General features: G+C 43.7%; 5 protein-coding genes and 2 long non-coding RNA genes across 9 annotated transcripts; 4 read left to right on the forward strand and 3 right to left on the reverse strand.

Annotated features, from left to right (window-relative positions):
- Positions 1-11465: 11465 nt before the first annotated feature.
- LOC127530550 (uncharacterized) lies at positions 11466-20221 on the forward strand. Its single transcript, XM_051937603.1, has 6 exons — positions 11466-12129; positions 12947-13160; positions 13707-13939; positions 16380-16673; positions 16744-16850; positions 19513-20221. The coding sequence occupies exons 1-6, from the start codon at positions 11477-11479 to the stop codon at positions 19761-19763; spliced, it is 1752 nt and encodes a 583-aa protein (XP_051793563.1). The 5' UTR covers positions 11466-11476; the 3' UTR covers positions 19764-20221.
- Positions 20222-25211: 4990 nt separating this feature from the next.
- On the reverse strand, positions 25212-38885 carry LOC110969107 (40S ribosomal protein S14). Its single transcript, XM_022219138.2, has 5 exons — positions 38795-38885; positions 30492-30646; positions 30252-30413; positions 26115-26191; positions 25212-25315 (listed from the first exon to the last, which is right to left on the reverse strand). Exons 2-5 carry the CDS (start codon positions 30638-30640, stop codon positions 25248-25250), a joined length of 456 nt encoding a protein of 151 aa, XP_022074830.1. The 5' UTR covers positions 30641-30646; positions 38795-38885; the 3' UTR covers positions 25212-25247.
- On the forward strand, positions 26089-27647 carry LOC127530554 (uncharacterized). Of its 2 annotated transcripts, none has more exons than XR_007937128.1 (3): positions 26089-26224; positions 26825-26884; positions 27545-27647. It is a non-coding gene; the product is annotated as an uncharacterized LOC127530554 (long non-coding RNA). The 2 variants fall into 2 exon arrangements; XR_007937127.1 differs by having other exon boundaries at positions 26123-26254.
- Positions 38886-44159: 5274 nt separating the features above from the next.
- On the reverse strand, positions 44160-76618 carry camk2a (calcium/calmodulin-dependent protein kinase II alpha). Its single transcript, XM_051937605.1, is given in 18 exon segments — positions 44160-50087; positions 50707-50935; positions 51019-51113; positions 53544-53619; positions 53715-53763; positions 54162-54202; positions 55512-55554; positions 55728-55811; positions 56540-56662; positions 56955-57073; positions 57076-57207; positions 58047-58149; positions 58283-58355; positions 58809-58874; positions 59219-59273; positions 66416-66475; positions 71717-71811; positions 76388-76618. Coding segments are annotated over 18 exon segments (1509 nt in total). The 5' UTR covers positions 76450-76618; the 3' UTR covers positions 44160-50083.
- Positions 76619-79576: 2958 nt separating this feature from the next.
- sra1 (steroid receptor RNA activator 1) lies at positions 79577-86168 on the reverse strand. Its single transcript, XM_051937610.1, has 6 exons — positions 86031-86168; positions 84565-84672; positions 81466-81507; positions 81218-81378; positions 80485-80593; positions 79577-80395 (listed from the first exon to the last, which is right to left on the reverse strand). The coding sequence occupies exons 1-6, from the start codon at positions 86053-86055 to the stop codon at positions 80037-80039; spliced, it is 804 nt and encodes a 267-aa protein (XP_051793570.1). The 5' UTR covers positions 86056-86168; the 3' UTR covers positions 79577-80036.
- A 3103-nt stretch (positions 86169-89271) lies between these two features.
- Positions 89272-103797, forward strand: apbb3 (amyloid beta (A4) precursor protein-binding, family B, member 3). The gene is made up of 12 exons (XM_051937318.1): positions 89272-89599; positions 93154-93317; positions 93402-93460; positions 94501-94549; positions 95619-95768; positions 95864-95991; positions 96974-97088; positions 97168-97249; positions 97332-97415; positions 100115-100230; positions 100314-100493; positions 102509-103797. Exons 1-12 carry the CDS (start codon positions 89551-89553, stop codon positions 102764-102766), a joined length of 1434 nt encoding a protein of 477 aa, XP_051793278.1. The 5' UTR covers positions 89272-89550; the 3' UTR covers positions 102767-103797.
- Positions 103798-108780: 4983 nt separating this feature from the next.
- Positions 108781-110763, forward strand: LOC127530613 (uncharacterized). Of its 2 annotated transcripts, XR_007937261.1 has the most exons (3): positions 108781-109566; positions 109854-109957; positions 110061-110763. It is a non-coding gene; the product is annotated as an uncharacterized LOC127530613 (long non-coding RNA). The 2 variants fall into 2 exon arrangements; XR_007937260.1 differs by lacking the exon at positions 108781-109566 and having other exon boundaries at positions 109643-109957.
- Positions 110764-136599: the final 25836 nt, after the last annotated feature.

A 136599-nucleotide genomic window follows, 5' to 3' on the forward strand; every position in this document is an offset into this window, starting at 1 on the left:
AATATTGAGATCCGTGATAACGTATTCTCTGATCATACACCTGTGATTTTTAATGTCGGCTTTTCATGTGCTGTACTTAAATCTAGCGCTCCTGCTCTTCACTGTCGGGTCTTTAACTCCCTCTCTGCCGGCCAGTTCTCTGCTGCTTTTAATCTGCTGTGCGTCCCCTCTAGTCTATCCTCTATGGATACAGAAGAACTCGGCTCATGGTTTCATTCTACCTGTCAGGGTATTTTGAACTCCGTGGCTCCTTTAAAGACTGCACATCGTAGAGCAAAATTGGAGCCCTGTTTCAACGACGCAACTAGAGCAGCCAGGAAGGCTTGTTTTGAATTTTGAAAGACTGCTGGAGAGACTATCAGACTGTGGTTAAGGAAGCCAAAAGGACTCACTTAGCTGGAGTCATTGAGTCAAACCGTTGGAACCCTCGAGTTTTATTTAATACCATTGACTCTGCTTTAAATGTTCCCAAGCCTGTTTGCCAGGAAGCATCCGTGGAACTATGCATCAACTTTCAGGAGTTTTTTATTGATAAAGTTGTTAGCACAAGGGCTCTGATCTCAGCTCCTGCCGTCGACCCCTCTGACTCTGTCTGTTGCCCGGCTGGGCTCGATAAATTTGAGTCTGTTACTCTGTCGTCTTTAACAGACATTGTGGGCCACATAAAGCCACCAGGGTCCCCTCATGACTCCATCCCACCTCATTATTTAAATGAGGGTTTTCCATGTATTGGGCAGTCAGTCTTAACCGTCATTAACAGCTGTCTGTCCACTGGCGTGGTCCCCACTAGTTTTAAACACGCTGTAGTCCAACCACTGCTTAAGAAACCTGGCCTTGACACCACAGTTTTATCTACCTTCAGACCAATCTCCAAGCTGCCCTTTCTTTCCAAAATTTTAGAGAAAGTTGTTCATGCCCAGCTGAAGTCCTTTTTAGATGAGCACAAGGAAAGGAGATAAGGAGACTTGGTAGTGGAATGAGGAGGTGCAGGAGTGGATCCAGAGAAAGAGGTTAGCTAAGAAGAAGTGGGACACTGAGAGGACTGAAGAGAGTAGACAGGAGTACAGGGAGATGCAGCGTAAGGTGAAAGTAGAGGTGGCAAAGGCCAGACAAGGGGCTTACGATGACTTGTATGCTAGGTTGGACAGTAAGGAGGGAGAGACTGATCTGTACAGGTTGGCAAGGCAGAGAGACAGAGATGGGAAGGACGTGCAGCAGGTTAGGGTGATAAAGGATAAGGATGGAAGTGTGTTGACAGGTGCCAATAGTGTGATGGGAAGATGGAAAGAGTACTTTGAAGAGTTGATGAACGAGGAAAATGAGAGAGAACAAAGAGTAGAAGAGGTGACTGTTGTGGACCAGGAAGTAGCAAAGATTAGTAAGGATGAAGTGAGGAGGGCATTGAAGAGGATGAAGAGTGGAAAGGCACTTGGTCCTGATGATATACCTGTGGAGGTATGGAAGTGTCTCGGAGAGGTAGCAGTAGAGTTTCTGACTGGGTTGTTCAACAGGATCTTAAATAGTGAGAAGATGTCTGAGGAATGGAGAAGTGTGCTGGTGCCCATCTTTAAGAACAAGGGAGATGTGCAGAGTTGTGGCAACTACAGAGGAATAAAGCTGATGAGCCACATGATGAAGCTATGGGAAAGAGTAGCTGAAGCTAGACTAAGGGCAGAGGTGAACATCTGTGAGCAGCAGTATGGTTTCATGCCAAGAAAGAGTACAACAGATGCAATATTTGCTTTGAGGATGTTGATAGAGAAGTACAGAGAAGGTCAGAAGGAGCTGCATTGTGTCTTTGTAGATCTGGAGAAAGCTTCTGACAGGGTGCCCAGAGAGGAACTGTGGTTTTGTATGAGGAAGTCTGGAGTGGCAGAGAAGTATGTTAGAGTGGTGCAGGACATGTATGAGGACTGTAAGACAGTGGTGAGGTGTGCTGTAGGAGTAACAGAGGAGTTCAAGGTGGAGGTGGGAGTACATCAGGGATCAGCTCTGAGCCCCTTCTTGTTTGCTATGGTGATGGACAGGATGACAGACGAGGTTAGAGAGGAGTCTCCATGGACTATGATGTTTGCAGATGACATTGTGATCTGTAGTGAGAGCAGGGAACAGGTGGAGGAGAAGCTAGAGGCGTGGAGGTTTGCCCTGGAAAGGAGAGGAATGAAGGTTAGCCGCAGCAAGACGGAGTATCTGTGTGTGAATGAGAGGGACCCAAGTGGAAGAGTGAGGTTACAGGGAGAAGAGATCAAGAAGGTGGAGGATTTTAAGTACTTAGGGTCAACAGTCCAGAGCAATGGAGAGTGTGGAAAAGAGGTGAAGAAGCGTGTACAGGCAGGCTGGAACGGCTGGAGAAAAGTGTCAGGTGTGATGTGTGATAGAAGAGTTTCAGCTAAAATGAAAGGAAAGGTTTACAAAACTGTGGTGAGACCAGCCATGTTGTTTGGTCTGGAGACAGTGTCCCTGAGGAAAAGACAGGAGGCAGAGCTGGAGGTAGCAGAACTGAAGATGCTGAGGTTCTCTTTGGGAGTGACCAGGATGGATAGGATCAGGAATGAGGACATCAGAGGGACAGCACATGTTAGAGGCTTTGGAGATAAAGTCAGAGAGGCCAGACTGAGATGGTTCAGACATGTCCAGAGGAGAGAGAGTGAATATATTGGTAGAAGGATGCTGAGTTTCCCACTGCCAGGCAGGAGGCCTAGAGGAAGACCAAAGAGGAGGTTTATGGATGTGGTTAAAGAGGACATGAAGGTAGTTGGTGTGAGAGAAGAGGATGCAGCAGGTTAGATGGAGGCAATTGATTCGCTGTGGCGACCCCTGAAGGGAAAAGCCGAAAGGAAAAGAAGAAGAAGACAATGTATTGGAGGTTTTTCAGTTTGGTTTTAAGACTCTGCATAGCACGGAGTCAGCATTGCTGCGTGTTGTTAATGATGTTCTCCTGGCAAGCGACTCTGGGGATTATGTGCTTCTTGTTCTTCTGGATTTAACTGCTGCATTTGACACAGTGGACCACAATATCTCGCTTGCAGCACTCGGTGGGCATTAGTGGTAGTGCACTGCAGTGGTTTAGGACCTGTTTGACTGACAGAACTATGAGTGTGAGCCTTGATATCTTTGAATCCCCCCTGCTCCATTGTCTTTTGGAGTCCCACAGGGTTCAATTTTAGGGCCTCTCCTTTTTTCCTTATACCTACTTCCTATGGGATCCATCCTCAGGAAGCACGACATCGCCTTCCATTTTTATGTGGATGACACACAAATTTATGTGCCGTTGAAAAAGAAAGACTGTCAATCGGTCACACCACTTCTGTCCTGTCTTGATGACATTAAAGCCGAGATGGCCTCAAATTTTCTATGTTTTAATGAAAAGAAAACTGAGGTAATGGTGTTCGGTCCCAGTGGCCCTTGTGAGTCTCCCCCTGTTGACTTGGTCTTCCTGGCTCACTATGTTAAGCCAGTGGTTTCCAACCTGGGTTTTAAAAAGGACTCTGATTTTAAACTTGACCATCAAATCAGTGCCGTGGTGAAGGCTAGCTTCTTTCACCTGCGACAGTTAGCCAAGGTGAAGCCCTTTTCTAACACCAGAGCACTTTGAGATGGTCATCGATGTTTTTAATACTACCAGACTGGATTATTGTGATTCACTGTACCTTGGAGCCAGCCAGTCTGCCCTAGCACGTCTCCAGTGTGCTCAAAATGCTGCTGCCCGTCTTTTTACCAGCACTCAAAAATATGAGCACATTACACCTGTTTTAGCCTCCCTCCATTGGCTCCCCGTGCGCTTTAGGGTTGATTTTAAGGTTCTTTTGTTTCTAAAGCTGTAAATGGTCTGGTCCCTCCCTACCTCTCTGAGGTGCTCCATCCTCATGCATCCTCACGAACCCTCAGATCAGCTGCTTCTGGAGGTTCCAAGGTCTAGGTGGAAGCTCAGAGGAGATAGAGCCTTCTCTGTTGCTGCTCCCAGATTGTGGAATAATCTCCCTTTGCACATCAGAGAGGTTCCCTCACTGTTGTTTTTTTAAAAGAAAACTTAAGACCTATTTTTATTCACTGGCTGTTAACACAGCATGAGACTCTGCTTATGTTTTATTGTGCTGCTGTCTAAATGTGTGTATGTTTTATTTACTGTTTTAATTTTTTATTAAATTTTTTATTGTACAGCATTTTGTTTCAGCAGCTGCTGTTTTAACCCTTTAAGCTTCAGTCAATTCCAGCCGTTTTTCAGTACAAAAAAATCGCTAATATTCTATTTTTAAATTAAAAAAATGACGAAAAATACGGGGAATATTGGACGCACATCGCGAGGTGCATTTCCTTGAAAACGACCGATTCGTGGATTTTATACCGACTTCAGGACATGTTTTGGACAAAATAGTTTACTGGCTTGTGTTGTCTGGATGTAAAAGGTTGGATTATGGCCGTTTTTTGTGGAATCTTTTTTTCTGTGTGTAATAATGAACCCGGAAATGTGAGTCGTGCTGTGTATGTTGAAGCCGTGTATAGAGAACGGATGGATGAATATTCGTTTTTGTCGGACAAATGTGTTTTTCTCACCCGCTGTGGTAATCGCATCTGAAAGTGGTTTATACCGGCGGATTCATGAGAATCTAAGCTTTCCATCGGCGTATAGTGTTTGTATAATGGGGTTTGCAGCCGTCGGACATTCTTGAAATTCCTATGCAAATTAGTAGGTGTACCGCTGGCGGTACACTTACGACGCACTGAAGCGTAAAGGGTTAAAGTGCTTTATAAAGTTGAGTTGAGAGTTGAGTTGAGGAAACCTGTGTAGCCAAACTAAAACTGGACTGACATTTTCCCCTTTCTTTGTTCCTGTTAGAAACCAGCAGCAGTGTTTAGGACAAGAAGAGAATCTGATCCAGACCACATCCAGAGGTCTAGAGTAGTCTAGTCTAGATTTGATGATCCTGGTAAATAAATCTGGACATCATCTGCAAAACAGTGAAAGGACATGTTACGTCTTTTAATAATGGACCCCAGGGGAAACATGTACACAGAAAACAGTAAGGGTTAAAACTAGACCCCTGGGGAACCCCTCAGGAGAGAGGGGGCCGTCTAGAAGGAGTAACACCGAGCAGAATGGATAAACTTCTGTCTGTCACATAAGACTTGAACCAGTTCAGAGCTGTGCCTTTAATGTCCACACCCTGTTCCAGACTGGATAGGAGAATAGTGTGGTTAGTCAAATCTAAAAGCAGTTAAACAGCAGCAGTTAAGAAAAGATAATTAAAATCTCTAATAAGAGTCATTTCAGTACTGTGGCTTAAAACCAGACTGAAGCTTTTCATACTAAGATCATCTCAGAATGTTTGCCGTTGGTTAAAACCAGCTCTCTCTGAGACATTAGATATAAACAGTTTAGAAATGGGTCTAAAATAGAGAGAACTGAGGGGTCCAGGTTCTTCTTTAAAAGAGATTGCAGCATGTTTAAAAGCAGCTGGAACATTTCCTGAGCTCAGAGATGTGTTAACTAGATGTAAAATACCTGACCCAACAGTGTTTAAACATCTTTCAATGAACAGGCAGGAATAGTAGGATGGAGATAATTGACGATGTCGGATAGGGCTGTGAATGTAATCAGCTGAAACTTCTGGAAGACAGCTGGACTTAGTGAAGGGACAGAGGGGTCAGTGAGAAGTGAAATAGGTGGAAAACTGAGACTAGAAATGTTGTCACTAAAAAATTTCAGGAAGTTTTCACACAGCGATATTGATGGGACAACTTGATCAGATTCATGAGGGTTGACAAAGCAGTTAAAAACATTAAAAAGAACCTGTGGCAGTTACTGGCTACAAGGTCAGACAAATATTTCCTTTAACAGCCCTGTGGTATTTAAATAGTGAGTACTGTAAGATTTCAAAAGAGACTTATAGTTTGTCTTTTTTCCATTTTCTCTCAGCACATTGAAGAGAACGAGTGTTTTCAATCAGCCAGGGCTCAGAAACTGTTATAGCTTATTTAAACCTTGAAGGTGCAACAGAGTCTAAGATCTCAGTGCAAGTATTGTTAAACAAGGAGGTGAGCTCGTCAGTGCTGAGATCACCATCATCCAGGAGCAGCTTGCCTTTCCCCCGATAGTCCTCCAGGACCCCTGCCTGCTCGGGTCTACCCGGCCACCACTCCCCTAACCTTAACCCTAAATGCCATGAGCGCCAGCATGAGCCTCACATGACTGTCGCTCCTCTGTTGTGAGTTATGTCTGTAGAATAATTGTTACATTATTATTATTACTTTGTAAATAAACCTATTGAACACAGTCAGCCTGCCACCTGCTGGGTGTGTCTCTCACTTTGGATGTGATTGTAAACACTGCTGAGTCTTTAAAGGCAGCAGAAAACTGAGAAGCAGTTGACGGGTTCACCACATGGACAGAACATATGTGAGTGCTGGTGGAGGCCGCTGAGCAGAAAGATCTTCTTTTAGGAACCGTCTCTGTGGAACATCTGTCTGGAATCATTCCTGTACAGTAAAACCTCCTTCAAGAATCGTCTCTGTAGACTGCTGTTTGTTCTGGTCACTCTAAAGACTCAAAGGGCTGATTAGGGGTTCGGTGTGGAATATGTTCTCCTGAACAGGGTTCCTGCAGTGCAGACGTCTGTATACATGGAAGGGAGGTGTGGAAATGGTGGATCCTAAAACACAAACCATTCTTTTCCTTGGTCTTCATGATAGTTTGTGGTGTTTCTTCAGGTGTGTTGTCTGGTTGTGTTGTCTCTGCACTCTTTGCATTTGCTTCACTGTAAACATTTTAAACATCAATGCTGCAGTCGATCATGTTCATTCAAGTGCAAGAAGCCAAAGTTGTGATGAAGATCAGCGTTGGCTAAGTTTTGCAGCCCTGTGTGACAGTTCATGTTTAAACTGGCACTAATGTTATGCTCTTGTTTTTGCTTTTTTTCAGTCTGCTGATGTTGCTGAGAAATTTGAAGAGCTTTTGGATAAGTACCAAATCAAGGAGGCTGAAAGTGAAGAGAGCGACCTGGAAGACAGGATGAAGACACTCCAAAATGAGCTCACACAGAAATATTTCCAAGAGCACCAGATCCCTGTTTGGTCACTGCTGGCTTTGGACCAGGCAACCGGCTATATAGATCTGTCTCTGACGAAGAGGCTCAGTGTCCTGGAGGCAGTGGTGAAGGTAACCCTGGAAGGCAGCGACGATTTTGAAGACATCCAAGACAAGAAGCTTGAATTCCTCCTCAGTTTACAAGAACAGCTACATGCTGAGAATCCAACACTGGCCCAACAGGTTTTGGTAAATGTTCTGAAGGTGACTCCACAGCTGACCGCAGCAGCAAAGGAGATCCTCAGTCACATCCTCTTCAACAAGATCTGGACACCAAAGGAAATCAAGCTTTTCACTGGGAGGGCCCTGAGCCATGATCAGAAGACAGTGACGGAGATCCTTCACAGAGTTTGCACCTACAGCTTAAACTGCATCACGGCCCTCACTGCTCTGAATGAGGAACGTCCACTGGACTACATCCAGGACTGCGTGTCCGATGAGCTGGACAAAGACGTGGATACTGTCCTGAATGAAATGCAGGACAAAAACTACCCAGAGGATCTCCTGAGGCTGCTGGGACATGTGTTGAGGTCTGTTGAAAAAGAATTGCACACCAAAGAAGTACACCAGAGTATGGACATTACAGCCATGATGACTGAATGTAAAACAAAGATTGTGTCACTTGATTTGTCGGCGCCTGACGTCGATGTTCTGAAGAGAGTGTTGGTTGTGTTGTCCATCGCTGTGAAGAAGTGCACCACGTTAGATTGCAGTGGTGGAAGAGTTGAAGGCTACTTCCCGAGACTCTCTCAGCTGGCAGCATTACTGCTGCTGCTGCTGCCGCAGCTCCAAGAAAAACGAGGCTGTCTTCTGGAAATCGGCACCGGGGAGGGCAAGACGTGCATCTTAGCCATGTTTGCCACCATCCAGGCCACCCGAGGTGCAAAGGTGGACATCGTGACAAGCTCCCCTCTGCTAGCGATCCGTGATCAAGAAGAATGGAGTAAATTATTCGATATGTTTGGTGTGACATCATCCATCGTGCCTCCACCAAATATATATAACTGCTCTGCGCTGATTAAGGAAGCGTACAGCCGGCAGGTGGTTTATGGAACTGTGGGAACATTTGCAGCCGATGCACTGAGGCAGGAGTTTGAGAAGAAAACGACTCGAGGCTCCAGGAAGTTTGACTGTGTGATTGTGGACGAGGTGGACTTCATGACGCTGGACAGTGGAGTCCAAGTGACGTTTCTGTCGCACCAAGCTAGCGGCTTGAGACACGTTGAGCAGGTCCTGGCCAGTATCTGGGCCCTAATATCCGCCTGCCGGCCAATAGAGCTGTTTGGGACGAGGGAGATCTGGTGGGGAACCGGGATCCAGCTCTTTCACAAGATCGCACTGCAGGCTGTGATTGGCTCTGAGTCTGAGGACTTTTCATCCAATGACATCCTGGTGATGGGTGTTAAAAAAGGGCTTTACTCTCAGCAGGACCTGGACGCATTTAACGAAGCAGAAAGTCAGACGGACACTGACGGCTGTGAAGAGACCAAGCGGGAAGCCATCAAGAAAATAATGGCCAATGTTGGACCTGAAGAGCAGTACCAGCTGCTGAGTGAAGTCAGGATGATGACAGAAAACAGTGTGAACGTAGATTATTACATTCTAGAGAACAACCTGGCCAGACTATACAGGGAGGAGTCTCATGAAAAGTCAAACATCAGCATTCTTCTGCTGCAGAAAGGCCAAGCCTGTGAAATCATGTCCGAGGACTCCTTAATCGAAGCGACTGTTGACAAACTAAAGTCCAGAATTAAATACTCCCATGACTGTGACCTGGACTCCTTGGAGGAATCTAAAGGATTCATTGTGATCCCGTCTTTCTTGAAGAAATACATGGAGAATCAGTTGCCAGTTTTTGCTGAGAATGCCTTGAAAGCCATCCGGATGACACGAGGAAGAGAGTACATGATCGACAAAGCTCTAGAAGCTGACAGAGTGGACTCCAATGATGGAGACAGTCACAAGTATGATGCCATAATTCCTGTGGACTTTCAGGCCAGTGGAGTTCTAGAGAAAAACCGGCGCTGGGGTGATGGCCTGCAACAGTTCCTGGAGATGAAGCACCAGCTAGCGATTTCATCGCTGTCCAACGTCACAAATTACATGTCAAATGTCCATTTTTTCAAGAGGTACCTGAAAGGGAAAGGTATCTTCGGCGTCTCTGGGACATTAGGGGGCGATGCTGAGAAAGCTTTTCTGGAACGGCATTACAAAACAGCGTGCTATGTGATTCCTTCTCACCGGCAGAAAAAGCTGGTGGAGTTGCCAGCGGTGCAGGTGAGTGGAGAAAGGTGGATCCAGGTGATCTGTGAATCTGCATGGAGAGCTGCCGACAGGGGGCAGGTGGTGCTGATCATCTGTGAGGACGTCAAGACTGCAGACGAGCTGAAGGCAACGATGCACGGCAAACGAAGCAAGGACATCACCATGTACACTATCAGCGAGAAGCACAATATCGAGAAACGGAAATTCGACCCTGGAAACATCATCATCGCCACAAACCTTGGCGGCCGTGGGACGGACATCCACGTCCAACACCAAGTGAATGAGTGCGGAGGCCTCTTTGTTCTCCTCACGTACTTTCCTGGAAGTCAGCGGGTGGAGAGGCAGGTGTTCGGACGCACTGCCCGCAAAGGAAACCCAGGGATGGTGCAGATGATCCTGAACCGCGACCGTCTGGCAGCGGCGTATCAGGCCCAGTCAGCCGAAACCATGAGGCAGCTCAGGGAGGAGCATGAAGTGAGCCGGTTAGCCAGCATGGAAAGAGATGAGCTCTTTGAAATTAACTTGAAGGAAACATTGTTTTCTAGATTTTGCGAGTTCCTTGCTGACTTTGACAAAAACTTCACACATGAAGAGAGGCGAGACCTCACACAAATAAAAGTGAAGGACATCCCGGAGTGCTTTAAGAGCCACTGCTGCAAGTTTGACTATCAGACTGCACTGAACGCTCTAAAAGAGTCGTGGGCTTTGTGGCTCATCTTCCATGAAGGGCACATCAGTCGGCATAAAGACATCGTTATGCTGAGCAAAAACCTCATCAGACACTTGGAGGATACTGCAAAAGACGTCCTGCACGGCAGAAGCAACAACTTCTACGACTACATTCAACAGGCAAAATGCAGAACCGACTTGTACTGCATTGACAAACACCAATGTGACTACGGAGCGATAACTTACTGGAAGAGTGCTGCAAAGTGTGACCCTTTCTACAGCGCCGTGGCTCTTTATAACCAAGCGTACATCAACATGAACCTCGCAAACAAAGGCTACAAAGCTGAGGCTAAGAGATTACTGGAGGAGGCCAAGACTGCGGTGGACGTCTTTCTGTCAGAATCTACCAACACGATGATGTTCTGCAACCTGTCAGTGACCAGCGACTTTGAACCGCACCACAAAAACAGTAACCTGCAGGCACAAATGACCGCCAGGATGAACATCTTCAAAGCCTGGAAGGGATACATTGAAAATGCAGTGGCAGTTCTGGAAAAGCTTGAAAGCAACAAAAAGGAGGCAGTCGTTGAGGAGACTACCGTGTACAACCTTTCAAAAAACAAGGATCCCATCACAACTCATGAGCTGTTGGTCCTCTACGAGTACGGCCTCGGCATCGTTTTTGAGGTCAAAAAGAAGCCAGAGTTCTCCTATGACGCGCTCGCGTGTTTCCTTCTGGGCGTGTTTCAGGTGGCAGCAGGTGTTCTTGTTTGTGCTCTTTCCGGCGGAGTGGCCAGCCAGTTTGGACTTGGACTGATCAATGAGGGTGTGTCCGACATGATTCAAGGGATCAAAGGCATGATACAGGGAACCTTCGACTGGGCCGAGTGGGCCATCGCCAAAGCTATCAGCATCACGGTGTCACTGGTCTTCAGTGGACTCAGCCGACTCAGGAAAGCTGCGAGTGCGGTGCGTAGTGGGACCAAGGGTCTGATGGCTGGTGCAAAGTGCAGCTCCTTCACCATGAAACAGTGTTTGAAACATGCAGGCAAGTACGCCGTTCAAGAGCTGGGGAAGCAGGGATGCATGACTGCTGTGGGCTATGCTATCGACAAGGGACTGAACGCTGTGTTCCAAAAAGCTCTCCATGATCACTTCAAGAAGAAGACGACTTCCCTGATTAAAGCCAACAGAAGCCTGGACACTGCCCTGAATGATCTGGTTTGCTCCGGAGTGCCAAAGACGGCCATGGAAAATGGGATGACTGACTACAGAATTGATGAGGATTGTAAGGAATCTATGCATCAGTCAGTGAACATGTTGACCAGCAGAGTGATTCCTGACCTGATGATGGACTGCACCACAGTCATGAAGGCTCTCAACACACTTTCAGAGGTGTGTGGTACTGTAACAAAGCACATACAGAGCGAGAAGGCAGCTGGGACAATGCAGCATGTGATGAAGGGTTTGGAAATTACTAAATATGCTACAATGTCAGTACAAATACTGCAGTCGTACCCCACAAAGGAGGTCATCAATGACACCTTTGTCCCTAAATTTTTAGAAAGCATGAAGTCATTGACACAAGAGAAGTACGACCGTGACGGACGGCACAAACTGCCGAACGTGAAGCGCTTGAAAGAGGAGCTCCTGGAAGCCATCACAGAGAGTGTTTCCAGCGAATTCATCAGTGCCTGTTCCAGACACATGACCGCCCTCACGAACAAAGCCTGCATGGCTAAAGTGACCTTTGCTGCTGGCAGCGCCGTCAGCAACCTTCTCGGCAGGACCGACACCCAGAGCTTCTTCACCAACCAGGTGTACAAGCACCAGGTGAGACAGACCTTCAAGAGTCGCTGCCAGGACCTGCCCGAAGCAGAGAAGAGAGACTTGCAGTGTTATGCTGACGACATCTGTGACGTCAACCATCCAGCCACGGAGGTGGACATCCTCGTCCTCACCCAGAGCGAAGCCCTGCAGGGCAAAGGCATCAAGCTGATCGTGGTGGACAAAGATGGGAAGAAGCTCTCCCAGGATTATTATCCGGGGACGGACGCGTCGGCCGGAGACATCGTCCTGCAGCTGAGGAAGGAGCCGGAAAACCCCCAGCGGTGAGTGAACCTCTGCCAGTGTGGTCATGGAGGAAACAACAGAGTAGAAATGCTGCAGTATTGGAGAAAGAATACCGGTACAGAACAGTATTAGTACACCAAGAGTGCAGAAAATATAGCAGTACATCATAAAAAATATTCCAGTACAGGAGAAAAATTACTACATTACTGCAGGAAAACAATGATCGTGATGGTGATGATGATGATGATGGTGATGGTGGTGATGATGATGATGATGATGATGGTGATGATGATGGTGATGATGATGATGGTGGTGATGATGATGGTGATGATGATGATGATGGTGGTGATGATGGTGATGATGATGATGATGGTGGTGATGGTGATGATGATGATGGTGGTGATGATGATGATGATGATGGTGATGATGATGATGATGATGATGATGATGGTGATGATGATGATGATGGTGATGATGATGATGATGATGATGATGATGATGATGGTGATGATGATGGTGATGATGATGATGGTGGTGATGATGATGGTGATGATGATGGTGATGATGATGATGATGATGGTGATGATGATGGTGATGATGATGATGGTGATGATGATGATGATGATGATGGTGATGATGATGATGATGGTGGTGGTGATGATGGTGATGATGATGATGATGATGGTGGTGATGATGATGATGGTGATGATGATGATGGTGATGATGATGGTGATGATGATGATGGTGATGATGATGATGATGAAGAGTACTCCAATAAATGTACTTGGTTACTTTGTTGTTCAAATAATCTCTAGATCTTCAACCTTCTGAACGTCTGTGCTTCATGTTTTCTAGATCAGAGGAATTTTTCTCACAGAATATCAAACGGATCCGTTTAGAGCAGAGTCCGTCCACCGGACACTTTGAGATTGTGCGACTGGACGGTTCTGTTGAGCCGGCGTACTCCGAGGGTCATAACTGCCTGTATCATGCCGTCGCTCAGGCAACCAGCACAAACCCCAATACCAGAGAAGAGGCGGCGATCCTTCGCAACCAAGTCAGACAGACGGTAAGTTTCAGTGTTCGGCAAAAGAAAAGCACAAAATCACATCAGCTGTGTTCAACCTCTGAACTGCTTCTCATTTCCACCCACTGTGGACTCATTTCCTCTCACTGTGGACTCATTTCCACCCACTGTGGGCTCATTTCCACCCACTGTGGGCTCATTTCCACCCACTGTGGGCTCATTTCCACCCACTGTGGGCTCATTTTCACCCTCAGTCATCAGTAGATGCTGCAGTTTCAAGATGTCCTCTACACCTCACAGACATCATTAGATGTTTCCAGATGTTCCCTAAACGCTACACAGTCCTCAGTAGACGTTTCCAGATGTTCCTTAAACGCCTCACAGTCATCAGTACATGCTGCAGTTTCCAGATGTTCCCTAAACGCCTCACAGTCATCAGTAGATGCTACAGTTTGCAGATGTTCCATAAACGCCTCACTGTTCACTGTACAGAATATCTGACGGTCTGCAGTGTCGGCCGTGTCGCAGCGATCTGTGGCCATGTTTAAAATCCTACGTGTTGAAATGATCTCTGGTTGTTCTTCTCAGCTTCGGGATGATGTGGACCGATATGCTCCGGTCCTGAAGCTACAGAGAGAATACGAATTGTCGTACACTTCATCTGGAAAATACTTAATCATCGGAGGCTGCAGGAAGACCCGAAACGAGGCCAATGACCGGTATAAAGAGCACCTAAACACGACGCCACAGAACAATTTAACCGAGAACGATGCATCTGTGATCAAAACCTACAAGCTGGGAAGGGTCGGGACGCACAATGAGTAAGTTCTCCTCAAAACACTCCACCATAAACTCCATAAAATATAAAAACACACATAGTTTAGTTTTAGTCTGTATCACTTTTATTTGAACAGTTTTTACAGTATTTCACAAAACCAGGTTGAATTGACATGTCTAATGTAAAACAGCATTCATGAATTATAGAAGAATAGAACAGTTGAATTAAGTTCATTTTGTCGATATATACTATATGAAAGTGTTAACTTCTTTAAACCGACAATTCAGAAAAGTTTGTTACCTTGCTGACATGTTTCGACAGCTCCTGCTGTCTTCCTCAGAGCGTCATCTGATGTTTGGTGACGTGCCCTTTTTATCACGTGGTCAGTTTTGTCAAACTAACCACGCCTCCCACCGTCCGGTGGTCTCCGGAGGATGGTGTCCCAAGTGTGCGAGAGGATGTAGGCCCCCTCGTCCCGGAATAAGAAATCAGCCATCACAGACCACTGCAGAAGACAAAATCATGTTATGGACTGGGACAGGGGGAGGATTATCACTTCGGAGACTAATAAGCAGAGACGATGGATCAAGGAAGCCATTGAGATCAGGAAGCGGGCGGGCCACACCATGAACCGGGACGAGGGGGCCTACATCCTCTCGCACACTTGTGACACCATCCTCCGGAGACCACCGGACGGCGGGAGGCGTTTTTATCACATGGTCAGTTTGACAGATCTGTCAAAATCTGTCAAACTGACCACGTGATAAAAATTATAAAAGGGGCGGCCGCGGTGGGCCTGGGGATGGTGGGCCATGGGTTGGGCTCTTCTGCTGCCCTCTGTCCTCCCTCGCCTTTCCGCCCTCTGGTGTGTGGCGGCTGCGTGCCTTTTTGGTCGGCGGGTCTCTGGCTGCGGTTGCTGTGGGCCCCGGTCTTGGTGGCGGCTGCTCCTGGCTCGTCCTGCGCTGGAGGGTGCCTGGGAAACGGGGGTGCCTATTGCCCTTAGTGGCTCGCCCTCTGGGGAGAAGTTTTCTTCCCGACAGACCTCATCCCCGGACCCCTCACTTCCTCTGCACACTTTCACATGTGCTCATTGTGCTGGGTGTGGTGATGGGGGGCCATCTGAGTGGCCCCATCCACTGCACCCTCTGATGGCTCACCTCTCCAGTTTTAATTGCACTTAGTCACTAAAGACAGCAAAATATTGATAACACACACTGCATCTGGGGGACACAGCATGCCGTGTAAGGTGGGCGGGGTTGCTCGGGTAGGCGGGACCTCCCGTTGACCCCGCTCCCAGCACGGCCCATGCCGGGTGGCCGTCTGGGGTGGCCGGTTCCCCTGGCGATGTTGACCCTCTGCCTGGGGGGGTGGGGGTTGCCTCTTGGATGCCTGGGGCCCGGGGTCCTGTGCTGGGTCCGCTATGGGCCTCCAGCCCCTGGCGGGGTTGGCGGCCGCCGATCTTGGTCGCCTGGGGCCCGGCCCTGCTGGACATTGGGGGTCCTGGCCGGGTTCTCCCTCTGCCCCCTTCCGGGCCGGTCCGTGGTCGTCCTCGTGGTTTGGTGGCTCGGATCTCCGCTCTGGGATTGCTGCCGTCTCGCCTGGGTCTTGTGGGCTCTCGGGCCCGCTTCTGGCCTTCACGGAGGTCAGAGGTCATAGTTGCATGATCACAGTCACAATTGCACCGTACTCTGCATGTGGACATAGCAACCATGTTGTCTTGTGGGGAGTTAAGTTTGTCCTGGTGCTAAAATATCAAAAGACATGTTTCCTCAGTTTGTTTGTTTCACATAGATGATCTGAATAATTACTAACTGTGTTTCCTAACAAAACCCGTAGGATGCGTTCCGGTGTGTCTTTATTAAGGTGTACTAGCTTGTTGTCTGTTGTGTCGGTTTCAATTGAAAGATAATTGTATTCTTGCACTCTTCCTTTTTTCTTCACTATCCCCCCTTGTTGTTGTTTTTTTTCTTCTTTTCTCGTTTCTCTCTTCCTGCCTTTCCCCTGTCAGGTCCGGCAAATTTATGTATATTTAACTAATCAACAAGAATTCAAACTAAATAAATTACTGTACAGTATCAAGGGGAGTCTTATACTTACGAACTCCCCTTGGAAAAGCAAACTTGTATGGCACAATGCAGCAGCCAGATCCCCATTCTGCCTGCTCTGTTGCCGGACAGGACAAAAAAAAAAAGAAAGAAAAAATAAAAGGACACATCACCAAACGTCAGATGACGCTCTGAGGAAGACAGCAGGAGCTGTCGAAACATGTCAGCAAGGCAACAAACTTTTCTGAATTGTCGGTTTAAAGAAGTTAACAGTTTCATGAAGAATAGAACAGAAATACTTTTTTGATCCACAGCGTTGTTTCAGACCAGCTGCTCGAAGGTGACGTCTGTTTTATACAGTGTTCTAAAAAGAAGTGACCTTTTAGGTTGGACTGGAAATGAATGAAAGCTCACTCTGAATGTGTTTCTCCTCTGAAGTATAAAAGTTTTGAGGAAGGAGAACGGATCTGCCAACGTCAGACTGGACAACAACAACAACAACAGCAGCTCTCCGGTGAACGCCGATCACATCCCGCCCATCAACACCTTCCAGAAGGCCTCACAGATGCTGGACTGGAACCCCAGCGCCAGACAGGAACTCCAGCAGAAGAATCCCAAGCTCTACCAGATGATGGACTGCAAAGGAACCCATGGGCTCTGCAGAGAGGTTCTCACTCCACATCACCGGCTGGCCCTGACCACCGGCAACGGAGACGACGCTCACCTGATCAGGTGAGAATCACTGTTCTCAGGTACGAGCCGTCCCTTCAGAGAGCTGAGGTTCTGTTGTTCTACCTTGCAGGCAGACGCTGGCTGAGAAGTTTGTTCAAGGAGATGTGGTCACAGGGATGAAGATGTCGCTGATGGCGTCCAATCCAGAGGTTTCCCAGAGACTGATGAGGGATGCAGGTACAGAAACGTTTGGCTCGTTTGTCACCATGGAAACACTTTCATATCAAAGTAGAAATGATCAGAAGAAGCTGCTCAGCATCTAACAAAGTCTTCATCCTCCTGGAGGTTTCCTCCTTTAGAGCTTTTCAACATCCAATCAGGATCAATTTAATTTTGCTTTTCTGACAAGAACGTACAAAAAGACTCTTTTATGTCAAAGTGAGAAAGGATCTCCTCAAAATAACGGCAGTGCATTATAAAGATCAAAAGTAAAATCAGTGATTCCATCAGAGTTCTCCTCCTTCCAGTCTGTATTTAGTAGAAGAACCTTCAGGTCCATCATGGATCCTGTTGGTCTCCATCAGTCTGAACATCTGAACTTTCTCCTCCTTCTTCATAAACTGTTAAACTCTGTCAGGTTCCTCAGGGATCCTGATCAACAGAACCTTTCAGGTCCAGACTCTACCGGGCTTTGCAAAAGTTCTGTTACACAGTTTCATGATCTTTAGAGACGTTTACATGTCGTAGTGAAAAATTCCATAAAATAAACTGAAAGTTCTACCTTATAGGCAGGTGTCCTTAATACAATTTTTTTCTCCGGTGAAGTTGTATCAAGATGGAAGTCAAAAGAGTTGAGATATCTGCTCTCCTTCATGCTGGCCACAACAAGTCTGACAGAGCCAAACAGCTGAACATCAGCCGGATGACCGTCCACAGAGTCGCGGAGAGGCTCAAGAATGGTGAAGATCTTTCAGTGATCTTTCAAGAATGGTGAAGACCTGAAAGATCTTCACCATTCTTTAGCCTCTCCGCGACTCTGTGGACGGTCATCCGGCTGATGTTCAGCACGAAGGAGAGCAGATATCTCAACTCTTTTGACTTCCATCTTGATACAACTTCACCGGAGAACAAATTTGTATTAAGGACACCTGCCTATAAGGTAGAACTTTCAGTTTATTTAGTGGAATTTTTCACTCCGACATGTAAACGTCTCTAAAGATCATGAAACCGAGTGTAACAGAACTTTTGCAAAGCCCGGTAGTTCTCAGGTGGATGGAGGTCTGGACTCTGACTCCTCCAGAACTTCCTCCTTGTTGTCTTCAAACATCTCTGAGGATCTTTGTCTGTTTGCTTCAATTCATCGTCTGGATGGAAAACTGATCTTCTCTACGTCTCAGTTCTCTTCAGACTGCATCAGGTTGTCCTCCAGGATTTATTTACCCTCTACCTTTACCAGCCTTCAGGACCTGCTGCTGAGGAACACCGTGATGCTGCCTCGACCGTGCTTCACATGCTTCACAGTGGGGATGGTGTGTTTGTGATGATGTTCAGTGTTTGGTGTCCATCAAACGTATAATCTAGTATGATGGACATAAAGCTCCATCCTGGTCTCCTCAGACCAAAGAACCTTCTTCCAGGTGTCTTCAGAGTCTCCACATGTCTTCTGGTGAACTCTAGTCCACATTTAATTGGAGCTTTTTCCATCAGTCTTTCTCTTTGTCTTCATGAAGCTTTGACTGGTGAAGAACAGACAACAGTTGTTGGATGAACAGTCTGAAGCTGGAACTCCTTCAGAGGAGTCATAGGAGTCTTGGTGGCCTCTCTCTCTAGTCTCTTTCTCCTTTAGAGGAGTCATAGAGTCTTGGTGGCCTCCCTCTCTAGTATCTTTCTCCTTCAGAGGAGTCATAGAGTCTTGGTGGCCTCCCTCTCTAGTCTCTTTCTCCTTCAGAGGAGTCATAGAGTCTTGGTGGCCTCCCTCTCTAGTCTCTTTCTCCTTCAGAAGAGTCATAGGAGTATTGGTGGCCTCCCTCTCTAGTCTCTTTCTCCTTCAGAGGAGTCATAGAGTCTTGGTGGCCTCCCTCTCTAGTCTCTCAGGTCTTGAGGACGTCCTGCTCTAGTCACATTTGTTCATGTTCCATCTTCCTTCCATTTCTTCATGATGAATTTAACTGGACTCCAGGAGATCTTCAGGAACTTGAAATGTTCTTGTATCGTTCTGATGCTTTTCAACAACCTTTCCTCAGAGTTTCTTGGTTCTTCATGGTGTAGTTCTATGCTGGAGTTCTGATCCACCAGAGACTGGACCTTCAGATCCAGGATCTTTATCCTCCAATCACTGACCTCAGATCATCCATTAAGGACTTCTAGAACCATCCGGCTGCTCTGAGTTCAGTTAGAGTCTCTTCAAAGAGGGTTCAATCAGTTATTTTACATTTTATTTTTACACTAACTTTGTAAAAATACAAAGTGAATGATTCAGTGTTGAAAAAGCAATAAAAGGAGAAAGACCTCCAGCTGGGTCAACACTTTGTCCTGTAGATGAAGAACAGTTATTCCAACCGGCCAGAACAGAAGCGTCTGGTAGAATATCCTGATTCTAAGCTCAGAGTTGGTGGATTTTCCTGAAGGACCAAACATCAGAGATGATTGGAGGACCATCTGAAAGTTGAAAATCAGAAGATTCTTTCTGTTTTGATGGTGTCAGGCTGATCAGTGTCACTGTGGAGATGTTTAAAGAACAGTGGTTCAGACAGTGAACAGATTTCTGTGTTTAATGGATCAGCACTCCTCAGCACCAGTCCTGTTCTGTCTCTGTGACAGGAAGTCAAGGTTTTCTCAGGACTCTGATGTTAAATTAATGCAATATTCTGTGTGTCATCTCTGAATCTGATTGTTTCAGGACTCCCCCCTCGGCAAATCAAAAGAGAGAACGTGATCTCCAAAGAGGCGACTCGGCGTTACCATGACATCGGAGACAAACTGCTGGTGGAAAAATACTCTGAGATGGGAGTGATCGACCGGCAGGGAAAAGAAAGACTCAAAAAGTGGCTGAAAGACGGAAAACTTTACTCCACCAACACACCCGTATATCGCGAGCTGCTCAACAATCTCAGAGAGTTGAAAAAGAGTTGGGAAAATGAACAAGATTAACACAACAACATCATGATGCTGCCTCCACCGTGCTTCATCATGATACTGCCTCCACCGTGCTTCACATCAAGAGCTCCTCGACATTTAAACAAACTTAAAGAGAATCTGGACTTCAAGTGAACATGATGAAAAAAACAGAACAATATTTTGCACGAGTTTGTTTCTGGCATAAAATAATGATGATGATGTGAGTTTATATTGATGTGAAGTTCAGTGACAGAGACACCTGCTGGTCAATCTGAGGAAGTGCAGCAGCTTCACTGAACAGAGTGTCTGTGATTCCATGAATTTATCAACAGAATCTCTCAGTTATTGGTAAAATACGTTTTAAAATCTGATAAAGATTTATGGAATAAATCAGAATGAAATATGTGAATCAGGTTCATCTGGAGGTTTAGACCGACCTCCTTTCTTATCCACCTACCCATCAAACTGAATAAAGGATCAATATCTTTAAATACATGGTTTCCATGTCATTTAATTATTTATTTTTTTTACTTTATTAGTAGCATTACAAATAATAAAATGCAGATTATAAATCAGTACCATGGAGTAACTCATCCCCATAAAGAAAGGGTCTGGAAAAGGTTTGAAATTTAAAAGCAAAGACTCCAGGAAGAGCAGCCACAGGTAAACAGTCCAGTATCTAATGGTGATCTCATTTCAGCTTCATACATTATCATCCTATGTATCAAATTAATGCACAGCAGGAATTATGGCTTTGTGGATATCAGCTGTACCTCCACCCTCCTTTATTCTGATAACCCATTGATGTTTCAGTTTATGAATGAACAGCTGGTCCTGTTTAGTTCAGTCAACCCGAGTCAGTACAGCCCACCTCCAGTGATGTCATCATCATCCTCTACAGAAGCTGTTAATGAACCCATCAGGTCAAACACAGACTGTCCTCTAACAGAGACATGAGGTGAGAACCATGATCTGGTATGTTGTGATTCCACGCTACTTTCTTCATGAATGTGGGTTGCTATAGTTCAGGTGTGTTTCTGTATGGGGTTTCAGGTTCATTCTCCATGAGCCTCTAACTTTGAGCACCTCCAAAGGTCTCTGCACAGCCCTGCCTGCCTGCTTTATTTCTATAGCGCCATCTACAGGTCAAATTGTCTCTAGACGTTTTCCAGAACCCATATGAACCCCCAGAGCAGAAATAAGGAGACAGTGAAAAGAAAAACTTCCTTTAACAGGAAGAAACCTGGAATAGAACCTGGATCTTTATGTGAGGAACATCTGCTGCTGGAAGGAGGTAGAGAGGAACAGAAGAGGTAGAGGAGGAGGAACAAGGAACATAGAACACACAGGTGGATCCATGTATGATCAGATAGATGACTCATACAAAGTAGAAGCTAACATGTAAACTGATCCATAGTTTCCTGTTCTGGTGTACAGCTCTGGCATTAAATCTACTACATATATAGCTGGTAGTAAAATTCAACCAGTATGTAGAAGAACAGATCAAGTATAGTGAGGGTGATGCAGAGCAGACTGGTGGAAATGAGCAGCTGGAAGCAGAGGGCTGGAGGAAGGTCAGCAGCAGCATCCCACAGTGGTGTCGCATTTCGATTCTAATGTTTGTTTGGCAAAGTGTTGGTGAAAAAAAATAAGGATATCGAAAAATGAAATTTAACTCGTTTTTCGTTATCCGTTTTTATTGGGAAAATAAAAATGGAATAACGGTCAACATTCTGTTTTCTGATGTTTGTCTTGCAAAAGTGTAGTTAAAAAACGGATATCAAAAAATTAAATTTAACTTCTAATTTGTTTTTTGATATCCGTTTTTATTAAAAAAAAGACTGGTTTTCTGTTTTCTGATTTTTATTTTGAAAACGAAAAACGGGAAACGGCCGTTATCCGTTTTTGGTGTTTTGACCCCAAATCGAAAATAGAATGACGGCGACGTACACGGACCGTTGTCCTCCACAGGCTCGTATATAGCTCTCCTGCCAGCCCAGCCTCTGTCCCTGCCGCCCATTGGCTCCTGCAGGGAGGAAGGGAGAACCTGGCAGGTGTAACCTATTGCCTCATCAGAGGCGTTCACGGGCAGTGGGACACCCAAAAATCAAAGAAAAAACTCAAAACACCAATAATCAGGACATGCAATACAACTAAAAACACCAATAATTCAAACCACAAAAACTTGCAACACATACAAAAATAAATATCTAAACAAACAACAGACCCCGTCCCCACTGCCCATTAGTAGGAGGAGGTCAGTGATCTTTATCCTGAGTGAATGCTCCATGTCAGTCACCGGTAAAGTGATCATTTCCTACTATATTTCACCAAACACTGACCTCCTGGAGTAAAACTAGCCCTGTGTGACTCTGCATCTCAGTCATTGGGGGCGTTTTAGCTGTTTTTTATTGTGCGTCTTTTTCTACATCTTTCTCGGCTGAATTCTGGAGGCTGCAGTGGAAATTACTGACAGCATCTGAGGTTGAAATGCAGCAGGCCTGTGGAGCATCACAGAAACATCAGACCAACCAGATGGACGACGTGCAGTAAGCTTATCTATCAACAGGCTGAATCCAAACACCCTGACGGCCGTTACCCCGGCAACACTGCTGCTGTAGACACGTTTACTGTTGCCATGACTACACACCACGTTAAAAGAGGTAATTTTAACCTGAACTACAAGCTTTCCATGAACCTAACCGAGTGGTTTTTCTGTCCAAACCTAACGTGACCCTGTAACAGGGTTTTAAAGTGTATTTATGGGACCGCTGTCTGTTTTTCTGAGCAGCGGTCGACCTCTTTGCACATGGACGTGATCACAGAGGATGTTTCAGCCTGCACACATCTGACATCATATCCAGGCTGTAATGTCAGGAAACGTGAATAAAACACAGACTCCACTTATCCTGTGTGAATGAACTGTGAGAAACAGACGTCCTGGAGTAATTCACAAACTACCAGAGGTGCACAGGTAGAACTAATCCTGTGTGAATAAAGTGGAATATTAGTGGAACAGAAAAGGTTCTGACTGTTATAGAGCCATGTTTAGTCTACCACAAACACTTCAGGAAGCTGTGAGCTCATCAGGCTCTGAAGGAAGAAATGGACTGAACCCTTTACACTGACCACACTGCCAGGAGGTAAAAATGCTGCTCGGTAAGTGGGTCAGAGAAAAGTCAGATGAAACAAAATGTTGTCAAAGGTTTTAGCCAGACTGCAGGACAATGAGACTTCTTCTCCAGCTGCTAAGATAACATCTGTACGAACCCTAATGCAGCTCACAGTTCAATCTGACTTAGAGCTACGTCAGATGGACGTTAAAGCAGCATATCTCCATGTATATGAAACAGCCAGAAGGACTACAAGTTCAGAGACAGCAGTCTGCGTGAATGGGCACAATTTATTACTGGACCGTGGACCAGTAAACAGTAATTTTTTACTGGACCGAATATTTTATGCATACCATACCATGGATTATGGTATTACATCCCATAATCCATGAAATAACCTACCATACTGTCATAGAAACAGCCAAATCTAGCTCAGCATCCACCCTCTCTCATTGTACACCTGGTAAATTACCATCTACATGCACTGTCACCGTCACTGCACCCTCCACCATCCACTTTTACCATTGAATTACTCACCATACACGTCCAATTTGACCAGAAAAACAGCTCTCAGCTTCGTTTTGGCGCTACTTTCACACGCTCCTGCAGAAACTTGAATTTGTACTCAGGGATGGGAATTTTCCACGGATTTCATTTAAAGTTTGGACACTTTATTGTCGCTGATACTCACGCGAGATGGTAACGACGTTAACAAGCTGTCGTTCGATTGTAAACGGCCCAGCAATTGGAAATCGCTGCGCCGCCGCACACATCCCCCCCGCCCCCGTCATCGACTTTCCGCTGGAATCAGAACTTGCTGATCCCATCCCTGTGTACTTGTCACCGGACATCACTCTGTGTGCGCCGGAAATCATGACGTGATCATGTGACATAACGTCATCATACAAAATTGCTGTCCCCCTATGTTCCACCGGACATGAGACCGGTAATGTAGTAAGTTTTACCGGACTTTTGGTACACAAATCGGATTTGACCGATGGTCCGACGTCATTGGCGCACACGGAGACAGGTGAGACACCAGTCTGCAAACTTAACGTCACTGGATGGTCTAAAAGAGTCAAGAACCTGGAACATGTTAGACGGTTCTGAGTGAAAATGAACCCAGCTGACCACTGTGTCTACAGAAAACAGACGATGAGAGGACAACGCTGATAATCTGATCAATGCAGCATCATGAAGATCCACTCACAGTGAGAAGGAAATGTTCAGAACTAAGTTTGAGATGAAAGATCCTGAGATGCTTGAACTCTTCTTAAGCACCGATTTCACTCAGAAAGGAGATATAAAAATGAACCAACAAAGGTCCATCACAAAGACACAGGAAAGGTCTGACATGTCTGTAAACCAACATCAGCTCCATGTGAACACAATCATTCAGTAACAACTGATCTAGTGATCCAGAGACAGCAGAGGACAGAAAGATCTAAAGACCACATGTACAAGATCTGATCCGGTTAGATTGTAAGTAACAAAACTGATCTGAAGAAAGAGCTACACTGGGAAACAGCAACACGTGTTGAGGTATCTGAAGGGTTCTACAAACATCTTTGAGGACCATCAAGCTGTGACCACCATGCTTTAACCATGACGATAAACATTTTACTCCAGAGTGCGTTTCTGACATGAAATGAAGCCTTTAAATCAAATAATCCCTGAATGCTTAATAAATTCTAGATTCTGGATCAACTTCCTGTCTCACTGTCCCTCTACAGCTGAAATCAAGTTCATGTATATTTTAGTATTTTCACAAAGTCTTCTTCTTCTTTTCCCTTCAGGGGTCGCCACAGTGAATCAATTGCCTCCATCTAACCCTGTCTGCTGCATCCTCTTCTCTCACACCAACTACCTTCATGTCCTCTTTAACCACATCCATAAACCTCCTCTTTGGTCTTCCTCTAGGCCTCCTGCCTGGCAGTGGGAAACTCAGCATCCTTCTACCAATATATTCACTCTCTCTCCTCTGGACATGTCTGAACCATCTCAGTCTGGCCTCTCTGACTTTATCTCCAAAGCCTCTAACATGTGCTGTCCCTCTGATGTTCTCATTCCTGATCCTATCCATCCTGGTCACTCCCAAAGAGAACCTCAGCATCTTCAGTTCTGCTACCTCCAGCTCTGCCTCCTGTCTTTTCCTCAGGGACACTGTCTCCAGACCAAACAACATGGCTGGTCTCACCACAGTTTTGTAAACCTTTCCTTTCATTTTAGCTGAAACTCTTCTATCACACCTGACACTTTCCTCCAGCCGTTCCAGCCTGTATTTTCACAAAGTAAACGGAAGTATTTACGTACTGATCAGCTGTACTGATCAGCTGTATCCAGGTGAACAGAGACTCGGAATCGGTGGTGACTTTAACGTTTTATTGATCATCCGTGTTACAGTTTACAGACGGCGACCACGGCGGCCGCCCTTCCTCCTGGTGGAGTCTGACGGGATGGGAGTGACGTCCTCTGGAAGCAGAAACAGAAAAACACCAGTTTGGTCAGATTCTTCTGCATCTCATGAACAAAAGCTTTGAGCTTCTTTAGTTTTCTAGACTCTAAATGCTGCAGCTTTTACTCAGCTGATCGGTTTAAATATTAAAGGTTTCTATGAATCATCAGGATGGAAACGATCAGATGTTTTTAATCTACATCCTGCAGCTCTGGAAGCAGAACCTGAAGAGACTCAGACATGTTCTGTAAGGCTTATGATGGAACTAGTCTTTATGTCCTCCTTATGAGACGTTAGTGACTGACGTCTGTCCTGGTATTTTACAGTAAAAACCAACACGTCTCATGCTGCTACAGACGTTCAGACATTACAGCCGCTACACGCTTCATGTTTAGTGGTTTTCCAGGTTTTGTTTTGGAACTCAGACCAATAAATGGATGTTTGTCACTTTAAAACCTAAACTTGTGCCAGATTCAAGAGCAAATGTTTGACATTAAACCATTTCATCCTAAAACCTGCTGCTGGTCTGAAGGCCACACAGAAAACAGAATGAAACTGTTAGAACTGTGGATCATTCAGTCCTTAATCCTGTCAATAGAACAGACTCTGAAACATGCTAACAGGAGCTGAGACTCCACATCTGGAATGCTGTGACTCAGAGCACATTGATCCTGACCTGTGATTGGATCTAAACTCCAGCTGTGATCAGACCAAACATGACGGTTAAACTGGTTCTATCTACGTTTGTTTTACGTTTGCTGGAACTGATCCATAAACGATGTTCCTCTGAAGAAGCTCTGCAGGATCTCCACCTACCGATGCGTCCGATCTTCATCCCAGATCGAGCCAAAGCTCTGAGAGCCGACTGAGCTCCAGGACCAGGAGTCTTCGTCCTGCAACAAACAGAGAGTCAGTTACCTGGACAGGTAAACGCTCTGCTAGCCTCGTCTGGACAGGTAAACGCCCTGCTAGCCTCACCTGGACAGGTAAACGCTCTGCTAGCCTCACCTGGACAGGTAAACGCCCTGCTAGCCTCACCTGGGCAGGTAAACGCTCTGCTAGCCTCACCTGGACAGGTAAACGCTCTGCTAGCCTCGTCTGGGCAGGTAAACGCCCTGCTAGCCTCACCTGGACAGGTAAACGCCCTGCTAGCCTCACCTGGACAGGTAAACGCCCTGCTAGCCTCACCTGGGCAGGTAAACGCCCTGCTAGCCTCACCTGGACAGGTAAACGCCCTGCTAGCCTCACCTGGGCAGGTAAACGCTCTGCTAGCCTCGTCTGGACAGGTAAACGCCCTGCTAGCCTCACCTGGACAGGTAAACGCTCTGCTAGCCTCACCTGGACAGGTAAACGCTCTGCTAGCCTCGTCTGGACAGGTAAACGCCCTGCTAGCCTCACCTGGACAGGTAAACGCCCTGCTAGCCTCACCTGGACAGGTAAACGCCCTGCTAGCCTCACCTGGACAGGTAAACGCCCTGCTAGCCTCACCTGGACAGGTAAACGCCCTGCTAGCCTCGTCTGGACAGGTAAACGCTCTGCTAGCCTCGTCTGGACAGGTAAACGCTCTGCTAGCCTCGTCTGGACAGGTAAACGCCCTGCTAGCCTCACCTGGACAGGTAAACGCCCTGCTAGCCTCGTCTGGACAGGTAAACGCTCTGCTAGCCTCGTCTGGACAGGTAAACGCCCTGCTAGCCTCACCTGGGCAGGTAAACGCTCTGCTAGCCTCACCTGGACAGGTAAACGCTCTGCTAGCCTCGTCTGGACAGGTAAACGCCCTGCTAGCCTCACCTGGGCAGGTAAACGCCCTGCTAGCCTCACCTGGACAGGTAAACGCCCTGCTAGCCTCACCTGGACAGGTAAACGCCCTGCTAGCCTCACCTGGACAGGTAAACGCCCTGCTAGCCTCACCTGGGCAGGTAAACGCCCTGCTAGCCTCACCTGGGCAGGTAAACGCCCTGCTAGCCTCACCTGGGCAGGTAAACGCCCTGCTAGCCTCACCTGGACAGGTAAACGCCCTGCTAGCCTCACCTGGACAGGTAAACGCCCTGCTAGCCTCACCTGGACAGGTAAACGCACTGCTAGCCTCACCTGGGCAGGTAAACGCCCTGCTAGCCTCACCTGGACAGGTAAACGCCCTGCTAGCCTCACCTGGACAGGTAAACGCCCTGCTAGCCTCACCTGGACAGGTAAACGCCCTGCTAGCCTCACCTGGGCAGGTAAACGCCCTGCTAGCCTCACCTGGGCAGGTAAACGCCCTGCTAGCCTCACCTGGACAGGTAAACGCTCTGCTAGCCTCGTCTGGACAGGTAAACGCTCTGCTAGCCTCACCTGGGCAGGTAAACGCCCTGCTTGCCTCACCTGGGCAGGTAAACGCCCTGCTAGCCTCACCTGGACAGGTAAACGCCCTGCTAGCCTCACCTGGACAGGTAAACGCCCTGCTAGCCTCACCTGGACAGGTAAACGCCCTGCTAGCCTCACCTGGGCAGGTAAACGCCCTGCTAGCCTCACCTGGGCAGGTAAACGCTCTGCTAGCCTCGTCTGGACAGGTAAACGCTCTGCTAGCCTCACCTGGACAGGTAAACGCTCTGCTAGCCTCACCTGGACAGGTAAACGCCCTGCTAGCCTCACCTGGACAGGTAAACGCCCTGCTAGCCTCACCTGGACAGGTAAACGCTCTGCTAGCCTCACCTGGGCAGGTAAACGCCCTGCTAGCCTCACCTGGACAGGTAAACGCCCTGCTAGCCTCACCTGGACAGGTAAACGCCCTGCTAGCCTCACCTGGACAGGTAAACGCCCTGCTAGCCTCACCTGGGCAGGTAAACGCCCTCCTAATGCCACCATTAACCCTCCTGTCGTCCTGCAGGTCAAACTGAGCCGTTTAAAAGTTTGAAAATGTGAAAAAAATACACATCTCCACAGTGAAACTTCTGAAGTCACATTTTCAACATTTTTGGTTAATTTTTGAACATTTTTTGGTGTAAAAAAATAGAAGTTAAGAATGTTTCTTAAGAACATTCACATAAAAACCAACCAAAATCCAGCTAATTTTGCTGAATTTTGGTAGATTTTTGTGTGAATGTTCTTAAAGAAAACAGAAGTTTCACCGATACGTACGGAATCACTTTGGATATTTTTTAGGACTTCTTTGGAAGATTTTTCTCATTTTTTGAAAACATTTACAACACTTTTCTTGTCAAATTTGGGGGATTTTTAAAAAAAATAAAACCTTTAAGGGAAACTTAAGAAATTATTGGAACTTTCTTCCTGAAGGTTTTGCAAATTTTTAGAATTTGGGGAATATTTTGCAAAATTTTAGGACTTTTTTCAGACAAGAAACACAATTTTTTGGTGCCCATAAAGGAAGACAACAGGAGGATTAAATAACCTGACAACAACCCTAAATGTCAACACAACCTGAAAAAAGACAGGTGAGCAGACAGACAGACAGACAGACGGGTAGAAAGACAGACGTAGTGTTGTCAAAAATATCGATTTATCGATAAATATCAATAATTCTGAACTAAAAATGATTCAATATGAATTTTCCCATATACTCAGTTTGTAGCTCTCCCGTTGGTTGCTAAGCAGCCCCACCCGTACACACGCTGCCTGTGGCCCCGCCCCCGTCCCCACGCCCCATGTGAGTGCGGCTGCTGCTGCATGCTAGGTGCTCGTGACTCGCTCGCTACTATTTTTCTGTTTTTGCGGTGTGTAAACGCTGGCTCATCAAGACGGCAATGGCATGTGCAGGACCTTCCCACCCGTTTTAATTGACACCAGAAGCGCTGTGTGGAAATATTTTGGTTATGAACCTGATGAACACGGACAGCCAAAGGGAAAAAAAACGTCATGATGTCATAGATGAGGAGGAAGCCACTGTAGGACTCCAAAGAGTTCATGATGTATGAAAGAATCCCTGAAGAAAAAACAAAGGACCCACTCGAATGGTGGGGAGAAAATGATCAATTGTTACCTGACCTTGCCCACTTTGCTAAGAAGTATTTGTGTATCTCTGCTTCAAGTGTAGCATCAGAGTGTGTGTTTAGCACATCTGGGCTCATCAACTTACAGAGCAGCACACTGACATGTTGGTGTTCATAGCTAAAAATCTGAGAGGGTCAGAAGGAAAGCAAAAGTAAATGTAGCTCGTAGCTACAGAAGTTTTTGTACTTGAATTTAAAAATGCTTCAGATTGCACTGATTTCCTTTTCTCTGTTTTTTCAGTTTCTGTAAAAAGTGCCATAACTGCCTTTTGAATGTGTGACAATCTGAGGCTTCTGAACACTACTGTGAGAAGCACACTACCTCCATGTTTCATTCCTTAATTATTATTGCATTGCATGCACAAATTGCACATACTGTTGTTGTGAGAGAGAATAGTTATCATCAGTATCACTCCAGTTCCAGAGTCCAGACAGTTCATAGTTTTTGTAGTCTACTACTTGCACTTGACTGTTACTTGAAAAGAGAAGACTGTGCTGCTTTTATTTTTACTTGAACTTAAATGCCTGGCCTGCCTTAAGTGTGTGACTCAGGCTTTTTGTATTTGTTTTGAATTGGAGCTTCAGGGATTTGTGTGAAATCTTCAGTCATTAAACATACTGAACTTGCTGCTGTATTATAGTTGGAACTGACAGACTGCACATCTTTTATTTGATTTTTTGACATTTTATTTGTACTACTAAGGACTAAATAGACTGAATGAAATGTGAAAACGTGCACTACCGTTTGTTCTGTCATTTTCTTTAAATAAAAAGAAAACATTTTGGACAGAGATCTTATGGTTGCATGGTATCGAAAATCGTATCAAATATCGATTTTTTTTCAAAATATCGATATCGAAGTTAGAAATCCAGTATCGTGACAACACTAAACAGACGGACGGACGGACAGACAGGTAAACAGACAGACAGACGGGTAGACAGACAGACAGACAGACAGACAGACGGGTACCTGTTGCCCCCGGTGGCCCTCAGCTTGATGTGCAGCGCTGTGATTCCCAGCTCTTTGCAGCGCTGAGCGACGTCCTGAGCGGCCAGCATGGCGGCGTACGGAGACGACTCGTCTCGGTCCGCCTTCACCTTCATCCCTCCGGTCACACGGCAGATGGTTTCCCTGGAAACAGACAGACAGCGGTTAGACCAATGGGAGCGAGGCGGGGGGTGGGAGGCGTGCGGTGGGACGGAGACGTACTTCCCGGACAGGTCGGTGACGTGGACGAAGGTGTCGTTGAAGGAGGCGAAGATGTGGCACACTCCGAAGACGTTCTCTCCTTCAGCCACCTGAGGACCCAGACTGATCACCTGCTCCTCCTTCTTCTCCTTTCCTTTACGAGGAGCCATCTTCTGCTGCAGGAGACGTTAGCAACAAAACCATGAAATAACCATGAAATAACCTTCCCTTTACCAGGAGCCATCTTCTGCTGCAGTCTCAGTGTAAAACAGACTAACGCATGATTTAAAAAAAAAAAATCCTTGAACAACCTTTAAAGACACCCTTAAATTACAATTAACTGAAAACTACCATTAAATATTCTAAAAAGCAGACATGAATAAGACTCAGGGCTTAAAGTGAGAAAAAATCCTGAGCCTGAGCTTCTAAGATCCAATTTATAGTGTCAATAAACGTATTTAAATGTGTTTTAAAACTCACTAAAACACAATATATATGAGATTCTATTAACCCTTTAAGCTTCAGTCAATTCCAGCCACTTTTAGTACAAAAAAATCGCTAATATTCTATTTGTAAATAAAAATATGACGAGAAATACGGGGAATATTGGACGGGCATCGCGAGGTGCATTTCCTTGAAAACGACCGATTCGTGGATTTTATACCGACTTCAAGACATGTTTTGGACAAAATAGTTTACTGGCTTGTTTCGTCTGGATGTAAAAGGTTGGATTATGGCCGTTTTTTGTGGAATATTTTTTTCTGTGTGTAATAATAAACCCAGAAATGTGAGTCGCGCTGTGTGCTTTGAAGCCGTGTATAGAGAACGGATGGATGAATATTTGTTTTTGTCGGACAAATGTGTTTTTCTCACCCGCTGTGGTAATCACATCTGAAAGTGGTTTATACCGGCGGATTCATGAGAATCTAAGCTTTCCATCGGCGTATAGTGTTTGTATAATCGTGTTTGCAGCCGTCGGACATTCTTTAAATTCCTATGCAAATTAGTAGGTGTACCGCCGGCGGTACACTGAAGCTTAACGGGTTAATTCAGAGCAAATATGAGGTCATCTGGTGGAAATAATGTCCATTATGATCCCACTATTTTATTGTTGCTCAAATGTAAAACCTTACTTGGCCAAGACATTTTAGAAAGTGCCCCAAGTCAGATTTTTTTGTGTTGATGTTTCAATACCACATCACTATAAGTGCAAAGATTTATTTTAGTGTAAAGGGGAAAAAAAATCATGAAAATCAAGTACATGTATTATTAATAACTTTTAATAATTTTTATCTCCTCAGTAGATTTAACAAGAACTCCAAACACCAACCACAACCAAACTGCTACAAAACTCTGCTGCTTTCCTTCATAAGGCACAATTTTTACTTGATGTTTTTGAACTAGAGGCTAAATGCTTTACTTTTTATTTTACTTTGCTTTGGTGACTTTTCAGTGTCATAGTACAGGTGTAAGGCGAGATCTTCAACTTCAGAGCCAAAAACGCTCACGAGTGCTTTAGCAGCATTGGAGACCATGTGCACCGTGTCACCAGACATGTCAAGGACAAAGGGATTTCTCTGTGTCGCTGGGTTTCCAGGCCGTTCCTCTTTCCTCTCATCACAGCACAGTTGTCCAGCAAAATGCTGATAACTTGATTCCACTTAAATCCATACGATAGTAGGACGTCATTAACGTCCTCCTTTAACGCAGAGGCATTCACCATGTTTACTTTTCGACTTGCCAAATGCACAGTAGTAACGTTATTGGTCTCGTCATCATAATATCTAATCAGAATATTAAGAATTTTGTCCATGCTCTGAGTGGAGGCTTCATCAGTGTTGAGAGAAAATGTTCCTGCTTTAAGCTTCTCTCACAGACATTTCTTGAAGTATGGGGCTGTACCGTTGGTATTAGCACAGCTGGCCTGCTGATTTCAAACAGACAGTCTTACCAAAGCGGTTTTGTCCTCTGCTACTTTTCTGCAAAGGCGTACGAGTGGTTGGGCTATTCTGAACGACAAATCGTGTTCAGCAATGAAGGAACGTATACGGACTTTAAGGTCACACAAGCGATCAGTGATTGGGGCGGGGCCTCAGTGGTGGTGGTCGCTCCAGGTATCGTTGTTGTGTGATGCAGAGCATGGACAGCTGTGATATGACCAGGGCCAAGCTCATGGAGGAGAAAAATCTTTTTGCCGCTTGTTGCGTATATTAGCTTTCTTGAGCAGAGAACACAGAAGCTAGCTCCTGCCTCTACAAGTTTTCTGCACCAGCTTCCAAAAGGCTTTCCACCGCTGCCCACCTCTTCCATCCACGCCCAGCGCCACCTATTTTTAACTCCACTGTCCACAAGTGTCCTCTCCCGGTTTCAGAAAGCTACGCTCCATGTTAGCGGTGAAGTGAACGAACCAGCAGCAAAAGGAGGCGCTCACAGGCGCAGTCACAAAACACACCTCGACATGCAAAAAGACCCGCCCCCGTCTACTTTTAATTGGTTGATATAGTGTTTGGTTGAACTGTACTCAGGCAATGCTTCAACAGTATTGGTCGAACACTCAAGGACTTTTGTCAGTGTTGTAGTGAGTGTTTTTTATTTTATATGCATAATAAAATAATTTTTTAAATGGTACACTTCCGGATTTTCTTATTTTAATTGGAAGCCCTCTGGACCAAATACAACCACTGGACATACTCATCCAGATTGAGACTGGATTTAAATTTAATGGACTTTGGCAGGTGGACAAAGAATAATAAGTTGAAATGAACATGATATGGAAATGGGGTACTTAATGTCCTATGTTATTTTATTGTAAATCTTTCTTTTGCTTTAATTGTATTTTTTTCTCTGTCTCTTTCTGATTGTGTCCATGTATATGTCTTTAACTGTTACATTGTTCTAAAATTTCAATAAAATTGTTGCTTAAAAAAAAAAAAAGGTACACTTCCATGTGCCGGAAAACTAAGCCCTGAAGACTTAGCAAACCCTTAAATAACTAGGGGTGCAAAAAAATATCGATATGGCGATATATCCCGATACTATGCCACCCAATACAATATTGATTTTTCAGCTCCTAGTATCGATTTTTAATGAAAGCAATGATTTGTGTTTCCGACGTCTTGTAAATACAGTGAGACTTCCGCATCTCCACTCCAGCAGAGGGCGCGGAAGAGTATCTGTGCGGAGTAGTGGCATTCCTGCAGTTGAGGCGCGCTTAGTGGATAAAGTATATGGAAATATGGCTAACAATATCACGACGCCTTCACAGTATAAAGCTGACGTTTGGAAGTACTTTGGCTTCAGATTTGTACATGGAAGTAAAACCGAGTTAGACAAAGAAAACGCTGTTTGCAAGCTTTGTCTGGCTGCCGTGAAATACTGTGGGAACACGACAAACTTGCGAACACACCTAGCAAGACATCATGCTGAGGTACTGGCACAGAAGCAGCTCCCTAAGAGTCCTGAACCAAACCAAACTACGCTGGATAACTTTCTTCCATTTACCTCACCTCGAGCTCAGCGCATCACAGAGTCAATTGTGCATTTTATTTGTAAAGATTTGCGCCCGTACAGTGTGGTTGAAAACACTGGCTTCAGGTGGATGCTTCATACATTGGAGCCGCGTTACAAGATCCCGCAGCGCGTCCACATTGTGGATACAGCTGTGCCCAAAATGTACGACCAGGTAAAGAAAGCGGTGAAAACGTCGCTGAACGCTGCGCAGAGAGTTGCCCTGACTTGTGACGGTTGGACGTCCAGAGCTACCGAGTTGTACATTACCATAACATCTCACCACATCTCCAACGACTGGGAAATGGTTACGCATGTTTTGCAGACGAGAGCAATGCATGAGAGCCACACCGGCAATAACATCGCGGATTTACTGAAAAGGGCAATAGAGGAATGGGGCCTACAAGATAAGGACCCAGTCATCGTCACAGACAACGCATCAAACATGAGCATCGCAGCAGAGCTAGCCGGTATGATGCATTTTAAATGCTTCGCGCACACCCTCAATTTAGCTTCCCAGCGCGCACTAAAGTTGCCCGCCGTCCAGCGCTTGCTGGGAAGAGTGAGACGCATTACCAGTTTTTTCAGACGCAGCACCATTGCCAGCCACGTACTGAAAGAAAAACAAAAGCTGCTGAATCTGCAACAGCACAAACTTCAGACTGACGTTGTCACCAGATGGAATAGCGCACATGACATGCTCCAGCCCTTCCTCGAGCAACAGCCAGCCGTCACTGCTGCCCTCCTCTCAAATGAGGTGAGAAAGAATGAAAGAGACATCAGCACTCTAAGCGAGGCCGACATTACAGCTGCAGAAGAAGTAGTCTATGCTATGAAGCCCATGAAGATTGCCACTGTCGCCATGGAAGAAGAGAAATCTCCAACATTGTCAGCAGTTGCACCAGTCCATGTCCAGCTGATTGAAAAACTCCAGGAGAGCCCAAGTGACTCTAATATGACAAAAGAGATCAAATCTGTCATATGCCAGGATCTTAAGAAGAGGTACTTAGATGAGCAGAGGGAGACACTTCATGTTTGTGCAGCTCTGGATCCCAGATTTAAGGCCTTGCCTTTTCTGTCTGAGGATGAACGCCAGGCCGTCTATGATAGAGTCATCACAGAGACCGCAAGGATCGAGGAGCTATTTCAGGTAAGCTAAATAATTTGATTAAACATTAGACTGTTTTCACATAGTCTTTCATTATTTTTCATAAAGAGGCCTCTGGCACAGTATAAATATTACAGAAATATTTTTAAAAGTGCAGAAATTTAACAGTGGTGAATGTTAGTAAACATTTCTGATCCATGAACAACAGATATTATTATTTAACTGTCATTTAATGCATTTGGGCTTATATAATTAACTAAATTTCATCTAATGTCGTTTTTCAGCAGAGAGGAACTGAAGAAGATGAGACAGTGAAGGCAGAGACTCAGGCTGATGGAGAAGAGGAACATGAGGATGCAGGGCCAGAGGTACTAGATGTTAAGGATGAAGGGAGCAGTCAAGATCCTGAGGAGGAGGATCTTAAGCAGTCAAGATCCTTTGCAGCCATGTCCACATCTAAGAAGAGATCCAGGGATTCTTGTGGCCTTGCTGACCTTCTTGGTCAAACATATGCTTCAGGTTAGTGGAGGAAATTTAAATGTCAAAAAATAGTTTTATTTCTGTTCAGTTGAATATTTGGGCCTCACTAAGCAGAGCAACATTTGTTCAGAATTTGCTTTTTTTGTGACACTGTTCCAGGGGCTGCAAAGAAGGTGAAGACACCAGAGAACCAGGCACAGGAGGAGATGGCAAGATTCAAGGACACTGCTCCGATGCCAATTATCAAAGGGTCCAATCCACTGAACTGGTGGAAAGAGCATGAATGCGATTTTCCCCTCCTGTCAAACCTTGCAAAGAGGTATTTGTGCATCCCTGGGACAAGTGTCTCCTCTGAGAGAGTTTTCTCGACTGCGGGGGACATTATCACCGCACAGAGGAGTGTACTTACCCCTGATCACCTTGATCAGATTCTTTTTCTAAACAAAAATCTAAAAACAAAAGAAGTAAAGTACAAGTACTAGGCCAATTCATTTATCAAAATGTGTATAGTTCCCACTGGTTAGTGTCCATGAACTTTTCAAGTCAGGTGATGTTTGTAACACCAAGTGTCCAACATAGACAGTAAATATTTTACTGTTAAACACTGCTGTTCAAAATCCAAACATAAAGTTACACAATTTTAATAGCACTGAATTTATTACAGTCATGAGTTTTACATCTAGCATCTTGTTTTCTGAGAGGTTAAATGTGATCATCTATCACTGTATCAATCCTCTTTTTTATTTTTATATATATATAAAAAAGTATGGTTTATACAGATTGCTGTATTTTTTCACTCATGAAATGGGCTCTACACAAAGCTGAAAAAACATCTGCATATGCATTGCCAGTGTTTCAGACCACAAAACACTAAAGTGTGATAGCATTTTAACACTAAACATGTTGCAGTTCTTTATCAATTCAAAGCACAAAGCTTAGAGCTCATTTTACTTGAACTGTTAGCATACTGTAAAACTATGATTGATGTTGCTTTTATAAGAACTAATGGTACCTTTGTCTTTAAAATGTGCCTTAATTCTATAGAAACAGATTACTGCTATCTTCATGCCCATTGTTGTTCAAACAACTTGCTTTGCACTGTATATGTTGCTGTAGTTACTGTTCAACAATACCAAATAATTTTTTTGTTTTATTGTTGCCTACAAATTTATGTATTGTGCTGCAAATCATCCAACATATACTCCTATTTTTGCCCAGTTGGTCCAGCTGGTAAGGTAAGGAGGCATGGAAAAGAGTACATAAATACATAAAATGCTAATATTTTGAATCAAACAGTTTGGACTCAATTTGTACACTGATCAATGTAATCTGATATACATATACAGCAACATGTGTTTTCATCTCCATTTAAAAATTTCAAGTTAATTATGGTAATATCGCAATATTGGGATATATCGTGATACTATCATATCGTGACCCAAGTATCGTGATACGTATCGTATCGTGAGGGGCTTGCCAATACTCACCCCTATAAATAACCCTCAAACAACCTGAAAAAACACCCTGAAACAAACCTTAATAAACCAGAAAACAACCCTAAAATAGCACTTCAGCAACCTGAAAACACCCCTTAAAAAAATCCTCAAATAACCTGAAAAAAAACTGAAACAAACCCTTAACTCACCTGAAAGCAATCCTTTTGTAAACCTTTAACCAACTAAGAAACAACCTGAAAATAACCCTTAAACACATCCTTAACTAACCTCAAAACTACCATTAAGTGTTCTAAAAAAGTGCCCATAAATAAGACTTAAACCCTTAAACAACCTTAAACAACCCTTACCACCAGAATAAACGTGCATTTAGATAATTAATGCATCTTTTTTACAACAGAAAGAAGCAAAATGCAGACGACATGAATTTTTTAACTATAAAACACCACAACATTTAGAATATTAACAGTCATTTTAACATCCATTCAGTCCTAATAAACTTCATTAAAGCGTCCAGCAGGAAAAAATCTGAACAACCGTCTGAGACGTTTGGATCACCGACTGGTTTCTGAGTTTAAGATAAGATAGATTTTATTAATCTCACAAAGGAGAAATTTAACATTACAGGGCTCTTAGATAGACTTTACAGAATAAAAGCTTTCTGCTTCTAACTCTGGATGAGTTTACAGAATAAAAGCTGGACGGTTCTAACTCTGGATCTCTGACCTTCATCCAGCCAGATTTATTGATAGACGATCGATCAGCTCTGATAGGAAACACTCTGCTCGTTAATCAATAAATTAAAGTGAGAAGCTCTGAAACAGGACGAAGAAACTGAACCAGAGCCTCAAACTGAGCTCAGATCAGAAGGAGTCTTTTCATCGATCAGCTGAGATGAAACCGATAATCAGAGGATTGATCTGGTGTAATGATGCAGCTTCAAACTCTGAAACAATCTAAGCCCAACCTAAAAACAACCCTTATATAAACCTGTAACTAACCAGAAAACATACTATTAACTAACCTAAAAACAACCCTTACATAAACCTGTAACTAACCAGAAAACATACTATTAACTAACCTAAAAACAACCCTTACATAAACCTGTAACTAACCCGAACACAAACCTTACAGAAACCTCTAACCCTTAAACAGCCCATAATTTTCCTCCTTTCTAACTTTTGGAGCCTCGTTCAAGAAACGTGGGTCCTGTCCGATAATGGAACCCGGGGGTCTGACCGGTCACATGGCGGATGAAGCATCAACACGGAACAATAAGCGATTTGAACCCGGTACCGCCGGTGAAAGACGCGCTTCTGAGTCCGTGGAGTGAATCTGAAGAAGCTCAGAGTGTGAACACAAACCGGAGGATTTGAAACGTTACTGGAGGAAGAGCTACCGGGATGCTAATATTAGCTTGTTAGCTTCTACGCACCACCGAGTCTTTTCCTGACCACTTTTTACCTGCAGATTCACCTCAGACTGCGCAAACACCTGAATGACGTATTTAAACGAGTTTCACTGAATTAATAAAAATGGTTTTACTGCATAAACAAACATTTTTCGCTCCCGGACTCTCCGCTCGGAGGTAAGATGGCGGAAGCTGAACGAATGACAGAAAAACGTCTATAAACTGGCATTAACGTCCGAACAGAGAAATAATTTTAAACACATCAGCATGAAACAGCGTCTCAGAATCAGAACCCACAGGTAAGAAGAGCAGATGGTCTCCTGGAAAACAGATTTAAGGCGGATTAAAATCAGACAGAACTCACCTGTGAGCGTCTCTATAGCGGGCAGAAACAAGAAAGGAAGGAACTTCCGCTTCCGGGGCAGAAGAGAGAGAAAAAGCCAACGAAGAAGAAGAGACGAAGAAGAAGGAGAGGTGCTGCCGCCACGTGGCCACTACCGCAAACAGCGTCACTAGATCACAGTTTAGATTATTTGTATTTAATATTTAAGCTCATTTAACTTGTTTAATGATTAATTTTATTATTGTATTATACTTGACCTTTTAATATTTAATTCGACTTAAAACTGTCCAGTTTTATTGTTCAAATGTTTTTATTATTTTATTTACATTTTCTTTATTATTTATTATATATAAAATTAATGAAGAAAATGTTTTTAAAAATAATCTTAAATATAATGTTATATGTATGTCACTCATTATTGAGAGTTGGACCAAACATGTCCTACACAGAATTTACACTAAAAATCAAGAAATTCATCATGATTATCACACCTACAAAGTTAAATCTAAAGGAACTGTTTTTAACTTAGTTATTTTTTTGCAGTCATTTTAATTTTTTTAGGGAAATTTTCTTTAATATATGGTCTGTCTTTAGAAGGTCCATGTTATTGTATTTGTCCTCAGCAAGGGTTCACAAGAGTGATCTGCCACCCAAAAATATTTAAAAGCTCTAAAATTGTGAATATATATCAAATGAAAAAGAAGGGTTACAAATATGTAAAACAATGCATGAATTGAACGTCAGACAATATTTTCTATAAAAAGATGTTGTGTCCTCAGTTTCAGTGGACTCCATCAGATGTTTTCATAAACCTCATTGAATCAGGCAGCAGCATGGTCAGCATATCCCTGAGGACCTCTTTTTGTCTTCCTGGCTGTGCTGAATGCAACATTACCACACTTACTCTGGTAAGTTTAAACTTTTTGATCAACATTTCTATGATCACAGCTGGACCATGTCAACACCATCTTCCTGTTATTTTTAGTTTTTTTTTTAAACCACAGTGGATTGAATTTCAGTATTTTAGTGAGGTTATTGAGACAGCTTGCAACTGAGGAAAAAACAGCTATCTGCAGTGTACAATACATGTTTTGGAGGGGAAATACTTGCCCTTAAGTCCACTCAGTCAGGCTCCTTGTCTTACAGAGTTGACGTGTAAGCTGATGGAGTTGACAAATCCACCAATAACCTCTTATTGTGCTAATATAATATTATTGTGAACTTAGTAAAGGATTAAAATGTTATTTCAGGGTTTTATTTAATGTCTGGCACTACTAAAGGTTTATTACCTGAAGAATAGAACTAACATGACTTTGAATGCAGTCTAGTTTCCTGCTGACATTCAAGCCGTAGAACAACTCAGAAGCTGTCAGCTCTCACATAACACCTAAAACTAAAGAATTATGTGAAGACACAAAGGCAGCCATCATGAGTGAGAGACAGGTAGAGAAAAAACTGAAGATCTCCAAGACAGATGTTCATTACACCAAGAAAACCAAACCCAGCATGGTTCTACCAAACTGCTAGCTGGTCAAGAAACGTCTTTCTACCACCAGATGACCGTCACTCATCTGTTCCTGTCAGATAATCGTCTTCAGACCTCCAGGAACCTTAAAAATAAGTGGACACTGTGGAGAAATGGGACTAGTTCATCAAGGACAGTTGGAAAGTGACTTGTTGAAGCTGGTCTGAAGTCCCACAGGGCAGGAAGAAGCCCTTCATCAAGGAAAGGCAGAGGAAAGCCGGTTACTCTTTGCTGGGATCACAAGGATTGGACTGTTGATGATTGGGCTACGGTTCTCTTCAGGGATGGATCCAGTTTTCACTTTATGTCCACTCCAGACAACTTACTGGTTAGGAGGAAGCCTGGAGAAGCTCCAAAGCAGACTGTCTGCCCCTACAGTAAAACATGGGGGTGGATCAGTGACCATCTGGGGTAGTTTCAGTCTGGGTGGAACAGGGACAATGAACCAGGTCATGTTTGGGGCTACTCTAGAAAACAGTCTTCTTCCATCAGATGGAACACTCTTTCCTGCCTCCAATGACTGGATTTTCCAACAGGTCAGTTAAAGCCTGGATGGAGAACCAGAACATTGAACCATGCCTTGGCTGCTCAATCACCAGATCTAAATCCAACTGAAGACCTGTGGAACATCATCACACGCTAAACGGAGAACCACAAGCCCAAAAACAAGCAGATCAGTTAGAATGAGTGCAACAGGAATGATGTGATCAGAAGCTGGTGGAGAGCATGAAGAGACATCAGGAACAATGGTTCTGGATCAGTACTAACTCCTGGTGGATCATGGGACTAAAACAGACAGAAAAGAAAACATGGAATCCTAGAAGCTGTTTCTGGCAGAACAATGCCATAGCTACTGATGGAAGAACTGAAGGGATTCTGGTTATTACCCAGAAAACCATTAAAATGTCTGATACCAGCTCTGAAGTTAAACCCTTATGAGCTATTTTTGTTGCCATCATTATATTTGTGCAAACTAATGAACCTTTAGAGGTACCAGGCATTAAAATGAACAAGAAACTGAAGAAAACCAGGTGGTCTGATCATTTTTTCCATGAGTGTAAATAGCATGAATGACATTATTTAACCATACTGTATAACCTACACTTCTAACTTGTAGACTATGTTCAGGCTGTGTCTACTGATTGTTGTGTCACTTTCCCAACATTTATATATTTAATGATAATAAAAAAAGTCACTCTGTAGATTTTCACAGCATCTGGTTGTGAAGCTGAATATTCCATCAGATGACAGCCTCTGTCGATGGACCCACTTCTATTTATATAGAAAACCAAATTCTAATTTCAGGAAAATGCAACATTTCTTATTTTCATGGACTTATACTGGAACTTCTTTGTAAATATTTGTTTATATTCAATGTCTGCCAACTCTGTCCGTTCCTCATCAACACCGCCAGATGTAGGTTTTGTTAATTTTTTAAAGAAATTCTTCCTTCTTTCTTCAGTTTGTTGTTCATGTAATAAAGGTCCATCTGATCTACATCCTCTTATGTCTTCATTATTTAAGGAATGTTTTTTAATCATATTAAAATTGAAAATGGAGTTTGAAAATGAAGATATCTAGAAATTAGACTTTTCAGAATAGCGTGAAATCACAACTTAAGTTTACATGATGTATGTTTTTACATATCAGAAAAACTAAACCCTTTTACAACGTAATTCAGAACTTTAGATTCTTGTTGGACTGTAAGAATTAAACTTGTGAACTTCTTAGTGTGTGTGACGGAGTTGACACAAATCATGTTCAAAAGGGAAACATGTTTATTTTTCCAAAAAATAGTTTTTATTTTGAACCTGTTCCTTTACGTGGCTTAATAGTGAAGACTTTTCTTTACAGAAACATATAACTCTAAGTAATACAGTGCGGATTAAAAAAAAGAATTTTAAAACCTGTTTTATCTCAACTTTATTTATTTGTTTTATTTTTACTGTTTATTCCTTAATTTTCTGTCTTTTCTCATTTTATTTTCTTTTTATTCCAATTTATTTTTATTTTTATTTTACTAATTTCATATTTTACTTTATTTTCAGAGCAAGACAATGGTGACAGGATAAATGTAATGTTAGAGGGTAAATGTAGTACCAGGTGGTAAATGATGGTAGGATGTACTGCAGTAAACCTGTTTTCTCTGACGTATTCCATGATGTCAGTAAATGTAGATCAGCTGTAGTTCCTGGTTCTTCCACCAGGTGGAGCCTCTTCCTGTGTAACCAAGTTAAAGATTGTTTAAGGTTTTTATTTTTTTAAATAACTCTTAAATAACCCTGAAACAATCTGAAAACAACTCTTAAATAACCTTAAAACAACCCTTAAACAACTTGAAAACAGCCCTTAAATAACCTTAAACATCCCCAAAAACAGAAAACAATTGTGAAACAAACCTTTAACTAACCTAAAAGCAACCATTAAAAAACTCTTAAACAACGTGAAAACAACCTTTAAACAACCCAAAACAACCCTTAAGAAAACCCTTAAACAACCTGAAAACAACCCTTAAATAAACTTTTAACTAACCTAAAAAACAACCTTTAAACAACCCTTTATCAAACTTTTTACTAACCTGAAAAGAACTCTTAAACAACCCTTAATTAACCTGAAAACATCCCTTAATTAATCCTTTAGCTAACTTAAAAACAACCCTTAAATAACCCTTAACCTAAAAACAACCCTTAAGGAACCCTTAAATAACCTAACATTGCTATTTCAACCTGAGAAAAGTCATATATATATATATATATATATATATCAAACATGGTGGTGGCAGCCTCATGGTTTGGGCCTGCTTTTCTTCAGCAGGGACAGGGAAGATGGTTAAAATTGATGGGAAGATGAATGGAGCCAAATACAGGAGCATTCTGGAAGGAAACCTGTTGGAGTCTGCAAAAGACCTGAGACTGGGACGGAGATTTATCTTCCAACAGGACAATGATCCAAAACATAAAGCCAAATCTACAATGGAATGGTTCACAAATAAACGTATTCAGGTGTTAGAATGGCCAAGTCAAAGTCCAGACCTGAATCCAATGGAGAATCTGTGGGCAGAGCTGAAGACTGCTGTTCACAAACGCTCTCCATCCAACCTCACTGAGCTCCAGCTGTTTTGCAGGAAGAATGGGCAAGAATTTCAGTCTCTGGATGTGCAAAACTGATAGACATACCCCAAGAGACTTGCAGCTGTAACTGCAGCAAAAGGTGGCGCTACAAAGTATTAATGCAAGGGGGCCCAATAATATTGCACACCCCACTTTTCAGGTTTTTATTTGTTAAAAAAGTTTAAAATATCCAATAAATTTCGTTCCACTTCACGATTGTGTCCCACTTGTTGTTGATTCTTGACAAAAAATTAAAATTTTATATCTTTATGTTTGAAGCCTGAAATGTGGCAAAAGGTTGAAAAGTTCAAGGGGGCCGAATACTTTCACAAGGCACTGTATGTCAGGGTAGAGACTGCGATTTGGTAGAGTTGGAGTCTCTACCAGTAGAGACTGCGATCGTAATCTCTACCAGTAGAAACTCCAATCCTACCAGTAGAGATTTGTCAGGGCTAAGGTTAGACTTTTAAGGTTAGAGTCAGGGCAGGGGTCAGATTTAAAGTTCCATCTCTACTGGTAGGATTGGAGTTTCTACTGGTAGAGACTCCAATCGCAAACTCTACTGGTAGAAACTCCAACTCTACCAAATCGCAGTCTCTACCCTGACATATATATACACACACACACACACACTAGTGTTTTAGAATGAATGTAAATATGTGAAGGAAGGTGCGTCTAGTCTGAACTTCCTGGAACCTTCTCATTGGACGATTGAATGAAGCTGCAGGTGAGAATAGACCAATCAGACGGCAGCATTTGACCACCTCAGTTTATTTACAGAAACACTTTGAACACGAAGAAGAAGATTAAAACGACTGAAAAGTTCAAAAGAAGACATTAGAAAGCCTCTCTCTCACTCACGCTCACAGTTCCACACCGAGCATGCAGCAGAAACACCACAGCAGAGTAAAAAAGCCCCAAATCGATTAGTGATCGCTGATTATTGGTTCTGCAGAGCGACCGGACGGGAAACAGCATGTTAGCCTCCTAGTGTTAGCAGCTAGCTATGCTAATGTGTTCTCCTAGTGTTAGCAGCTAGCTAACTATGATAAGAAGTCCTCCTAGTGTTAGCAGCTAACTATGCTAACAAGTTCTCCTAGCGTTAACAGTTAGTTATGCTAATGGGTTATCCTAGTGTTAGCAGCCAACTATGCTAAGAAGTCCTCCTAGTGTTAGCAGCTAACAAGTTCTCCTAGTGTTAGCAGCTAACTATGCTAACAAGTTCTCCTAGCGTTAACAGTTAGTTATGCTAATGGGTTCTCCTAGTGTTAGCAGCTAACTATGCTAACGGGTTCTCCTCCTGCAGGTGACAGGAAGTCCCTCCTGGACCAATGACATTAGCATTATTAGTATTCTAGTGTTAGCAGCTAACTTTGCTTACTGGTTCTCCTACTGTTAGCAGCTAACTATGCTAACGGGCCATCCTAGTGTTAGAAGCTAACTATGCTAATGGGTTCTCCTCCTGCAGGCAACAGGAAGTCCATCCTGGACCAATGAGGTTAGCATTATTTGCCTCCTAATGTTAGCAGCTAACTATGCTAACAGGTTCTCCTCCTGCTGGTGACAGGAAGTCCGTCCTTCTGTTTCCCGTCACGTCAGTAGAAAAGCGTCCTGTACTGAGCGCGCTCAGAGCCGCAGGCGAAGGTGCAGAACATAAACTTCCGACCTGCTGAGTCTTTAGCGTCGTCCGCTAAAGAAGCTGTTGAGCCTCACAGGAACAAACATCACAGCTGATGGAGAACGTTTCAAATCTACTGGTTCAAGCATAAACACCAATAAAGTTGTAAAAAAATGACATCTCAGATATTCGCAGGAACGTTTTCCCCGGAGATTTCCACTAAATACTTTCAAGTGTCGTCAAAGGTCAGAGTGAGTTTAGAAAACACGGATTATCTACGGTAGAAAACAGCCATTCACTCACAGCGTCCCCTGGAGTCCCGACGCTGCAGCTCAAAGACTAGGAGGCCGAAAGACAGGAACTATAAACAGAACCAGAACTGGAGAACGTTCTACGTCAAATAATCCATGTAGAAAACCCTAAAACATCAGTAGTTGTGTAAATGTTCTTGTCCTGAGACCAAATCTATAAAAACTAGGAGAAAAGAATGTTTGAAATACCTTTAAAATAACAAAAAAAAGTCTGGAGTTCTTCTAAAATCCATTTTTCTCTTGTCCACCCCCCTGATGACTGATCTGTTACTCTAATAAAACACAATCTAATTTAAATCTACTGTTTTTTGGTTTTACTTTTCATTGATCTCTCTGTAATTATGAGAACATTCTTTAGTCAACATCCATCCATCCTCTATCCACCGCTTTATCCTCACTAGGGTCATGGGGGGTGCTGGAGTCTATCCCAGCTGACTCGGGTGAAGGCAGGGGACACCCTGGACAGGTCACCAGTCTGTCACAGGGCTACATATACAGACACACAATCACACTCATATTTACACTTACGGACAATTTAGAGTAACCAATTAACCTCAGCATGTTTTTGGACTGTGGGAGGAAGCCGGAGTACCCGGAGAAAACCCACGCATGCACAGGGAGAACATGCAAACTCCATGCAGAAAGATCCCAGGCCCATCTTTAGTCAACATAACTTTTTAAATAATTATTATACATTGAACGTATCACACAACATGTTAGCAGAACCTGTTGATGACGTTTTTGCCGTTTTGTGTCACATTTTGTAGTTTTGGTCGTTTTCATTGTCAGCCTTGATTGAACGTCTCTCTCTACCTCATATTATCAGGATCAGACTCATTCTTTGGACTGTTTTCCATCAGTGGTCAGCAGTAACAGCTAGCTAAATATCTAGCTTCTACTGCTGAGAAAAAGATCACATTAGCATGGATTAGAGTAGGGTTAGCAACAACACAGAAACATGGAATAAAAATGAGACAATCAGTACCTATTATTGATCAATATGGAGCAGAAACCTGCTTTATTTTCAGACCTGTCCTCCAGTTCTGGAATGACCCCAGTGATGAGAACAGCTGCACTAAAACACCAAAGCCATTCGACGTTCGGCCTCCTGGACTTTGAGTGTTGCCGAGCAGGAGCCAAACGGTGCCCAGATGTCGAGTAAATAAAAGCAGCGGTGAAGCGACACATTCAGCGGTTCACACTCTAAAATACTTCTCATACTAACAGAAGTCAAAAAGCTCATAATGCACAAAGTGGATTCACACAACGCGAGCAAGTCCGATCCAACATTACAAAGCTTCCACATACAAACGCGATATATCAGAGTAATAACATCCCAAGTCATAGTAAGAATCAGATTGTACAAAGTTCTACATTCTCCCGACGGTAAAAAGCTGCTTAAAGCCTCTGAGACGAACACAACGGCTCAAAAGTTGCAGAATATCAAAGTCCGCGGTGTTGGCATTTTGTTAGCTTGTGGCTAGCAGACACCACTGCTCCCAATGAGGGATGCTAGTCACGCTAACCTAGTCCGAGTCGGAGCGCGAAGCAGCCAAAAAACACAAAACACAAAGTCAAGTCCAGCATGCAGTAAAATCACAGAATCTGTACATAAATAAAGACTGAAGAGGAAGAAAAGAAGCTGCAGAAGTCCAGCGATAGCCAAACAAAACCTCATATCTCCTGAAGAAACACCGAGACTCTGAGCAGGTTAATATTTCACTTCACAATCCAAGATGCAGCTTTAATGTTGAAGGTTAAACTCTGAGTTATTAGATCATTAAGGCTCCAAAAAACAACAACAACAACAAAAACCTGGCGGAGATATGAGGTTTCACACCGCCGACACCCCGACACAGCGGGAGGCCGGATATCAGCAGTACGGAGGCCCGGAGGGGACAAACTGGTCAAAACTCAAACCTCTGAAAGTGTTCAGCTTCTGCATTAAAAGTTCAGATGGTTTCAAATGTTTTCTGTCGTTTTAATCGATACACAGAGGATGTTTTTGTATTGATTAAAACCTGTCAGTGAGTCTGGTCACTTCTGGGACTCCGTACTTTATCTCAACAGACTCTGGTCAGACGGGTGATTCTGATTGGCTGTCTGAGCGTCATGCGAGTCTTTTTTTGCCGTTTTAATGTGAAAATTCTAAAGTTCAAGTCAGTTTGTTCGTCCCCCAGAAACAGGTCAGTTGATGAATTCCCGTCTAATTGTCATGTTTTCCTAAATTTAAAGTTTGAAATGATTGAATTTATTTTGGATTCTGAAACTAAACGACCTCCATTTTCCTGAGCTCCTTTATTTTGATTTACTTCTTCCTCTTCCAGTAAACTGCCTTCTGTTAAATCTCTCTGTAAACTCTGAATGATAAAGTTTCTTCTCCAATGAAGTGCAGGCAGACAGCTCGTTAAGGTTCCTTGTTAATGTACTTCGTTAAGGTTGCTCGTTAGAACGGGGTAGGGGGTTCATGGAAGATCTCAGACAGCAATGGAAGCCTCTGGCGCTCCGATGGAAGCAGAGAGATGAGCGTCCAAACCTCATCACTTGTACAATTTAAATATTACAGAGAAAGAATCTGAGAGTCCAGGAGAACCTGAATCATCTCAAGATCACAACACCTGAAGATAACTTTTACATTTATAGTGTCTGAAAACTTTTATATTTATAGCATCTAGTGCGAGATGAACTGAGGTCAAAAACGGTTATAAAAATCAACAGTTTGCTGCTTTTCAAAGAATAATTTCAGATTACAGAAATGATTTATATTTCAGTGTTAAAGCCAAAGAAAACAGATATTAAAACCGCAAGCAGCGCTGAATGGTCCAATTAAAGCTGCAAGTAGCGCTGGTCGGGTCCTCGCATCCTTGTGGCTTGGCTATCCCACGCATGTCCACCTGGTGGCACTGCAACTGAGAGTGTATGTTGGCCTATGGATGTGATCAGGATTGGAGTCTGATCACACATGTAAAGTTTGAGGCAGATTGGAGCATGTACAGAGTAGTTACGCAGCACTTCCGGTTCCACGGCAAAACGTCAAAATTCCACCAGCCGTCAGAATTTTGTGGAGCATTTCAATAAGAACACCCATGCCTGCTGTACATCCTGGCCAAATTTCAGCTCTGTCGGGGTTACCGTGTTTGAGTTTATAGCTTTTGAAAATGTGCAAAAATTGGTCCAAAATATGACACATACTTCAAAATGGTCGACTTCCTGTGGTGTTTTGGGCATGGATGTCAAACACACTTTCGTGTATCTTGATGAGTTCCATATGTGTACCAAACTTCATAAGTCTAAGTCATACATACTGGTCGTAATAAAAGTTTGAAAATTTGCAGGGGTTGCTATTGAGCCATTTTTTGTTCACATGTGTGCCATTCCCGTAAATATCAAATTTATTGTCGGTCCTGATGTGTGTGCAAATTTACACGTGTTTTTGAGTATTTTTAGGCCACCAAAATTACAATTCAAAAGACGGACAAAGACTGAAAAAGACTAATTAAACCTGCAAGTAGTGTTGAACGAGTCCTTGCATCCGTACTAGTCAGCCAATCCAATCATGTCCACCAGGTGGTGCTGTGACTGAAAGTAGATTTCGACCGATGTACCTGATGAAGGCCGGACTCTGATCACACATGTAAAGTTTCAGGCAGATTGGAGCAAATTTTCAAGAGTTTTCAAATATTTTTAGGGCCTCAAAAATGTCTTTCTTTCTGCGGACGAATAAAGTATAATAATAATAACGTGGTGCTCGGACCGTAAAAAATAAGCCCAAGGGTTTTAAAAGGGTCTGAGGCTGAGGGTAATACTTGGACTCTAATGATTCATGACGACTGGTGAGAATAAAACACGAAGTCTGCCTAATATTTAGCTGTTTGAAACGGATATTTTACTGTTTTGTGGTAATTATTCACATTTAAAACGTTCCGTTAAAGATGTAAAAAATGAAAATATTAAAACATCATATAAAAACTTGGAGTTTGTTCTGGTTCGTCTTCTAGTTGTGATCATGAGATAATCGATTATTATTAGTGACAGGGGCAACTCCTGGACTCTGCAGATAAAAACAGAAATGTTGAAAACCTTGTATCTCCCAGAAGACTAGAACACAGAGCCCACACTTATTATTGTTATTGTTAAAGAAAGTCAGTTTTAGCTGATTAAAGGTGATTTAGGTGAAGCTAACAAGCTAGCTAACGAGATAGCTAACGCTCGAACTAAAAGGTTAAGTAAGAACTAAATGTGACTTTGAGTCCAAACATCTGAAATTAGCAGTTTTTCTACTTTAGTTAACATCATGTAAATCAGGCTAACAGTTTTCCCCTGTTTCAACTGTTTACGTTAAGCTATGCTAACCACCTCCTGGATGGCCAGATGTTCATGCTGTGGTGTCAACAGATGTTTGTCCTGCTTAAACCTCCTGAACCTGCAGAGGAAGAAAAGCTGGAGATACAAGGTTTCCACATGTTATTACCATGTGTGCAGCTAGACTACAACAAAAGATTTGATTGGCTGATCATGAGGGGGGCGTGGCTGACGTTCAAACGAGCTGAGAAGGGGTTGGCAAGTTGATTATTGATTGATTGATTGATGATGTGGTTTCCGGCCCGTCGTCTCCTCCGCCGTTTTGTTCTCATCAATCTTCTCAAACAAAATCCGGATTGGTTGGTGTCAGACGCCTGGCCTGCTGTCAATCAATCTGTAGTCAAGGCGACGGTGGCCCCATCAAAGCCCCGCCCACTTTGGAAGTTAGCTGGAGGGAAGAAAGAAAAAAAAAAGATTGGTTTCCATGTGAGAGAAACATTAGAGCTTCAGCAAAAAGAAGCGAGAACTTATTGGATCTTCATCCGAGTTAGGGTTGTCATTTTGTGTCTTGTTTTTGTGATTTTGTGTCTAGTTTTAGTGGTTTTATGTCCAGTTTTTGTCATTTCCGTCCTCCAGCAGTATTCCTAAAGAATGGGCAGAGCAAAGCTATGTCCTCTCTTCTATTTTCCATCTTTTCATCCATTGTCAGCCTTGATTGAACGTCTCTCTCTACCTCATATTATCAGGATCAGACTCATTCTTTGGACTGTTTTCCATCAGTGGTCAGCATTAACAGCTAGCTAAATATCTAGCTTCTACTGCTGAGAAAAAGATCACATTAGCATGGATTAGAGTAGGGTTAGCAACAACACAGAAAACATGGGATAAAAATGAGACAATCAATACCTATTATTGATCAATATGGAGCAGAACACTGGGAAAGAAAAGCTTCATTTTGAAACTTGTCCTCCACTTCTGGACCCTTAAAGTCTCTGGTGGACTGCTGCTGTGGGAATCTGAGATGTATAGTTTAGACTTTCAGAACATATCGGTGAAGCGTCTCTTACTTGCTGAGCGTGGAGGCGGAGCCTGAGCGGTGGAAATGGACAATCTGCCACTTTCCGTCGCGGCGATGCCACACCCTGGTCTCCTCTGATTGGGCGGTGCGAGGTGTCCCGTTGGCATCGATGTACTGCGTCACTCTGATGTAGGCAATGCAGGCGGCCTCGTCGCCCACCAGGTGGATGTGCGGGTTCAGGATGGTGGTGTGGACTGGCTTGCTGTTCTTGGACCACACTGTGGACAGAGACAGACGTTACCTGGACAGGTGGACGGACTCTCTGAGACCGAGACAACACGAGTTGGAAGGTTCAGCTCACAGTTCTCAAAGTAGAAACGGTGGAAGTCCAGGCCTTCGACCAGATTCCCCAACGCCTCAGGCTCGAACGCAGTCACAGCCGGATCACACATCTTACTGAGGAGTCGAAATGACAGATTTTATCTTCATATAAGATCACTGATACCAAAATCCAAACTGTCACCTCAGAGTAATCAGATTACAGTTAAACGATAGAGTTTATACTGGTACTATGACTCCTTCTAGACCTCATGATTAGTGGTACTATGACTCTTTCTAGACCTTCTGATCAGTGGAATTATGACTCCTTCTAGACCTCCTGATCAGTGGTACTATGACTCCTTCTAAACCTTATGATTAGTGGAGCTATGACTCCTTCTAGACCTTCTGATCAGTGGAACTATGACTCCTTCTAGACCTCCTGATCAGTGATACTATGACCACTTCTAGACCTCCTGATCACTGAAACTATGATTCATTCTAGACCTCCTGATTAGTGGTACTATGACTCCTTCTAGACCTCTTGATTCGTGCTACTATGACTCCTTCTAGACCTCCTGATCAGTGGAACTATGACTCCTTCTAGACCTCCCGATTAGTGGTACCATGAGTCCTTCTAGACCTCATGATCAGTGGTACTAGGACTCCTTCGAGACTTCCTGATTAGTGGAACTGTGACTCCTCCTCTACCTCCTGATTAGTGGCACTATGACTCCTTCTAGACCTCCTGATTAGTGCTACTATGACTCCTTCTAGACCTCCTGATTAGTGGTACTATGACTCCTTCTACACCTCCTGATTAGTGGTACCATGACTCCTTCTAGACCTCCTGATTAGTGGAACTATGACTCCTTCTAGACCTCCTGATTAGTGGAACTGTGACTCCTCCTCTACCTCCTGATTATTGGCACTATGACTCCTTCTAGACCTCCTGATTAGTGCTGCTATGACTCCTTCTACACCTCCTGATTAGTGGTACCATGACTCCTTCTAGACCTCCTGATTAGTGCTACTATGACTCCATCAGAGCAGAACTTTAAATGTCATTTTCATCTTAATAATAGGTTGTATTTGTGGTTGTTGGTTAGATTAATTAATCTGTTGTTCTACTGAGAAGTAATGTGTAACCCCTGTTAAAACTCCATTTAAAACCCCATTAATAATAATAATTAATAATATATCTGTTGCCTCTATATATTTTCCACCCCTCCGGGTTGTCGCGATACTAGGCGCCGTCTCGCGGTAACTCGAGTGTCACCTGATGCACGTGAATCATGTGACTATAGTGTTTTTAATCATGGCGGGCGCATTCAGTGGTAGGCATTGGGGGAAACACCTCACTGGGCTTTTACAGGTCGGTAATACTGAAAAATAACTCCTCTAAATGATTTGTCTGTATATTCTGTGCCTTACCTTTACACGCTTCTAATTGTAGATGATTATGAGCGAGATCTGCCGTCCATTACGAGCGCGATGTGCAGTTAGATCACCTCGAGTTGGTGAGTGTTTGTTTGAAGCTAACTGCTATCTGTGGTCCGTCTATTCTTAGCAGTCAATGCTAGGCTAGGTCAATGCTAACTAATGTATTTTCAATGAGCAGCTGCTAGCTGTTTGTTGCGCTAGCAGTAGCATGTGGATATTCATATTGTGGTTTGTACTGTCATTGTTTTTACGCACAGTTACTCACTTAACCACAGTTCTATGAAATGTATCTTATTGCAAATGATGAATGTTAATATTTATAGTGTCAATAATACACTGTACTCATTTATTAGTAGTTTAAGAGCTCTTTAGACAGATATTTGTGTACACAATTGAATGATTAACTCACTGGTCCTGTACTCACACAGGCCGGGTTTTTTTAAGATTCCAATGAACTACTAACATATCGATGGCGAGCTGAGCCCAGGAACCAAAGCCCTCGAACCAAAGTCTTCAAATAAAGCTCTCAGATCATCTGGTGCGGTAGGAGCTGCACAGCCCATATCCCCATTGCACTCACTCCACTCACACTCTAACTAGTTGCTTGTCACCAAGCAATATGGACTCATAAAGACTCTTCAAGGACATTTACATTCTACTTAAGCCTACAATAAGTCGGTACATGGACTCTGGGAGGGAATTTGGGATTTTGATGTATATTGGATTTGAATTATTCAACCTGTTTAAGCAATTGCACTGTAAACTTGTTACCTCTTTTTACTATGGTCATGACCAAATTTCACTGTAAATACTTTGCACTTTCAACAAAATAATAACATGTTTATCGTTAACCCTTTCTGCTGTCTTTTATTATACTGATCGACAACCTCTTGGAGCGAGCTTAAGTCTTCTTTGCTAGTCTGATTAACCATCTCGCCCAATCCACCAAATTAGTATAGGAAGTCAATCTATATAAACCTGTCCCGCTCTAAAATATTTTTGGGTGTTTTGCCTAGTAAATTTAGTGTGAGTGCTACAAATGTGATTACTGTGGCTGATTAGAATCATGTGTGGCAGTGATGTCATAGACAAAAGGACAAAAAGGAATTGAAGCGTGTAACATACGTGTAGCTCTCAAAGTCTCCGTTGCTGATTGCCTCAATGAGCTGCTCAGTGACTTTAATGATGTCCTGTTTCCTCACTGGCAGAAAGACATGTAGACAGACAGGCAGACAGACAGACAGGTTAGTGTCCTGTATTTCTGTTTCATAGCTCAGAGTGGCTCGGTGTTCGTACCTCTGGTGTCTTCGTCTTCGATCGTGGTGTTTGTGCTCTCAGATGATTCCTGCAGCAGAATCAAGATGATGACATTCAGTAAAACTTTTAGTCATTTTGTTTTCCTCTAACCCTGTAAACAAACTGCTTCCTGTTTTATTTCTGCTGTTCCTGGACAACATGTGAAGTTATTAAAGCTGCTCTACAGCCTGCTATAAACTGTCATAAACCCATTATCCACTGACAGGTACAGTGTTTTCATCCTCACCAGGAGGTCCTCTACCTTTTAAAAGTTTTAAAAATGTCAGCTTAAAATTCAGCAAAAGTAGAGTCACTGAAAGTTATTCAACAGTGATTAAAAATGAATCCATGGTGAGTAAAAACAGGCCAGCAGTGACTGAAAAATGAGCCACAGTGAATTAAAATGAGGCAGCAGTAAAAACAAGATGCTAATAATAATGACGTTACCTTGACGCCGTCGGCCTTCTTGTTGCTTCCACTCTTTCCTCCTGAACGAGGGACGAGAATGAAGAGAGACAGAAGCAGCAGAGTCAGAAAGAAAGGAACAAAGGCAGCGAACAGGAGGGACGGCATTGTACCGGCAAACCCCAGACCCAGAACCCAGCAGGAGCCCCAGAACCAGAACCCAGCAGGAGCCCCAGAGTTCAGCTGTATGTGAGTCACTGAGAGCTCAGGACTAATTTAGGATCAACTCCAGATAGCTGGAGTGCAGAAACTCTGCTCACATTCCTGACCAGAGCCACAGCTGCTCATTCCTCGACACACAGACCTGGTTCTGAAGCAGCAGCAGAGGCCCTTAGTTTGAACCAGGGTGCCTCCTAGTTTTGGACCACAGCACCCCCTAGTCTGATCCATGGCGCCTCCTAGTTTTGGACCACAGCACCCCCTAGTCTGATCCATGGCGCCTCCTAGTTTTGGACCACAGCACCCCCTAGTCTGATCCATGGCGCCTCCTAGTTTTGGACCACAGCACCCCCTAGTCTGATCCATGGCGCCTCCTAGTTTTGGACCACAGCACCCTCTCGTCTGAACCACAGCGCCACCTAGTCTGAACCACAACGCTGCTACGCTACATCTACCAAACTCCACTCAAAACCTGTCAATCTGAAATATTTAGTGCAAATCCGAAGCTGGAAACTGCTTTTCAGTGCCCCCTTGTGTTGATCTCTTAGATATTAGCAGCTACTAGGCTCTGTTTTAATAAATCTTTTATCTATGACGTGGTGTTCATGGAGCTGACTTTGGTTTTCATCATTCAATTCAATTCAATTCAATTCAATTCAATTTTATTTATTTATATAGCGTCAATTACAGTCAAATCATCTTTGCTGAGTTTTATTCCTCTAGTGTCAAACCAGAATCTGATTTTCATCAAAGAACAAACAAGATTCAGTCGATTCATCAGGATTCTTGAATCACGTCTTTTTTCATGACATTACCACAATGTAAACAGACTCTACTGAGCATGTGCAGCGGGTCACATGACCAGGGAGCTGCCTCGGTGGTTCCCCTGCTAACTTTAGACAACAGCTGCTGCTGCGTGCGCACACACACACACACACACACACACACACACACACACACACACACACACACACACACACACACACACACACACACACACACACACACTCAGTGCTAACCCGTTAATTGTCAGTAAGCTGGCAGCTGATTGGAGGATTTCTCCAGTTAAATCTCTGCTACTGAAACACAAACCTGCAGGTCAAAGGTCAAACCTGCTGCCACAGGTCATGTGACACCCCGACAGCCAATACAAAGAAGAGGCAGAAAACTTACCGGAAAAATTTCTGGTGGCCAACATGGTGGTCAAGATCGCTCCCTGGAGGAGACGAGAAGCTTCAGTCAGAAAAATATTTTTAAAAAATAGAAAGAAAGAAGAGCAACGAGACAAAAAGACGACGAGACACAAAACAACCAAAAAGAGACAGAACAACTACAAAGAGACACAAGACAACCAAAAAGGGACAGAGACATGAAAGTTAAAGTTTCCACCTTTAGTTTTCTCCTGGCGTTGAACTTTTTCAGACACTCGACCGTCTCCTGTCTGTGCATACAGGACGCCACGGTGGAACGATGCTGGGAGGAAGAGGAGACAACATCATCATCACCATAACCATCATCATCATCATTACCACCATCATCATCACCATCATCATCATCATAATTATCATCATTACCACCATCATCATCACCATCGTCATCATCATTACCATCATCATCATCATCATCATCATCATCATCACCATCATCATCATCATTACCACCATCATCATCATCACCATCATCATCATCATTACCATCATCATCATCATCATCATCACCATCATCATTACCACCATCATCATATTAATCATCATCACCATCACCATCATCATCATCATAATTATCATCATTACCACCATCATCATCATCATCATCACCATCATCATCATCATTACCACCATCATCATCACCATCATTACCACCATCATCATCACCATCATCATCATCATCATCACCATCATCATCATCATTACCACCATCATCATCATCACCATCATCATCATCATTACCACCATCATCATCATCATCATCATCACCACTATCATCACCATCATCATCATCATTACCACCATCATCATATTCATCATCATCACCACTATCATCACCATCATCATCATCACCACCATCATCATCATCACCATCGTCATCATCATTACCATCATCATCATCATCATCATCATCACCACTATCATCACCATCATCATCATCATTACCACCATCATCATATTCATCATCATCATCATCATCATCAGTTGACCTACAGAGATCCAGGGGTGTTTTAGTGCTTCAGCTGCTGTGATCCTTTTAGCTGGATTGATGGTCAACATCTTATTAATGAGATCTTTGGCTTCAGGAGTCACTGTGTCCCACTCTGGAGAAGGAAACTAGGAGACCAGCAGGAGACAATGAGAGGAGATGAGGAGGAGACCAGGAGGAGACAAGGAGATAAGGAGGAGACAAGGAGATAAGGAGGAGACAAGGAGATAAGCAGGAGACAAGGAAGAAACAAGGAGGAGACCAGGAGGAGGCAAGGAGGAGACAGGACACAACAAAGAAATGACACGAGGAAAGTATAAGGAGTCAAGGAGTCAAAGCCCCGACCACAACACACCCACTGGCCAATGATTGAGCTCCATGCAGGTGAGCAGTGACATCATGTGGAGTCATGTGACTTACGTCGTAGGCTCCAGCTTTGATCTGCTGGTAGAGACGATGCTGATCTTCATCCCAGAACGGAGGATAACCGACCAATAGGATGTAAAGGATCACACCTGGGGGGAAACTATAGTTACACACCTGAGAGAGGACAACACAACCAGCAGGACGGAACAGAACACAATCTGACCACAGGCCCAGAGGTCTACTGCCTTCCCGTACGGATCCTTCCTCAGAACCTCCGGAGAAAGGTACCCAGGAGTCCCGGCAAAACCTGCCGGCACATGATGAAAAATGTGTTAAAATCTGCATAACGTCAAGGAGAACTTCATATTAGGTCATGTTGGTCCTCAGAACTTCACTAGAAACCAGTTGGAATTCTCCTTCAGATTCTTGAAGATGTTCCACCTTCATCCAAGGTTCTTCTTCATTCCTAACTGACTGATGAGGAGTTAAGGAATATAAAGCTACTGCAGCTCACATGGCTGAAGGTCCATGAACCACCAGGACTCATCTGTTTCCAGGTGAGTCCTGGTGGTTCATGGACCTTCAGCCATGATAGAGCTCTCCTGTATAAAGGTCTGTGTTCTCCTGTAGTTTATTTTTCCACTTAAAGGTCTGTGTTTTTCTGAACATCAGTCAGTTAGAACCGATGAAGAACCTTGGAAGAAGGTGGAACGTCTTCAAGAACCTACAAGAGAAGTCCAGTTGGTTTCTAGTGAAGCTCCTCTGATTCTCTGAAACAATTTTAACACCAATAGATGATCTCAAATAAAAACAATATTGATGTTCATTAACAAAGAGTACATTTAAATAAATAGGTAAAATGTTCAAGTAAAAGAAATAGCAATAAATTAAAAGTCAATACTAAAGTAAACAAAAAAAACCCCAATGACAAATACAGTACATCGAATTTCAATTTAAAAACGTGAAATTTCAATTTAATGCAAATGTATGCAAAAACCCCCACTCAAAACATTAAATCTAATAAAATCAAACAGATGGAGGTGATTCTGCTGGAATAGAAAAGAGCTGCAGTAGCAGTACAACTCTAAGATGTACTGCTGAAGTACTACTGCAGTGCACCACAGTAGTACTGCAGGAGCAACTTACCGAACCATGCCTGCTGGTCTCCCTCCACCTCGATGGCGAGGCCAAAATCAGCCAGTTTCACCGCCGCTCCTTTCGACTTGGAAGCCAAAAGCAGGTTCTCTGGCTGGAGACACAGAACACATGCTAGCACGCTAACTCTCATGTGGATTACATGAGAAATGCTAACAATGCTAAGAGGAACTAAACAGCGTTCTAGAGCTCTGCTCAGAACTCATACAGCTGAAGCTCACAGATACCTTCAGGTCTCGGTGCACCACGCCCATCTGATGACAATGTAGCACCGCCTCCAAAATCTGCTGGATACAGTGGCTGTTCAGATAGAGGGTGGAGGGTAGAGGGGTAGAGGGGTAAAGGGGTAGAGGGTGGAGGGTAGAGGGGTAGAGGGTGGAGGGGTAGAGGGTGGAGGGTGGAGGGGTAGAGGGTGGAGGGGTAAAGGGGTAGAGGGTGGAGGGGTAGAGGGTGGAGGGGTAGAGGGTGGAGGGTGGAGGGGTAGAGGGTGGAGGGGTAAAGGGGTAGAGGGTGGAGGGGTAAAGGGGTAGAGGGGTAAAGGGGTAAAGGGTAGAGGGGTAAAGGAAGGAGAGTGGAGGGTACAGGGTGGATTGAGAGATTAGCAGACTTTGTATCAGGATGATTTACTGGAACAAACAGCAAATGTTGAATAATCAGTGACTAATCAGAGCTGAAGGATAACAAGGAGCAGAAACACTTTGATTCTCTGCACATCAGAAACAGTCACATCAGAAAAGTGAATCAAGGTCTTACCTGGCATCAGCTTCACTGTAATATTCTCTGGCTACAATATCTTCAAATAACTCTCCACCTGTTACCCTGAGAGACACAACACAACCATGAACAGCTGCAGACAAAACTCATTCAAAGTCAACGAAAACATGAAATCAAAAAATCACAAAATAACATATGTACATGTCAATCAGTGTAAATCAGCATTTGAAAAATAAAAATGGTCCAGTTAGAGTAAATGCAGATACAAATACAGACACTTAAAAAGGCAGAATAAGAAAAGAGTTAAAAGATGTTTAAATAGTGGTGTTATGTTGTGTCTGAACAAGAACTTTATTATAATGTAGAAGCATAACAGTAAATTCATCATGTTTCATTGTACTGAATAGAATAGAATAGAACAGAATAGAACAGAACAGAATAGAACTCACAGGTCAAAGATGAGGTAATGATGCGCCTCCTCTGAAATACTGTCATGTAGTCGAACTGAAAGACAGAAACAGAACGTTACTACACACACAGCGCTATGGGGATGCTATGAGCTATGCTAACAGTTGCTAAGCTAGGCTAACAGCAGGTGAAAGAGAGACAAGGACTTAAATAAATTTCAGATTGTTTAAATAAATGGAAGAAGACTGTATTAGTACCTACAACAGCTCAGACTAAAGTGGCTGCTCCATGCCCACAGCAGGATGGCGCTAAAGATCACAAATACACCAAATATGACACATTATTCTGTAATTTAATAAAAAATGAAGGGTTTTGACATAGAGCTATTTATGGGGGACTTAAAGGAATTTCAATGATCAGAGCGTAGAATAAGTAATAAAATATATTAACCCTTTAGGTGCCACAGTTTTTTCAATAAAATATTTTGATATCACTTTTACAAAAGGTTGTAACTTGAAAATGGTTAGAGATAAAAGCAAACTCTAAATGAGAAAAATCATCAGTATAACCCAAAGTTTGTGATAGGAGTAAATCCACTCATCTAATTTGCATATTATGACATCACCAGACAGCGGACATATGGATTACATAACTTTATTGATGCTTATTGATCAAGATGGCATTGCTTGGCTCAGAATGTGTCAGATCCCTGTCACCATGATACCCAACAGGCTCATCAAAATGTCTGATCCATTTATGATACTCTTCCTCATCTGTCAAGCAAACCCAGCCATCATCATCATCATTTTGAACGCCACTGCGGCCTCCACCGTTATTATCAGTGCATTTTCTCCCACGGCTTGTACTGCGTCTGCTGCTATTTCCACGGTTTTTTGCACCCCAATCTCCATTAGCAGTGTTTTGACCACCCCTGCTACCCCCACCATGTCCCCTCCTGCCACCCCTGCTACCGACACCATGTCCCCTCCTGCCTAGGGATGATAACTGATAAGAAATTATCGATGTCAATGCCATTATTGATGCCACTTATCGATTCGATTCCTTATTGATTCTCTTATCAATGCAGCATCACAGTGATTACATTCAGCCTTTTCCTTGTTTCTCTTGAAAAAGTGAAGCCATGCCCATGATCGCTTCTTCCGCTCCATGGATTGTTCCCGCTGTGGGCTCTAATCTCGCGACAACTGCACCCACGCAACTGAATACGGCAGGTCTCACGAGGCTTCTTCTTCTTCATTGGTTTTATGATGGTTGGCATCCATCACTTTGGTGCATTACCGCCCCATTCTCACAACGAGGCTAGTGACAGAGTTCAGTTTGGAGAGACAGAACGTTTTTTATTTATTATTTTTTAAAAGAATGACATACGGGCAGCAGTAAATGTCCATAGGTCTGTATTTGCCCACCAGCTCTCTGGGTCCAACGTTTTAATGTATTAGTAACGTGTGTTAACGGTCGTGCGTGGAAGCTAGCCATATCATGCTAGCTCTGAGATGGCAATGAGGGTGGCGTTCAGATGACTGTGGTCTCCAGCAGAGAAAAAGGGGAATCGCAGATGTAGCACAGGTATGTATGTGAAGTGTGGCAGAGGGTAAGTCGTTTTTAGAGTTGTGGTTTGGAGGTTGTTAGTCAGGAAATTGGCTGACAGAAATTGCGACGGCAGGATGAAGTGAAAGCAGTAAGGGCAGTGAAAGTGACGTCAAGGCATCGATAACGGGAACCGGTTCTCAAAACGGCATTCGATTCCGGGAAATCGATCCATTTCTTATCGATGGCATCGAGGAACCGGTTCTCGATTATCATCCCTACTCCTGCCACCCCTGCTACCCCCACCACGTCCCCTCCTGCCACCCCTGCTGCCCCCACCACGTCCCCACCTGCCACCCCTGCTACACCCACTATGTCCCCACCACGTCCCCTCCTACCACCCCTGCTACCCCCACCATGTCCCTTCCTGCCACACAGGACTCAGTGAAGCAAAGCACTACATGAGGCACCATATTTTCAACTGTGGCTTGTTATGTTCAGCAATGTTGCTTGTCGCAATTTTGTGACTTTGGCGCTTAAAGCCTTAAATTGAACTATCGCTGTAGTGTTAGACTCAAACACGGTAGACATTTTTGTGTGTCAAATGGTCACAAATGACAGGAAAATGCAAAGATTTATATATGGTGTAGAGGGTATAGGGTATAAAGTAGAGGGTATAGGGTATAGGGTATAAGGTAGAGAGTATAGGGTATAAGATATAAGGTAGAGAGTATAGGGTATAGGTTAGAGAGTATAGGGTATAAGGTAGAGAGTATAGGGTATAAGGTAGAGAGTATAGGGTATAAGGTAGATAGTAGAGTGTATAGGGTATAAGGTAGAGAGTATAGGGTATAAAGTAGAGGGTAGAGGGTATAAAGTAGAGGGTATAGGGTATAAGGTAGAGGGTATAAGGTAGAGGATAGAGAGTGGAGGGTAAAAATTACAGGACAATACAAAGATTTCTGTCTCGAGGCCGCATAGACTCAGAGGGAACTACTCAGACTGAGAATAATTCGTGAAGATGTCCCTCCATCCTCACAGTTTGGTTGGTTTCTCCTTCAATTGTTTAGGTTATTGATTTTTAGTGTCTAGCAAACAGCTGTTTTTGTTTTCCTCCTTGTTCTACTGTCATCTAATGTGATTGTTAACACTACACAACCAAGTTCCTTAGCTCCAGATTTACTACAAACCGACTACATAAAGACGTAAAATCACCCAAAAACTAAGCAAAACATAATTTTAAGAATAAACGATTACAGGAACAAGTAAAATGACCAAACGATGAAGCAACACAACCACGACAAAAGTTGTAAAATGGGGTTTGTTTCTGCTTTCTTCTTCATCTCTGGTTACTATAGCCGACATGACCAACAGTGCCACCTTCAGGCGACACAACAAGTTTATTAATAGAAACAGAATCACATTCAACATTTCAAACATTTGCTTCCAGTTTGTGTCAGAGATACATGAAACCAAGTCAGGAATAAAAGAGGGGGAGTACTTTATCAGAGATAATTTTACTGTAGTAACGGATCAGAGTACTTGCTGGATGAAGTCTGGGATGTTTGATGAGTTTGACTGAAGGCGTCTGTCTCTGCTCTCTGCATATATTGTATAATACCAGTTTTTATAGCTGAGAAAGAGAAGCTGCTGCCCACACACACACACACACACACACACACACACACACACACACACACACACACACACACACACACACACACACACACACACACACACACACACACACACACACACACACACACACACACACACACACACACACACACACACACTAAATCCCGCTGCTGTACTGCGTAGGAGTGTTTCAAGAGAAAGACCTGATTATTTCTTTCTGAGTGCTTTCACACAGGTACAGCTGTGTGTGTGTGTGTGTGTGTGTGTGTGTGTGTGTAGGAGTATAGATGGTTTTGATGCCTTCACCTATGGACACTGTTGCCTAGCAACACACGCACATACACACACACACAGAGTTATGTAACACTCCTCATATCTGCGGAGCATCACCTGCCCACACAGCGCTCTGATTGGATGGATGGTTCAGCTGCAGTCCCCTGATTGGCTGGCTGGGTCCATGTGAGGTCAGATTTGAACATCTGACTGGTTCTGGCGCCGTTCGGCTCGTCTTCAGGCTGCTGGCTGCTTTCTATCAGACTGTCCTGCTGAGTTGGACTCCAGGTGATCTCGCTGCTTCTCCTCAGCTCAGGGAACGTCTTGATTCGTTTCTCCTTCAGAACATAAAACATTCAGTTCTGATCCGACTGAGAGAATAAAATCCTCCTTTTTGCGGCGCCAGTGTGCAGCTCAGAGTGTCGGTGGGTTTGGAGGCAGCTCACGTTTCTAATAACTCCGATGACAACGGAAACTCTGAGATCTGAACGGGTTTCAGTTTGCCTCTGTCTGATGTACGTAAAACTGTTGAGAACTTAACGGTGTAACGGTACGAAATGAAAAACTAAACCAGAAGAGAAACAGGAAACAGACGCAACGGCTGAACATCTAAAGGTGTGAAAGAAACGTGATCTTTCCTTTAGGATGATAAGTCTCTAACAAGAAGTAGAATTCCGACTTCAGGGTTCTGCCTCTGTGAAGCCAAACAGGTCCCTGTTTGTGGACGGAGATGTACTAAAGGTCGTACTAGAGGATAAATGTAGTACTAGAGGCTAAATGTAGTACAAGAGGCTAAATGTAGTACTACAGGGTAAATGTATTATTAGAGGGTAAATGTATTATTAGAGGGTAAATGTAGTAATAGAGGATAAATGTAGTACTAGAGGGTAAATGTAGTACTAGAGGGTAAATGTAGTACTAGAGGATAAATGTAGTACTACAGGGTAAATGTAGTAGTACAGGGTAAATGTATTATTAGAGGGTAAATGTAGCATTAGAGGATAAATGTAGTACTAGAGGCTAAATGTAGTACTAGAGGATAAATGTAGTACTACAGGGTAAATGTAGTAGTACAGGGTAAATGTAGTAGTACAGGGTAAATGTATTATTAGAGGGTAAATGTAGTAATAGAGGATAAATGTAGTACTAGAGGCTAAATGTAGTACTAGAGGGTAAATGTAGTACTAGAGGGTAAATGTAGTAGTACAGGGTAAATGTATTATTAGAGGGTAAATGTAGTAATAGAGGATAAATGTAGTAATAGAGGGTAAATGTAGTACTAGATGGTAAATGTAGTAGTACAGGGTAAATGTAGTATTAGATGGTAAATGTAGTAATAGAGGATAAATGTAGTACTAGATGGTAGGATGTGGTGTAGGAGCTGACCTGTAGGAGCTGACCTGTAGGAGCTGACCTGTAGGAGCTGACCTGTAGGAGCTCACCTGTAGGAGCTCACCTGTAGGAGCTGACCTGTAGGAGCTGACCTGTAGGAGCTCACCTGTAGGAGCTGACCTGTAGGAGCTCACCTGTAGGAGCTCACCTGTAGGAGCTGACCTGTAGGAGCTGACCTGTAGGAGCTCACCTGTAGGAGCTCACCTGTAGGAGCTCACCTGTAGGAGCTGACCTGTAGGAGCTCACCTGTAGGAGCTCACCTGTAGGAGCTCACCTGTAGGAGCTCACCTGTAGGAGCTCACCTGTATTGAGGTTCTGAGTAAAGCAGTTGACACAAATTCTTCTCTAATCAGTGATGATGTTCAGCATCCAGAAGTCCTGGTGATCACATTGAAGTGTAGTGATGTTTGTGTGTCTGTCAGACTATAAACCTCTGGATGTAGAATGTAGATTAATGCATTTATTATTAATTAATAATTAACTATAAACCTTTGGATGTAGAATGCAGGTTCGTGTATTTTAGTCATGTTAATAATAAAACTATATTCATGCTGCTGTAAACAGTCCCCTGATCTTTTTCTGAAAAGTTTTAGTGGATCCACTGATAGAACTGAGAATGAGACGGTTCAGTTCATCACAAACTACAGCTGTCAATAGATCAGAGGCTCTATAACATTAGGAAAAGATGTATAACCATCTTACAAACATGAATATATATATATATATATATATATATATACAGTAAGTGTTTTAATATAAAATGTGAACATGCAAGGCTGTGTTATTATATCAGTTCCATTTGGTTGTTTTTCACGGTAAAAATAACCAGAGCAGATGAACGAGGCGGTGACGTCATCAAGTATTCTGGTGTTCCAACTGCTCTTTAGCCTCGGTGCGTTCTCACCAAGTACGTGAGTACAGACTTGTCTATTTGGACTTGAGAAACGGCCTCAGACTACAGTTTATGTTAAAGCAGAGATCATTGTGGGAGTTTAGCAGCAACAGGCACCATGGAAAAGACTCCTGAGGAGGTTCATGATCTCCAACCAGATGTCAGGCTTTAAGAAGAAGAACTGGACCAATAATTAGTAATTCAGTCATCAAATGGAGAAAATAACCAAATAGTTGACCAGTGGTTCCAGTTACTAGCCATCATCACCACCACCATCATCATCACCATCTTTACCACCATCATCACATCCTCGTCTTCCTCATCATCATCACCATCATCATCACCATCATCACCACAATCATCATCATCATTGTCGTAATTGTAGATGTAGTAGTAGTAATAGTCGATGTAGTAGAAGTTGTAGTAATAGTAGATGCAGTAGTAATAGTAGATGTAATAGTAATAGTAGATATAGCAGTAATAGTAGATGCAGTAGTAATAGTAGATGTAATAGTAATAGTAGATATAGTAGATATAGCAGTAATAGTAGATGCAGTCAAAGTAATAGTAACAGTAGATGCAGTAGGAGCAGTAGTAGTAAATGTAGTAGAAGTAGCAGTAGTAGTAGATGTAGTAGTAGTAATAGATGTAGTAGGAGTAATACATGTAGTAGTAGTAGTAGTATTAGTAGATGTAGTAGTAGTAGTAGTAGTAGTAGATGTAGTAGTAATAGTAGCTGTAGTAGTAATATTAGATGTTGTAGTAGTAGATGTAGTAGATATTGCAGTAATAGTAGATATAGCAGATGTCGTAGTAATACTAGATGTAGTAGGAGCAGTAGAAGCAGTAGCCCTTGTTTTCTGACTCTTGTTTTTGATCTTTTTACTGTTCTGTTTTTCTTTTAATAATTGCCCTTGTTTTCTAACTTCTGTTTTTGATTCTTTTACTGTTCTGACCTTTTTTTAATGATTTCATAAATGTTTTCTTTTGTTTTTCTTTTAATAATTGTCATCTTCTGTCTTAATGTCTTTGTAAAGCACTTTGAATCGCCTCATTGTTGAAATGTGCTATAGAAATAAATTTGCCTTGCCTTGCCTAGTAGATGTAGTAGAAGTAGTAGTATTAGTAGATGTAGTAGTAATAAGAGATGTAGTAGAAGTAGTAATAGTTGATGTAGTAGAAGTGGTAGTAAGAGTCGATGTAGTAGTAGTAGATGTAGTAGTAATAGTAGATGTAGTGGTGGTAGTAGATGTAGCAGATGTAGTATTAATAGTAGATGTAGTGGTGGTAGTAGATGTAGCAGATGTAGTATTAATAGTAGATGTAGTAGAAGTAGTAGTAATTGTAAATCTAGTATTAGCAACACTAATACTAGTTGTAGTAGAAGTACTAGTCACAACAGTAGCTGTACTTGTCATAGAGGCAGTAAAGGAGTAGCAGCAGGTACAGTAGCCTGAGCAGCAGCAGTATTTGCAGTACATGCAGTATTACTCACCGATGTTGGGGTGTTTCAGCAGTCGACAGATTCGAGCTTCACGGTCCAACTTTTGATGATCTGCCAACAGACAGAGAGATTACCAATCAGAGATATTGATCAGTTATTGACAGGGTCTAAACTCTGCCTTCTGACTGGACATCTCAGCTGCCAATCAGCAGGTCACTGAACAGTTCCTGAGGTCATACAGGTGAACCAGGTGTCTCCGTTACCTAGAACCAGAATCTGAAGAACTAAAGTCTAGATCAAAGTGATGACCTGAAGGTGGACCAGAGCTGCTGGTGTTTCAGCTCCATGAAAAGTCAAACCTCAGAACATTCTTCTTCACAGCAGTAATCCACAGATGTTCCATCACCAGCACAGATGGAGGCTCCATTCATTCTGTGGATGTTTAACTGTTGACAACTCTGAAAATATTCTATCACAAAAAACAGTTTGATGGTTCTGGATCACCTCCAAAAATAATAAAAATAGAAGAACATGAAATAAACTGACAATTAGAACCTGTTAGCTCTAAACCTACATTTACCCTCTAATACTACATTTACCATCTAGTACTACATTTACCTTCTAATACTACATTTACCCTCTAATACTACATTTACCATCTAGTACTACATTTACCTTCTAATACTACATTTACCATCTAATACTACATTTACCCTCTAATACTACATTTACCATCTAATACTACATTTACCATCTAGTACTACATTTACCATCTAATACTACATTTACCCTCTAATACTACATTTACCCTCTAATACTACATTTACCATCTAATACTACATTTACCTTCTAATACTACATTTACCTTCTAACACTACATTTACCATCTAGTAATACATTTACCCTCTAATACTACATTTACCATCTAGTACTACATTTACTTAGCCTAGCCGCGCTAGACAACCCACGGCAATGAATTTAATTCTCTGCCAGGGTGGGTCTAGTTACCCTCCATAAGGCTCGAGGCTGGATTCTCCTAAAACTGGCCGGACCAATCACCATGAAGTGTAGAGTCAGAAGGCGGGCGTAACTAAGAGACGACAGAGGAGCGACGATTCTGACAGAAACAACCGGCGCACAATAAACAGTTATCTTTGGACTCGGCTTTGGCCACAGCCCTTAAAGATTTGAAGCTAAAATTCAACTTGAAAGATAAACAAAGGACGGCACTGAAGTGTTTCATTGAGAAGAAAGACGTATTTGGACTTATGCCGACGGGATATGGCAAATCCTTAGCCCTTTAAGCTTCAGTCAATTCCAGCCGTTTTCAGTACAAAAAATCGCTAATATTCTATTTTTAAATAAAAAAAATTACGAAAAATACGGGGAATATTGGACGCGCATCGGGAGGTGCATTTCCTTGAAAACGACCGATTCGGGGATTTTATACCGACTTCAGGACATGTTTTGGATAAAATAGTTTACTGGCTTGTGTCGTCTGGATGTAAAAGGTTGGATTATGGCCGTTTTTTGTGGAATCTTTTTTTTGTGTGTAATAATAAACCCGGAAATGTGAGTCGCGCTGTGTGCTTTGAAGCCGTGTATAGAGAACGGATGGATGAATATTCGTTTTTGTCGGACAAATGTGTTTTTCTCACCCGCTGTGGTAATCACATCTGAAAGTGGTTTATACCGGCGGATTCATGAGAATCTAAGCTTTCCATCGGCGTATAGTGTTTGTATAATCGCGTTTGCACCCGTCGGACATTCTTGAAATTCCTATGCAAATTAGTAGGTGTACCGCCGGCGGTACACTGAAGCTTAAAGGGTTAATATACCAGTTGGCTCCGCTGGTTGGGAAGCTAATGGGACTTAGCCACAATCCGCCGGTGCTCTAGGAACTCTGTCAGCCTATTCGTTGCGCTGATTGGTTGTATACCTACCCAGTTGCTGCAGAGGGATTTGATAGACAACCTTTTAGCCCACCTCCCTCCCTGTCGAGAGTTCCTAGACCCTTGTGCCTTCAGAACATGGGTCTAGCGCGGCTAGGCTAGCATTTACCATCTAGTACTACATTTACCCTCTAATACTACATTTATCCTCTAATACTACATTTACCCTCTACTAGTGGAGGTTGTGTGGAGGTTCTGTGGAGGTTCTGTGCAGGTTCTGTGCAGGTTCTGCAGAGGTTGTGCGGAGGTTGTGTGGAGGTTCTGTGGAGGTTCTGTGGAGGTTCTGTGGAGGTTCTGTGCAGGAAGCTTTCCAATTGAGCAGCAGCTCTGAAGCTCCAAACAAAGACTGGCAGCCGAAGCGACGGGAGGAAACCAAAGCCAGGAATGAAAGCAGCGTGTGAACATTTGTTTAATCAGTCTGAGGAGCTCCTTTTCTGAGAGAATCTCCTCATTTTTCCTTCAGTCAGACCCAAACCACAGAACCGTCTCAGATCAAACCCAGGAACAGAGCAGCAGATGTTTGTGTTTGAACTCACCGCTCTTATTTGATTTAGAATCAGGATTTATTTTTAAAACGTCTCCCTGTCATCCTGTTTCATCGTGTTGCAGTTATGCATTTCATTTAATTCTTTTTGCTTCTGTGATTGTTTTTACATTTTTAAAAATCATTTTTGTGAGTTTAGTAGTTCATTTTTTATTATTTATTGTTGAATTACAGGGAGTCCTCGACTGACGTCAGAGTTCTGTTTCTACGGATCGATTTAAGTCGATCCACAGAAACAGAACTCTGACATAAGCTCTGCCATCAGCAGAGTCTGACTTACGCTGGGAGCCACAATGAAGGTAAAAAGTTAGTGAATGTAGAACAATCCAGGTGGAGTACAACCGGAGAATGGAAACAAAGCTGTCTGATAGTGCTGCAGGATGACGTATTCATCCGCTCACAAACTAGTTCCACATAACCACTTCTGATGTAACGATGAAACGCCGTATGACGTAAACTGAGGACCGCTTCTACAGCTTCACTGAATACTAACACGTTAAAATATCAATAATCTGAATATTAACACATTAAAATACTGATTGTTATCAGTAGTAGTATTATCAGTAGCATTACCAGCAGGATTATCAATAGTTGTATTACCAGTAGTAGTATTATCAGCAGTGTTATCGTCTGAATATTAACACATTAAAATGTCAATAATCTGAACATTAATACGTGAAAAAAACAACATTCTTCTTTGTCAACTTTTCAGGGTGTTGCTAAGCAACCAAAGGAAATCTAAAAACCAGAAAAGTGAAAAATAAAAAATGAGGAAGAGGAGGAGGAAGATCAGGAGGAGGAAGAGGAGGAGGAGGAGGGAGAGAAAGAGGAGGAGGAAGAGGAGGAAGAGGATAAAGAGGAGGAAGAGGAGGAAGAGAAGGAAGAGGAGGAAGAGGATAAAGAGGAGGAGGAAGAGGATAAAGAGGAGGATAAAGAGGAAGAGGAGGAGGAAGAGGAGGAAGAGGATAAAGAGGAGGAAGAGGAGGAGGAAGAGGAGGAAGAGGAGGAAGAGGAGGAGGAAGAGGAGGAGGAAAAGGAGGAGGAAAAGGAGGAAGAGGAGGAGGAAGAGGAGGAGGAAAAGGAGGAAGAGGAAGACTCTCAGGTTCTTCTCATTGTACTGTTTTAGGTTCTATCATGATTTAGAACTTCACCCATCCTGATCCTCCAGAACCAGATCAGCCCTGACCGTCTAGAACCAGATCAGCCCTGACCTTCTAGAACCAGATCAGCCCTGACCGTCTAGAACCAGATCAGCCCTGACCGTCTACAACCAGATCAGCCCTGACCTTCTAGAACCAGATCAGCCCTGACCGTCTAGAACCAGATCAGCCCTGACCGTCTAGAACCAGATCAGCCCTGACCGTCTACAACCAGATCAGCCCTGACCTTCTAGAACCAGATCAGTCCTGACCGTCTAGAACCAGATCAGCCCTGACCCTCTAGAACCAGATCAGTCCTGATCCTCTAGAACCAGATCAGTCCTGATCCTCTAGAACCAGATCAGCCCTGACCTTCTAGAACCAGATCAGCCCTGACCTTCTAGAACCAGATCAGCCCTGACCGTCAAGAACCAGATCAGCCCTGACCGTCTAGAACCAGATCAGTCCTGACCTTCTAGAACCAGATCAGTCCTGATCCTCTAGAACCAGATCAGCCCTGACCTTCTAGAACCAGATCAGTCCTGATCCTCTAGAACCAGATCAGCCCTGACCTTCTAGAACCAGATCAGTCCTGACCTTGTAGAACCAGATCAGTCCTGATCCTCTAGAACCAGATCAGTCCTGATCCTCTAGAACCAGATCAGTCCTGACCGTCTAGAACCAGATCAGCCCTGACCTTCTAGAACCAGATCAGTCCTGATCCTCTAGAACCAGATCAGCCCTGACCTTCTAGAACCAGATCAGTCCTGATCCTCTAGAACCAGATCAGTCCTGACCTTGTAGAACCAGATCAGTCCTGATCCTCTAGAACCAGATCAGTCCTGATCCTCTAGAACCAGATCAGCCCTGACCTTCTAGAACCAAATCAGCCCTGACCGTCTAGAACCAGATCAGTCCTGATCCTCTAGAACCAGATCAGCCCTGACCGTCTAGAACCAAATCAGCCCTGACCGTCTAGAACCAGATCAGTCCTGATCCTCTAGAACCAGATCAGTCCTGATCCTCTAGAACCAGATCAGCCCTGACCTTCTAGAACCAGGTCAGTCCTGATCCTCTAGAACCAGATCAGCCCTGACCGTCAAGAACCAGATCAGCCCTGACCTTCTAGAACCAGATCAGTCCTGATCCTCTAGAACCAGATCAGTCCTGATCCTCTAGAACCAGATCAGTCCTGATCCTCTAGAACCAGATCAGCCCTGACCTTCTAGAACCAGATCAGTCCTGATCCTCTAGAACCAGATCAGTCCTGACCCTCTAGAACCAGATCAGTCCTGACCCTCTAGAACCAGATCAGCCCTGACCCTCTAGAACCAGATCAGCCCTGACCCTCTAGAACCAGATCAGCCCTGACCTCTAGAACCAGATCAGCCCTGACCTTATAGAACCAGATCAGCCCTGATCCTCTAGAACCAGATCAGTCCTGATCCTCTAGAACCAGATCAGTTCCTGACCGGGTTCTGATCCTTCTGTTGTTCTAAGGAGCCGTAAACACAGCAGTTTAACACCAGAACACAGAACCCAACAATCTACTGAAGGAACCACCAGACAGAAGAGACCAGAACCTACAGTTCTGTCAGTCAGGAACCATTCCACTCTCAGAACCTGATTCAGAACCAGCATGAGGACCGGTTCTGGTACAGATGTGGTAAAAGTCTCAGGAGAACATGTGCTGCTGCAGGTGGAACCAGGTTCTTACCTCGAGCAGAAAGTTTCTTGGTGTTGATGATCTTAGCGGCGTACTCCTGACCCGACAGAACCTTTACGCAGCGCCGCACCACGGAGAACGCTCCCCTGGAAACACAATGGCAGGAACCAATCAGAAAACAATGTCACGTTCTAACTAGATCCTTTTATGTTCTAATTAGATCTTGTTGTCATTTTGACCAGACATTTAAGTCCAATTTAAATCGTTTTCATGTTCCAACAAAACATTTTCCACATTCTACTGATAATACTACTGATAATATTACTGATAATACTATTACTGATAATATTACTGATAATACTATTACTGATAATATTACTGATAATACTATTACTGATAATACTATTACTGATAATATTGCCTCCATCTAACCCTGTCTGCTGCATCCTCTTCTCTCACACCAACTACCTTCATGTCCTCTTTAACCACATCCATAAACCTCCTCTTTGGTCTTCCTCTAGGCCTCCTGCCTGGCAGTGGGAAACTCAGCATCCTTCTACCAATAGATTCACTCTCTCTCCTCTGGACATGTCTGAACCATCTCAGTCTGTCCTCTCTGACTTTATCTCCAAAGCCTCTAACATGTGCTGTCCCTCTGATGCACTCATTCCTGATCCTATCCATCCTGGTCACTCCCAAAGAGAACCTCAGCATCTTCAGTTCTGCTACCTCCAGCTCTGCCTCCTGTCTTTTCCTCAGGGACACTGTCTCCAGACCAAACAACATGGCCGGTCTTACCACAGTTTTGTAAACCTTTCCTTTCAGCTAAAATGAAAGGAAAAGAAGACTACTGATAATAGTACTGATACTACTACTGATAATACTATTACTGATAATACTACTGATAATAAAACAACTGATAAAATTACTGATAATACCATTACTGAAAATATTATTACTAATAATTTTACTACTGATAGTACTACTGACAATACTATTTTTGATAATACTACTGATAATACTACTACTGATGCTAGTACTACCGATAATACTAAAGATAATGCTACGACTGATAATAGTGCTACTGATAATACTATTGAGAATACTACTATTGATAATTCTACTGATACTACTACTCAGGGGTGAAAGTAATTTTAAATTCTTGCCGGTACTATCACCAAAACCCTCGTCTCGCGCTAACTTCATGCATTTTAAAATAGCAAAGTTAAAAGGAAAACAAATAAAAACAAATTAATATTTTACTGTCGGCCAACGGAATAGGTAGGAATTAATAACACTTGAAAATACGGTAAACTTTTTGCTTTAATTGAAACACTGATAAACATCCAGAATACAGGCTCTAAGAACAGACATGAGGTCACGAGCAAACACTCAGAATGGAACTAAACATCAAAACTCATCACCTAAAAGATTTGCACAGAGGCCTAAAGTAGTTATAGTAGTAGTTAGTTTCTGAGTTTCTTTGATAACCCTTCTTCAGTGTCCCTGTCTTTTCTTTTAATCACAGAGGGTATTTTCCTCGCATTATTACTTTGACAAAATATTTTTGACTGTTTTGTAGTGCTTCTGTTTTTATTTAAAATATGCATCTGTCGATGATAACCGCTGTAAATCCAGTTTAAAGTTTTTTCACAAGAACGTGTGGAGTTTCAGGTGTAATTTACTGCTCGCCCCGTACTGGCGCAGACGGTGCTTGTTGACGTCTATTGATGAGTTGTAGGAAATGTCCCAGTGCAATAAATCAAGAGCACCTACTTGCTATTGGCTGCTATTGGCCATAGCAGTCGCTTTGTTACGGAAAGTAAACACACATGCACACTCATGTACTGCTGAGTGAACGGTCGATAGCAGGCAGCCGGGCGGTGTACGCATAGATACCGGTGGAAGAGCGGCATACCCATAGATACCGGTGGAAGAGCGGCATACCCATAGATACCGGTGGAAGAGCGGCATACCCATAGATACCGGTGGAAGAGCGGCGTACCCATAGATACCGGTGGAAGAGCGGCGTACCCATAGATACCGGTGGAAGAGCGGCGTACCCATAGATACCGGTGGAAGAGCGGCATACCCATAGATACCGGTGGAAGAGCGGCGTACCCATAGATACCGGTGGAAGAGCGGCATACCCATAGATACCGGTGGAAGAGCGGCGTACCCATAGATACCGGTGGAAGAGCGGCATACCCATAGATACCGGTGGAAGAGCGGCGTACCCATAGATACCGGTGGAAGAGCGGCGTACCCATAGATACCGGTGGAAGAGCGGCGTACCCATAGATACCGGTGGAAGAGTGGCGTACGCGTAGATACCGGTGGAAGAGCAGCGTACCACCACCGGGTCTTTTCCCAGTACACAGTACCGGACCGTACTGGCTTACTTTCACCCCTGCTACCACTACTGATAATAATACTGATAATACTATTGATAATACTACTACCAATAATGGTACTGAAAATACTACTGATAATATTACTGACTGATTACTGTACTACAGGTGCGGTAGTACAGACATAGTACTGTAGTACTGCGTATAGATGCTGTACTCCAGGTGTGGTACGACAGATGAAGTACTACAGATGTGGGAGTGTCAACATTGTACTACAGGTGTGGTCGTGAGGGTGCGATGATGTCACAGTGATGACATCAGGCTGGAGAAAAGACAGACCAGGTGCATTCTGGGAAATGCAGGTCAGGGAGCAAGAGTTGGATTGGATCAGATTTTAATCTGCTGGTAATGAATGAGCTGCCGATCAATAACGTTCTGCTGATAATCAATGAGTTGATCGATAACGTTCTGCTGATAAGCAAGAAACCGATCGATAACAGAGGATTTAGGCATTGAGCTGATAATTGATCAGGTTTTAATCCTCCTGTTAAAGAATGACCTGATCAATAACGTTCTGCTGATAGTCAATGATTGATCAATAACGTCCTGCTGATAATCAATAAACCGATCGATAACGGAGGATTTAGGCGTTGAGCTGCTGGTTTTCAGGCTGAAGTAAAGTGTAGAGTTTGTGCAGAAAGCTGTCGGTGTTTCTTATGAAAGCTGCATTCTGCCACCCACAACGTTATGTAACGGACCTGGCAGCATGAGTGTGTGCTAAGGCTGCTGCCTCTGTGTGTCTTACAGTCTGTGTGTGTGTGTGTGTGTCTGTGTGTGTGTGTTACAGTGTGTTACAGTGTATTAGTGTGTGTGTATTAGTGTGTTGTTGTTTGTTGCAGTGTGTGTGTGTGTTACAGTGTGTCAGTGTGTGTATTATTGTGTAGTTGTGTGTTGCTGTGTGTGTAGCTGTGTGTTGTTGTGTGTGGGCAGTGAGTGGGACGAGGTCAGGAAGGTTCCTCTCTCGTCCTCCATCGATGCGTTTCATCCCGATCAGCGACAGAATCAATAATCACCCGATAAAGGCTGATGCTTGTGATCAATAATTACTGATTATTCATTGCTAATTATTAATTAATCATCACTGCAGCGTTGGTGAGTCTAAAAGAGCAGAAAATATCCACAGATTCACAGAAAGAAACGCTAAAAGCATAAAAAGCTGCTGGACTGAAACTGGAATCAAAATGAAATATTTAGAAATGATGTCAGAATTATCAGCTGGAAGAAGTCTGTTCAGAACGATGCAACTCATAACAATAATTATTAATTATAATTAAAATATGACGACCTTCTCCTGTGTGACACTAGCATGATAATACTACATCAAACATGACAATCATTCTAATAAATATTAATATAAAGATGGTGTCATATGCTGGTAGGATTTGTTAAGATTGAAAAAATAATTATATCTAAAGTTTTAAAATATTGAACAGAGAGGAGTAGCTAATTATATTAAAAATAAAATATGCTGTAATTACTACAGCAAAAGGAAAACTTAAATATTTAAGTATTTAATGTACAAGATAAAATAATTAGAATATAAAAAAATGTACCAATACAAAAAACTATATTTTAAAAATAATAATAATTTATATATTCAAACTAATTTATAACAATAATAATAATAATAATAATAATAATAATAATAGGAGTGCAAAATAAAAATAGAATCTATAATATATATATATAATAATTGAATAAATAAAAATAAAAGTAAATAACATAAAATAAATTTACTAACACATAAAAATCTACATTTGAAAATAATAATAACAATAAAAATAATAATAATTAGAATATAAAAATGAATATAACATAGTGTGTAATATGAATATAAATAATAACTAAATAAATAACAATAAAATCAAACAATATAAAATTAACTTATCAATGCATAAAAACTTACATTTCAATAATTACAATTTTATAATAATAAGAATATAAAAGTAGTAAAATTTTATTAAATATAAATAATATAAAATAAATTTACTTATACACAAAAACCTACATTTTATAACAATAATAATAATAATATAAAATAAATATAATATAGAATACTCTAAATCAAAATAATAAATAACGAAATAATAATTAAGAACAATGAAAATAAATACATTTATTAATAGAAATGACATGATTTAAATAAAAATGAACAATAATTAATAAATAATATTCTAAATAAATATACTGTTGCATGAATTAGGTCTTTGTTAAACCAAACGCTGCGTAATAAAAATAATTTATACTTTAATGATATTTAATGAACCAGGTCCTGGACTCTGAGGAGGAGGAGGATGAAGATGACACTCACTTGCCCAGCTCCTCGTACAGCTGATACTCTTCGGTGAATCGAGTGCAGATGACCGTTGCCATGGCGACCCGGCGGGGCGAGGGTCAGGGCTCCTGCCGAGGATGATGATGATGGTGGCGGAGGTGATGAAGGCCGCGGGTCGGTGGGAGCGGAGGAAGAGGAGGAGGCGGAGGATGAAGGAGCAGCAGAGTCTCCGTCTCTCTGAGCATCTGAGGACCGCTGGAGCTGTGTGACGGAGACAGCTGCTGGCCCCGCCCACAGTCTGCCCCCACAGCCAATCACAGCCTGGGACACACACACATACACACACACACACACACACATACACACGCACACACAGACAGCGTCACCATGGTAACTGCATCCACCGTCTGAGCAGAGAGAAGAGAGCCACTGAGAGGAGTACTTCACAGAATACTACTAGTACTACAGAGAATACTGCAAGTACTACACAGAATACTACTAGTACTACAGAAAATACTACTAGTACTACAGAAAATACTACTAGTACTACAGAGAATACTGCAAGTACTACAGAGAATATTGCAAGTAATACACAGAATACTACATCTATCTATCTAAGTGGACCCTCTTCAGAGCCCAGAAGTCCTGCTGGGTGCTGTTGTCCATCCAGGTTGTGATCCTCCCATCCAGGGGCAGGTGTAGAAGTTCCTGAGCACCTTGAGAGGGAACTTGAAGTCCCTCAGAGACACTGAGGAGCTTTCTTCACCAGGGTGCTGATGAGACGTCAGGTTCTGGAGATGTTAGCATCCAGGTACTTGAAGCCACATCAGCTTCTTGGTCTCCTGACGTTCGGGAGGAGGCTGTTGTCTCTGCACCTGTCCTCCAGGTGGATGATCTCCTTCAGATAGTCCTCCTGGTTGTTGTTGGAGATCAGATCCAGTACTGCTGTAATGATGTGGACAGACAGTGAGTCCAGCAGAGGGCTCAGCACACAGCCCTGGGGGTGCCGCTGTTCAGGTGAGGGAGACAGGTGTTTTCCTACTAGAACCACCTGTGGTCTGCTGGTCAGAAAGCTGTAGATCCATCTGCACAGGGAGGAGGTGAGTCCAAGGTTCTGCAGCTTGTTGACCAGTCTGGAGGAGATGATGTTGTTGAACGCTGACCCCTTCCTAGTGTCCAGGTGGGTCAGGGCTCTCCCATGTCACTGGCCCGATAAGGTCCCATGTCTCCGGTAAGGTCCCATGTCTCCGGCCCGGTAAGGTAAGGTCCCATGTCTCTGGTGGTGAGTCCCGTGTCTCTGGTGGTGAGTCCCATGTTGTAGGCGGTGAGTCCTGTGTTGTAGGTGATGAGTCCCGTGTTGTAGGTGGCGGTGTGGGACTTCAGAGCATCTAAAGCGGATGACTTTATTCATCCACGGCTTCTGGTTGGGAAACTCCCTGATGGTTCCTCTGGGGATAGTGTCCTCCACCAGCTTCCCACTAAATCCCACAACTGTCTCCGTAAACACGCTCATGTCATCACCAGAGCTGGAACATTTCCCTGTCCGCTGTCTCCAAGGCATCCTGCAAGGCGGCCTCTGATTGGTCAGACCAACACATCACTTCTCTCTCTACCGGCTATCAGCTGCTGCTTGTACCTGGACAGCAGGAGGATGGAGGTGTGCTCTGACCTGCCCAATGGTGGTTAGGGTCGTCTCTGAAGGGAGAATAACAGTGGTCCATCCTCTGGTGGTGAAGTTCCAGCATCACCTTCCTCAGGTTGGTGCGTTTGAAATCCTCGGCAAAGATGAGGGCAGCTTCCTGGTGGTTAGTCTGGTAGCTGCAGTAGGTCTAGATGGTGGTGTTCATCGATGTCTACATGTTCATAGAGGTCTAGATGTTCATAGAAGTCTAGATGTTGGTGTTCATGGAGGTCTAGATGTTCATAGAGGTCTAGATGTCCATAGAGATCTTGGTGTTCATAGAGGTCTTGGTGTTCATGGAGGTCTAGATGTTCATAGAGGTCTAGATGTCCATAGAGATCTTGGTGTTCATAGAGGTCTAGGTGTTCACAGAGGTCTAGATGTTGGTCTTCATAGAGATCTAGATGTTGGTGATAGATGAGCAGAGCTACCAGATGCTTCATGTTGTCTTCATGTTTCATTCAGCAACACATGAGGCTGATTTTACTGAATGTTTCCAAACAGATAAAGGAAATAAAGCGTGAAGAGAGATACTGATGACGATTCAACACCACAATAAATGTCATGTTAACTGAAATTCATTCTGGTGATGGAACAAGAAGAAAATCAGCAACAGAAAACTACACCAGAGTCCAAAGAGTGGAAACTTAGCTGCTGTCATGAGTTCTGGACTCCACTCTGATTGATTTAGAGACAGGTGAGTATGTGAACAGAGAGAATGAATGAACAGACTGTACTCACCTTATTATGGGCTGTACAGCTGTCAGTGATCGGTCCTCTGCTGCCTCCTGCTGGTCAAACCTGGACACTGCAGCTGCTGCTTAACAACAAGGTTCCTGGTTCTGGTTCTTCTCTGATCATCCAGTTTGAAGCAGCTTTACATTTCTGACTGTTTGGATTTTCAGCTCATTTAAGGCCTGAAATGGGCAGATTTGTTTCTGAACGCAAGATTTAATGTTGTTTCCAAACTCCTTCACACATGTGAGAGTCACAGCTGATGTTAATGTACAGCCAATAACATCAGGGTTCTGTTTTGGTCCTACAGTGTTCTGTATTGGTTCTGCTGGGTTCTGTATTGGTCCTACAGGGTTCTATCGGGTTATGTATTGGTTCTACAGGGTTCTGTTTTGGTCCTACAGAGATCTGTATTGGTCCTACAGGGTTCTTCTGTGTTGGTCCTACAGGGTTCTGTATTTGTTCTACAGGGTTCTGTTTTGGTCCTACAGGGTTCTATATTGGTTCTATAGGGGTCTGTATTGGTCCTGGTCCTACAGGGTTCTTCTGTATTGGTCCTACAGGGTTCTTCTGTATTGGTCCTACAGGGTTCTTCTGTGTTGGTCCTACAGGGTTCTTCTGTGTTGGTCCTACAGGGTTCTGAAGCAGCTCCAGGTGAAGTGCTTGGGAATAAAATGTGAGTAACTTTAAGAATGTTTGTTGAAAACCTGCTGACCTTAGAGATCGATGGTTCTGGATCAGGAAAAACCTGCAACACCAAGAACCAACAACCTTGGAGAACCAAAGACAATGACTGGTTCCAACAGAAAAAGGAGAGAAAACTGATTTATTTCCACATCACAGTAACAAACTTTCAAACCACTTCAGGATCCACAAGACCAGGCTCTGAAACTCTCTGAAGGTTGACTGTTACTGACAGACAAGTGAAACCAGGTTTTCAGAGGTTCTGGGGTTCAAAGAGTTTTGAGTCTTTGTTCAAAGTGTAGTATGTTCAGAGTTTATCTGAAGTTGGAGAGAGAGTTTGAGGTCAGAGTGTCCAGAGTCTCAAACCTAAAGTCTACAAAGTCCAGCTACAGTTTAGCTGATAACTGAAAGGTGTAAAGAGCAGATCCATCTCTGCTTAAGTCTCCTGAAGGAACCTACAGCCCCTACCTGGTCCAAGATCAGACCTTCAACACTCCCACAGCAGCAGGACGTGAAAACCACCAGATCCTGCTTTTGATTAAAGAACTCGAGTTTATTAAGACCGGACAGAAACTTGATTGAAAGTCAGGACTGGCAAACCAGGTCCTGGACTGGTTCTGGTTCTACTGGGTCCTGGACTGGATCTTTATGGTCCTGGACTGGTTCTGGTTCTACTGGGTCCTGGACTGGTTCTGCTGGGTCCTGGACTGGTTCTGCTGGGTCCTGGACTGGTTCTGGTTCTACTGGGTCCTGGACTGGATCTACTGGGTCCTGGACTGGTCCTGTTGGGTTCTGAAGAGGTTCTAGTAGTTCTGGACTCAGGTTTCGGGTCTCAGCGATGAGGCGTTTGACACCAACCATCCACTGGCTGACCTCAGTCACATGATCAACCATCAGAGAGCGATGGATCTCGTCAGCCGAGTCCCAGCGACCCGACTGTAATTCTGAAGAGAGAGACAGGTGAGAGTTGAGACAGGTGTGCAGGTAGGCGGGTGTCTAATGAGACAGACAGGTGTGTGGTGAGACAGGTTACCCAGAGACAGGGCGTCCATGCGTCTCCTGACAGGTAGGCTGAGTCTACCTGACCTCCAGCTGTCCTCCAGGAGGCGGAGCCGCTTTGCCACATCATTGCACACCTGATCCTGTGGACAGGTGGTTCAGAGTTAAACCCACAGAGCAGAACAGTGGTTCCTCCTGGTGGTCTACTGTGGTACTGCAACTAAAACAGAAATCTGCAGCACAGAGGATCTGACTTATCGTCTCTGTTTAATCAGGGGAATGTTAAAGGGGAACTTCGTTTTTTTTTCAACCTGGGGTCTGTTTTCATATGTCATTTCATTAATGTGAGTGATGGAGAAATGAATTTTCAACATAGCTCCAGTATTTAGCCAGGCAGGCAGCTTAGCAGCTCAGCTAGCGAAAAGTATGGGGCAAATACCCCCCCCCCCCGCGTCAAAGTCCGCCCTAACGTGCTTTTTCCCCACACTGACCGGCTCAGATAGTCTCAACGAGTGTCCTACAACATACTAGAGATGAGAAGTGAAGAAAACCCCCACATTACCTGGCGATCGCTCTTTGTTGTGGTTGTATCCAAATCTCAGGATGCTAGAAAGCAAATCTCATTCCGAAATCCCGCGAGAGCTCGCAGCAAAACCGAAGTTCCCCTTTAATTTTCTGCAGTCTAACAAACTTGTGTAATATAAAGTATGGACTGTTGTGTTCATGCTTCAGTGGCGCTCCCTGCTGCTGGGAGGACTGAAACTCACTTTAACAGCGTGTCTGCAGGCACAAAGTGCTCGGTTCAGCACCAAAACCACATCCTCTACATCAGGCTCTCTTTCTGATTGGCTACTGTCGACATCACTCTGACTTCTCATTGGCCCCAAGTGAGTAGGGGGTGTGGCCATCCCACCAGGTGGAGGCAGAGCTGTGAGAGAGTTATCAAACACCTCGGCTGTCAGTCAGGCTTGTTGTCATGACGACTGTTTTCTCATAAAACACCTCTGCTCCTTACCTGGGTTGAAGGAGGGCGGGGCTGAAGGCATTTCTCCTGCACCTGGGAACCAATCAGAGACAAGATGTTGGAAGCATTAAAGACTGAGCTGCACCTTACATGCTGACATTACAACAACAACAACAGAGATCGACCGATTATTGGTCGGGCCGATTATCGGTGCCGATATTTGGAAATTTGACGTATATCGGCATCGGCCTTTTTTTAATCCGACCGGCCGATATGAAGAAATCAATTTAAAACTGGGTGATTTCGGCTCAGATGCAGCCGCGCCTCTCTCTCTCCTGCACTATTCACCCCGTCCTCTGATTGGTTAAGCGACAGAGGCAGAGCCTCCGAAGAAGAAGCTGCCCTCACACACACTGGAGAGTGAGAGGAAAAGTTTTCTTGTGTGAGAAGCTCCGGACAGAAAATACGTGTCAAAGGTAAATGCAGAAAGCTCTTCCGAAATTGTAATAAACATCTCAGTACTCTGCATCTCACAACTACGACTAACATTGCAGTGAGCAGCAGAATAACGTAAGAGCAGAGTAAACCTTAGCGGCAGCTCTGCTAACTCGCATTACGTCCCAACATGCCAACATGTCTGTGAATTATTTAACCCGTTGGGCTTCAGTTGCGCTTCAGTGTCCCGCCCGCGGTACACTTTGAGATCTGCATAAGCAATTTGCTAAATGTCTGAAACTGCAAACGCGATTATACAAACACTATACGCCGATGGAAAGCTTAGATTCTCATGAATCCGCCGGTGTAAACCACTTTCAGATGTGTTCGCCACAGCGGGTAATATAAACACATTTGTCCGACAAACAACGAATATCCATCCATCCGTTCTCTGTACACGGCTTCAACGCACACAGCGCGACTCACATTTCCGGGTTCATTATTACACACAGATGAAAATACTCCACAAACTAGAAAAGCACTCGGGAGAGTGCAGACCTCTGCCAGGCCATCGCTCAATTATACAGATGTCTGTCTGTCTGTCTGTCTGTCTGTTAACAGCATAACCCAAAACGTAATGGACGGATTTAATTTAGTTTTAACAGTTTGTGCACAAAGCATAACATTCATGTACAGTGTAACAGCACAGTGTTTTGACGCACGCACATAACGGTAGCGACTCGCGCGTGTGACGGTACCGTACGCGTCGCCGCCGCTTCATTTCGTCGGTCCCGACTCGCTAGGGCAGCCCGAACCGGCCGCGTGGAATTCGGCCGTCGCCCGGGATCTTTGTGCACAAAGCATAACATGCATGTACAGTGTAACAGCACAGTGTTTTGACGGCGGCGCCGCCGCACGCACATAACGGTAGCGTTGCGCACGCACGTGACGGTACCGTACGCGTCGCCGCCGCTTCGTTCCGTCGGTCCCGACTCGCTCGGGCAGCCCGAACCGGCCGCGCGGAATTCGGCCGTCAGCTGGGATCGATCCGCCGACCTCAGTCTGTACAATTGAGAGATGGTCTGGCGGCCGCAAAAAGCAGAGAGCAGAGAGAGTGCTTAAAAAACTCAGTTCACTTGTTTTAGGGAGCGCTAAGGTGGAGGCTGCTTAGCTTTTACCATAAAATTAGTTCGTCGATCTGGCTCTAAGCGCTCTGCAGACTATGTATTAGCAATGGGGAAAATACACCGTACTTTCCGGACAGTAAGCTGTTACTTTTTCTCAGGCTTCCAACCCTACAGCTTATACAACGATGTGGCTAATGTATAGATTTCTACGGGCCAGCTTCATGCCGTCAATACGTTTATCCTCGTCAGAATGAAATTACTGAACTGGTCACAGTGGACCAATGAAACTGTTTGAATTAAATCAAACGCACTCACACTAAATTCTTCAGATCAGTCATTTTGCGCTTCATGCACACACCCTCATCATGGAAAACACACGAAGGAATGCATATGATTTAGCTTTTAAAGGCAATCGATCTGTCGGTCAAAGAAGTAAACAGAGCTACTGCACGTATTTATTTTGAGATCCGAATATTCGGATCCTTATATTCAGGTGCGCTCAATAGTCCGGAAATCACGGTATGTAATGTGGAGAATAGTATGTAGTTAAAGTCACGTGAAAAACTCTACAACTCAGACTACTAACGTTGCTATGAGCTTTCTGGTCCGATGATCTGAAAATGAACGGGAAGATGAGAGAGTAAAATTCAGAAATGATATTACTTTATAAAACCTCTGGAAGCAAGTTTTTATTTACATTTACTAGAGATAATGCTGAGCCTGAGAACTCCTGCACTTTTTGTTTTTGTTTGAAGTTTAAAAAAAAAAAAAAAGATAAGTCATTTCAGTTGTATTGAAATTTTACTTTATTTACTGTGAAAATAATTCAGGGAGCTATTATTTAAGTTTTTATTTAACTTTACAAGAGGCGCTGCTGAGCCTGAGAACTCCCTGTATTTTTGTTGTGTTTGAACTTAAAACAAAGACAAGTCATTATAGTTCTGTTTAAATTTTACTGTATTTTCAGTGGAAAAATTTCAGAGAGCTATTTATTTAACCTTTTTTTCAACTTTATAAGAGATGTTTCTGAGTCTAGGAAATTCAGGCGCTTCAGGAGCTATTACTTTCTATTTGTGTGATTCAATAAACATGCTTTAGGCATTTCAGTGAAGTTCAGTGTTTGCATTATTCATTTTTTTACGCTAATTTTTACACTTTTACTGCAAATGAATATCGGCTCCAAATATCGGTTATCGGCCTCCTCTAACTACTAATAATCGGTATTGGTCCTGAAAAACCCATATCGGTCTATCTCTAAACAACAACAACAACAACAACAGAAGCAGGAATAGTTGTAGCAGTAATTATTTCAACCCACTGAGATGCCAATCAGCTGACTGTGAGTCAGAGTGAGTCAGAGTGAGGTGATTGTGAGTCAGAGTGAGTCAGAGTGAGGTGATTGTGAGTCAGAGTGAGGTGATTGTGAGTCAGAGTGAGGTGATTGTGAGTCAGAGTGAGTCAGAGTGAGGTGATTGTGAGTCAGAGTGAGGTGATTGTGAGTCAGAGTGAGTCAGAGTGAGTCAGAGTGAATCAGTGCGATTCTGAATGAGTCAGTGTGATGCGACTGTCGGCAGGTGGATCAGGGTACCTGATGGTGGAGCTGCTCTCTTGTTCAGGAGGTTCCTCTGTGGTCCGCGGGCCTTCTGAAGGCCGTAGGAGAACTGAGGGGGGTCGTTCCAGCCCCGCTCCTGGTTACCTTGGAAACACAGACATTTCAGTTAAACGGACAGGCCACCATTTTGAGGACACGTATTCTGTTTTCCCGACTGAAGGGGAAGATAACCAGCACTGCAGGCAGTCCGTTAATTAAATAACCCGTACTGAAGGCAGCTCTCTGAGTGGATTAAAACTGTGTCTTCTGTCAGTTGGACATGGTCATAAAATCATGTCTAGATGTTTCAACAATACTCCAGATGTCCTAACTTGCAAGAAGCCATTTGTTTGTGATGTTTTGCCACAAATAAATAGTTGTTTTGCAAGTCATACACTGTGTGGGAATGTTGGAATGTCAGAAATCTGACGAAATAATAGTTAGGTAGTTAGCTAAAAACAGACACTGTGGTCGCTTATCAGTCCAGAAGCCAAACATCTGCTGGTTCCACTGAGGATTTTCTGTTTCTATCTGCCTTCTGCCATAGTTAAAAGAAAAAAATAAACAAAACGAAACTCAGCGATCAACTACAGGTTCATTTACAACAATACGGTGTAAAGTACAAACTGTCATTCACATTTAGGATGTTTATTGATCTCATGTCTATTATTGATCACCTGGGGGCAGATCTGGAGCTTAAACTCAGCAGCTTTCAAACATCTAAATAAACTTCTATTTCCATCTGAATTATCGATGTTTGATGGATTATTCACATGCCGAATTTAAAACAACTCTCTAGTGTTTCATAAAGGACAGTTTATCTGCGGAATGCGTGTATTTTCTTGCCCAAACGCTTGACGGAACTTTAAAATCACTGATTTTTGAATGAAGTTCGTTGAAGCGTTGTGTCAACACGAGGTTACTCCGATTCCTGGGATCAGTTTGATGCTAAATGATCCTCTAAGATGGTAAAAGAAGCTCAAAAAACACTTCACATGTCCATTATTGATTTGCAGGCTGAAATGTAAAGGCTGAACAGCTTCCATCGTCTGTCTTCTAAGTGTAAAATGAGCCAACCAAACCCTATTCAATAATGGGCTGTTTTAGGACTCTGTACACACACAAGCAAACCTGAATTTCTACTTAAATAATGAAGTTTTCCATCATTATTTGTAAGCCGAATTAACAACAACACGCAAATAGTTCGCCAAGACCACAGAAATCTTTTGCAAGTTTTTTATATTGCTGCTATAAATCTTGATGCCACATTAACTTGCCAGAATTTTCAACGTAGTTCGTCGCTCTGTTTTGCCAACGCGACGTTAATTCTGTTTCCGGGTGTCCGAGCCGGTTTAGCAGCCGTAACTAGTCAAACTAAACTAGTAAAGTTCAGAGCTCCGGTAACATTAAAAGCGCTTTAACGTCACATTATTCCCGTTGATCGGTGGGTGAAGCCAACTTACCGGGTTTGATGTACCTGTCCTCCATGGTGGACGTCAGAAAACAGCAGCTTGTTGTTCCCGGAAGAACGCTAAGCTAACCCGCAGACTGAGGTTTCGGGTGGACTCTGGTTGAACCAATCTGATGTAAAAGTGCAGCAGTGAGCAGGAAGCTGAGCTTAAATGTCACACTTTCAAAATAAAACCAAAAGAATCTGTTTTCGCTAAATTTTATTTTATTACATTAATTCAGTAAGCAATACACATAACAGATTAAAGACTAAAAAGCAGTGTATTCGTCTGTTTTGTCTTTTAGTTTTGAAACATCTGTGACATTATTCATATGATATAAGATTTATGAGTAATATTTAACTGATGTTTATACTCTTCAAACTGAAAATTTGGACAAGAAAAATTGTTTTTTAAATAATTTCTGACTGGCATTTTAATCTACAAAAGAAATATTTATTATAAGCTACATTTTCTGAAAAACAGCAAACAAGGCAAAGAAAGCTAAAACTAGCCCTAAAAAGTCTCAAATGAAGATATCAGATCAGATAACAGACTGAAGCTAAAGCTAACTGGTGACAGATCATGATATATGCTAACAGATCAAAGCTAAAACTACAAGGTTCTTGGTCTTGATACCATGCTAAGAGACTGTAAAGCTAACTGTTTTCATTGCTAATAAGGTAAAAACTAGGGTTAACAGGTTCCAGATCAAGATATCATGCTAACTGACTGAAGCTAAAGGTACCCGGTTGATATCCTAAGATCAAACCAGAACTAATGCTAATATGTCCCAGGCCCTGATAGCATGCTAACAGAGTGAAGCTACCTGGTCACAGATCATGATATCATTCTAACAGATCAAAACTAAAGCCAACAGGTTCCAGGTCTTGAGACTGTACTAACAGACTATAACTGAAGCTAACTAGTCGCAGGGCTAACAAGGTAAAACTGGGACTAACAGGTCCCCGAACAAGATAACATGCTAAGAGACTGAAGCTAAAGCTAGCAGGTTACAGGTCTTGATACTATGCTAACAGACTCTAACTGAAGCTAACTGGTCATAGGGCTAACAAAGGTAAAATTAGGGCAAACAGGTCCCAGATCAAGATAACATGTAAAGACACTGAAGCTAAAGCTAATGGGTTCGAGGTCTTGATACCAGGCTAACAGACTATAAGTGAAGCTAACTGGTCACAGGGCTAACAGGCTACAGGTCATGATAACATGCTGACAGACCAAAGCTAAAGCTAGCAGGTTACAGGTCATGATATCATGCTACCAGACCAAAGCTAAAGCTAACAGATTATAGGTCATGATAACGTGCTACCAGACCAAGGCTAAAGCTAGCAGGTTACAGGTCATGAGAACATGCTACCAGACCAAGGCTAAAGCTAGCAGGTTACAGGTCATGATATCATGCTAACAGACCAAAGCCAAAGCTTTGATAACATGCTAACAGACCAAAGTTAAAGCTAACACGTCACAGATCATTATAAGCTATGCTATGCCAATGAGGTAGATATATTAATAAATAATAATAAAATATATATTTGTTTAAAGTCCTATGAATTTATAAAAAAACGTGAGTAATTACTTTATAATGATAACAAATAATTACATGCGTTAGACATGTTAGGGATTTTACTTTGGCAGGAGAAATAGCGCTTCCTGCAGTTTTCTCCAACTTCACACGCTCCTTTAAAGGTTTCCGGCACACGTGGCTGCCATATCACACCTTCTATGATGTCAGCTGAGTGTCGGGTTAAAAATGTGTGACGTTCATATTAGAGTGACGTAAAAGAAACAGGAGTTTATCATGTTTACAGCTGAAGTATATAAAGAAGTAAAAGTAGCTGCAGCTAATAACCATCCATATTCACACTACATGTACAGTTTGAAGTGATTTGTTTTGTTTCTTTTGGCTGGAAATGAATAGGAAACATCTGACAGCATCGTGTTTTAGATGCTGCAGTGAATTTATTTAATTATGTGTTTCACTAAAACATCATGCTATATTATAAAATATCTTGCTCTGTGGCCTTTTAGCCCTAGTTTTAGCCATGGTAGCCTTGTGACCAGCTAGCTTCATTCTTTTAGCATGGGATCATGACCTGTAACCTGTTAGTTTTAGCATCAGTCTGTTAGCATGGTATCATGACCTGGGACTTATTAGCTTTAGCTTCAGTCTGTTAGCATGGTATTACAACTTAAGATCTGTTAGTGTGATAACATACAACCCATGACCAGTTAGCTTTAGCTTCAGTCTGTTAGCATGATATCAGGTCCTGGGACTTATTAGCATTATTTTTGTTTTGTTAGCATTATATCATGACCTGCTATGTATAAGCATTAGTTTTAGTTTATTAGCATGACCTGTAACCTGTTAGTTGTAGCATCAGTCTTTTAGCATGATATCATGACCTGGGATTTATTAGCCTTTGCTTTCATCTGTTAGCATGGTATCATGAACTGAGACCTGTTAGCTTTAGGTTGTTGCTAGAGGTACGGACCCATACCCGTAGCCTGTGGACTACAGATACGGCACTTGCCATTTGCCAATCAGATAAGCGAGATCTGGTCACGTGACTCCCGGTAGACGCTAGCTGTACGGACCCGTAGCATCGATACGACAGGTACGGACCCTAAACCTGACCCTAACACTAACCCTAACCTTAACCTTTGCTTACCTTTCAACAGTTTGCAGTGGTTAGCAGCTTCTTGACTCGCGAGACTCGCGTACGGGTCCGTATCTGTCTGGCAAATGGAAAGTGCCGTACCCATAGCCTGTGGGCTACGGATACGGACCCGTATCCGTAGACACTACCTTAGCTTTAGGTTCACTCTGTTAGCACGGTATCATGACCTGGAATGTGCTAGCTTTAACCTAATTAAGTACCTGCTCTTCTCTACAATCTAACTGAACCTCTTGTCAGTTTTACAGTCAGTACAATAACTGGCTCCAGGTAAAAAGGTTTTCGTTAGCATCTGTTTATGCTACAGACTATCTTCTAAATCTGATTTTGAAGAGCTGATGACTAAATCAGACCCGTCAGGTTGAAACGTTTTCTTGTTTGACTACAGATCATTTAATGTTTGTACACATTCAAAGGTAAACCTGTGGAATTATTCTCAGCTGGTTCCTCCTGGTTAAATAAAGGTCACCAGCTGATGAACATGCATGACTGTGGCATGTTTTTACAGTGCAGGGATGTTTTACAGTGAAGGGCGAGCGAGCAGAGAGGGAGGCAGTGATGACATCAGCAGGAGGAGGAGGAAAACAGCATCCTTCATCAGACCGAGAGGAGAGAGGAAGAGGACAGCAGGAAACACGAAGAAGAAGAAGAAGAAGAAGAAGAGACGGGACAAGCGACACCGATACAGACAGACAGACAGACAGAGAGAAACAAGCAGGAGACCGTAACGTCCTCTGGGCCTGAATCAGTGTGTGCGTGTTTGTGTGTGTGTGTGTGTGTGTTTGTGTATGTGTGTGTGTGTGATCAGCTGATTGGAACACACGTCGGTGGGTGGAGCCATGATGGGGAAGGATTACATGTTGGCCATCATCATAGTCAACTATGACGGTACAACACACACACTGACACACAAACAGACTAGCTGGGGTCCCTGAGGCCCTTCAGCCTTACGGGGACCGTCCTCTGGAGGTTGTTGACATGTTGTTTACTGAGCTGCTGTGGACACAAACATGCAGCTTCCGTCTGCAGCCGGGTCGACACATCATACTTGCTGGGGTTTTACATGTTTGCATGTATGACCATGGTGGTTTGTCACATCTACATGGAGCTGAGAACAAAAAGGGCCGAGAGGGAATCTGTTAGCATGATATCATGACCTGGGACATGTTAGTTTAAGCTTCAATCTGTTAGCATGATATCATGACCTGGGACATGTTAGCTTAAGGTTCAATCTGTTAGCATGATATCGTGATGTAAGACTTGTTAGCTTAAGTTTCAGTCTGTTAGCTTGATATCATGATGTAAAAATTGTTAGCTTAAGTTTCAGTCTGTTAGTGTGATATCATGACCCAGTCCATGTTGGCTTTAGTTTTATTCTGTTAGCATGATATAATGATGTAAGACTTGTTAGCTTAAGTTTCAGTCTGTTAGCATGACATCATGACCTGGGACATGTTAACTTTAGCTTCTGTCTGTTAGCATGATATCATGATGTAAGACCTCTTTGCTTTAGTTTCAGTCTGTTGTCATCATGTCATGACCTGGAGCTGGCAAATTTTAGCTTAAGTCTGTTGTCCTGATATTATGACCTGGGACTTGTTAGTGTCTGCTTTACTCGTACAAAGAAAATCAGATGATATAAAAACAACAGAAGAATAAATAACTCAAATGAATGACATTTAAATAATGCACAAAAACATCACAAATCCAGAGATCCTTACATCTGCTGGGCCTTATTGTGTATCTTGAAGCTTTAGTTTCAGTCTGTTTGCATGATGTCATGACCTGTGAAGTGTTAGCTTTAGCATGATTGAAAACCTTGACACCCTGGTGTAATCTTGAAGCCAAGATGGCTTCACATGCTAGCATTATGTAGCAGTTGGCTGCATAGTTCAGAGCTGTTTACAGAATGGTATTTTAAAATAGTCAGGTGATGATAAAGTTATCAATAAACCCATGATGCCAACATTAACAGAGTTAGCTGAATGCAGCTAATAAATTCTGCTAGCACCAGTCATTTCAGTAAAACTTGAGTTGGTTGTTTATTTTTTATTGTATCATGCCAGCAAACTGAAGCTAATGCTAATACATTTCAGGTCACAATATCATGTTAACAGATCAAAGCTAACCGGTCGCATGGCTAACATGGGTAAACCTAGGGCAAACAGTTCCCAGATTGAGATATTCAAGTCTTTATCATATCATGCTAACAAAGTGAAACTAATGGTAATACATTTGAGGTCACATTATCATGCTAACAAACCAAAGCTAACTGGTCGCAGGGCTAACATGGCTAAAATTAGGGCTAACAGGTCCCAGACTTAGATTTTATGCTAAGAGACTGAAGTTAAAGCTAGCAGGTTATAGGTCACAATATAATGCTAACAAGCTAATGCTAATACCTCCCAGGTCATAACATTGTGCTCAAAATCTGCTGTTTGTTCTCTGATCTGTTTCTTTCAAAAGCCCTGTAACTTCATTAACCGCTCATATTAAATCAATTAATCTGAATTTTGATTGACTAAGTTTTCTGGTTTTTAAATAAAAAATTGTAAAACATTGTAACAAAATGCAGCTTCACGATAACTGAACTCTGTGTGAACTAAAATAAAAGCAGATTTTAGTCACTTGGAAGTGGAGGTTTCTGATGATAAATGAAGAGTGTTGAGTTTCCCTCCTTATAAACTGAAGATGACCTGAGTGCTGCCCAGTCTGCATCGACCCCTCATCCGGTCACTCTGTTAGCTGATTATCATCAGCTGATTCAGCATTTCTCTCAGGGTTTATTAATAATTCAGAGCCTCTTCAGTTTCCTCTGTTCCTGTACGGCAGTTTGACCTCCGATCACTGTGTTTCTACCGATATCACATAAATAATACAACGTAAATGTTAACAGCTGATAAAGATGAGCAGGACGGCTGTGAAGATGCTCAGCAGACCTTAGATCTCTGCTCAGGCAGGTTTTTTGACTTCCACTTTCTGAGGATATCATGCTCTGCTTTCAGGTTTCCTCTGGTGTCTCTGATCCATAACATTTGTCTGAATATCAGTGATTCTCCGCAGACAGAAGCCGCTCCTGCTGCCTTTAAAGTCACAGTTTGAATCCAGGAAAAAAACCACGGAGGCAGCATGAAGGTCATTTAATTACGCCGATGTTAGCGGATATAATAATCAATATCTGAATATATATCATTCCAGTAGGATAAAGAAGGTTGTACGAGTTTAGTCCAGTAAACAACACTTTGCTTCCAGTAAAGGTCACATAAACGACTGAGTGCACATAATTTTTATGTGTCAGCAGTGACCGGCTAAAGTCACCTTCTGCTGCAGGAATAAAGCTGCAGAGTCAGATGGGAGAAGAGCATCGATTTCCCTCCGTCATGTGCCATGATTTTTCTGATCGATATGTGACCTAATGATCAGCAGACGGTTGTTCACATGTAGCTGAATGACTGACGCCCATCCACCAATCAGCTCTGACCTCCTCACACCGACAGCTGATTGTACAGAAGCTGCTCTCAGCCGTCTGTCTGTTCGGCAGTTTGAGCGATTAATAAAGTTACAGGACTTTTGAATGAAACAGATCAGGGAACAAACAGCAGATTTTTAGCAGGATGTCATGACCTGGGACGTTAGCATTATACCATGACATATAAGTTAGCCCTAGTTGTAGCAATGTTAGCCCTGCAACCAATTAGCTTCAGTCTGTTAGCATGATATCATGACTTGAAACGTTTTAGCATTAGTTTCAGTTTGTTAGCATGAAATTAAAACTTCGGACCTGTTAGCGTGACAACATGACTGGAACCTGTCAGATTTAGATTTGTTCTGCTAGCATGGTATCATGATCTGTGACCAGTTAGCTTTAGCTTCAGTGTGTTAGCTTCAGGAAGACTGTGATTGACCTAAAGAAATATTGTTACTCTTGTAGCAGGATGATGAGGAGGTGCAGTCAGATCATTCTCCAGAACAGTCTGGACATGCAGTATTAATAAGACACCAGCAGAACCAGCAGCTTCATTTCATCCTGATGCAGCAGTTCTAGAAACCCACCTCAACAGACCATCCTGCTCTACAGAACGGTCTGAGAACTGTTTTTAAAATGGACAATCAGCTGATAGAACCAAGCCTCACTGCATGATCCAGATCTTAGTTTGCTGCTTGGAGGTTGATGTGTTTGTTTGTCAACCAGGATGGAACACAGAGTCGGTGTGAAGATGAGGTAATGATGGTCCAACATCTGCACGGCTCTACTCTGTGTGACAGGAAACGTTTTCAGCAAAGATGCATCTCCTGTCTGACCTGAGCGATTAGAAACACCTTCTGAAGGTCCTCACTGCAGACTGAGATATCTGTTGGTGTGAAGGTGTCTCATTATGATGCTGTGAAGATCTCATCAGAGCTGGTCCAACCTGACTGACGGACTCTATGTGACCCTGCAGACAACATCTGGACTGACCAGAACCTGCTGCTGGACCCTGATCTTCCCTCTGGCTGGAGAACCATCAAAGACTCCACAGGAACGTACTACTGGCACGTTCCCACCGGCACCACCCAGTGGCAGCACCCTCGCCTTACGGGGACACCGCAGCCGCTGGACACTCAGGTGAGGACAGACAGGACAGCTTTACTGGGTCCAGGTAGTCCAGGTTAACCAGTCGACTCACATTCTTCTTCTGTGGTGTCTCAGCATGAGGAGGCTGCAGAGCAGAGCTCCAACAAAGAGACAGACGGACCGCCTGAGGACAGGTAAGACACATACCGCCCCATCACAACCAAATACCAAACCCTCAAAACCAGATTCTAAACTGAAACCTGAGATCAAACCGTCCTTCACTGTAGTGATGATTGAAATGTCCTCATAGTGTAGAAATGTCCTCATAGTGAATAAATGTCCCCACAGTGTAGAAATGTCCCCACAATGTAGAAATGTCCCCATAATGTAGAATTTTCCTCATAGTGTAGAGATGTCCTCATGAGTAACTGTCCCCACAATGTAGAAATATCCCCACAATGTAGAAATGTCCTCATATTGTAGAAATGTCCCCACAGTGGAGAAATGTCCCCACAGTGGAGAAACGTCCCCACAATGGAGAAATATCCCCACAGTGGAGAAATATCCCCACATTGTAGAAATGTCCCCATAATGTAGAAATGTCCCCACAGTGGAGACATGTCCCCACAATGTAGAAATGTCCTCATAGTGAATAAATGTCCCCACAATGTAGAAATATCCTCATAGTGAAGATATGTCCCCACAATGTAGAAATGTCCGCATAATGTAGAAATGTCCCCACAATGTAGAAATGTCCCCACAATGTAGAAAGGTCCTCATAATGTAGAAATGTCCCCACAGTGGAGAAATGTCCCCACATTGTAGAAATGTCCCCATAATGTAGAAATGTCCCCACAGTGGAGAAATGTCCCCACATTGTAGAAATGTCCCCATAATGTAGAAATGTCCCCACAGTGGAGAAATGTCCCCACAGTGTAGACATGTCCCCACAATGTAGAAATGTCCTCATAGTGTGGAAATGTTCTCATAGTGACTAAATGTCCTCATAGTGAAGAAATATCCCCACAATGTAGAAATGTCCCCACGGTGTAGAAATGTCCCCACAATGTAGAAAGGTCCTCATAATGTAGAAATGTCCCCACAGTGGAGAAATGTCCTCACAATTTAGAAATGGCCTGACAGTGAATACACGTCCTCACAGTGTATAAATGTCCCCATAATACAGAAATGTCCCCACAGTGCAGAAATGTCCTCACAGCGTTTCTTCTCTCAGGTCGTCATGGCATGAAGATGATCTGAGCAACCACGACCCCGACACAAAGGTAAACAACAAAAACCTGCTGGATGACACCAAGCATTCTGTTTGTGTTTTTAAAGCTGACAGAGTTAGCAGTGCCTCCTGGTGGAGAAATACTGTGGACCATCATTTTAAATAGACTCATGGTGTCTCCTCATACTTCTGTGGAGGTTCTCAGTCATCCAGGTCCTGGTCATGGTAGGAGAAACCAAGTGGAGGCTTTTGAAGACATTTCTAGAAACCTCCAGTTTGTTCCTCCTGAAGCTCCTACCACCTCCTCACCCTGTAGATGTTCTTCTATCTCGATGTTTCCTCTCTACTCTGCTCATCGTCTGTAGATGTTTCTCCATGCTGGATGGATCTCCAACTTCTAGATCCTCTGTTTGCTGTTTCTGAGCCATGCTGCATTTATTTATTCATCCAGTAGCTTTGGTTTTCCTTCCAGTCTCTTGTCGTCTCCATTTTGTGTCTCATTTTAGTCGTTTTGTGTTGTTTTGTCGTTTCTTGTCTCTTTCTAGTCGTTTTTATCTCCTCATCCTGTCGATGTTTTTCTGTCTCCCTGCATCCAGTCTTTTCCTCTCTACTGTGCTCATCGTCTGTAGATGTTTCTCCATGCTGGATGACTGCTAGGCTTTTAAATGAGACGTGCAGAATAAAGTGGTTTTGACTGATTTTGTTGGATTTTCTTGTCAGAGGTGAGCAGTTCAGGGACAAACTCGAGCATTCCTTCTTTTTCGGACGATAACTGGCGTCATTTAGATGATTTTTTTTATGAAAACATGACATCCTGGGGCAGAAATAAAGTCTTCCAGTGAGTCCACTGATTGTTGTGTTTACCTTCACCTACTTCTGGTTTGTTTTTTTGAGACGAGTAGTTCAGGGACCGTCAGTTCTTTGTCCTTCTTGGCCGTTTGTTCTGAAACAGCAGAATATTAATGATGCCGAGTTCATGTGCTGCTCTCTAATCTGCTCTAATCTCTCTCTCTCCTCTCAGACCACTTTTATAGAGCATTAATCTGTCTTAATCTGCCTGCCTGTCTGCCTGTCTGTCTGTCTGCCGGCCTGTCTGTCTGCCGTGTCCTGCTTTCCTGCAGTGTTTTGCGGTGCGTTCGCTGGGCTGGCTGCAGGTGGAGGAGGAGGACCTGTCTCCGGGTCGCAGCAGCCTGGCCGTCAGTAACGTCATCCAGCAGCTGTCTCACTGCAGCGGCCCCGAGCAGAGAGACAGGCTAGGAGCCTGGGGGGAGGTGAGACCACAGCCGGACCTGTCTCACAGCCTCACACTGTCCAGTTTAAACCAGTTAACATCTGTCTGTCTGTCTGTCTGTCTGTCTGTCTGCAGGGTCGGGAGATGAAGCTGGTTTTGAAGAAGGACACTTTGACCCTGTTGGATCCTCTAGACCACACCCCCCTCCACTGTCAGCCAATCATCAACATTCGTGTCTGGGGAGTGGGCTGCAACAATGGCAGGTGAGCCAATAAGAGAGCAGTTGGCTGGATGACAAAGGTTCCCTCTTTTTCCAAGGTTTATGCTATGCTACACTAAGCAGTTTCCCTCTGCTTGCAGTCATTGTGCTAAGCTAGGCTAGCAACTTCCCTCTGCTCGCTGTATTTATGCTAGCCTCCCTATGCTTGCAGTCTTTATGCTAAGCTATGCTAACAGTTTCCCCTCTGCTTTCAGTCATTGTGCTAAGCTAGGCTAGCAACTTTCCTCTGCTCGCAATATTTATGCTCACCTAAGCTAACAGTTTCCCTGTGCTTGCAGTCTTAATGCTAACCTAGGCTAATAGTTTCCCTCTGCTTGCAGTCATTGTGCTAAGCTAGGCTAACAACCTCCCTCTGCTCGCAGCATATATGCTAGCATAAGCTAACAGTTTCCGTATGCTTGCAGTCCTAATGCTAAGCTAGGCTAACAGTTTCCCGCAGCTTGCAGTCTTTTTGCTAGCCTAAGCTAACAGTCTCCTTATGCTTGCAGTCTTAATGCTAAGCTAGGTTAATAGTTTCCCTCTGTTTGCAATATTTATGCTAAGCTAGGTGAACAATTTTCCTTTGCTTGCAGTCTTTGTGCTAAGACAGACCAACAGTTTCTCTCTGATTACAGTGTTTGTGCTAATCTAAGCCAACAGTTTCTTTCTGTTTCCATTCTTTGTGCTAAGCTAGGCTAACAGTTTCCCTCTGTTTCTAGTCTTTGTGCTAAGCTAGGCTAATGTGTGACAGCACTGCATGCTGACATGTCGAACTCACCTTTCCTCTTGTTTACCTGTCAGGTCCACTAACACTGTGTCACTCTCTGTTTCTTTGCCACGCCCCCTCACACCTGCAGGGACAGGTAACCAGCTTCACTCTGATCACGACACCTCACAGCCTGTAGTGCACCTCAGTGGGATTTATTGATCCGATCACCTGATCAATCACCTCTTTGTGTTACTGTATGTGTGTGTGCTGCATTCAGGGACTTCGCCTTCGTTGCGGGGGATAAGGACAGCTGCATGCTGAAGTGTCACGTGTTTCGTTGTGACGCTCCGGCTAAAGCGATCGCGTCGGCGCTTCATGAAATGTGTTCAAAGGTTTGTGGAATTAACATCAAAACTTTTTATCAGATTTTCTTGTTGTCGGAAGGCATTGACTTGTTTTTCCTCTGAGCAGATGATGTCAGAGAAGACGTTGGTGAGGCCATCTCGCTCTCTGACCATGGAGAGCATCTCACCTGAAGACCTGCCCAGACAAGGTGATGCACCTCTCCGCTCCTCTCAGGTCAAATGCTGCTCTCTGATTGGTTCTGTTCTCGTGACACGTGCTTGTCGTTTCAGTGGAGTTCCTGGAGGCGGTGCGGCAGCAGGTCCAGAAGTTTGAGGTCCAGTACATTGGGAACCTGCCAGTGTCCAGAGCCATGGGTAGAACCACAGAACACCAGAAGTCTCTGACATCAGAGCAGAACCATGATGCTAATTAGCTTAATCGTGACTCAAAATGAGGCTAGTTGACAGTAAAGGAGCTAAAACTAGCTAACATTAAAGCTAACATCAGGTAGTACACAGACTTTCACTAAATAACATACATGCTAACATACAAGCTAACACTAGCTACCATACAAGCTAACACTACCTAACATGCATGACAACAACAATTAGCATACAAATTACCACTTGCTAAGTAAATACCAGCAAAAATTAACACTGGCTAAGATACATGCTAAGCATAGCTAGCATACAAGCTATCACTACCTAACATGCATGCCAGCAACAATAAAAACACAAATTACCATGAGCTAAAGTAAATGCTAACATAAAAATTGCCACTGGCTAACATACATGCTAACCATACCTAGCATGCAAGCTACCACTACCTAACATGCATGCCAGCAACAATAAGCATACAAATTACCACTCGCTAAAATAAATGCTAACATAAAAATGACCACTGGCTAGCATACATGCTAACAATAGCTAACATACAAGCTACCAGCAACTAATCTGCATGCTAACACAATCTAACATACAAACTAACAGCAGATAACTACAAGTCACTTCTACCAAATGTACACACTAACTCTAGTTAAAATATAAGCTACGACTAGCTACCATTCATGCTAACACTAGCTAACATACTATCACCAGCTAAAATACAAGCTAGCACTGGCAAACATATATGCAAACCTACAAACCACCACTGGCTAACATACATGGCAATGCCGGCTAACATACATGCTAATACACATGCTAACACTAGCTAATGTATAAGCTACCACTGCCAAACATACATGCTGACACTGGCTAGCATACATGATGCCACTGACTAGCATACAAGCCAAGACTAGCTAATATACATACTAAAACCATCGCCAGCAAACATTCATGCTAACATACAAGCTGCCACTGGCTGGCATACATGCTCACAACAAGTAACATATAAGCTACCACATAAGTCAGCTCTAGGATATATACACACAAGCTAAAATATAAGCTAACTGGCTCACATACAAGCTGGTATCAGCTAGCATACAAGTTACCACGAGCTAATGTACATGCTAATATACAAACTATCAATTGCTGCATACACGCTAATACTAGCTAACATACAAATTATGACTAGCTCAGGTTCAGGCATATGGGTTCTGTAAAGTGTCTTGACACAATTTGACCTGTAATTGGCACTATATAAATAAAACTGAATTGAATTGAATAGACTCATGAGAGTCGTTGACTTAATACATGTAGTGCTTACCCCGGGATGAAAGTGGTGGTATCTGTCAATGGCTTTCTCTTTCTCACTGTTGAAGTCTACCAGAAACCCACCCACACAGATCAGTATCTTCAGATCAGTATCAGTATCTTCATCCACTTGAACACAAATTAGGAGTCATCAGAACTCTGCAAAACAGAGCGAGAAACATTCCCTCAAGGACAGAAGGAAAGGAGAAAGAACACCAACACATAGGAACCTCCCTAAAATCCTGTGGCTTCCTAAAGTCCACCATGAAAAGGAAAGATAGGGAGCCAACTTACATCACGAAGACCCAGACAACAAAAGAAAGAACACTGTTGTCCCTTATGTTGGAGGCCTTTCCGAAAAACTGAGGAGGATTTTTTCCAAACATGACATCCCGGTTCATTTCAAACCTGAAAAAACACTCAGACAAAGACTGGTTCACCCAAAGGACAAAACACCAAGACACAAACTCAACAATGTAGTTTACACAGTCCAGTGCAGTGAGGACTGCCCTGATCTTTACATTGGTGAGACCAAGCAGCCTCTAGTACACAGACGTATGGTCCAACACAGAAGAGCTTCAGCTGTCCATTTACATTTACAACTGAAGAAGCCTGAGAGGTGAAATGTCTTCAAGATCACAAGAAAAAGTCCAGTTGCCTGAACTAAACCCTTCACCTTAAGATGACCTGGACAACTGAGAACCTTCAGACAAGCCACCTCTAGCAAATGTACAAGCTAACATTACCAAAAATACAAGCTGAGACTGGCTGACATACACGCTAACACTAGCTAACATGCATGCTACCACTACCTAATGAACATGCTAACACTGGCTAACATACATGATACCCCTGAAAGACATACAAGCCAGGACTAGCTAATATGCATCCTAACACTAGTTAACATACTATCACCAGCTAACATTCATGCCAGCATACCAGCTACCACTAGCTAGCATACATGCTAGCAATGGCTACTATACAAGCTTGCACAGCAAATATGCACACAAGCTAAAATGCAAGCAAAGAATGGCTCGCATACAGGCTAATGCCAGCTAACATGCATATTATCACTCACTAATGTACATGCTAACATACAAGCTACCACTAGCTAACATATATGCTACTCCTTCCTAAGATATATGCTAACACTGCTAACATAGAAGATAACAGCAGCTAAAATGTAAGCCACCTCCAGCAAATGTACAAGCTAACATTACCAAAAACACAAGTGGTAGCAAACATGTAGCATTAGCATCCTTCTGCACTTAGTTGAAGGAGAGAATCCACGGCAGCGTTTCAGACGGTGACCACTAGGTGTCGCCTCAGCAGGGTGCACTGAGCACGTGCAGGTGTTCAGGTGGAGGTGTGCTGTGTTGTAGGTATGGAGGTGCTGAACCGGGCCATCGAAAGCATCATGAACTCGACGGACCGCGACGACTGGGAGCCGACGGTGATCCACGTCACCGATAATGTGCTGTCGCTGTGGAAGGGAGAGGTAACGCCGTCACTGCCCACTGCAGGTCAGAGGTCAACGCCGCCGCCGCCGCCATGTTTAATCACCTGCTCTCATCCTCGCAGGACGGCGACGAGCCCTTCTGGGAGTGTCAGGTGCGATTCCTCACCTTCCTGGGCGTCGGCCATGACAGCCACACCTTCGCCGTGATTGTCGATGGCGGAACGCAGCGGTTCGAGTGTCACGTGTTCTGGTGCGAACCACACGCAGGAATCATCTCAGAGGCCGTGCAGGCGGCGTGCATGGTGAGGAACAGACATAAAAATAATTCACACCTGAGATCCAGGCAGGTAAGATGAACAGTCAGGGTCACACATCGGAAGGTTTGGGTTTAAAGCAGCTTCTTTGCTCTTGATTTTTACCTTTGTTTAGAAACAAAAACGTGTATAAACGTGCAAGTGTCAGGTCCATAAGTATCTGGACATTGACAGGTTTCATCATTCCAGCTCTGAACACCACAGTGGATTTAAATGAAGCATTCCAGATGTGCTTTAAGTTCAGAGTTTCAGCTTTAATTTAAGTATTTACATCCACATCAGGAGAATTGTGGAGGAGCAACAACATGTTAGAAGAACCCTCCACCTTTATAAGGGAATAAAAGTCATTGGACAGTTGGCTGCTCAGCTGATCCATGGCCAGGTGTGTTATTTCCTCATTATTCCATCTACAAAGAGCAGATTAAAGGTCTAGAGGTCATTTCAAGTTTGGAATCTGATGAGGTCAACTCTCCATATGAAGTCCAAAGAGAATCACAGTCAGTGAAGGAAACTGTCATTAGACTGGAACAAACAAACCCATCAGAGACAAACAGGAACAGTCAGTGTGGACAAATCTGCTGTTTGGTTCATTCTTAAAAAGAAAGAAGAACCTGGTGAGCTCAGCAGCACCAAAAGACCCACAAGACCAAGAAAAACAGTGTGGTGAATGACAGAAGAATCCTTTCCTGGTCAAGAAGAACCCTTCACAACAGCTGGCCAGATCCAGAAGACTCTCCAGGAGGTAAAAGTCAACAACTAAGAGAAGACTTCACCAGAGTGAATCCAGAGGGTTCACCACAAGGTGGAAACCATTGGGAAGCCTCAAAAACAGGAAGACCAGATTAGAGTTTACCACATTAGAATTTACAAAAAAATCTAAAAGAGCCTCAACAGGTCTAGAACAACATCCTGTGGACACATGAGACAAAGATCTACATGGACCAGAATGATGGGAAGAGAAGAGTGTGGAGAAGGGAACTGCTCAATATTCAAAGATACCAGCTCATCAGTGAAGCATGGTGGAGGTAGTATCATGTAAAAGATCCATAAAAATCCACTGTTATGGTGTACTGAGCTCAAATAATGAAACCCTAACTAACTTATTTATATAAAAATATATGGAAGATGTAGTAAACAAACATTTAAAATCTATAAAGTAAAAACTATAAATTATGAAAAATTAAAAACAATCTTTTTTGAAGTTTAACAAGAAAACTAATTATTTTAAAAGTGTCTTTATTGAACAGATCAGATGAAATTTAAAATAGAATTTGTTAAAAATGTTATTTTAAATGAAAAATTTATTAGCAATTTTTAAACTTTCTATTAATTTCCTCTTATTTATAAACAATATAGAAATCTTAAGAAATGTATTCATTGTTTTTATAAATATCAAAAATAAAGAAATAATAATAGTAATAATAAGCATATAGATAAAAAGTAAAAAAAATAAATTAGAAAAAAAATCATATTTACAGGATGACTGAAGGAAACTATTAATTCTGATTCTGTCAAACAAACTTAAATGAAGTGAATGGAAAAACAGTAAATGTTGATTTAAAAAAATCAGAGGGAAATCGTTAGCCTAGCTTAGCATAAAGACTACAAACAGAGGGAAACTGCTAGCTTAGCTTTGCACAAAGACTGCAGGCAGAGGGAAACTGGTAGCCTAGCTTAACACAAACACTAAAAATGGAGGGAAACTGTTAGCCTAGCTTAGCATTAACAATAGAAATGGAGGGAAACTGTTAGCCTAGCTTAGCATAAAGCCTGCAAGCAGGGGAAACTGCTAGCCGAGCTTAACACAAACATTAAAAATAGAGGGAAATTGTTAGCCTAACTTAGCACAAATACTAGAAATAGAAGGAAATTGTTAGTTTAGCTTAGCACAAACATTAGGAATGGTTGAAAAAGTATTTATTTATTCTGGTAAATTGTTAAATTTTAATAAAGCACTTCTTTCCAGTTTTCTGTGTAAATACCTGAACCTGGTCTCCTCTCAGGTTCAGTACCAGAAGTGTTTGGTGGCTCAGACTCCGCCTCCGAGGACCAAATCGTGGCGTGCGGCCCCATCTAAGGTCAAGCGAGCCAACTCCATGGACGGCGCCGCCTTCCCCCCGCTCTCATCCCGTCTCCATGGCAGCGGCAGCAGCTCCGCCATGATGGCGTCCAGGATGACGAAGGGGAACGGCGGCAGCGTGAGGAAGGGCATGATGGCCTTCTTCGAAACTTTTCGCAACAAACAGGCCGCCACGTCCTAATGGTGGGTGGGGCTACTGGGGCCGGACTCACAGGTGCTGCTCAGGACAGCGTCTGATTGGCTCTGGTGGTCCGACCGGCTGATTGACATCACCAGCAACACCAAAGCCGACGCCCACCGAGGAGCTGGCCCGCCATGATGTCAGTCTCACCTGTTTGTGCTGCTGAGCTGAACAATGAATGTCTGCAGGTTACCGGATCCAGAGCTTCAAGAAGACCGATCAATAATCAGCCGATCAATACCTTGTCTGTTTACAGATGGACGTAAAGGAAGCAGCTCAGGACTGAGGGACTGTAAATGCATGTTCTTGAAGGAGGTTAACAGGAGAATGATACTAAACTTTATTTTAAAAAAACGATTGTCTCCCCTAAAAACAGAAACATAGAAAAATGTAGAGAAGAAGAAGAAGAAGAAGAAGTTCCTCATCCTGGCTGTCAGATCTGTTTCCTGTTTGTTCTACTTCAAGCTTCGTATGTAGAAATGCAATAAAGCTGCACTGACACATTCTGACCACCAGGAGGCCCCAAAAATACTAAATACACGGAACATACTAAACATACAGTACACACTAAATGTACAGAACATTCTAAACACATAGAACATACTAAACACATAGAACATGCTAAACACACAGAACACACTAAACATGTGGCTTTAGTGAGTCTCCTGTTTCCTGTCATGTGACGGGAAACAGTTGTCATGGTTACCGTTGTTCATGTGAACGCAACAGTTTGCATGTTGTGAGGAACAGAAACATGCATAAACCTGTAAACATGTATGTTCTCTGTCCTGCTGCCACGTGAACAATCTGAAGATGTCCATCAAAGCCCCGCCCACAGTGAGGACAGCTGCCTCCTGATTGGCTGAAGCTGCTATAGATAGAAACCGTGGTGTGTTTAGTGTCCGTAGGAAGATGTGAAACAGAAACTCTGAGAAACTGTCGCCGTCTTTCTGTTTCTGCAGTAAAACTTTGGCACAAACCAACGAATGATGTCATGTATAAAAGAATCAAAAATAAACCCATTAAACTCCGCTTCCTCGTCCTCAGGTTCCTTTAAACCCTCCTCTCCTGTTTCACGTCCTGCTGGGGCTTTTTGTTTTATCATCGTTTCTGATTTGTTCCTGTTATTGTTTCCTTCATTTACAGTTATTTCCTCATGTATTTTCTAGTTACTGTTTAATTAAAAGTTTCATTGCTTTTACATTTGGTCTTTTTGCTTTGTTTCGAAACACAAAGTAAATAACAGAGAACTTAATGTGGAATGAATTCATTTGAGCAGCAGCGATGATGAAACAGACATTATGATGGTCCATGGATGGATGGAAGAAGAAGGAAGGAGGAAGACGAGAAGCTGGAACACACCGAGAGACGAGCTGGAAAAAGACAAAAAACATTTGGAAAAACATCGAATTATCACAAAAAAGTAAAGTGCAAAATATAGAAACAAATAATGTAAAGAAAATGACAGAAATTATACACAGAAGGAGAAAACGATGGCAGTAATATCCAGCTCCGTGTCCAGCAACTGGTTTGACATCAGCAGATGTTTGTTCCAGCTGGGATCATCTTCTACATCCATGGAGGAACGTTGGTCCACTCTTCTCCACAGAACAGTTTTCATTCAGTCACATTAGATGGTTTTAGATCATCAGCTGATCTTTGAAGGTCTTCAGAACCTTCATCTAGTTCTTGTAGAGCCTCTCAGAGGTGAACTTCCTGGTGTTCTTTGGGTCCATTAGTGTTGAGCTTTAGGTCTTGAACTGATGGTGGATGTTCTCCAGGAGGTTCTTCTGACAGAGAGCAGAGTTCATGACAAGTCCTCCAGGTCCTCCAACCATCTCACCACCACCACCATGTTCCACTGCTGGTACCATGATCTTCTAGTAGAATGCAGTATCAGCTTTACTCCAGATGGACCCATGTCTTCCAGAAAGCTCTACCTTTGACTCATCAGTTCTCAGGATGTTCTCCTAAAGTCTTGGAGATCATCCAAATGTTTCCTCCTACCGGTCAAAGGTTTTAGAACACCAACGTTTCTCCAGTTTTCTATTCAAATTCAAGTTGTTCAAGTCCAGTTTGTCCTTTGGTTTGGATGAACTGGACAGAAGAGAGAAGAAGAACCTACAAGAACCACACATTTATGGAACTTCTGCTGCAGAGCTGGAAGAACTCTCTGAAGAACATCTGGTTTCCACTGTGGACAGAATGAGTTCAGCTGTTAGATCTGCCAGAGGAGTTAAACATTTAGAAGATGTTTAGGTTTCTAAAAAGATTTATTTTAGCCTCATTTCTACATGTGTTTGTTTGTTCTATGCTTTCATTTCATAGAACAGTGACACATTAACATGCAGAATTTGCAACAAAAACTGGAAAAATTGAAGTGTTCTCAAGCTTTTGACCGGTACTGTATGTGCAGTGGTTCCTCACCACATCACAGAATTTTGCAGCATAGATATTCTTCTGTATTTCTTATTGTGGTGAGCTGTTTGAAAGAACAACGCTGGAGAACAGATATCTGCCTTTATGCACTGTGCAACTACCAGATGCTTTTATTTTGACACACAGACATGTGGCAGGAAGTGATCAAACACACTTCCCCCTCACACACCATGGCACTGAACCACACTAACCAGGCTGACTAAACCACACAATAAAACAGACACTAATAACACTGGAACACTAACGTAAACCACATTGATGATTGTCACTACCCGATCCGTCCTGGAAACCTGATTTGTACTGTGCATGTGCGGAAAGTATGTCACTTCCACTACTAGCCATCTTTGCGACAGCTCAGCAATTCTTTGCCTCATGTCACCATAGATATGAAGAGTACAACGTCTAAACATGTACTATTAATAGAAAATATGTGATCTGAAAAAAAAACACTGAAAAATGCTTCCTACAAATGTAGTCTTCAGTTTTAGTTATCATATTCTTAATGTGATTCTTTATGCACTGTATGTGGGGCGTGTCAAGATGGCGGAGTGAGCGGTCTAACTTTCTGCAGGCTCTGAAACCTAACTTTCAAAGACCTTCAAAATACATTCATAATCACAGTCAATTCTACAATAACAACTAAGTTAGCATTGTGTGTAAAATCCTTACATCAAGTAAGTCTACTTTCGCGTCTCTTAAGTTAACTCCCATCACATTATCGAAGCAAGCATGGCCGGAGCTAGCAAAGACCACTGCTAATCTTTAGCCACTCTTCAACAAGCTTGTGACGATGAAGATACAGACTCGATGTACCAGCAAGAAAGTGAAGAGATGTCACAAAGCCAGCCTCCTGACAAACGACCAGCCAGGCAACATACTCCTCTAAAAAGTCCAAACACAAAGAAAATGAAGGAGACGAAAACTCAGGAAGAAATCTCCAATAATGTCCTCTTCAACGCCATTCAGAATCTCACTCGTAAGTTCGATACTGAAATGATGTTGATTTTATTGTGGATGCTCCTCAATGAAGAGATGACACAGGTAGATCAAGTTAAAGGTACTTTAATACAGACGAGCTCGTGATCCAGACATCATGCGGTAAATGGACAATGGATGTTCTTCTGAGTAACATTATATAGGTCTTGTGGACCCACCTACATATGGTTTACATTAAAGGCACACAAAGAGGGGGCTTCAAGTCTCTAGACTTGCTGGAGCCTTGCCCAGCTAGAATAAACATTTAACATATGGTTTTTCATTCTCCCTTACATTCCTAGAGACTAGAGAAAACACGTACCTCAGAAAAACACATACTATCAGATGCCCAGAACGACCATATTCAAGCATTTGAATGGCAGCTTAAGGAAAATACTGAAGCGGTTGTCGAGATTAAAGAATCGGTTGACGCGAACACGTCAGCCCTGAAAGGAATAATAGAAGACGTAGATAAGCTAAAGAAACAAATGACAATTCTTCAGAAAGAGAATGCAGCTCTGCATGAATCACATCTGGAGCACGCACGGTACAAACGGAGATGGTCGCTACGACTAAACGGCGTCCCAGAAAAAGAAGGAGAAAACACTCGAGAAGAAGGGATTAAGATCCTGGCCAAGGTTGTCCCTCTCCCTGCTGAGCAGCTACAAAACACGGTGGATGTTGTTCACAGGCTGGGTCTGAAAGTGAAAGCTGACCGACCCAGACAGATCATCTTACACTTTTCTATGAGGACTGTCCGCGACCAAGTTTGCTGATTGTCCAAGAATGCCAAGATTTGCAACGAGATGAAAATTCGCTTCAGAGAGGACTTCTGTAAAGAGGACCAGGAGGCCCACGCTCGTCTCTGGCCAAAAGTGGAGGAAGCCAGGAAAAGGGGACTAAGAGCCCATCTGTGAGATGGACACGCTGTCATTGACGGCCGCCGTGTGGCTGTTTGAAAATAAAGCATGGTTTTAATAATCGTGCCAGAAACAAGAGACTGCTTTCTGATTTAGGTACCATGATAGATAATTGGAAGAATATATACTCAGACAAAATAATTGTTGCAGGTGATTTTAATGTGGTCCCAGACGAATGATAAGACAGAGTTCCTACCCAGTTCACCACTCACTCATTTAACCCTTTGATATCTGATTTTTCCAAAACACTTAATCTTATTGATATATGGCACAAAGTGAATCCTGATAAAAACAATACACATGGAGCAATAATTTAAGACGGACACATTGCTCTAGACTTGATTTTTGGTTAGTAACAAGCAATTAGTTGAAATATCTTCAAATTGTGATATTTGCCCTTCTTCTCTGACTGACCATTGTGTTATAACTCTCTCTATTTCACCCACTAACAGTCTCCCTCAACCCAGAATGTTTCACTGGAAATTTAACTGTAACCTCCTAAAATCCACATCATTTTGCAAAAGGATTCCATCACTGATCGGCGAGGTGAAATCACAAAATAACTCAACCCCATGAATAAATGGGAATGGTTCAAGTATAATGTAAGAAAAATCGGAATCCAAGAAGGTGAAAAAATGGCTAATTTGAAAAGAAAACAACAATTAGACACTACATGTAGGATCAGCTTTCTACGTAATCAATCCCATCTAGACAATGACCGTATAGTTGAACTTCAGCTACAGTCCAAACTAGATGACTTTTACACTGAAAAGGAGCTTTCATTCGCTCCAGGGCAAGATGGATAGAAGAGGGCGGAAAAAATTCATCATACTTTTTCAATTTAGAAAAAAAATAGACAGGCTAAAAAAGCAATAAATAAACAATATGAAGAGCTCATTTGAAAAAACAGATAACTCCGTTTTGATAAATTGTCGGAAAATCTTGTATTTTATTTTTTACTTGAGATAAAATCAAACTGAAGATTTAACTCAGAAAAAATCATGACAAAATAGAGAATAAATAAATTAATGTTATTATTATTATCTAAAGTAAACAATAAAAAATGAGTTTTCTGAAAATTTATAAAACGGAGTTACCTGTTTTTGCAAATGAACTCTTCATATGTTTAAGACGACATTTCGTTGCCAAAATTTCACTGTTGTGTTTTTTGTGCAATGACAATAAAGGAAGTCTAAGTCTAAGTCTCTAAGTCTAATGACTCTGAGTGTTGATCAGGATTTAATTGACAATCATATAGACCCTTTAATGATCCACGTCACGAATGACGTCACAGCTTTAGCTGGAGGCAAAAGCGGAAGCCCGCGGCCGGACAGAAAGGCGAAAGACTGAGGGACTAGGCTCTATCAGCTTTTATAAAATGTGGTCCTGCTGTGTTTTTGGATGCCAGAATAGGAGGAATGACATTGGCGAACGCAAATTAAAGTTTTATAGGATTCCACCGAACAAAGACAGTTGTGGTTAAATGCACTGAGGCGAAAAGACTGGACAGAGACGATCAGCTTCAGTCAATTCCAGCCATTTTCAGTACAAAAAAAAAAAAATCGCTAATATTCTATTTGTAAATAAAAAATATGACGAGAAATACAGGGCATATTGGACGCGCATAGCGAGGTGCATTTCCTTGAAAACGACCGATTCGTGGATTTTATACTGACTTCAGGACATGTTTGGACAAAATAGTTTACTGGCTTGTGTCGTCTGGATGTCCAAGGTTGGATTATGGCCGTTTTTTGTGGAATATTTTCATCTGTGTGTATTAATGAACCCGGAAATGTGAGTCGCGCTGTGTGCTTTGAAGCCGTGTACAGAGAACGGATGGATGGATGTTCGTTTTTGTCGGACAAATGTGTTTTTCTCACCCGCTGTGGTAATCGCATCTGAAAGTGGTTTATACCGGCGGATTCATGAGAATCTAAGATTTCCATCGGCGTATAATGTTTATATAATCGCGTTTGCAGCCTTTGGACATTCTTTAAATTCCTATGCAAATTCGTAAGTGTACTGCCGGTGGTACACTGAAGTTTAACGGGTTAAAAATGCTCGAGTTTGCAGCGCAAACTCCCAGCGCAAACTAAATACTCCCAGTCCCGCTTGACTTCTCGCTCAGCTTTTGCCTCCAGCATAAGCCCCGCCCACAAAAAACGTCACAATGTTTGTAAACAAATAAAGGGTCTATATTCACATTTTATAAATCTCTTTATAGCTCTAAACTCTCTACTCAAGAAACTGATCTTTTTTATATTTGATAAATACCTGGGCCTCCAAAATAGATGAGGATTTCAAAACCCTGACTGAAGCTGAAATCTCTAACAGAGTTGGACACTGCTATTTCACAGATGCCCAGCGGACAGTCACCAGGCCCAGACGGCCTCACAACTGAGTTTTTCAAACATTTCTGGCCTGATATTCGAGATCTGATCCATGATGCCTTTAAAGAATGCTTAGGTAACTCTACTTTGTCACCTACCATGAAACAAGGCCTTATTACGAACAAAGATAAACTGTCATTGGACAACTGGAGGCCTCTCACCCTCCTCTGTGTGGATTACAAGCTTTTAGCTCACGTCTATGCTAACAGACTTAAATCAGGGCTCACTAAGTGTCAGAGCCCTCTCTTCTCCCCCTTCCTATGTGACAACCAAATACCTTTTCCCCATCTTTTTCCTCTCATCCCACGTCTCTCCTTTTCCTTGGCTCTCTCTCTCTCTCTCTCTCTCTCTCTCTCCACTCAGGCAATCAATCAGTTGCCTTGTAGGAGTCGAGACAGCTGCAGGACATTCCACTAATCATCTGCCTCCGCTATAAAAGACTGGTTCACACTCCCATTCTCTGCCAGGTTGTTGCACTCGACTACTCGTCAGTCACTATCTAGCCGCACAGTTAGATCAGCGTTTTTTTGAAGCCTTGACTAACGTGTCTTTTCTTCTGCCTGTACTCAGAACCGGCTGTCCTGACTCCTGCCTGCCGAGCTCTGCCTGTTTCCCCCGTTGAATCCTCCAGACACCGTGAGACCCTCCGAATCCCCTCCTGGACCCCTTCCTTCTGGTGCCCCCCCGGAGAACTCCTGCCTCTGATCAGCCGGCTCGGTCCGTTTCCCCGCCTGGATCGCCTGCATTCGTCATCACCGTCCCTTCGGCGCCGTCCCTCCCGGATCTCCATCCCCAGTCACGCTCCATCGCCGCCAGGGATCCAAGCGCTAACTGCAGCCACACTCTGCTCCCTCCACCGGACCAACGACGGCCGCCGATCCCCGGCTCACCCTCCCCGGAACCGGACTAATATCCAGGTGCACTCCCAGCTCACCTCGGACCCACCTGCCCACTCAGGGCCGGCCGCTGGCATAAACACTCTATGCCGTTGTTTATAGCCACATCCACTAGAGGGGGCCACACCACAATAAGTGTGCGATTCGCTTTTTGTCCCCGTCTTTATTCCAATAAAACATAAATCTGTTAATGCTGTTAATCATGTGCATGTGTGTTTTAACCCAATTACAAGCTGTGCACATGATTTGGTAGTTGCCCTGTGCATGTTTTGGGGCCACAAAAAAAAAAAAAAATCGTACTTAGGATCACCAAAGTCCGAGGGCCGGCCCTGTGCCCACTAACCACACTGGTTTTACAATAAATCTCCTTAATCTTCCATTTCTGCCTCGGGGGTGTGTTCCTCTGCTCGAGTCCAACCAAAATCATGACACTAAGATAGTTGATGAAACAGTCCGCATTTATTAAAGGGAGGCATACTCATAACCATACCCGACTAGTATTAGATATGCTTGACTATAGCTCACTGATCCCAGATGATGGCTTCATTCTTTTGAGACTTCTTCAAAGCTTTTGATACCATAGAACACCCTTTTTTATTTAAAGCTTTGGAAGTGTTTGGTTTTGGCACATTTCTGTGATGTCATTCGAATGCTCTATAATGATATAAATAGTTGTGTATCTCTCAGCCACGGTTTCACAGAGACGTTCCCAATCAAAAGAGGTATTCGTCAGGGATGCCCAATTAGCCCCCTATTATTTATTTTAGCTGCAGAGTTAATGGTCATTTATCTTAAAAACTCCCCTGAAATTAAAGGTATCGAAATTTTAGGAAAGGAATTCATAAGTCAATTTGCAGATGATACAGCACTTTTCTTAAGAAATAAAAATATGGTTTCAAAAGTGATTGATAAAATAGGTTTTTACTCAAAAGCTTCTGATCTGACTTTAAATCTGTTAAGAACCAAGAGGGTGAACCCATGAAGCAGGCTGCAGACTGGAAGGTGGATTAATAAAATAAATAAATACAACAACAAAGGTGCTCAATCGGGTAGGCAGAGAAAAATAACAGGATGGGAAAACTAAACAGAACTAAACTAAAGGCGGACCAGACGGCCGAGGGAAACGCTATAAATAATTGGAGAAGTGACTCACGACTGACCAGGGACATCAGCAGACTGGGAGGGGGGCTGAGCTGAGGGAGCCAGGTGTGGAGATGAGACGAGGAATGAAGGAGCTGACGGGTAATCCAAATGAGGAACAGAGACCGGGGAGCAGGGAGACCGACGATGTAATCCAGAGAGAGGAAGAGTCCAGGTAGCAGCGTGTGTGTAGCGCTGAGCAGGATGTAGCATGAGTCAATAATCCAGCGACGAGTAATGAGAGAGCCAGGCTTTTATGCAGCGCTGATTGTTCATTCACACCAGCTGTCCTTCCAGCACAGCCGCTTGTAATTAGTCTGATGAGCCAGCGCACAGGAGCGAAAGGGGTGTGACAAAATCTTAGAAAATGTGAACTCATGGCAGCAATCTACATAACATAGCCAATATCCCAATCAAAAACGAGGTCAGGTACCTCGGCTTAGTAATCTCTAAAAACATACATGATAGAGAAGATTTAAATGTTATTCCAAGAGTAAAAGCAGTCCAAAAGCTTCTGAATCATTGGCTCACACCTGACTTATCTATACTGGGTAGGATTCCTCTGTCCAAGGTAGACGGTCTCTCAAGACTTATTTACGCTTGCCATCCTCTGCTCTCTTCTTCTAAAACAATTAAATCTGTTAATTCTGTCATATTCAAATTTGTATTGTCATACAATCAGAGATGAACCCAAGCGGCAGGCAGAGACAGGTGGTTGAAATTAATAATGTTTAATGAAACCAAGAGTAAATCAACAGAAAACTCTTAATAGTAGTGACAGGAGGGACACAGGGGCAGGAGAACATCAGCTAAACTAAACCAAGGGCGGACCAGGAGGCCGAAATAAACTAATAATCTAAACTGAACTAAAATACAGGGAGAGGAAACTCACAGGAGGTGCAGAGAATTGTCCATAGACTGAAGGGCGGCAAGATGGGCAGAACAGGCTGAGAGCAGGAAAACAGGTAACAGTCCAAGGGAAAAAGGAGTCCAGGAAACGGAGAAGGCTGTACATGGTTTGGCGGAGTGTGTCGAGGTCTGGCAGATGAGCACAGAGCAATGAGCCAGCAGTGAACTCTGTAAAGGCTGGCTTCTATACTGCAGTGATTGCTGATTATTGCCAGCTGTGTTCTCTGCACAGCCATTCCTCATTTGGCTGATTGAGCCAGAGCACCGTAGCAGGAGGATCATGACATGTATGGAAGAATAAGACTTATTATATTCGTAAATCACAGCTGGTTGAAGACTCTGCTGATGGGGGCTTAAAGGCCGTGGAGTTTGAGTCTGTAATTGCATCTTTAAGTCAAATGGTTCAAAGACTGCACGTCTCTGTCCCATTCCATATGGAACCACATTCCCAACAAACGTTTTAATAAGATAGGAGGGACTGATTTCTTGCTAAAATGTGACTCTGAAGTGTTAAAAATTCCTGTAAAACTGTCTAATTTCCACAAACAGGCTTTACAGTTTGGAAAGATGATTTTTAGCCATAATTTTTCACCACAGAACTCTTTGCTGTGGAACAACAGTCATTACCATAAACACAAAATCTGTATTCAAGTCTGAATGGTTTCACAGTGATATAATGTTTGTTTATGATTTATTGAAACCAAACCAATCTGCTCTCCTTTGAAGACTTCAATGAGAAATATAATATTATCATTCCTAGAAGAGAATATGAGAAAAATTGCAAAGCATTTCCTACTCCTTTAATTCACCTGATACACAATAGGATGCAGTTCTCTTCTATTTCTCCCTCTCTGCCTACTCTAAAGATTGGAAATGTAAACTTTCTACATAAGAAATGTAACAACTAATTGATAAGTATGTTTTTTAAACAAAATGTCTTTGGCGAATTTAATTCCTATTCTGTTCATGATAATATTGAGGTTTCGTTACAGAGACAAGCTCTTTCCTTTTATCCGTCTTATCCTGTTGCTCCTAAAGTTAAAGAGACCCATTTTAAAATAGTGTCAGGAATATACCCTACTAGGGACTTTTAGCGTAAAAGATTTAAATCCGATGTCGATCCATGTGTCTTTTGCTCTTCAGAAGCTGAAACTGTTGAGCATCTTTTTTTTATTGTTACCGTGTCACTTTGTTCTGCTCTGAAATCCATAACTGGTTGTCTTTGAAAATGGACAACATACCCTCATTTACCTACAAGGATGTTATTTATTTTATGAAAAATCTTGAGGTGAATGTTTCTGACACTATAAATCTTGTAATCATTATGGGTAAACATCATATTCACACTTGTAAATGGAACAGAAGCCTTCCCTCTGTGTTCTTATGCAACTTTACCAGTTCCTTTAAGTCGCTGAAAATTATGGAAAGAAAAACCAACAACACTGACATGGTTTACACATCTATCTCCCGATCCTTGCTCTTCTAATATCCAGTGCCACGCTCCTCTGTCTCACCCTTTTTTTCCCCATCTTTTGTCTTTGTTTCTATGATGTTTATCTGACTTCAGTATGACTCCTCTGTTTTTCATGTTTATATGGTTGCTGATTTCCACCACTGATGGTTTTGTTTCTTGTACATTATTTTTGTCAAAATTGTCCCTATCTTGTAATGTGAATAAACATTTATTTAAAAAAAATCTACTTATATATGTCTATGCCCCCCCGACTACTCTTTACAGGTTCTTACCACTGTTACTTCAGCCACGCCCCCTGACTTCTTCTTCTCATAAATTTCTGGCAGGCTGGATGCCTTGCGACACCCCCCTGACCATAGATATGAAGAGTAGATACACCAGCCCGCTGTAGCAGCCGGCTAACTGACGTGCCTACGTGGCGGCCATCTTGGAGGGGGCAAAGTTCCCATTCAAAGCAATGAATGTACAGTGAAAATAAATCAGAATTTGCTCATTTCTCAACCGATTTTTATGTGGTTTGCTTTATTGTCAACGTCAAAACATGTGCTACTGATAGAGAATATTTGATCTGAAAAAAAAAACACTGATAAAGGCTTCCTACAAATGTAACCTGCAATTCTAGTTATCTTATTCTTTAGGTCCAGAGGCCAGGGACTCTTTTCAGTTCAGCCATTACACATAAATGTAAATGCCTGGATGCATAGAAAATGTTCTGAGATCAAAAGATTTAATTGTAAATGTAATCTACTTATTTATTTCATATTAAGATTAATTTATTATTATTTATTTATATATATATATAGGCTATTATATACATATAACAAGGAGCTAGACTAGAACAGGATAGAGTTTATTTACATTTACAATAAACACAGTTATTATTATTAATATTAACTATTTTCTATAACTCTTTTTAGGATGATATATACATAACAATGAGAGACTAGAACAGGATAGTTTATTAACTTTTACAATAAACAACTTAAGTATTATTATTAATTATTTTTATTTTATTATTTCTTTCTCTCTCTCTCTAGGCTGTTATATACATCTAAGAAGGAGATTAGAACAAGATAGAGGCAGACTGGAACAGAATACAGTTTATTTTATTTTACAATACACAGGCACTCATCAAATGTTTAAAACTCATCAGGTTTAAAACGTTTGCTGCAGAGCACCGACTCATCACTTGCAGCAACCCCCCCCCCCCCCCCCCCCCCTCCTCAGAGCTGCTTCCACTTCCTCCTCAGAACGTCTTTGGGAAACCTACATGGAGTAAAAACAATAGACAAAAAAGTAAATAAGTCTGTACACAACAGCATATCTAAAAATAAATCATGCTACTAAATTAAGGACAAAGAACAGCAGTAGCCAATATTCTGGAGACCAAAGTTATTTAATTTGATCAGTATAACATTGTTTAGTAACATTTCAATTATGTGAGAGCAGTCCTAAAGAATTGCCTGAAATCCCAATCATAAAATGGGTTTGGAGGAAGAACATAGATGCTAATCTGGATTTATGTGAGTTAGGCTTTATAACTACTAGTGGTAGTATTGGTGGTATTAATAGTAATGCGACTACTAGTAGTAATACAGCAACTACTGCTGCTGATACTGTCACTGCTACTACAACTTGTACTACTATTACACATGCTGACACTTCTACGACTCTAACAGCTACTTATACTATTACTGCTGCGTGTACTTTTAGTATTACTACTATTACTGCTTGTACAGCTATACTACAGCTACTATTAATCATCTGGTGTTTGGTTGTCCGGCTGTTAGCTTGCGTTAATGTTTTGCTAGCGGCTAACGAGTTAGCTCTCATAGACCCTGAACAAGATTTAATAATGAAAAAAGAACCAAAAAAAATTCTTACCTATGGAAAGTTATTCCAAGTTTCCTTATCTCCAACGTTCGCCATAGTGTGCAATTAAATGCAGCGCAATGAGCCGGCATTGTTCCTTTTTTTGTTTTCGCCCCGTACACACCAATGGAAAACACTGAAATTTTGCCCCAACTAGCCTTGTATCTCCGTAGGCACGCCGCGCTGAGGGGCGTGGCCTACCTACTCTTCATATCTATGCCCCTGACTACTCTTTACCGGTTCTTACCACTGTTACTTCGGCCATGCCCCCTGACTTCTTCTTCTTCTTATAAATTTCCGGCAGGCTGGATGCCTTGCGACTCCCATATAGTGTTGCCAACTTAGCAACTTTCTCGCTAAATCTAGTGACCTTTTTTTGTCAAAAGCGACTAGCGACAAATCTAGCGACTTTTTCTGCCGTTTTGGAGACTGACAGGAAAACTGGGATCATTCTGCAGTTACTGTCCTCAACCAGCAGCAGGTGCTGCTGTGAGCTTCTCCCCCTCCCAGAGCACAGGCTGTCAGTCCAGTAACCCCACAGCAGTCCCAGTGTATGATTAGAGGACACATCCCTCCAGACGACAGATGAATCGTGCATGCACAAAGTCACTACAGATCCCATCCAGACTAACAGAGCGGGATATAAATGAAAATGTTTCTTCACTGTCATACTAAAATAAACCACAGCATTTAGCCTGTAGTACAAAAACATATTTTGGGTGTTTTATACTCACTTTTTGGTCTCTTCCACGTTATTCCTCTCTCCTACAACGTTGATTACAATTACATGGAAACTGGGAAATATGCAAATTAGGCGATGACATCATTTAGCGACTTCTAGCGACGTTTAGGACAGCCAATAGCGACTTTCCTTACTGAGGAGTTGGCAGCACTGCAAGCATAAATATACATAGAAAGGCTAGATGGGTGATGGGACTTTCCATCTTCATCCCTGTGACCACATCTCCTTGAACAAACTTCTCAGCCAGTTTCTGCCTGCGATGTAGAACATCAGAGCCTCAGCTCTCTGAAGGGACGGCTCGTACCTGAGGACAGTGACTCTCACCTGATCAGGTGAGCGTCGTCTCCGTTGCCGGTGGTCAGGGCCAGCTGGTGATGTGAAGTGAGAACCTCTCTGCAGAGTCCATGGGTTCCTTTGCCGTCCATCATCTGGTAGAGCTTGGGATTCTTCTGCTGGAGTTCCTGTCTGGCGCTGGAGTTCTGGTCCTTCAGCATCTGTGAGGCCTTCTGGAAGGTGTTGATGGGCGGGATGTGGTCGGCGTTCACCGGAGAGCTGTTGTTGTTGTTGTTGTCCAGTCTGACGTTGGCAGATCCGTTCTCCTTCCTCAAAACTTTTATACTTCAGAGGAGAAACACATTCAGAGTGAGCTTTCATTCATTTCCAGTCCAACCTAAAAGGTCACTTCTTTTTAGAACACTGTATAAAACAGACGTCACCTTCCAGCAGCTGGTCTGAAACAACGCTGTGGATCAATAAAGTATTTCTGTTCTATTCTTCTATAATTCATGAATGCTGGTTTACATTAGACATGTCAATTCAACCTGGTTTTGTGAAATACAATAAAAACTGTTAAAATAAAAGTGATACAGACTAAAACACAAGTTAAACTGAGTCTGTTTTTATATTTTATGGAGTTTATGGTGGAGTGTTTTGAGGAGAACTTACTCATTGTACGTCCCGACCATTCCCAGCTTGTAGGTTTTGATCACAGATGCATCGTTCTCGGTTAAATCGTCCTGTGGCGTCGTGTTTAGGTGCTCTTTATACCGGTCTTTGGCCTCGTTTCGGGTCTTCCTGCAGCCTCCGATGATTAAGTATTTTCCAGATGAAGTGTACGATGATTCGTATCCTCTCTGTAGCTTCAGGACCGGAGCATATCGGTCCACATCAAGCAGAAGCTGAGAAGAACAACCAGAGATCATTTCAACATGTAGGATTTTAAACATGGCCACAGATCGCTGCGACACGGCCGACACTGCAGACCATCAGATATTCTGTACAGTGAACAGTGAGGCGTTTAGGGAACATCTGGAAAACGAAGCATCTACCGAGGACTGTGAGGTGTGATGAACGGGGCTGTCCGTCACGTTTGTTTGCACCTTACACACGACACTTTATATATTCACTTAGCGTTTTAATGCACCCAGCACTTTGAGAAAGCTAATTGGTACATAAATAATTTGCACACAATTGTCGGTTTTAAATATTTTATTTAACAAACATTTTTTATTGAGGCTGCCCGCGGGTCCGGTCCGGTGGTATCACCTCCAGTGATGGCGGCGGCCAGGTCTGCGGAGGCAACGTGACAATTGGGATTAGAACGTACAATATTGTGTGATAGTTTTAAATTGGTTGTTCTCTTAGTGTGGTGTGCATGTGGTGAATATGTTGAGTGTCGTGGAGGGGTGTGTGTGTGTGTGTGTGTGTGTGAGTGAGTGGTCTGTGCAGTTTAACCTACCGTTTCCTCTTGTGTCCAGGTGCATCTGGCCAAAAGAGTCCCCGGGAAGCCAGACGCCCAAAAAACTGTTCCGGACTGGACCAAGGGGAGGGATACGGAAGGGGTGGCTGCAATAGTTTTAACTTTATATTTTGTAATTGGATTAAATTTGGTGTTTTAGTTGGGTTTGTTTACGTTAGTTATTTTTTGTTTACTTTATTTTGGGGTATGGTTTATGTTGGAGGGTTTTTAACTTAGTTTTAACAGCTAAGGTTAAGATGATCCACCTGCGGAGTTTTATTGGTTTATTCTTGTTGAGCAGACCAGTCATAGAGGAGGCTTCCTCCCTCATTCGGGGTTCTGCTGCTGGAGAAGCCACTGCTCCTGACCTCCAAGGCACCTTAAGGCATTTGCACTTTTTGCACTAGCACTTTGATTTCTTTGTATTTTTGCATGTTTGGCAAATAACGGAAAAAAAAAGAAAAGAAGTGGACCACTCAAATGCTGCCTCCGCCTGCTTTTGTACCGCTGTTTTTCCACCGCCTGAGCCGCTTGATCACAGAGGCATTTAGGGAACATCTGGAAACATCTACTGAGGACTGTGAGGCCTTTAGGGAACATCTGGAAATTATAGTATCAACAGATGACTGTGAGGCGTTAAAGGAACATCTGGAAACTGCAGCAGTTTCTATGATTAACGGCATGTAAGGCTAAAGAATTCTTCTCATTTCTATTTCGTGACTCCACGGAGCTGCAGGACTTTAGATTGGTGTGGAAATTAGTCCACAGTGAGTGGAAATGAGCCCACAGTGGGTGGAAATTAGTCCACAGTGGGTGGAAATGAGCCCACGGTGGGTGGAAATGAGTCCACAGTGAGTGGAAATAAGCCCACAGTGGGTGGAAATGAGTCCACGGTGGGTGGAAATGAGCCCACGGTGGATGGAAATGAGTCCACAGTGGGTGGAAACGAGTCCACAGTGAGTGGAAATGAGCCCACGGTGGGTGGAAATGAGCCCACGGTGGGTGGAAATGAGTCCATGGTGGATGGAAATGATCAGCATTTCAGAGGATGAAAACAGCTGATGTGGTTTTGTGCTTTTCTTTAGCCGAACACTGAAACTTACCATCTGTCTGACTTGGTTGTGAAGGATCGCCGCCTCTTCTCTGGTATTGGGGTTTGTGCTGGTTGCCTGGGCGACGGCATGATACAGGCAGTTGTGACCCTCGGAGTACACCGGCTCAACAGAACCGTGTGGTCGCACGATCTCAAAGTGTCCGGTGGATGGAGTCTGCTCTCCACGGATCTTTGAGAGAAATCCTTCTGATCTGGAAAACATGAAGGACAGACGTTCAGAAGGTTGAAGATCCAGAGATTATTTCAGCAACAAAGTAACCGAGTACATTTATTGGAGTACTCTTCATCATCATCATCAACATCATCATCATCCCCACCATCACCATCATCACGATCACCATCATCATCATCATCACCATCACCATCATCACCACCGTCATCACCGTCATCATCATCATCATCATCACCATCACCATCACCATCATCACCACCGTCATCACCGTCATCATCACCATCATCATCACCATCATCATCATCATCATCATCATCATCATCATCATCATCATCACCACCATCATCATCATCATCACCATCACCATCACCATCATTGTTTTCCTGCAGTAATGAAGTATTTGTTCTCCATATACATGAATCAAGTATGTCTACTCTCATGTACTGGAATATTTTTTATGTTGTACTGCTGTATTTTCTGCACTTTTGGTGTACTTATATTGTTCTGTACCAGTATTCTTTCTCCAGTACTGCAGTATTTCTATTCTGTTTTTTCCTACATGACCACACTGGCAGAGGTTCACTCACCGCTGGGGGTTTTTCGGCTCCTTCCTCAGCTGCAGGACGATGTCTCCGGCCGACTCATCTGTCCCCGGATAATAATCCTGGGAGAGCTTCTTCCCGTCTTTGTCCACCACGATCAGCTTGATGCCTTTGCCCTGCAGGGCTTCGCTCTGGGTGAGGACGTGGATGTCCACCGCCGTGGCTGGACGGTTGATGTCGCAGATTTCGTCGACGTAACACTGCAAGTCTCTCTTCTCTGCTTCGGGCAGGTCCTGGCAGCGACTCTTGAAGGTCTGTCTCACCTGGTGCTTATACACTTGGTTGGTGAAGAAGCTCTGGGTGTCGGTCCTGCCGAGAAGGTTGCTGACGGCGCTGCCAGCGACAAAGGTCACTTTAGCCATGCAGGCTTTGGTCATGAGGGTGGTCATGTGTCTGGAACAGGCACTGATGAATTCACTGGAAACACTCTCTGCGATGGCTTCCAGGAGCTCCTCTTTCAAGCGCTTCACATTTGGCAGTTTGTGCCGTCCGTCACGGTCGTACTTCTCTTGTGTCAATGGCTTCATGCTTTCCAAAAACTTAGGGACGAAGGTGTCATTGATGACCTCCTCTGTGGGGTACGACTGCAGTATTTGTACTGACATTGTAGCATATTTAGCAATTTCCAAACACTTCATCACATACTGCATTCTCCCAGCAGCCTTCTCGCTCTGTATGTGCTGTGTTACTTTATCGCACACCTCTGAAAGTGTGTTGAGAGCCTTCATGACTGTGGTGCAGTCAATCATCAGGTCAGGAATCACTCTTCTGGTCAACTCGTTCACTGACTTATGCATAGATTCCTTACATTTCTCATCAATTCTGTAGTCGGTCATCCCATTGTCCATGGCTGTCTTTGGCACTCCGGAGCAAACCAGATCATTCAGGGCAGTGTCCAGTCTGCTGTTGGCTTTAATCAGGGAAGTCGTCTTCTTCTTGAAGTGATCATGGAGAGCTTTTTGGAACACAGCGTTCAGTCCCTTGTCGATAGCGTAGCTCACAGCAGTCATGCATCCCTGCTTCCCCAGCTCCTGAACGGCGTACTTGCCTGCATGTTTCAAACACTGTTTCATGGTGAAGGAGCTGCCCGTTGCACTGGCCATCAGACTCCTGCTCCCACTACGCACCGCACTCACAGCGTTATTGAGTCGGCTGAGTCCACCGAAGACCAGTGACACCCCGATGCTGATGGCTTTGGCGATGGCCCACTCGGCCCAGTCGAAGGTTCCCTGTATCATGCCTTTGATCCCTTGAATCATGTCGGACACACCCTCATTGATCAGTCCAAGCCCAAACTGGCTGGCCACACCACTGGAAAGAGCACAAACGAGAACGCCTGCTGCCACCCGAAACACACCCAGAAGGAAACATGCGAGCGCGTCGTAGGAGAACTCTGGCTTCATTTTTACCTCGAACACGATGCCGAGGCCGTACTCGTAGAGGACCAACAGCTCTTGAGTTGTGATGGGATCCTTGTTTTTTGAAAGGTTGTACACGGTAGTCTCCTCAACGACTGCCTCCTTTTTGTTGCTTTCAAGCTTTTCCAGAACTGCCACTGCATTTTCAATGTATCCCTTCCAGGCTTTGAAGATGTTCAACCTGGCAGTCATTTGTGCCTGCAGGTTGCTGTTTTTGTGGTGCGGTTCAAAGTCGCTGGTCACTGACAGGTTGCAGAACATCATCGTGTTGGTAGATTCTGACAGAAAGACGTCCACCGCAGTCTTGGCCTCCTCCAGTAATCTCTTAGCCTCAGCTTTGTAGCCTTTCTTTGTGAGGTTCATGGTGATGTACGCTTGGTTATAAAGAGCCACGGCGCTGTAGAAAGGGTCACACTTTGCAGCACTTTTCCAGTAAGTTATCGCTCCGTAGTCACATTGGTGTTTGTCAATGCAGTACATGTCGGTTCTACTTTTTGCCTGTCGAATGTAGTCATAGAAGTTGTTGCTTCTGCCGTGCAGGCCGTCTTTTGCAGTGTCATGCAAGTGTCTAATGAGGTTTTTGCTCAGCATAACGATGTCTTTATGCCAGCTGATGTGGCCTTCATGGAAGATGAGCCACAAAGCCCACGACTCTTTTAGAGCGTTCAGTGCAGTCTGATAGTCAAACTTGCAGCAGTGGCTCTTAAAGCACTCCGGGATGTCCTTCACTTTTATTTTTGTGAGGTCTCGCCTCTCGTCATGTGTGAAGTTTTCGTCAAAGTCAGCAAGAAACTCACAAAATCTAGAAAACAATGTTTCCTTCAAGTTAATTTCAAAGAGCTCATCTCTTTCCATGCTGGCTAACCGGCTCACTTCATGCTCCTCCCTGAGCTGCCTCATGGTTTCGGCTGACTGGGCCTGATACGCCGCTGCCAGACGGTCGCGGTTCAGGATCATCTGCACCATCCCCGGGTTTCCTTTGCGGGCGGTGCGTCCGAACACCTGCCTCTCCACCCGCTGACTTCCAGGGAAGTACGTGAGGAGAACAAAGAGGCCTCCGCACTCCTTCACTTGGTCTTGGACGTGGATGTCCGTCCCACGGCCGCCAAGGTTTGTGGCGATGATGATGTTTCCGGGGCCAAAGTTCTGTTTCTCGATATTGTGCTTCTCGCTGATAGTGTACATGGTGATGTCTTTGCTTCGTTTGCCGTGCATCGTTGCCTTCAGCTCGTCTGCGGTCTTGACGTCCTCACAGATGATCAGCACCACCTGCCCCCTGTCGGCAGCTCTCCATGCAGATTCACAGATCACCTGGATCCACCTTTCTCCACTCACCTGCACCGCTGGCAACTCCACCAGCTTTTTCTGCCGGTGAGAAGGAATCACAAAGCACGCTGTTTTGTAATTCCGTTCCAGAAACGCTTTCTCAGCATCACCCCCTAATGTCCCAGAGACGCCGAAGATACCTTTCCCGCTCAGGTACCTCTTGAAAAAATGAACATTTGATATACAATTTGTGACGTTGGACAGCGATGAAATCGCTAGCTGGTGCTTCATCTCCAGGAACTGTTGCAGGCCATCACCGCAGCACCGGTTTTTCTCCAGAACTCCACTGGCCTGAAAGTCTACAGGAATTATGGCATCATATTTGTGACTGTCTGCATCATTGGAGTCCATCATTGGAGTCCACTCTGTCAGCTTCAAGAGCTTTGTCGATCATGTACTCTCTTCCTCGTGTCATCCGGATGGCTTTCAAGGCATTCTCAGCAAACACTGGCAACTGATTCTCCATGTATTTCTTTAAGAAGTACAGGATCACAATGAATCCTTTAGATTCCTCCAAGGAGTCCAGGTCACAGCCATGGGAGTATTTAATTCTGGACTTTAGTTTGTCAACCGTCACCTCGATTAAGGAGTCCTCAGACATGATTTCACAGGATTGGCCTTTCTGCAGCAGAAGAATGCTGATGTTTGAGTCTTCATGAGACTTCTCCCCGTATAGTCTGGCCAGGTTGTTCTCTAGAATGTAATAATCTACGTTCACACTGTTTCCTTCACTCAGCAGCTGGTACTGCTCTTCAGGTCCAACATTGGCCATTATTTTCTCAATGGCTTCCCGCTTGGTCTCTTCACAGCCGTCAGTGTCCGTCTGACTCTCTGCTTTTTTTAATCCGTCCAGGTCCTGCTGAGAGTAAAGCCCTTTTTCAACACCCATCACCAGGACGTCATTGGATGAAAAGTCCTCAGACTCAGAGCCAATCACAGCCTGCAGTGCGATCTTGTGAAAGAGTTGGATCCCGGTTCCCCACCAGATCTCCCTCGTCCCAAACAGCTCTATTGGCCGGCAGGCGGATATTAGGGCCCAGATACTGGCCAGGACCTGCTCAACGTGTCTCAAGCCGCTAGCTTGGTGCGATAGAAACGTCACTTGGACTCCACTGTCCAGCGTCATGAAGTCCACCTCGTCCACAATCACACAGTCAAACTTCCTGGAGCCTCGAGTCGTTTCCCTTCTCAAACTCCTGCCTCAGTGCATCTGCTGCGAATGTTCCCACAGTTCCATAAACCACCTGCCGGCTGTACGCTTCCTTAATCAGCTCCTCCTGATGCTCAGCAGAGCAGTTATATATATTTGGTGGAGGCACGATGGATGATGTCACACCAAACATATCAAATAATTTACTCCATTCTTCTTGATCACGGATCGCTAGCAGAGGGGAGCTTGTCACGATGTCCACCTTTGCACCTCGGGTGGCCTGGATGGTGGCAAACATGGCTAAGATGCACGTCTTGCCCTCCCCGGTGCCGATTTCCAGAAGACAGCCTCGTTTTTGTTGGAGCTGTGGCAGCAGCAGCAGCAGTAACGCTGCCAGCTGAGAGAGTCTCGGGAAGTTGCCTTCAATTCTTCCACCACTGCAATCGATTAACGTGGTGCACTTCTTCACAGCGATGGATAACACAACCAACACTCTCTTCAGAACATCGATGTCAGGCGCCGACAAATCAAGTGACACAATCTTTGTTTTACATTCAGTAATCATGGCTGTTTTAATGTCCATACTCTGGTGTACTTCTTTGGTGTGCAATTCTTTTTCAATAGACCTCAACACATCTCCCAGCAGCCTCAGGAGATCCTCTGGGTAGTTTTTGTCCTGCATTTCATTCAGGACAGTATCCACGTCTTTGTCCAGCTCATCGGACACGCAGTCCTGGATGTAGTCCAGTGGACGTTCCTCATTCAGAGCAGTGAGGGCCGTGATGCAGTTTAAGCTGTAGGTGCAAACTCTGTGAAGGATCTCTGTCACTGTCTTCTGATCATGGCTCAGGGCCCTCCCAGTGAAAACTTGATTTCCTTTGGTGTCCAGATCTTGTTGAAGAGGATGTGACTGAGGATCTGCTTTGCTGGTGAGGTCAGCTGTGGAGTCACCTTCAGAACATTTACCAGAACCTGTTGGGCCAGTGTCGGATTCTCAGCATGTAGCTGTTCTTGTAAACTGAGGAGGAATTCAAGCTTCTTGTCTTGGACGTCTTCAAAGTCGTCGCTGCCTTCCAGGGTTACCTTCACCACTGCCTCCAGGATGCTGAGCCTCTCTGTCAGAGACAGATCTATATAGCCGGTTGCCTGGTCCAAAGCCAGCAGTGACCAAACAGGGATCTGGTGCTCTTGGAAATATTTCTGTGTGAGCTCATTTTGGAGTGTCTTCATCCTGTCTTCCAGGTCGCTCTCTTCACTTTCACCCTCCATGATTTGGTACTTATCCAAAAGCTCTTCAAATTTCTCAGCAACATCAACAGACTGAAAAAAGCAAAAACAAGAGCATAACATTAGTGCCAGTTTAAACATAAACTGTGCAGAGTGGAGTGTAGAATGTCACACAGGGCTGCAAAACTTAACTTGGAAATGGAAATGGTGCATCCTATGACACAAACCATTCTTTTCCTTGGTCTTCATGATAGTTTGTGGTGTTTCTTCAGATGTGTTGTCAGGTTGTGTTGTCTCTGCACTCTTTGCATTTGCTTCACTGTAAACATTTTAAACATCAATGCTACAGTCGATCATTCCATGTATACAGACGTCTTTCCACTGCAGGACCCCTGTTCAGGAGAACATATTCCACACTGAACCCCTAATCAGCCCTTTCAGTCTTTAGAGTGACCAGAACAAACAGCAGTCTACAGAGACGGTTCTTGAAGGAGGTTTTGCTGTACAGGAATGATTCCAGACAGATGTTCCACAGAGACGGTGCCTAAAAGAAGATCTAGCTGCTCAGCGGCCTCCACCAGCACTCACACATGTTCTGTCCATGAGGTGAACCCATCGACTGCTTCTCAGTTTTCTGCTGCCTTTGAAGACTCAGCAGTGTTTACAGTCACACCCAAAGTGAGAGAAACACCCAGCAGGTGGCAGGCTGACTGTGTTCAATAGGTTTATTTCCAAAATAATAATAATAATGTAACAGTTATTCTACAGACAGAACTCACAACAGGGGAGGGAAGTGGGAAGGGAGAACAAGGGGAGACTCACAAGGGCCACTGGGACCGAACACCATTACTTCAGTTTTCTTCTCATTAAAACATAGAAAATTTAAGGCCATCCAGGCTCTAATGTCGTCAAGACAAGACAGAAGCGGTGTGACCAATTGACAGTCTTTCTTTTTCAACAGCACATAAATTTGTGTGTCATCCACATAAAAATGGAAGGCGATGCCATGCTTCCTGAGGATGGATCCCATAGGAAGTAGGTATAAGGAAAAAAGGAGAGGCCCTAAAACTGAACCCTGCGGGACCCCACAAGACAGTGGAGCAGGGGGGATTCAAAGATATCAAGGCTCACACTCATAGTTCTGCCAGATAAATAGGACCTAAACCACTGCAGTGCACTACCACTAATGCCCAGCGAGTGCTGCAAGTGAGATATTAAAATGTTGTGGTCCACTGTGTTAAATGCAGAAGTAAAATCCAGAAGAACAAGAACCACATAATCCCTAGAGTCGTTTGCCAGGACAACATCATTAAAAACCCATAGCAATGCTGACTCCGTGCTATGCAGGGTCTTACAACCAGACTGAAAAACCTCCAATACATTGTGCTCATCTAAAAAGGACTTCAGCTGGGCATGAACAACTTTCTCTAAAATTTTGGAAAGGAAAGGCAGCTTGGAGATTGGTCTGAAGTTAGATAAAACTGTGGTGTCAAGGCCAGGTTTCTTAAGCAGCGGTTGGACTACAAAACTAATGGGGACCACGCCAGTGGACAGACAGCTGTTAATGACGGTTAAGACTGACTGTCCAATACTTGGAAAAACCTCTTTTAAAACAATGAAGTGGGATGGAGTCATGAGTGGACTCTGGTGGCTTTATGTAGCCGACAATGTCTATTAGAGACGACAGCGTAACAGACTCAAATTTATCGAGCCCAGCTGGGCAACAGACAGAGTCAGAGGGGTCAATGGCAGGAGCTGAGATCAGAGCCCTTGTGCTAACAACTTTATCAATAAAAACTCCTGAAAGTTGATGCACAGTTCCATGGATGCTTCCTGGCAAACAGGCTTGGGAACATTTAAAACAAAGTCAATGGTATTAAATAAAACTCGAGGGTTCCAACGGTTTGACTCAATGACTCCAGCTAAGTGAGTCCTTTTGGCTTCCTTAACCACAGTCTGATAGTCTCTCCAGCAGTCTTTCAAAATTAAAAACGACACTTGCAGCTTGTTCTTCCTCCACCTGCGCTCGGCTCTACGACACTACTTCCTGGCTGCTCTAGTTGCGTCGTTGAAACAGGGCTCCAATTTTGCTCTACGATGTGCAGTCTTTAAAGGAGCCACAGAGTTCAAAATACCCTGACAGGTAGAATGAAACCATGAGCTGAGTTCTTCTGTATCCATAGAGGATAGACTAGAGGGGATGCACAGCAGATTAAAAGCAGCAGAGAACCGGCCGGCAGAGAGGGAGTTAAAGACCCAACAGTGCCAAGCAGGAGCGCTAGATTTAAGTACAACACTTGAAAAGCCGACATTAAAAATCACAGGTGTATGATCAGAGAATACTTTATCACAGATCTCAGTATTCAATACAGACAGTCCATGAGATAGACCCAAGTCCAACGTGTGTCCGTGTTCATATGTGGGACCCGACACACACTGAACCACATTAAAAGAGTCAATAAAACTTAAAAAGTCCGTCACCAGCGGCTTATCAGGACAGCACACATGGATATTAAAATAACCAACAATTAGGACACGATCATAGTTGGGGATGATTCCAGTCAGAAAGTCACGGAAGCTCTTTAAAAAGTCCTTATTGTACTTGGGAGGCCGATAGATGACTGCGCACAGCACTGGGTCCGACCGGCCAACCTCAAATAACAACACCTCAAAGCTGGAGAAAGACGAAGGAACGGCACGCTGCCTGCATTTAAACTTATTATTAAAAACAGTGACCGTTCCTCCTCCACAGCCCAACGTCCACGGGGAGTTAAAGAAAGAGCAGCTGTCTGGGATCAGATCAATGAGGGCACTGCACTCACCATCGCTGATCCAGGTCTCTGTCACACAGAGGAAGTCCAGGCTCTGGGAGCAAAAGAAGTCCCTCAGAAAAAAAGTTTTGTTTGCCAGTGATCTGGCATTCATCAGTCCAATCCTGGTGGGGGGAGCGACAGGTAGATCGGAGATTCGGGTGCCAGGCTCTTGAGGTTAAATCCGCGCCGGCGAAGCCGAGAAGAGCAGGGGCGGCACTGCAGGAATCTCTCATCCATGCAGGCGACGGGTTCCAGGAAGCACTGGGGCACGCTGAAGGAAAGCAACATCCCTCATCTTGTCCAGCCAGAAAGCAAACGACACTGAGGACGTGGTCACCAGGTAGGCCTTGAACCTCACACGCAGAACACCGCGTTTACGCTTCCGTGGAGGAGGTAGGTTTGGTGTCCGGAGCAGGTAAGCCAGATTCCCCGTAAAGGCAGGGGCAAAGCTTTGTGGCCACCATTATTAAAATTAATCACAAATCCGACTTTATGTCGCAGTTCCAACAAGGTTTGTTGATCATACGTCAGCAGAGACTCAACCCGTCCAGTGCCAAGGACCAGAAACACAACAAATACCAACCAAACGGAGAGCAACAGGCAAGCGGCCAAAAACACCGGCGCCATCTTGAATGACAAATCCTGTCCTGATCCTAAGAGCTTCAGTAGAAGGAAAATTCATCAGACAGGATGTTTTTGTTTCTTTGGGGCTTTTTTGGTTCTGGAAGACATTTTGAACATCTACTGAACTCTTGAACAGATACGACTACTCTCTGCCCTCGGTGATGTGTTATCGTAATAAATAAGGAGCGTACCTCGTCCCGCTGGATCTCAGCGGTGTGATCTTCCACCACCTGGTGCAGGACCATCGTCTGCTCCTGGTGGAACCTCCGAGTTCTGAGGTTCTGCTCCTCCTGCAGGTCCAGGTAGGCCTGGGTCAGGTTTTGGCGGGAGGCCTGGTTCTCCTCATCGATCTGCTGCTGGATCCTCCTCTCTCGCTCCAGCTGGGCCTGACGCCTCCTCTCCTCCTCCTCTCCTCCTCCTCTCTCCTCCTCCTGTCCTCCTCCTCTCTCCTCCTTCTCTCCTCTTCCTCTCCTCCTCCTTTTCCCGTCGCTCCTTCTCTCGCTGCTCCTCTTCCAGTCGAGCTGCAGGAGAATGATGATAAATCTTACATCTTTCAGTTTTTCCTGACTGTGGTTCATTTTAAGATAAGATATGATAAGAAAATCCTTTATTACTCCCCATGTCAGGGAAATTTACCGTGTCACAGCAGCAATAAACTAGCCTAGCCGCACTAGACAACCCACGGCAACAAATTTAATTCTCTGCCAGGGTGGGTCTAGTTACCCTCCATAAGGCTCGAGGTTGGATGCTCCTAAAACTGGCCGGACGAATCACCATGAAGTGTAGAGTCAGAAGGCGGGCGTAACTAAGTGATGACAGAGGTGCGACGATTCTGACAGAAACAACCGGCGCACAATAAACAGTTATCTTTCGACTCGGCTTTGGCCACAGCCCTTAAAGATTTGAAGCTAAAATTCAACTTGAAATATAAACAAAGGACGGCACTGAAGTGTTTCATTGAGAAGAAAGACGTATTTGGACTTATGCTGAGGGAATATGGCAAATCCTTAATATACCAGTTGGCTCCGGTGGTTGGGAAGCTAATGGGACTTAGCCACAATCCGCCGGCGCTCTAGGAACTCCGTCAGCCTATTCGTTGCGCTGATTGGTTGTATACCTACCCAATTGCTGCAGAGAGATTTGAAAGACAACCTTTTAGCCCGCCTCCCTCCCTGTCGAACGGCCCTAGACCCTTGTGCCTTCAGAAACATGGGTCTAGCGTGGCTAGGCTAGCAATAAACGGTAAATTTAATAATTATAATAATAAAAATATATACAATATATACAAGATAAAGGTTGAAAATTAATAAATAAACTATAATAAATTACTTCAGCAAAAAGTGGCGTGGAATAAAATGTAAAAGTGCAGAAAATGACAGCAGTGCAAGGAATTGTGCTCATGTGTTTATGTTAACATCAGCCAGTGATGCTGATGTTATAAAGTCTTATAGCAGATGAAATGAATGAGTTGCGATAGCGCTCCTTCTTGCAGGATAGGTGTCTCAGTCTGCTGCTGAAAAAGCTACTTTGAGACTCCACAGTGTCATGCAGTGGGTGAGAGGGGTTGTGCATGATGGATGTGAGCTTTGCCAACATCCTCCTCCGGGGAACAGTCCAGGACAGAACCGGCCCTCCTGACCAGTCTGTTCAGTCTCTTTCTGTCCCTTTCAGAGCTCCCTGCTCCCCAGCAGACCACTGCATGGAAAACAGCAGACACTACCACAGAGTCATAGAATGTCCGGAGCAGAGTCCTGCACACTCCAAAGGACCTAAGTCTCCTCAGCAGGTGGAGACGACTTTGGCCCTTCTTGTACAGGACCTCTGTGTTGTGTGACCAGTCCAGTTTATTGTTGAGGTGAACACCCAGTAGTTTTCAATTGCTCCCCGGTCATTGAATGCAGCTGGGCTGGGAGCAATCATCCTATTGCACCTTGATTACTGGGCGGCCGCACCAAGTTATATCTGGGAGAGGACTGCACATTTTGCACATGCATCCTCAACTCTTCCTGGAGCACGAGTACCGCATCAGCAGCATGGTGTGGCACGGGTGTGTTGGATCCACGTGACTGCCATGAGATGATGGCAGGCGAGCTCCTTCCGTTCACTCTTGCATGTATGTTCTGACGTGGTCGCTGCATCTCTGGGTTATATTGGTATGCGTCTGATGCGCTTTCTGCATTTTTGTCAAGTCTGCTAGTATCTTGGCCGAAGGTTGGAGTCCACCATCTCAATATCCAAACCCTGGATGTTCACTGGTGCAGTCTGAGGTGTCCTCCTCCTACAGAAGTCGATAATCACCTCCTACATCTTACTGGAGTTGAGCTGCAGATGGTTTCGCTCACACCAGTCAACAAAGTCAGAGATGACTGTCCTGTACTCCAGCTCGTCCCCATCAGACACACACCCAACAATGGCTGTATCATCGGAGAACTTCTGGAGGTGACAGCTCCCAGAGTTATAATGGAAGTCCGACGTGTACAGGGTGAAGAGAAAGGAGGACAGACTGTCCCCTGTGGACCTCCATGCTGCTAACTACCACATCAGACACACAGTCCTGAAGCCTCACGTACTGTGGTCTGTTGGTGAGGTAGTCGATGATCCAGGCAGCCAGGTGACAGTCTACTCCCACTCCCTCAAGCTTCACCCTGAGCAGAGAAGGCTGGATTGTGTTGAAAACACTGGAGAAGTCAAAGAACATGACCCTCACAGTGCTGCCGGTGTTCTCCAGGTGAGTCAGCGATGTGTGCAGCAGGTAGACGACTGCATCATCTACTCCAATGTTCGGCTGGTAAGTGAACTGCAGTGGGTCCAGATTAGGGCTCACCAGGGGGCGTAGATTCCTGAGGATGATCCTCTCCATCGTCTTCATCAGATGAGAAGTGAGGGCCACAGGTCTGAAGTGGTTTGGCTCCCTGGGGTTCCTGGTCTTTGAGACAGGAACCAGGCAGGAAGTCTTCCACAACACAGGAACCCTTTCCAGACAAAGGCTCAGGTTAAAGATGTGCAGCAGCACCTGACAGAGCTGGTCTGCACAGTCTCTGAGGAGTCTGGAGCAGATTCCATCAGGACCTTCAGCTTTCCTGGTCTTGATCTTTTTAAGCTCACTTCTCACCTGATCAGCTGTTATGGAGAGGCTGGGGGTGGTGGAGGATAGGTGCTGTTGGTGGTGTAGAGCTGAGGTGTGAAGAAGGAGCTGGCTGGTCAGTGCTTTGATGAGAGGGGGGAGGGGTGGGAGCAGAGTCAAACCTGTTAAAGAACCGGTTCAGCTCATTGGCCCACTCCCGGTCTACTGCTGCAGCTCCCCTCTCATGGCCTCCACCATAACCAGAGATGGATCTCAGGTCTTTCCAGACCTCCCTTGTGTTATTATTCTTCAGGTGAGATTCCATCTTGGTCCTGTAGCTGGCCTTGTCCACCTTGATCTTCTTCTTTATCTCCTTCTGTACCCTCCTCAGCTCCTCTTTGTCCCCAGATCCAAAAACCCTCCTCTTCTCCTTCAGCAGGGTCTTCAGTTCCTGGGTCACCCAGGGTTTGTTGTTGGAGAAACACCGTACTTTGCTGGTCGGTACGATTGTGGCCGGATGGTTTCTCCCTCCTAGCCACTGTGTGGCACTGTGCTATTTCAATCGTCGCTGTGACAGCGGGGTGGTATCCGGCGCCGCTGCATATATATACACAGGTGGGTGGTTTCACCTCAGTCTCATGCTTTCTCTTGAGCTCTCCCCGTGGTGGTAACTGCAGCCAAGCGGGCTGGATCTGGCGTGATCAATCGGGACGCACATATCATTGGTACAGGTAATGGGCTTTTCCCCCTTCCCTTTTATGTGATGTGCAGCGCATTTAGTGACAGCCTGCTTTACTTTGTTTAGTGACGCTGGGAGACGGGTCGCTCCGTTCAGCGTGCCGTGGGTGCTTCTGTGACGACAGGGTAAGCTATGCGGTCCACATTATGTGATCTGATGTGTCAACTGGTCCCTGATTTTGTGTGGTTGCTGCAGTTTATTTGCTGCTGCTGTTGTTGGATCTCCTTCTCCTGCATTGCTTCTACGCTGCGCCACAGCTAACCGGGTTGCAGCTAGACGTGTGGTTCATTGGACGTCATCGTTCCCTGGACTGGCTGCTGTTTCGGCTGCCTCGGCTGTCTCGGCTGTCTCGGCTGTTTCGGCTGTCTCGGCTGTTTCGGTTCTTTCTTTCTTTTCGCCGGCTCTTGGTTGCGGCTCTTGTTCTCGGTCTGTTTGCCAGCTCTGTGATTGGTGCCGACAACTTGCTGTGTTTGACTGTGTTGGTGTGTATTTTCCATTAGGTTTACCGCCAACGTGTGTAGAGTTACTGCATTGTACTTTTTCTGTAAAAAACCTCAGGCTATGAGGATTATCACGCCTCATATGTCACCTGTGTTTTAAAAGTTATTGTGTGGGGTGAGTGTGCGTGTGTGTTTTTACTGTGTATATTGGTCTGGTCACCAGCACTGCTAAATCAGGAGTACTAATTATCTGTTTCTTTTGTGCAGGTTTGGTGAGCCTCGGCGGCAGTTTAATCCCTGGTGGTGGTTCACGGATCCCTTTTCGTTGGTGTGTTGTCACAGGTGTGATTATTTGGACCCCCTTTTTCTTCCTTTTGGTTATTTGTTTGCCTGCCGCCATGGTAAGCCAGCCTGCTCCCTTTATTGTTTAAGTTTAGTACTCCTGATTCTCTCTTTTAAACTGGTGGCTTGCTTTTATATTTAATGCCATAATTAATAAAGAAATTGTTGTATTTTTGGAAACACGTCTCAGCCCAAGTGATTATGAACCTGTGTGCCTTCAGTGTTTAAATGGTCCTTGGTTGATCATGTTGAATTGAATGTCCCGGGGGTGAAATTCCCCTGGGTGGCGTTGTCGCAATATTTATGTGAATCCTAGCCATTTCTCCCCATTCTCCATTCCCCTTCCCTTAGAGCTCCCCCTCACCACGCCACACGATGTTCTCTGCACAGAAGTTGATGTAGTCCGTGATAGTGTCTTTCAGTGAATCAATGTCCTCCCCGTGTGAACCACACAGTACCTCTCAGTCTGTGGTCTCAAAACAGTCCTGCAGCGCCTCAGTGGCCTCATCAGACCACTTCTTCACATACCTTATGGTGGGGGGTTGTTTCTTCACCCTTGGTATGTAAATGGGCTGCAGTCTCACCAGATTGTGATCTGAGTGGCCCAGCGGGGGGAACGGTGAGGAGCTGTATGTATCCTTGATGTTTGCATGCAGTAGGTCCAGGATTTTACTGTCTTTGGTATGGCAGGTCACGTACTGGATGAACGTGGGGAAAGTGGCAGAGAGCGATGTATGATTAAAGTCTCCTGAGATGATGATAATCTAAAGTCCTGCAGCTCTGAGGAACCAGAACATCATGAAGAAGGAGAGAAACTCAGAGACGTCTTCTGTCAGTAGGACTCTGTTATAATCTGTTGAAGATTCAAAATACTCTCTGTTTAATCTCTTCATCTGAGAAGAAAATGATCAAAATGTGACACAAAATACTGTTAGAAGACTGTGAGTCTTTTCAGAACTTGTAAACTATTGGTACCTGGGTCATATTGCCTGTGCTGTTTCTGTAGAGCTGCAGGACTTTGGATGAAAAATGAACCACAGTGAACAACAACAAAGAGACAACAACCATTAGGAGGAAAAAAAGGAATTAAGAGGATGGAATCTCTGTCCATTGTTACGCTGATGACACACAGCTTTATCTCTGGACTGTCTCAAATCCATCTGCTCCCCCACCATTGTCTTCATCATCACTGCCGTCATCTTCATCATCACTATCAGCAGTGTCCACCCTGCCCTCCTGCTTGGAGGAGACAAAGGCCTGGATGAGCCAAAACTTTCTCCAGCTTAACAGTTCCAAAACTGAAGCCCTTCTTGTCGGAACCCCTTATCAGCTCCAAACATCTTCATAACCACCATCACCATTTCCGGTCAAGGCATTCCCATTTCATCAGCAGTTACTAACCTCGGTGTGAGACTGGACCTCACCTAACATTCAACAACCACATCAAACATCTGTGTAAGTCTTCATTTTTCCACCTCATAAATATTGCTAAACTCTGTCCCATCATCACCCTTTCTGATACAGACAAACTCATTGTCATAACCCGGCTCCAAGGCCATGACAAAAGGACAGGAGGAGTGCTTTTTCAAAATAATCAAGCAATTTATTACAAATTAATAGTGAAAAATAATAATGGATTACATTTATATAGTGCTTTTCAAGGCACTCAGAGCACTTCACAATGGACCCATTATTCATTCAGTCACACATTCTCACTCTGGTGGTGGTAAACTACATTTGTATCCACAGAAGCGTGGCTGCCAATCCGCGCCTACAGCCCCTCCGACCACCACCAACATTCACACACCAGTGTGAGAGCAGCACTGGAGGCAAGGCAGGTAAAGTGTCTTGCACAAGCACACAACAGCACACGACTAGGTCAGAGCGGGAATTGAACCGCCAACCCTTCGATCGTTGGACGACCCGCTCTACCACCTGAGCCACAGCCACCCGAAATTAAAGTAAAATAAACAAAGGTGTGTGTATATGGCTGTGTGGAAATGATGTGATGCAAGATGTTGAAAGGTGCACTAACAAAAGAAGCCCAGAGCCAAGACAGATCACAGGAAGCAAGTATATATAGCTGAGGAGGAGCAGCGGGCCCAGGTGCTCCACATCTCAATGATTACACCTGGCCAATCCCAGCACCTTAAAGAGAACAGATGTCGTTAGCACTGAATCTTAGACAGAAGAAGGTTGAGCCAGCTCAGGTAAGCTCGAACTGCTTTATTTTGTTTTTTGTGTTGGGGGTCGTTAAGTGCTCAGCACTGGAGTTTCAGTTTCTCTCAGCAACAATAGGTGAGGGCAGCTGACGCGGGTCACACCCTCTATTGATTGCCCACATGAAACCAGACAGGGGCGGTTTAGCTGGGCACATTCAGTGAAGTAGGAAACAGCCGTGACTCTGTCAGGTACTGAACGGCACAGACTGCGCTTTCGCTGACGCTCAAGCATCAGCCCACATAGAGTAAAGACCTGCGAGTCTACCTGCACGAGTCCACCGAGTAAGGACACCGAACACCGGCTGCCGCTAAGGTCTGTCTGTCACAGTCTAACGCACAATGTGTCTCACACGCATCCCAGTCATTGTCGGCAACCGGAAAAGACGCGTAGTCCTCCGCAAACGCAATCCACACAACCTGTCCGCTCTCTCTGAAAGTGGTCCCAGCCCACACTCGGTTACCTTTGGTCTTTGGAACTGTCAGTCCGCAGGTAATAAGACAGAATTCATCAGTTCACTGATGAAACTCTCAGACATTCAGGTCCTAGCCCTGACTGAGACATGGATCCGCCCAGAAAACTCAGCTACACCAGCTGCACTCTCTGCGTCCGCTATGCTAAGCCACACCCCTAGCTCTACTGGATGAGGAGGCGGTGCTGGCATGCTCATTCCAGACAACTGGTCTTTCTCTGCACTGCGCCCGTCAAACAACAACACAACATTTGAATATCATGCTTTAAAGGTCACTACTCCCATCAAAGCATATATTCTGGTTGTGTACCGCCCACCAGGGGGTAATCTGGATGGCTTTGTCTCTGAAATGGACATGTTACTCTCTGACATCCCTGATGATGGCACACCACTGATTGTCATGGCAGACATGAACATTCACATTGACAGACCTCAGGCTCATGACTTTTTGGCACTCATCTCCTCTTTTGCACTTGTACTGGCTCCATCTCCTCCCACCCACAAAGCTGGTAAAGTCCTTGACCTGGTGCTGACTCATAACTGCTCCATAGCAGAGGTGACAGTTGCTCCACTACACCTGTCACACCATTTCTTGGTAAAATTTGCGGCTGCCTT

This window comes from Acanthochromis polyacanthus, chromosome 17 (assembly GCF_021347895.1).
Source record: "Acanthochromis polyacanthus isolate Apoly-LR-REF ecotype Palm Island chromosome 17, KAUST_Apoly_ChrSc, whole genome shotgun sequence".
NCBI classification, from domain to species: domain Eukaryota; kingdom Metazoa; phylum Chordata; class Actinopteri; family Pomacentridae; genus Acanthochromis; species Acanthochromis polyacanthus.

Coding starts and splice junctions, on each gene's coding strand:
- LOC127530550 (XM_051937603.1), top strand. CDS start 11,477: ATGAAGGGTTTGGAAATTACTAAATATGCTACAATGTCAGTACAAATA. Junction 12,130..12,946: donor GAGCCGGAAAACCCCCAGCG/GTGAGTGAACCT, acceptor CATGTTTTCTAG/ATCAGAGGAATTTTTCTCAC. Junction 16,674..16,743: donor GACGACGCTCACCTGATCAG/GTGAGAATCACT, acceptor TCTACCTTGCAG/GCAGACGCTGGCTGAGAAGT.
- LOC110969107 (XM_022219138.2), bottom strand. CDS start 30,640: ATGGCTCCTCGTAAAGGAAAGGAGAAGAAGGAGGAGCAGGTGATCAGT. Junction 30,414..30,491: donor GTCACCGACCTGTCCGGGAA/GTACGTCTCCGT, acceptor GTCTGTTTCCAG/GGAAACCATCTGCCGTGTGA. Junction 26,192..30,251: donor AGGGCCACCGGGGGCAACAG/GTACCCGTCTGT, acceptor TGTTTGTTGCAG/GACGAAGACTCCTGGTCCTG.
- sra1 (XM_051937610.1), bottom strand. CDS start 86,055: ATGGAGGACAGGTACATCAAACCCG. Junction 84,673..86,030: donor GGACAGGTACATCAAACCCG/GTAAGTTGGCTT, acceptor TGTGTTTCCAAG/GTAACCAGGAGCGGGGCTGG. Junction 80,594..81,217: donor CCTGCAGACACGCTGTTAAA/GTGAGTTTCAGT, acceptor ACCTGTCCACAG/GATCAGGTGTGCAATGATGT.
- apbb3 (XM_051937318.1), top strand. CDS start 89,551: ATGATGGGGAAGGATTACATGTTGGCCATCATCATAGTCAACTATGAC. Junction 93,318..93,401: donor CGCAGCCGCTGGACACTCAG/GTGAGGACAGAC, acceptor GTGGTGTCTCAG/CATGAGGAGGCTGCAGAGCA. Junction 93,461..94,500: donor GACGGACCGCCTGAGGACAG/GTAAGACACATA, acceptor TTCTTCTCTCAG/GTCGTCATGGCATGAAGATG.